A 144,179-nucleotide genomic window follows, 5' to 3' on the forward strand; every position below is an offset into this window, starting at 1 on the left:
AGCCCAAGATTCGTTTAAGGCACAATTAGAAGAAAATTGACTTGAGGAAAGTGTTTATGGAAAATATAACTTATTTTCTAAGTAAATAAACTATTTTTGGAAAAGAAAGGCCAGAAACTCTAGGGCGTGTGTATGTATACACGTGTATGCGTACGCATGCTCAAGCTTTGCGTACACATGCTAGGGTTCTAGAAACTATATTTGAAAAGTTTTCTACATTTAAAAATTGGTTTGGAATGAATCCTACATTGCCTAGAAGCCTCCCCAAAACCCTATTTTAAAACTATATAAAGTTATAAAAGGTACTTTTTCAAGGAGGACGGATTCTAGTGGTAAAACACATAAGATTCACTAGAAAATAGTGAATCAAAGGGGGAGTTTTTCACAAAACATCCTTAAGTAAAATTTTAATTGATTGGGACATTTTATGGTCTTGGTATTCGGGTTCTAAAGTTTACAAACCCATTTTGAATTGGTTGTGAATAGATTGACCGAGGGGAACGGTAAAAAACAAAGATCTAAAGAGTTCTAGTGTTGAGGAACAGTTTCTAATTTTGGCTCTTTGCTTTTCCTTGTTTTTTCTTTGTTTTTGTTGTTTACATATGTGCTTAAGTGTTTAAAATGTTTGTTTATTTTAGTTGTGAATAGTGCCTTTGTTTAAAGCATGTTAAGTTGTTAGATTTTTTGTTTTCTGAGTTTTTATGTTATGAGCAAGGAAGTTAATTTCGTACCGGACCGGCCGGTACTGCCAGAATTGCCACACCGGTGCTTAGGCCGGTACAGAAATGCTCTTGTTTCATTTCAACTTAAATATCAGCTGTACCGGAGCCGTTTCGGACATACCGGGATAAATACCGAGTTTCGGCCGGAAAATAGATACCGGGCGAAACAAAAAAAAACTCAGAAAATCCCTCAAATTTCAAGATCCACCTCCTCACTCTTACCTTGGTTTTTCCTCCTTTTCTTCGTATTTGTCTCTGCTACGCATTTCTTCTCCTTTTCGTTTGTTTCACCGGCCTTTGTTTCTACAGTCCCTTCATCCTCTTCATTTTTTTCTCAACGTGTATTTGTCTCTCTTTTTAGTTTGGTACACTCCCTTGAAAGTAGAAAAGTAGTCAAACAAGAAGCATAAGACAAGACTTCAAAGAAAAACGTGTGGAGGTGAAAAAAATAGATAAATAAACTTATAATGAGAGACTAATGGGCTACAATTGTAAGCAAGATGTGTGGTGGTGAAAAAAGAATGAAAAAAAAAATCCTAATGAGTTAGACTTCCAGTAGTTGACTGAGTGGGTGTAAGACTTGGAAATTATGGGTTAACGTAAATCAATTTTTTTAAAGGTTCAAATTTTCTTTTTTCTTTTTTGTCAGAAAAGTATTTTAATTTATCAAGTCTATCAGTTAGTTTTTAAATATTTATGAGCTTTTAATATATCAATAATTAAAGGAGAGGGAGTAGTGAGTTAAGGAAAATAAAAGAGGGCTAAAAAAAAAGATATTGACAAAGTAGAAGAGAAATGAGTAAAAAAAAATATTGATATTTGTTTTAGTAACTTATTATAATTTTTAAAATAAAATTTTTAAAAATTTTAGCTATGAATCCACTATTGTAACATGCATTTTTTGTGCTTTGGTGAAGCTAAAATAGCTATATAACTATTTAGCTTCACTGCTACTAATGCTCTAACTCCACCAAAAAATATAAAAGTTGTCAAAATGATATATTGAGTTATTAGAAATATAACTTTGTATACTGTATAAAATAGTAAAAAATAGCGGTAAATCTGAAACGGTACACCAGTATTGACCGGTATCCGAAATATATCATACCGCTAGCCAAACCGGTACAACCTCCGGTACGATATTGACTTCCTTGATTATGAGTTTTGGGGTTAGGGTTTTGTGTGTGTATGCATGCGCATGCTCCATGCATGCATACGCATACAGTTGGGATGTGCACCCATGCCCTATGTATGCGCATGCGTAATCTTGCCAAGAAACCCTAATTCACTCATGTTTGCCTTTCCTTTTTTATTTTTTTTTATTTACATGTTTTAGTGTTTGTTTAACCTAGTTTATGTAGCTTTAAGTCTCTACAATTTTGTTTTATCTTGTTTTGTTTTGTTTTATCTTTTTGGCTATTTATTAGGGTTTTAGATTCCTTAAATATCATGAACATGCATTTGAATATGATCATGTATTGATGCATAGGTGTTGTGATGCAGTGAGGTAAGTCATGCATAAGAGTATGAGCATGCATTTGATTTAGTTGATGGATGTGATATGGTTGAACATGGTATGTTTGTTTGAATCCAATAATCTTGAGGTTTAGATGCCACAACATGTTTATCTTGATCTACCTTGTGATGTTTTTGCAATTGGAGATATACTCTTATATGCCATGATAAATGAATGCTAGGTTTGGGGATGATCACTCCATATTGTTTGTTCGTTTAGACCCCTTAAACCAGATTTTTTAACCTAATATATTAACCAAGTGATTAGTTAGATTAATTATTCAAATCTAGATTAAACACAAATAAATCATATCATGCAAAGCAGCAGAAAATAAATAACACCACGATATGATAACTCAGGAAAATCGATGAAACAAACTGTTTTAAGGTAAAAACTTGGGGAGGATTTGACGTAGCTACCCTCAAGGTAAAGTATATCCACTATAAGAGAATTAAGGTTTTACAATTAAATTTAGCCCTAAATCTATTGTTACCTCATGTAGTAACTTACTAACATGACCATGTGCGAGCTTCGAATCCACGGACTCCTTCTCTTCTCGGATTTACACCAACACAAGCAACCTTGCTTGTGACTTTGAGATCCCACTCAAAAGTTTCAGATCACCATTAGTAATGATCTTGATGCAGCAACTATGTTCTACCAACACTTGATTGTAGTTTTTGCTCCGGTAGATTCTTGTTTAGTTAGAAGGTACGAAACCTCTCAAATCTCACAACGAGTAATACACAAGTCTTCCAAAATTCTTCAAAACGTGGCTAGGGTTTCCCTTTTATATGTAGAGAAGTTTAAATGAAACCCTAAATATTTTTGCTGGCTTGGGCCTGTTTAAAAATTCTACAGAAAATCTAAACCTACGATTTCTCGATCGGTCGAGTCTAATTCTCGATCAGTCGAGGAAGGTAGAACCTCACTTCCTTTTTTCTACAATCAGCTAGACTTGAAACTTGAAACCTATACTTTTAAGCATTGCCTTACCCTTAGACTAGACTTGTTTTGTTCTCACTTTGCCAACACAACAAAAATATAATTCTAAACATTTAAACCTAAATCTTTAGAACTTAACACGTATTGATTACTTTAGATGCAAGCTAGAGTGTGTGTGAGTTAGAATAACATGTTAAATATGCCTTCAATGAGATTAAGACTTGGAACACAATGAGTGGAAGCCGACCCATGGGTCGGGTGTGGTTGGGTGCCTAACGCCTTCCCTTCCCCATACCTAAACTTCGAACATGTGCTCTAGTAAAGATCAGTCATTCCATGAAAGGGCGCTATATTTATGATTTCCAGACCTAAACTAGGTGGCAACTCCATTTACATCCTTTGCCATGGTCCACCCTAGGCCAAGGCGTACTTCCCATAAAAGGAGAGGATGACCCATGTTGTGAACACTTGTGCCCATAACCACTATGGAAATATAATTGCACTCTAAACCTTATTAATAAATTATATCCTAAGACAATAATATAATATCATTTGACCCCTCCATGAAACATCCATAGTGAATAAAGTTATAATAAACTGTTACTTTGTAAATCACTACTTTATTCTTTGAATCCTTGGTTTAATCTTTTAGATATTCATATATTTTTATGAAATCTAAATTTATTAAATATAAACTTTAGTAACTCTTTACTAAAGTGTTTGGGCCTAGCACCTTGAATAACTAGTTCCCTTCAAACATATTTCAAGGAGATATTTCGTATCTCTATGAAAGAGATTATGAATTTCATATCGAGAATATATGTTCCCTCAACATTACGAGTGATTACCCAACATACTGAGGTTTTTATCATTAGATTAGATCTCATTCCTAATATATTAAAGGAACCTACATTTCATAATCGTTCACAATTCTCTTAGGATTGAGAGTCTATGAAAATAGAAGTCGTGAGATTTTTATTCAGATGACATTTGTTAATTGAATAATTAATCTCACAATCGTCCAGCTGCTAAAAGAACACATGGCCTGTGCAACTTGTTGAGTTTAGAATGGAAACAATAGTTTCCAAATTTAAATCTTCTAAATATTTTGCATACGATATTCATATTAGATTTTAGAAATTCTGTCTTAAATCCATTTTACTTTATTTAGCAAAATCTAAACCTGTCTTTTTATCCTAACATGAGCCCAATTGAACGGATCATATTACAAATGGTGGAATATAATTCTATTCATTTCTTATTTTTGGATTTTACAAAAAAAAAATGCACTTACTTTTTATTATTATTTCGAATCCCCAATTTTTGTGTAAATCAAAATCTAAAGCAAGAATTACAAACACTAAATTTTGTATAATTTTGTTTTTAATCATTGATAGTTTAGAAATTTTGATTTTAATCGCTAGAGTTTCGGAGTGTTTTTTAATGTTATAGTGTCAATGAAACAGGCCTGCAAAATTACAAGATAGAACCCATTTGCCATGGGCATGAGCATGAGCAGCAACATTAGCCTCTCTTTTGACCTAGAGAAAACTTATAGATAAAGAAATCGACAGAGTATAGACGTCCTGCATGAGCCCTTCAATAGTCCATGTTGGTGCCTCAAGTGGTTGAGATAAATGGAGGATGCATTCCTTTGAGTCAATCTCCAAAACAACTCTACTATGATTCTCACAGCTTGCAACTTGCATTCCCAATCTTATAGCTGAAGCTTCAGCCACCAACAAAGAGCAACTAAGGATGATATTCATTTTTGCCCAATCCAAATCCCCATTTTGGTCACAAGCAATAATGGTTAGAGCTACTTTATATGGGGACATAGCTGCATCATAGTTCAAATTTAGTATAAATTACGTATTTGGTCTCTATTTTTTAAACCATACTTTATTTTGGTCCCTAACTTTTTAATTGTATCCATTTGGTCTCTAACCTTTTAATGTCGTGTTAATTTAGTCTATGCTGTTATCTTTTGAATGGAAATTGCTGATATGGTAAGCAACCAAAATAAAAATTAGTTCATTGCCACATTAACGGAAACTAATTTTTTATTTTGGCCATTTGTCACGTTAGTAATTTTTATCTAAGAGATAATGACAAGTACTAAATAGACACGACATCAAAAAATTAGAGACCAAATTAACACAATTGGAAAGTTAGGGACAAATTGAAATATAGTGTGAAGAATAAGACCATATACATAGTTTACCCTAAATTTTAAAACACCTATAAGGGGTTCACTCCATTTTATTTTCTACTCTATATTGACTCTTCCTTTTCCTAAATGTGTCCAAGCACAAGACACAAGTAATGACAAGAGTATCCTAGTTTATCTGTCAGACTTGGGACATTTTGACACAGTGCAAGAATTGAAATATAGTGCGAAGAATAAGACCATATACATAGTTTACCCTAAATTTCAAAACACCTATAAGGGGTTCGCTCCATTTTATTTTCTACTCTATATTGACTCATCCTTTCCCTAAATGCGTCCAAGCACAAGACACAAGTAATGCCAAGAGTATCCTAGTTTATCTGTCAGACAAGGGACATTTCGACACAGTGCAAGAAGCCATCAATTCAATCTCATCAAATATAATATCACGGGCCATAAAATTTGCAGTAGACAACTTGAATGTAATACCACGAGCCATAAAATTTGCAACAGACAACTTGAAGGTAGAACTTTCTAAGGAGTTCCCATAATCACCCCATTCGATCACAGTTGAACACCTACTCTTTCCTAAATTGTTTTTCTTTAAGGATTTGAACTTTCTCTCTAGACAATAAAAGGAAATATATATATATAGATAGTGATTAATGAATAGCTTTTGAATGAAAATTGGAATTATATTTTAGCATATACTAATGTAGTAGTGCTTACTTGTAAACACAAGGAATGAGATGGATAATTGTCCATTGTTTGTTGTTTCATGGGATTGAATTGATGGTGTTGGGTTAAAATAGCTTGACACTGGTTAATTAATTCAATTACCCAAATTGAATAATTAAGTTCAATTGTATACAATTCATGGAGGCACCAACAAATCACCAAAAATACTATATGCAACAAAAAATAAATTTGACATGGTGATTTATTGACAAATGGGGAAAACCTCGCAAGACAAAAACCCTACCGAGTAATTTTAATGTCACCACTCTCAAGAATCCACTAATCAACAATCAAGCGGTTACAAGTATAAGAAATTTTGCCAACTAATCTAGCCTATCCTAAAATATCAACCTACAGTTAAACCTTAGCTCCAATACCCAATTGAACTTAATCTTGTAGTAGCCTTCTTTCTCTTGATGCACAAACCTCCAATTTGTGACTAACTCTTTGCATGGATCCCAAGTATGTGACAAACTCCTCAGCAACTCTTTGATTGTTACAATTGATTTGCAACAGCCTTGCATAGAAACACCAATAAGATCTTCAATGTTGGTGTTAGAGAATTTGTTTGGTTACAGAACCCAAAGGCGTACAAGAAACGTAGCAAAAACTCTTTGGTTTGGTGAAATAGAGAAAACTTGGTTACAAAACCCTAGTTGCATAAAATGGAGTGCTTCTCTCTATAAAATTAAAAAAAAAAAACCCCTCTAATAGATGGCTTATGATGTCCTTTAAATACCAGTTCAAACGGATCTCTATTTGGGCTTCAAATGAATAAGTTATGGGCTTTTTCGCGTTGCTGATTTTTGTTGATCCATGAAGCTCGATCTATCGAGATGCTATCGTGAACATAATCTTGATCTATTGAGCTGCTATCGAGAAGACAGTAAGTTTCAGCTTCTATTGAGAGGTATCGAGAATGTGTTGAGACTTCTATCGAGGTACATGCTGAAAATGTGTTTTTCTTGAACTTTTCTTGAGCAAACTTTATGTCTTCAATTACAACTTTAAGACACATCAAAACTCAATAAAAGACACATAATTTGGCATGATTGACAATGCCAAAACACATGAACCTAACAGATGGCTTCTTGCACTATGTCGAAATGTCCCTTGCCTGACTGTTTAACTAGGATACTCTCGGCATTACTTTTGTCTTATGCCTCTACTCAATATAAAGTAGAAAATAAATGTAGGAGATAATGCAATGGTGGCAAAACAAATTTAACTAGTTGATTGATGTGTTAGAAGATGAAAAAATTCTCAATTTAAAATTATCAACTTTGCAAGAAAAAATGAATCAATAGGAAATTAAAGAAATAGAATATGTGACAAGATTTTGATAAATACAAAGCATTCACATTGGCTTACTTAAAGTTTATCATCTATTTTGGGATAACGATAAATTTTCTTTTTCCTATTTCAGTTAATCAATTCTCTATTCTAAACTCTAATTTATTTTTAATTTCTTCAATTATTTTTAATTATTTCTCCTTCGTCATCTCATTCGAACAAACACCACTACCACAAACCCACTTGAAGCGCAAACCCTGTGAACATAAGTCCAAACCACATACCAACCTAAATCGTCGTTGGCCTCTAGAGCCACCCCAACCCAACACACCATTGCGATCTTGTTAGGAGGGCTTCAACACACATTAGTCACGTGAGTTTTTCCATCCAACTTAACTCCCAAATAGAAGGTGGGTTACAAAGTGTTACAAGGGCATTAGTTTAGGAGGGTGATTGGGCATTTGTGTAGTTTAGGGAGTTTGTATAATGGAGGTATAATTTAGGGGGGTAAAGTGTAATTTTCCTATCAAACTTATGTGGTTAATAAAATAATATATATATATATATATTTTTAAAAAATAACATGTCAACATTTAAATTGAAAAACATAAATACAAAAAAAAAATATTTCAATTTAAAAAAAAAGAAAAGAAAAAGCCACTTAAAAAGTTTTTTCTAGCATTTTCTTGCACCTTCATGGCAACCAACCGCTAAACTTCTCCTCCTTTCCTACTCTAGCTTTCTCAGCCACCAAGGGTGGCTCAAGGGATTGTGGGGCCTAAGAAAATGTTTAAATAGAGGTCATATATATAATTAAATTTAATTAAAAAAAAATTTCTACTTAAAATCTGTTCTTCTAATTTTCTTAGATGCAAAATTTTTTAGTTTTTCTAATGAATTTCTTGCTCATATATGTATTGTTCATCTAACCTTTTTAGAATCTAATTAATGGGTACCCAGCCTTAGAGAATTTGTTAATCAACAATTTTAGGAAATTTTTTATACTACTTTCGTGAAAAATATAAAAATTAAGCTGTCAAAAAATCAATTACTTTTTTTCTTTCTCCTCATAAAGCAACTAATTGGCCAATGCCCTGACTGGAATTCTACAGTGTTCTCACATAAAGAGATCAAGTATGCAGTGCACAATTCCCACACTTACTATGTTATTGGGAACAAGTTCTTAGATATGCTCTAGTGTAAATCTCTAAGCCTTTTAATGCCATGTTGTCTATGGGTTCGACAAACTTCTGTGTTTGAGTCTATCTCCATAGTGTAACTGAATATATTCGCGGGGCGGGGGAGGGGGGGGGGGTGGGGTCGGTACCCCACTTGAGCTTTCAAAAATGGGAAGAGCTTGTGTCCAATGAAAGTTATCACTTGACACAAGCCGCACCCTTCAAAAATTTGCCACCTAGTAATGATTAAAAGAAAAAGGAAAAAGAAAAGAAAAGAAAAAACCTATTGCAAACGGTAGGAGTCAAAACTTAGCAGCCTAATACTAATAGAACTCTGATAAAAAAAAAAGAAAAAAAAAACTGTTGTAACTCTAATATAAAACTATGGGTCCCACCTAGTAATGATTAAAAAAAAAGAACAACCTACTGCTCTACGCCTATACAGAATAGGAATCACAACAGCCTGATACTAATAGAACTCTGTAAAAAAAAAATTGTGCATATATAATATAAAGCACACCTGATTCCTCCCATAATTTTTTTTTCTCAAGCTGAGTTTTTAAAAGCATTCAATGGAAGATTAATGGATGCATGATTGCTTAGTCACACACACACACACACACACACACACACATATATATATATTGAAAAGAGAGGTGCTACGTCCACAACATTTTTACAACATTTTTACAACAAATCATAAGTGGTTAGTTGTTATTGGTTCAAATTTGAACCTAACACTAAGATTACTTTTTTGCCCTAACAATAACAACCAGTAACATCCTGCCACTTAGGATTTGTTGTAAAAATGTTGTGGACATATCATTTCTCTATTGAAAAAGATATATTCAAGACTATTGAGTGTGAAGAAATCATTAAGAGGTTTCAAAATATGAAAAATCGTCCAGGGAAATTGAGTAAATTAAGCTAGGTGTGAAAAAATAAATTAAAGTTTACATTTTCTGGTAAATTCTGCATGAAAATTACGTTATTTTGTTATTAATATTGATTAATTTTTTTAGATTAGTTTTTAACTTTCAATCTTGTCTTTAATTCTTGCTCCCCCTAACCTAAATTCTTGGCTCCGCCACTGCATATATTACATTTACTTTGGGATTGATCATGTCTATCTTGCATCGAGAGAAGGTCAAGATTCCCTCAGGCTTGCCAGTCATGAAGAGGGAAGGTCCTATTTCAGCTCTAACCATGACAAGGAGCAAAGCTCGTTTTCGTGGACTTGAAGAGGAAGGAGCACAAGGTGAGGACACTGCTCATGAAGGTAGTAACACTGATGATGAGATTGGCAACTTCACTCTTGGACTAGAAGATATGCAAGCTTCACCCACTCAAGCTTAGCCCCAAGAATAGCCAAAGGCTTAACCTCAAGTGCAACCATAGGCACTGACTCATGCTCCCGATCGTCTTGATCTTATTCTTGATTGTCTAGATCACATGTAGAGGTCTTTTGATGAGCATATTTACATTGCTTTATTTGAAGCTTTAAGTACTTTAGTTTAAAATTATGTTTTCTTTAGTGCTTGTGTATCTTGACTTTTATAGTAGTTTCTTAATGCTTTTAGTTATCTTCTGCCTCTTGCTTTAGTTTCTTTAATACTTGTTGGACATGCAATTAATTTTTGCACTGCTCTTAATTGCTTGTGTGTCCGGATGTTCATTTACTCGTTAAATGTTCATTGTAGTCATTTCTTAATGACTATTCATGTTTGATCAAGTTATGCTATATGTTCATATCTCATTTGTTTTTTCTTGATCGCATTTTACTTGCTCTATATACATGCCTTGTATTCTACTTGTCTCGAATTTAATGAATCTATTTGTTGTGTGCAAGTGTTTCAGGATACCGGTGTTTTAGGACAGGTGTATATGGTTTAAGTGCTTCACAGTTTTAGATTTAGGAGTGAGTGAGTTTTGCCTCTGTTCCCAAACTCACGTTTTAAGTCTAAAGACAGTTTAGGGGTTTTGTCATGGAATATCCAAAGGGGGAGATTGTAAAGTTGTGATTTACAACTATGTTTTTATGTTGGCTTTAATTCCATGTCAAATTTGATTGTATTTATGTTCAATCATTTCCCTATATTTTTGTGGGATTTAATGTAAGGGTTGTGTGTAAGAGATTGGTGAAGATTCTGTGAAGATGAAGAATTCGTGACTAGCTCGCGATTGGCTCGCGAGTACCATCTCTCGAAAGGCCACATGAGAAGCAGATGCTAGAATTGCCAGGCTGGATTTCGCAAGTCACTTCACGACTTAAGCCAAGTCGCAAGTGACCCGCGAAACTCTCTACCTAAAGGTTTTTGAGTGTGCTTTTTCTCATACCTTTACCAACACTATATAAGCCCTCATTACCCATAAAATTGTAAAGAGCTTTTCCAACAAACTTTTGAGAGAGAAAACCCTAGCTAAACACTTGAGAGTTAGAGATTGTATTCCCACAATCATCTACACCATTTCTCTAAAGTTTTCCTTTATTCCTATCTCTCCATCTACACATCCTTGGGAGGTTCTTAGCCCTAATACTTACCTCACCCAATCTGAGTATTGAAAGAAGTTTTGATGCATATGGGAAGCTTTACATATCGGTGTTATCTTGTGTTTGCATCTCACTTCCTTACTCTTTAAGCTGTACATTTATTGTTTATTGTACTTGCTTATGCCTTAGAGTAGTGTAGTACAATGGGCATATAGGAGATAGAAAAGAAATACCCTTGTTACATTTTTTTTTAATAACACCTCATTTAATCTTGCTATATAAGCGCTACACCTTACCGAGCACGACTTTTATGATTTGCACACAAGTGTTTATGATTGGTGAGTAACAGTGGTGAGATGGTTATTTATGCCATTTTCCTAGAATTTTCTAGTTTTTACGATCAAAATATGTGACATCAAAATCAAGAGCGTTTGTTTAAAGACTATAAACAAATAGCAAAAACTAGCAAAGTGCAAAAAATGGCTCATCAAATCTAAGCAAGGTACACAGACAAGATATGTAAATTTCATTGGCCAACCTTAATTACACACTTGATGGTGTGCAATACATTTTTTTTTTTTTTAATTTTGGAAATTTCAATTTTTAAAATTTTTTAAAAAACACTTAAAGACTTCCTAAAGAACCGTAGAATGAAATGCAGAAAATAAAATCCTAAACAAAAACATTTTGCCCAAAGGATCGAGAGATTAAGCAAGAGGACCATGTAAAACAGACTCATTTATGCTGAGTCTTTTGCATCCACACTTTCTTAGATGCAGACCTAAGGTTAGAGTTTCTAGACACATGAGATTGTCGATCTACTCTTGAATTGGCATAGAGGCTGAGAGCCTTTACCAATTTATGAATAAGTATCATGGGATCTTGTGTTCTTGGCACACAAAATTTTGGTTTAGTTGCTTGCTTGCTAGCTTGCAACTTGAAGCAGTTTGGGCGAGTATGCCTTGCTCCACCACAAAAGTGACAATACCATTGAGACTTGTGTTATTTCTTATCTACAGGATGAGTAGGTTTCTTGGGTTTGGTGTCACTTAAATCTATCCTAATTTTCCTAGTAACTAGGACCTCTTCCTTAGGAGCCCTAACTTCTGGTTTAGGCATTGATCTAGGAGGAACAAACTTGGTAAGAGTCACGACAAAATACAAACCACTCTCAACATTATCTAACCCAGTCTTTTCAAATGCAGATTTTTGAACACTCACCTAGTTATCAAGTTTAGAACTAGAAGTCCTACCAATTTGTTCTCTAGCAATAAGTAATTCAGATTCTAAACTTTAACTTATTCAATCAAGGACAGGTTCTCAATCTTAATAGTAGTTATGAGTTCATTAACATCAAACAATTTGACCAAAGATTTTTCTTTTCATGTTCAAGAGTGTCTATCTTTTTCAATCCTAGGTCCACATTCATAGCATCTTTTGCTACAATTGCACGTAGCTTGTTGTAAGCCTCTTGCAAGCCATCATCCTCAGAGAGTTCCCCATCAAAAGGGTTCTCCTTAACAATTTCTGATTCACCAACTATAGCGGCAGTAGTGAAAGTTATGAAATTCCCTTCTTGATCACTTTCAGACTTGAACAACCTTATCTTTTGATTTTTTTGAAGAATAATTTTTGTGTTGCTCATTCTTCTTCACATTCTTAGTGTCAACAATGTTTTGATTTCTTGCCCTTCTATTATTATTTTTCAAAAAATTTCAAAAATGTTGGCAAGATAAGCAATTTATGTAGATGTTATTTCATCATCAAACATATCTCCATTAACATCATCTATAGATTTTTAGGTCAAAAATTTGGACTTGTTAGTTTTGGGTAGGTCAAACTCATAAGATTGGAAGTTCATCAACAGGGATAATGTTCACATCCTTGCTCTCAATTATGATAGTCTTTTTGGGTCTAAAGTCTTCAGTTAAAGACCTTAATATTTTACTAACTATCTTAGGTTGGTAGTATACTTCACCTAGATTAAAAGCAGAGTTAACTATGTCATTCAGTTTGGCATAAAACTCATCAAAAGTTTCATCATCTATCATTTCGATGCTTTCAAACCTAGAAGTCAATTGTTATAGTTTATTACTTTTTACTACCTTGGTGCCTTCATGCACAGTTTGCAAGATATTTCAAGTAGTATGGGCTATCTCCATGTTAAAAATCCTTTTGAATTCTTCTATAGAAACAACATTGAATATCGCATTCCTAGCCTTACTATTGAAGCTAGTTGCTTCCTTTTGAGCATCAAACCATTGATCCACAAGAGTGGCAGTTCTTTCCCAACCAATTTCTACCAACATCCAAACACTCTGATCTGAAGATTTCAAAAAAAATTTCATCCTCACCTTCCAATAGGCATAGTTATTCCCATCGAAGTGGGGAGGGATCACTAGAGAGTAACCATGTTCCATGATATCAGGGGTCAAAGATCAACTCAAGGTAAAACTACCTATTCAAGAGCTAACCTGCTCTAATACAACTTGTTAGTTCATTTAGACCCCTGTAAAGATTCTTTAATCTAATTAATTAACCAAGTTGTTACTTAGGTTTATTATTCAGATTAAGGTCAAACACAAACAATCATATCATTAAGTGCGGAAAAGTAAAGAAGACAACAATATGATGACCCAAGGAAACCAATGAAACCAACAATTTTAAGGTAAAAAACTTGGAGAGGATTTAATCTAAACTATCATCAAGGCAACAAATTCACTATGATAGAATGAAAGTTTTACAATAGATTTTTCCTTAAATCTAAAACTACCTCTTGTAGTACTACCTCACGTGACCACACGCAGCTTCGAATCAAAGGCCTCTTTTATCTTAATTTATTGCACACAAACACCCCCACTTGTGACTCTAAGATCCCACTCAAAGCTTTAGATCATTAGCAATAGTTGATCTTGTATGTAGCAACTTATTCTACTTGTTCTTGTATATGGATCTTCTTTCTAGTAAATGCTTGTTGAGTTAAAAGGCAATAGAAACCTCACAAATCTCATAGGAGTAACTCGTAAGACTTCTAAGAACTTCTAAAACGTATTTAGGGCTTTCCTTTTATACTAGGTAGAGTTGGGCACAAACACTAAACGTTTTCACGGGCTTTGGGCCTGAATAAAATTCTGCTGAACATGATCTTTGATCGGTTTTGAGCCTTTTTTTCCAATCTATTGAGCCTTGCTGATTCTGAGTTCTTCTTTCTATAGATTGACTATTCTTGAATCTTGACACCATCATGAGCAATATTGTATAACACTTAAAACTAGAGATTTTTTTGTTCTTAGTTTGCCAACTTACATAAAATTAGAACCTATACATTTATTCTTAAAATATTTAGAACCTAACATATATATATATTAAGAGGATTCTCAACCATAATGAATTTGTACGTGTACATCAATAAATTAATAAAATGAGAGTTTTATTCTTTAAAAAGTGTGCATTACAACTCAAAATTATTACATACTAGCTCATGATTGCAACACTAAAAATACCACAAATATGAGATAGTTGAAGGGAATTATAGCAAACACATGCTTAAGCATGTGGAAAACTGTGCGATTAAACATGCTTAAGTTGTTCTTCTATCCAATTGTCTTGATTTAGGAACAATTTTGAATAGATAAACTTTTTCATTTCTTCCGGTGATAATGTTTTCTCCCATTTCACACGTTTTGACTTGTTTGCCCCCGATCCATAGCAATCCACCTCTGCATATGTGATACTTTCCCTAACAACAAGAACACAGAAGAAAATAAAATTTTTTCTTGCTCGAAAATCTTTCAAAAAATGGCTCAACTATTTGAAAACATGAACGTTGGTAATATGTGAAATATGTTGTTGTGAAAAACTATAATGTGAAAACAAAATTTTCTAGTGATTCTAGAAAAATACCCCATGAGAAAATGCAATTTTCTTCAAAATAAAAGGCCAAATGGCTTCTTTTTTCTTTTCTTTTTTTTCTTTGTTTTCGTTTAAAAATCACTCATTTTCTCTATGAAATCGTAATGCCAAACGAGCTCTAAATTAACTATTCCTATTAACTAAACTTTTTAAACAAATGCTAGCTTATCAAGATCAGTCAAATAATCTATAGGATGAATGTAAAATGAAGAAGAACAAGAACTTACTCTTTCCCAACATTATTCCATGCATCCCAACCTTCTGGGGCAATAATATTGTCGAAATTTGACCTGTAAAACACTACTGTTGAATGGTTTCCATATGCTCTCCCTAAATATGCAGGACCAGTTCCTGTTACTTCACAATACTTAAACACAAAACCATTGGTTTCTTTGTCACTGTCTCTACCTTGAGCTGTGATATAAGCATTAGAGAGGCCTACACTTTTTGCGTTTACATAAATTACAGAATTCTGCACACAAAATATATAAAATAATGTCAGGGGGAGTATATATGCGATAATATATATATATTTTGCTGAATAACTTTCCCTTTATATATCATTGGTAAAAAGAAATATGATATAACCGTGTTGATTGTAACCTGATAAAGTGATTGACCATAACCCCAGATGAAGTCTATTGCACCTTCAAAATAACAATTATCAAAAAAATGACGACCAACTAAGTCAGTGAGTGTGTCTTGTATGCCAACAAAACCACAATTATAAAATGATGCTTTGTCTGCATATAGAAGAGCTGCTGGTGCCCATGTAATCATTGTCATCACATCATCCACCATCTCGAGGTCAAATGTATTCTAGCAATAGCAGGAATATAAGGAAAGTTAATAAATAAATAAATATATCTCGAAATTCTCTAGCTATTCTAAAATATTTTTACCAGCTAATAGAAACTTTTTAGTTTTTCATTATTAAAATTTTGTCTTAGCCCAAGATGAAACTTTTTGAGTTTTGTATAACCTTGAATGTAATATCACGAGCCATAAAATTTGGAGCATACAACTTGAAGGTAGAACTTTCCAAGGAGTTTCCAGAGTCACCCCATTCGATCACAGTCGAACTCTTACCCATTCCCTTAAGAATAATGTATGGCTTTTCTTTAACGATCATAACTTTCTCTCTAGACAATAAAAAGAAAAAAAAAATTATATAGTTACTGAAATTTAATGGATAGCTTTAAATGAAAATTGTAGTTATATAGTATATGTTGGAATTATACTTAAAAAGTAATAATTTAAGAGAAACACATATAATACATCTATCAATTAACAATTATATCATGTGCATATGTAATAAAATTCAACAATAAGATGTGAGAAATATACATACTAGATTATGTTATTCAATGACCTCACAAGCAATCAGGATGCTCTCCCCAGCTGGTCAGGATTAACAAGAGTTTTATTTTCTTTTTTCACACCCTCTTGGAAGTGTGGCCTTGACAATATTTATAATATTCAGAAAGGACATGACCAGCCATAAAATCCTTCCTATCATAATAACACTTCATGTAACAAATATGTTACATTTGTGAGTAAACAACTTTATTAATTAGATTCATTAATGAAAAAGTTCATTAATGTGTTATTACTTTTGTAACTCCATGCTAATACATGGATTCATCTATCGTTCATATCCAGAACTACTATAATGACAACACCTTTAATAGGAGTTCAAGTTACTGGTAATGACACGATAGATTTATTAAAGCCAATACTCAACGTGCATGAATCTCATTATGGAAGGACTTCCGAGATTATTATGCACTAACCATCGAAAGACTAGCCCTTATTGTCTTCCATAGTCTGAGCAATTTTAACTTTCACCTCCTTTCCATCATGGTCCAACAATGTACCTATCAGAATAGGCTACATCATGATGGGTATGGTCAAGTCAAGGACTACAATGAATGCATTCATAATCTTATTCTATTAAACCAAGTAGACCTATTTCAATATATCAATATCTTACATCATATAAGTATTGCATAATTTCACAAGAGACTAAATATTTATTTGTTAATAATAAAGGCATCATATATATTATGTTGAGCCACATTATTCTAACAATATATATACTAATGTTGACTTACTTGTAAACACCAGCATTGAGAAGGATAATTGTCCATTGTTTGTTATTTGATGGGATTGAATTGATGGCTTGTTGCACTGTGGTGAATTGTCCCTTGCCTGACTGATCAACCACGATAGTCTTGGTAGGACTTTCGTTCTGTGCCTTGGACACATTTAGGAAAAGGAAGAGAGTCAGTGTAAAGTAGAAAATAAATGCAGGGGATTGCATTATGGAGAAATGCAATGGTGACAAATTTGTCACTAATTGATACGTTAGAAGATAAATATATTCACCATTTAAAGTTAACAATATTGCAAGATACATATACATAATGAGTAAGTTGGAAAGAAATACTAAAATAGAATGTGTGACAAGATTTTGTCAAATATAGAGCATATCATAAATTACTATTGAGCATCCCCTTACCTATTTCTTCTCTACTTTAGGATAAGATAAATTAAATCTATTTTTTTTCTTCTATTTTTAGTTAATCACTTTTCTATATATCCACAGTTTTCTATTTTTGCAAGATACACTTTAGCATCCCCTCACTTTTCTATTTTTGGTATTTATATTACGATTAGATTAGCTGTTCGTTTGACTATCTGTAGTTTCTAGTAGCTTATCTGTTAAATTATGAGACAAAAAATATAACTTTTGATAAATTTTGTACTAAATTTATAACATAAATCTAAATTAGCTTATCTTCAAAAAAATAAACTATTTTTGTTATTATTATTATTTTTTTGAAACTGGGACAAAAAGTAAAAAGTAAAAAAAAGCATTTTGCCAAAGGGACATATGATCTACGGCAACTTGTTGAGTTTAGGTGGGAAAAAGGGAAAATTTTTTTAAATAACTATAAAATCTAAACAATATTATTAGTTAGGCAACGTTTCAAACTAATTTGGATTCTAACAAATTGAGTTTTGTGGACTCGATTTTGGTCTTATAAATCGAGTACATTGTACTTGATTTCTCCATCGCGGCATCGGCTGAGTTGGACAAAATGTCCACGTAGATTTCAAACTCGAGTGCATTGGAGTTGTTTTAAGAACTCGAGTCTAATAGACTCGATTTGTGTTCAGCCGTCCACGTGTCTCAAACACTCAAACTCCCAGATCACTCACACTAAAACACTCTCAAACACCTCGCAGATCACACTCAAACTCCCAAAATTCGAAATCACTCAAAATCTCACTCTCAAACACCTCGCAGATCTCACTCTCAAAATCACAAAAATTCAAACATCACAAAATCACAGAATCTCAAAATCTCCCTCATCTCTCACTCTCAAACCACAGATGCTCAAACCCACTCAAGCACGAGACTCTCCCTCAGTCTGTCATTCTCCTCTCAACTCATCGGTGGCTCGGCCTCATCGGTGGCTCGGTCTGTCGTCGTTGGCTCCTCTCGTCGTCGGTCTCTGACCCACCATCTCTGCGAGCCCAGCATATCTCTCACTCTGTCATTCACCGTCTCTCTCTCACTCTCAGGTAATTGATTCATCCTTGGTTTTTTTTTTTTCCCGTTTAAAGGGTTCTGTACATATAGCTTATTTGAACTGATTGATTGGTGTAACCAAATCTTAATTTCAAAGTTTTAGGTTTAAAGCAAGCATAAAATTGCATTGTTGGTACTTGGTAATAGTACCAGAGAAGGGGTCTAAAGGAGCCATTGTAGTGTGAACTTTAGGTATAATATTTTTAGGATTTTAGTTTCCTATGAATTTTCTACCCTCATGTAATATATTAACTTGTTCTTTTTATTAAAAGAAGGAGGTATGAGATTGGAGGAATCCAATATCAATGTAATACAATAATTCGTTATATTAATTAATAGAAGAAGAAATAAGGCCAGGTGATATTTTTCGATTTTTTATCTTTTATTTTTATGATACACCAAACCGTTAAATATAGCACTTGGACTTCACTATAAAATGCAACTTCATAACCATTTGAGTTGAAAGACAATTTTTGTGTTCCAATTTATTCTAACTGTTATTTTTAAGTTGTAATATCTATGGACAATATAGTATTTTTCAGATATAGTAAGAAAATATGCAATAACTCATATTTAATAGTTTTCCCGTGCATCGCACGGGTTAGCAACTAGTATAAGTATATATGTGTGTGAATCTTCCTCCTTAAGACTTGAACCCCGACCTAAGAGCCTTTTAACTTAATAGGTTAGAATAGGCACCTCCTAAATTATCCTTGTTTCAAGAAAATATATCCTAACATTTAATAATTAATAAATGTAATATGCAACTTGAGAGAAAGAAAAAAAAAAATCAAACGTACCCAAGTCTCAAGACTCTCAACAGAAAATTGTAACAAGAACTTGAATTATGGGCTAGGCTTGTTAACTGAGCATGGATCTGAAATTAGGCCAACAAATTGGACTGAACTGCGCCTTTCTTCTTCTCGTTCCTCTTCTTACTTTTTTTTAAAAAAAATTATTAAATTGGGTCGGGCCTTGGCCTTAATGAGTCTCTTTGGACCTGCGACACTTAACCGGCAAAATCTCAGTCTTAGGTACTGGGAGTCAACCCATCAGAACTGCAAATGCACGGGAGAGACAGCAGTCTGGCGAAGTTTTGCAAACAACTTCGCGGCAAGCCTCTGCCCAAACGGCGATTTAGTTATTGTATGGTTAGTTACAAAGAAGTGAATGGATTTAGTTCTTGACAGCTTGTTCCTGCATAAGAATTTCCAATGTTCATGAAAATAGTTCCATATTTGCAAGGAATTTGCACATAAATTAAATTCATAATTATGTGAAACCAGATGTACTTGAATTTGGACATGCAGAGTGTGTGAGTGAGGTCGTTCTTTTATGCTCTAGTGAAAGATTAATTAATTTTTCATTTTTTTTAATTTCAAAATTAATTACAATATAGCTATTTTGTTGGAAATTGTTAACTCAATATTTTACTTTGTCTTTCATAATTTCACATTGAGTAGACAATATGTATATAGATTTGTTGTTTCTAAGTGAGAGCTACATGGGTTGGGCTGGGCTTGACAAGTTAGAGGGTGAGGGAGATTCCAGGTGTGGGATGTTGAGAATGCAAATAATGTCCATGACCAAGTTCCATTCATGCAAATGCTCCCAAAACCAATTGCATCAAAGAGATATCAAGACAATTTTGTTCTGATGGGTCCCTTTCTGTAGGCAAAATAGAAACATTGATCATTGAGTCCATGATCTAGTGAGTGACAATTTTTTGCCTACTACTGTTTGGTTTCATTCCTTGTGATCTCAATCTTATGTTCATGTCCTAAAGTTTATGGGTCCCTGATGGCTTGTTTATGGGTACATGATTTTCCAGAGTTTTGTTTTTTCTTCTCATTGAGTCCACATATATATATGACTTCCCCTTTACCTAGGTGAATGAATTATATTGCATAATGGAAGTTGTGTGACAAATCTAGTTATGGTTAACTTATCATATGAATCATTAAGTCCATTTTGAGGCATGGGTTACGTTCTATTGAACATGGTAGCAACTTTTTTATTTTAATTTTCTTCCTCCCTTCAATCAGTGAACATGGTAGCAACATTTTCTTCAGCACAGATGATGAATTGATTTCTTAACTATGTCACTCCATTTTTACTCTTCAACGAACACAGTAGCAACTTAGTCTTTGGTAGATCATGCTGTTGTGGTATTTACTAGAGAAGTTATTTTATGAACTAATACTGGCATGATCCCTTTTGATATCTCACTTATTTTTCCCTAGGTTTCTTATTGTTTTCTCACAGATGCTGTAGAAAAAGTTGTTATTAGCCATTTTAGGACATACAAGAGTCCTATTTCACCATTATGGCACAACATAAACTCGTCTGCATCTGATGCTGGTGCATCTTATGTACATCTTTACAAGCTACAGGGTGGTTTTACAAATGTAGTGTTAGATAATTCTATCATGGTACCTTCCTTAATATGCTGTTGTTATTGTCAAGTGCTTATATGTTTTTTGGATATCAACCTCGGTGACAACAGCAACTGGATTATGATTAACTCATCAAGGGGGATAGACAATTTGTTTGATATAAATCCTTTCAAAGGATCAGTAAACTTCCAATCTGTTGATGCTCTAGTTTTACAACCAAAAATGGCATTTTGGGTGTTATGGTTAAGCCCACGGTTAGTTGGCCACTTAATCAACAGAATAAGGAATGGAACTAACGGATGGAAAGGCACTGTTAGTCGTGCTGTAGCAGATGCAACTGGCAGGATGAGTTCTCTTTTTGGGGCTATTGCTTCATCTTTCCACAATTGCAAAGGCAATGCTTTAGTTGTGGATTGCAGCTCTTCAAAGGAAAATTACTACCTTTAGGTTTTTCCTCCTAGTTGTATGGTATAATATGCATTGCGAACATCAATTTTTCTAGATCCAACACCTATTGTGTCTAGATTAAGCACTGCACATGAGTCAACTCCAGAATGTGATTCAAGATTGGTTGTTGAGGCTATCCAGAAGTGGAATATATGTCAGAAACAAAACTGAAGAGAGACAAAGAAGTTAATATTGACATATGTGGTGGGTTTGGGAATTCAGACAGTAATAAAATTTATCCTAAAGGATTGAAGAAAGGAAATAGCATCTATCCTGAAGCTGGGGTTGCATTCATGAAAGCAAAAATCAGTCCTTCTATTTATAGAAGGAGGAGCTCAAAGACTTGGAGTTCAAACAAAACTCTTCCATTTCAAAGTTATTTAATTCATATTTGTCCATTAAATTTCAAAATGATAAGATAGAAGTGCAAATTGGAAAACTAAACAAAACAGTTAATTTTGGGCATTCAATTGTTTGGAGCTGATCTATAGAGGAACCTTGCACATAGAAACTAAGGATTGATTAGTTGTGGTTTTGTCCTACAAGTAATGGTTCCTGCTTCAAATGCACTGACTTTAAAGCTATGAATTCAATTCTGGAAAGGCCTTCTTGGCACTTTCAGAACAAGCACTTTAGTGTTGAAGAAATGGCATCCAGCTATGACCTTATCCAAGGAAGAGCTGTGCAAAATCCTATTTGGCTTTAGCTTTAATAAGACCTTATAATTACTGAAATGAAACACAAACTTACCTAGTACATAGACAAAGTGTTTGAAAATTTCATTCTCTGTTTACTTCAAAGCTTGCTAAGAATCCTACTGTTTGTGGACAAAAGATACATTCATCCCTCATTTCTTCCCACTATCATTTCTAGATAAATTTTACATTCCATTTGCTTAACTTAGTATTTAGAGAAAATGGAGAGTAGGAAATAAAAAAAGGTGAAAATTGTATAACTTTTGTTATGTGGAAAGTGGAGGGACAACAAAAGGAAGAATGGAAGTTCTACTTACTTTTTGTTCTGTGCCTCTCCTACTTTCAAATTTCAAGTTTCGATAGATAATTTTGGGGATGGGTGGAAATTTAAGTTCTTTCTTTCTTTTCATTTGTCTCTTATATAATGAACCAAACGGTGCAAATGAAGAGAAATTTGAAAATATGGTTATCCTAACAAAGTGTTTGTTCATAGGCTCTTCTTACCTTGTAACATTGCTGGGTGAAATTGTGAAAATCATTAGCTATTCTAGTGCTATATGTATACCATTATTTGAAAAGAGTTATTTTGTATCCCATGATGATACCTTTTAGTTGGTGGGTTGATTCTATAGAAAATAAAAGTGTTGTTGAAGAACCAAAAGATATTTATTTAGGTTTCATATCATAGATTTAGTAATGCTAATATTTGACCCTTAAGCCACACTATTCTTGTGGATAAGTTAACCTTTATATGCAGTGCTGATAAAACAGCTTTGCTTCTTCTTCTTTTGGTTTTAATATTAGATCATTTAAAATAGAGATTTGAAGGTCTATAAGAATCCAATGGTTAAATCATCAAACTACACAAAAATTTTGAACTCTAGTGCATCATTATTGTAAACGAAACAAATACCCAGAAGTATGAGTTTATGTTTTAGATTTTTGATGTTTGAAGTAGAGTGGCAAAATTAGCTTTAGACTCCAATTGTTAATTAAATTTCAAGGAGTGATGAAAAAAACTTAGATGAAGTCCCATGCTTTGTGTTACTGTTTTGGTAGTTGCTACAGTGAAATCGAGTCTAAGAAACACGAAATGTTAGTTTGCTAATTAGTTTGAAAACGATGTTAACTAACGTATATGTTTAAAAATGGGTGTCTTATGCCAATTTTCTCCTTTTGGTTCTGTTTTTGTTTTAGGGAAATCGAGTGTTAAAGAGTCGAGTTCACGTGGAACTCAAGTTTCTGAGTTTCGAATTGCTACAGTGAAATCGAGTTTAAAAACCTTAAGATGTTAGTTTGCTAATTAGTTTGAAAACAATGTTAACTAACATATATGTTTGAAAATTATCTTTATATGCCAATATTCTCCTTGCAATGTCACCCGAACTTACCTAGTAGTTTTAAGTTGATGTCTTCTATTTAGCTAGTTTTTCTATTCACTTGATTCTATCTTATTGACATAAATATTATCTCTTATGGAGCTTGTGTGCATAGTGGTATTTGGAGAATTGTGCAATAAATTAGGCTATACATTGAGATCCTTGCCAATTTATCTTGAACATGGGCTTATATTACTCTTGACTCCCTAAAATTTGTGTAGTATGGCTGCCGTTGCTGAGGTGGATGATGAGTTCGGTCCTGGTCCCAAGGTTCCTTCGGTGTTAAGGTTTCTAACAGAACATCGATCATCTGCTGTTTGGGAAGGCCAGGTAAAATTAAAATTGACAACCTGTTAAATTTCTATATTCTTTTCTTATCCTTTTACATTATGTTGATTTTTTTTTTCATTTCTAAAATCCTAAGTTTGTCAATGGTATCACTAGCTTTGAATGCATAGTAATGCTCTTGCAAAATGGTCTCTAAATAATTATCTACCTCTTATCATTTTCGTTTTAGGCTATACTCCTGATTTTGTTGATGTAATTCTTCTTAAGCATAACCTTAATCTTGATATATAGCTTTTGTATTTTTGGTTTTTGTATAAAAAAAAAATAAGGAGACTACAAACGCTTCGTTAAATAAGTTGTCATAAACTCATGGAAATTCCAATTGAAGAACTTATGGTCTATTTTGTGAACAATAGCTACAATCATTTATACAAAGGTTATGGCATATTGCATCTCATCACCATGGTTCTATCATGTGCGGGATCCGGGGGTATTGAAATGTTGTGGTCGTAATGAGGAGTTTCGAAAATGAAGCCCGATGGAGGATGATCACGTCCTCGACATTGTCAAGAGAATTGGATTAGAGGGGCTGTATAGGACCCCATTTAGAGAGCTTGATCATAACTTGATAACGGCCTTTGTTGAGCGATGGCGGCCTGAAACCCACACCTTCCACCTTCCACATGGTGAGATGACGATCACATTACAAGACGTGAAGGTTCTGTTGGGGATTCCAATCGATGGTGAGGCAATTGTTGGAACTTGTGCCTTGAGGTGGGCTGTTGAATGTCAGTAAATGCTTGGAATTGTTACTAATTCTGTGGTGCTTAAAGGACAGAGGATCCAAATCAAGAAGCTACTTGAAAAAATTGACCAAGGGTTGCCCGATGGTGCAGAAGAGGTTGTTGTGCATCAGTATGCATGGTGTTATATTCTAGCACTCCTAGGGGACACAATTTTCGCTGACAAGTCTGGCGATAGGGTGCATATATACGATGTGGTTGCAGATGTTGAGGGACCTTCACAATCCATCTCGGTGCAGTTGGGGGAGCGCTTGCCTTGCATGGTTGTACAGAGAGTTATACAGGGCAACCGACAAAAACGCTAGTCAGATTGGTGGGGCCTTGATACTCGTTCAATATTGGGCATGGTCTAGATTCCCTTTTTTGTGCCCAAGGATGGACCTCCCACCAGATGGTGCATATGGCCCATCATTACCATCTTCGCCATTGTCTATTAAATAAGTATTTTCCTTGACCGATTCTCTCTATTTTTTTTGGATCTATCATTTTAAACGATATGACACATTGAACTTAGCATTATTCAACTACTTAAGTTTTTGAACTTAGCATTACAAAATAATTGAACTTAGCATTATTCAAGTATTATTCTACAACTAAGGATGCTTATGTAGTGTAGTAGTAGTATTTCAAGGAAAAATAAACAATATGGATTTTTTAAGCTTCCATCAACATACATATCCTTTTTCTTTTTTATTACATTGCATAATTGGTAGATATTGATTTCCTCTTTCTTCATTGTAGGTTGGTTTGGGCCGTGAGCACGAAGAATAGCCCCGCCGAAATCTGTTTGGTTTGGTACCGTCAGCTTCTAGATTCTATGTATCCCAACCAGGTATCCAAATTGTGTTTCTTGTAATGTTATCTTAATGTATACTGTTATAATTGTAAAATATGTCAATTGAAAATAATGGAACATTGCATAATGTGCTGCGCTTTTTTTTTACTACAACAGGTGGTGTGACAACCATATGAAGCCGAATTAGGCCACCTGCCTGCGTTCTGTGTAGCAGGTTGGGACATGTGACGGCGAGGGTGCCGCTTGTATGTTTCTGGCTAGTAGAGAAACATACATCGGATCGTGTTCTTCGTCAGTTTGGGATGGTGCAAGAAATTCTCGAAGATGTTGATATTGACGATGCCCTTCATAAGATAGACCTGAAGGGGAAGATTGAAGTGGATTGGAGGGTCAGACATTTTAGCCACATCCAAGTATGGAATACGAGAGCACAGAAACTATGTCATGGAGCATGACTAGAGGGTGCTATGTCGAGTGTTCATCCATACTTCGGTTGGTATGGTAAAGTCACATGGAGGTTTTGCGTTAGGTGTACTAATTGTATTACAAAAATTGCAGGTCGCCATGCACAAGCAGATGTTGATGCGTTATGTAGTAGACAGTCCTGAGCACAAGCTGATTACAGCTATGCTGAAGGAAGTGGATCGCCTTCACTGTCTAGCTGCCCATCTTCCCTTGAAATATGCCGATACAGCAAATCTAGAATTGCCAGAACATAATGGACGACCAAGCACGAGCTCAACTCCTGCCAGCCATAGCCATGGCCAGTGTGCTGCACCCCATCAACGGCAAAATCAACCCCCTCCACCCCCACATGCTTCTCCTACCCTAGAGTTCCCTCCACCCCCACATGCATCACCTGCCCCAGAGTTCCCTCCACCCCCACATGCATCTCCTTCCCCAGAGATCCCTCCTCGTACTACTCCTGCATTTCCTGACCTATAGATCCCTATACCCATTGCACGTGCATCTTCTCACCCCGAGATCCCTTCACCCACGCTATGTACATTTTTTGACCCCGCTCATCTATCCCTTACTCCACCATCCTTTGATCTCAGCATTGATTTCAATGACGCCCCTCCTGTCATGCACACTCAATCTCCCTCATACAACATTGGTCATATACACCATGTACCACCCCATAGTGACTCTATGTCATTCATGCCCACTCCTGGACTGCATACAGCTCCTACGACTATGAGCCTCACTCACATTTCGTCCGCTACACCATCCTTCCCCACCGTTGTAGTATCTTCAGTTGTTGGGAGTCAAGCAAATCAGCTAGCTGTGTCGAGAATGAGCAAGTAGTTGGGTTACACTCACCCCCACAAGGTCGGCCTAAACGCACAAGAAAAGCACCTCCTTGTGGGACAGGTGGTCACAAAGCAAGACACAAGGCTAGCCCCACGGTATGATTGGTCATTTACTAGCTTTGAATACTTTCGTGACTGCTGTTATGGTTGGTATTAAAATTCATTTGATCCTTTGTTTCTTTGTAACTTCGTCTTTGCAGCAACGCAAGGAGCCTGACCAAGGAGATGCGGTACCCCCTTCCCCACATACCAGACATTATACAAGACAGCATAAGCGTCAAGTGCCATAGGGTTAGTACCCCATCTGCCTACAAATGGTGCTCAACTCAGCATGTATATTTTGCCCAACTCAGCACCCCTTGCAAGATTTGTAAGGCTTATCAATATGCTTGAGGGTTTATGTTATCTCTTTTTATATGTTTATGCTACACTAGTCCTGAATATTTTTGTTTGAGGTTCTTGAGGACTAACATACCAAGGGACTTAATGAAAACAAAAACTAGGAAAAGAAAGAAAAGTAAAAGTTCTGTGCTGTGTATATCTTGTGAGAAATGGTGAACATAGTTGACCAAGTTTTAGACATATGTTAATAGCTGCTGCACATGAGGCAGTAGATGAATTTAATATTTTTTAGACCTTGAAATGGATGATACATTTGTGCATTACATACTAAAAAAACATGATGGACAGTTACTATTTATAGCTGTTTGAGTGATACATTTTATTTTTCATCCAAGATCAATTGCATAAGACATGAACTTTATAAGTTACTATTTATTTTTCAAGTTTTTTCCCACATGAGGAACTCTTTATAGCATTCATGATGCTGTTCGAGTGACTGGGTTGCAGATTTCATTGTGACTTCATGTTGGTGTTACTGTAAAATTGATCATTATTTTTGCTTCTTTTGTATCTTTTGGCTGCTTTTTTTTTTTTGTGCATAAAGTGTTCCTTTTTAAATAATACTTATTATCTATAAAAAAAAAAGAAGTAGAAACTAGTGATGCAAATGAGAATTGGAAATGATACTTATGTGCAGATTGCTTCTAATTTTTATTCTCCAAGTATGAGTGTTGGAAATGAGAATTTTCTCCCGCTGCTCAAACGACTTGACGATTGCATTTTGTAAGTGGATAATATCTAAAGTCGGTGATTTCTTATAATTCTGTGCATCTGGAATTACTCAGTAAAATCCATGAAAGTTTGTTGGCTATTAGCATTTGTAAGTTGCAATGAAGTGAGAACTTATCATAATTGAATCTTAGGTATGTTGAAAGCAATCCGCAGTATGCAGAATCTAGTGACTTGCTCAAGTTCCGACAGCTTCAGGTACACAAGTGACTCTGATGTTAACCTTTCAGTTGGTGAATGAGTGAAAATTAGTAATTTTATCCTCTACTATTTGAGTTAGCTTCTGCGAGTATGGTTTGTTTTGAGTTTTGACTTCAAATAATCTAGAAATTTACTTGTTGACAGTCGCGAGCTCTGGGCATGATCCGTTCTCATGTACTTTCTATGCTCAAAAGTGCTTCTTCTCTGGTGAAGTGAGCATATTCATTTGAAAATGTGTCACACACACACATTTGTAGATAGATAGGCACATGTGAAGACAGCAGAGGGCTCAAACCTCAGTGATGTACTTGTTTGTTCTGTGAGGTCCAAGCAGCAATCCGATCTAGTGGGATCAGCAAAGCAACTGTTTCTGAAGGTGTAGAGGCATCTGTTATACATGTTCGTTTCAAAGCAGCAGTGAATGAGGTATCTGTTTTGTGTTTGGTTTAAAATAAAGATGTTATATGATTACCACTATGGCAGTGACTGGAGTCGGGGCATAAAAAATATATAAATCCTTTAAAACTCTTATTTGGATCTCTCTGATGTGAGAATGGGAAGGTGCTGTAAATTTATTTTTTCTTGTGTAGAGGCAACTAAAGATGGTTAGTTTTTGCAGCTTAAGCCAGTGCTGTAGGAAATTGAAAGCAGATCATCAAGGACCAGTTGGGAGTATATTGGGAGTATCGTCTAAAGCCATGGGATATGGCTGCTGGTGCTTTGGTAGTGTATAATTTTCACTATTGGTTTTGATAGATATGCATGATTTACTTTTACTATAAAATTGGTGAAAATAACAAATATTCCTTTTATTAACCATAACAAATATTCCTTTTATTAACCATAGATTTGAGACCTTAATCATTGCCTGGTTGCCAATAAAACTGAAAAAAAAAAAAAAAAAAAAAAACTTTGATTGAATTTTGACAAGTTCTATATTTTGCATATGTTAAACTAGTTTAAATGAAGTAGTTGTATTACGTTCCAAGAGAGATGGGTTTTTAGCCTCCATTTATTTCCCTCCAATCCACACTAAAAGAATGAAGCATTTGAAACTGATTTTTGCTTCCTTTATTTTTTGGATTGAAGATGAGGCTTTCAAGGGAATGGGATTCTTTGGAAATAACTACAAAGAAGCTTGGCCGTGATTTGGCAAAGGTGAGGTTTTAATATTTTTCTGTGGTTGAATTTTAGTCATCTAGTTGTTCATTTGCTAAGGTTCTTTTTATTTTCTATTCTATTAATCTTGCAACTTTTTCTTCATGGTTGAAGAATACTATAATGAGTTGTATAGTGACATTTTTGGGCTACCTTTTCTCTTTCTATTCTTTCTTTCATAATCGATGACAAAAGTGAGTCAATGGAGTTGGAAAAAAAGTTACTGGAATATAATGGTAGGCTTTGCCTCCATCAAAGGAATATTCGTTTTGGTCTTTCTTTCCCCCCAAATTAAAAAAAAAAAAAAAAAAAAATCTTTAACACACTAACGTTCACCAGATTAACAAAAAAATCATTATTGCCAATCAGATCCTAGGTTTTGGTTCAAGGTTTAGTATGCTGAAACTTCCACAGAATTGATTTCTAAGACAACTGTAATGACCATTTAATAAAAAATTGTATAGAACAGATAGACTTAACTTCATTTAAAATGTCTATCTACTGTGAAATATCATAAACATTTTACATATAGACTAATTTGTTGCCATGAACTTTTAGCTGCTGATTTGTTAAATAAGTTTATAGAAATAACTGCGACACAAAGAACTGCTTATGTTTGTGTTTGATGCTAAGTTTGGCATCTGTTGTAGTTGGCATTTCCTCTATGTTTACCTAGTTTCATTTTATTTTCCAGAAGTTAAATTAAATTTATTGTTTGGGATGTTAATACCAATTTGATATGAATCATATGTGGTTTGATTGTAAGATTATCTGCTTCAAGTGGCCTGGAAAGATATGCCAAATTGAGTCCATCTGATATGGCCTAGTGGCTCCTAGTTGGAGTTTGGACCTGCTTGGTGATGTTCAAAGGCCTTAAAAATGCTTAGTATTGGGCTCTTTGATATCTACTTTTGTTTGACAAAGTAGTTTTTCATTCATTTGGATCCAGGACAATGCACTCACAAAAGAGGACTTGATGTTTGAGGAAAGAAAAGGAACAAAAAAAGAAAAAGAAAAAGAGAAAAGAACCTAGGAATCACCACCAATTAGTGAAAATAGCGAAATAAAATCTAGGAATCACCACCTAGGGTTGTTTGGCATCAACATCAAGCATTGGAGAAGGATAGGAACACTACAATCACCATTGCCACCAAGCATTGAAAGAAAACTTCCAACCCAAACTTCATTAATCCATGATCAACTATCTACAATAGTGAGTCCAGGGGTCTTTTAATAGGCTCATCTAATTATGTCAAATATGGAAAGAAAATAAGCTCATAATGACATTACATCACATATGAGAATAAAAATCTAATAGCAATCAATTCTCTCTAATAACATCCATCATTGTCAATCATGATTTATAAGGCCAAATAAAATCAATCATCATTAATAGGTCCTGTCACAGACAAACTTAAACTCTAAATGGTGTGAATAAGTTAATGTTGAAAAGAAGTAAGAAAATTAATAATTTATTAGGTATTGAAGTTCTAGTGGTCTATATAAGCATGCTAATTGTACTCCAATTGAGACAAGCTTATGATAAATAAATTTTCAGTTGGGAATTTTACAATGACTCGGTGTTAACTCCATCCAACCCTATGAAAGTGTTTGAGTAGAGATTAGGGTGATCATGAGTCCATTGTCAACATGTGCTTGACATACCATCATTGGGTTGAAGATTCTTCAAAATGGACAGGCTGTTCTAGATCAATTCAAACAGGATTTGTCCAACAATTGTTTTATAATTATGTCAAACTTTTAAAGATATCCTTCTAGAGAAGATGCCCCTAGTGGCAACTGAGATCATTTAGATGCTTCATTGGGATTTTCATTTTAAGTCTTCTCCAAAGGTATTATTTCTTTTAAGGAATCAAATTGTTCCAAATTCATCTTTTGCTTAATTACTGAATTTGTTTCATGCCTTTTACTGCAGATAGTTGAAGAAGCTGGTGGCACAGTTACTCGCATGGATGGTGGAAAGTTCTGTGTGTTTGATAGATCTATTTTAGTATCCAATGGTGCACTGCATGAAAAGGTTAGTTATTGCTGCTTCCCCCACCCCACAATCATTTTGCTAATATCAACATCACTTTGTACATTATCTCAGTGCTGACATGGAATATATCTTAGTGATGCAATCCGTACATGGCTTATAAAACGATTTAAAAAGGGAAATCAAAGAGCTAGTTCAAGTTATTAAATCAGTAAGAGCAACCTAACTCAATCCTGAAGTGAAAAGGAGAGAAAAAGCCACAAACATTTGCTAAAAATTTGGCCTAGCAAAGACACAATTACAACCATCAATTAAGATCTAATCTGATGATTTTAAATCTGTCTTACAGTGGTCACATGACTAATTAAAATGTCATATGATTGACTTGTAACCTGGAAACTTAATAATGACAACATAAAACCAAATCCATTGCTGTATCCTTGTTTCAAGAAATTGTATCTTACTTGATTTGATTAACAACTAGGGTTAAATGCAACTTTTGGAGAGAATTGGCCCAGCAACAGAGAAATTGAAGAGCAAAGGAATTGATTTCTCATTGTGGTACAAGCTTGAAAGTTTGCATGCAGATCTTTGAGATGGCCAGATTTCTGTTTACTTGTTGCGGACTCTGCTAAAAAAATTGTTGTAGCTCAAGTGCTTTCTCCTTTCTGTTGTACTCAGAATTTTTATTTTTATATTCTCCCAATTATGTGGTTTCATTTTTTTTTTATTTAGTCAATATCTACTGGCTTACTAGCTCACAGATCATGATACATAAGACTTCTCTTGCTACAGATCAACATATCTACCCCCCCAGACAGACAGACGGACACGGGTTAAGGATTTGTTCTTTCTTAATCAAATATTTCTATTGTAAACAACAATTCAAGTAGTGCCTTATGGTTTTAACAATTAGTTTTTTTGTATGTCACTGTTACCATTTTTCTATCATTAGTTCAAACAGTGTATACTGTACATGATACCTTAATCTCAGACTATTTAATCATTGACAAGTGATTTGAGTTACTAAATAACAAGGAGAAATAACACCACATTAGGGATTCAAATCATTTGTGTCCTTGCAGCATAGCTGGGTTGCTTTCAGTGCTTTTAATGATATTTTCACTCATCAATTTTCCTAGATTTTATCAATAAAACTATTAAAAGAGAAATAAAAAGGAGTTCAATTTCCCTGATCTTGATATAGAGCCATGGATCTGCAAGCATTCCGCAAAAACTTTTTGTTGAATTTTCACACCCTTTTGGACAAGTCATTTTTTAATAAAATCATGAGGAGTGAGGACTGAATGGGGCAATTTATTTTTGTGAGGTTGACATGTGGATTCAGTTAGGGCTTGACAGGAAACCACCCTAAAAAACAAAAAAACAACCCTATAAATCGAGTTCATTAAACTCGATTACTGTGGACTTATAAATCGAGTACTATGGACTCGAGTTCTACATTGAGTACTCGAGTACCGAAAATTCGAGTTTCCAGGCAGAGAGTTGGGACAAACTTGATCCCTATGAAGTTGATTTTTAAGTTTTTCTTTTTTTTTTTTTGCTTCCTTTTTTTTTTTTTTTTCCCTTTTTTTGCTTGCTTTTTTTTTCGTTTTTTTCTTACTTTTTTTTTGTCCTTTCTTTTGCTTACTTTTTTTTCCTTACCCTTTTTTTTTCCTTTTTTTTTCTTACTTTTTTTTTTCCTTTTTTTTGCTTACTTTTTTTTTTTCCTAGTTTTTTTTCTAACTTTTTTTTCCTTTTTTTTTCTTACTTTGTTTCAATATTTTTTCTTCCTTTCTTTTGCTTACTTTTTTTTTCTTACTTTTTTTTCTTACTTTTTTTTTCTTTTCTTTTGCTTACTTTTTTTTCTTACCTTTTTTTTCCTTTTTTTTTTCTTCCTTTATTTTTCATACTTTCTTTTCCTTTTTTTTTTCCCTGTAGTGCAGAAACCCGATATTTTGCTCTCTCTATTCAGTATGTCAACTGAAGTATAAGCAAAACTTTTAGAAAACCACCTTATTGGTTATTTTCCTTCCTCACAAGTAATGCCACCATCAACTTAACAAGACTAAAAACTATAAAAAGTAAGTGAACAATGTCATGCAGAGTAAAAATAAGATAAGACTTGACGAAAATAAGGTGGTAAAAGAATCCAAAGCTATACAGATGAGGAAGAAAATGGGTACATTGGATACAGAATTCTTCGATTACAAGTGCATTCAGTGATAAAAGAAAATAATAATTGTGCTGATACAACCCAGTAGTAAGTTCGAATACATAATAAAGAGAACCACAATTTACATCTACAATGCCATTCCAAAATCGAGTATCTGCATACCTGAGAAAAATTGAAATATTGTCGTTAGATACCAACAACCAAAACAACGGTACTAATCTACGTAACTTGGATAATTGATACAATCATGAAATTTTATATAAAAGCATCACTTACCTAGGTTGGGTTAGTATTGCTTGTCGAAGCCCCACGGGAAAGTGGACATCTTCTACGGTTATGCCCATGTTGATGACACAGTCCACAGCTCTGCTTTTGTTGAATCTCCCTCAAGTTAGAATCTGGCCTTCGGCTTCCTGGTTTTCGCCAAACCCCATTCATCTCATTCCGTATCCTAGACTTCACAGGTCGACCTTTGGCCCGCAACAGGTCTGGGTCAGGCACCCACTTTGGACCTTCCACATCCCTCCACAATGACTCTGACTTTGGCACCACAAATTGGTGTGAGTAGGTGCGAATGGCATTCTCCAAACTATAACATGGGTCAATATATGCACTTGCATCTTGCCCCAAGTACTGAAGAACTGTAATCGCATGTGAACAAGGGATCTTTTGATTTTGCCACTTTCCACAACCACATGTTCTGGCCAATATGTTTATTTCATGACCATGTTGTCCCCCTCCAGAGCTATGGATGTTGTACGCAGTCGTTACTTGATATACACCATGGACATTATTAAACGGCCTTACTTGGTGTGTTTTAGATTTTTTTAGATTTGCATCAAAGATTTCTAAGGCATATTTACTCCACACCTTGCCCTCTAAGAGATCATGAGTAATTTTTTTGTGTCGATCATGGAAATACGCGACAAGTTTGCTCCAAGTGAATTCAACTAGTGCAGCAATGGGCAGGGCACGGGCACCTTTAAGTACTCCATTGAAGCACTCCGAGACATTGGTTGTCATAACCCCATAACGGTATCCACCATCACGTAGCTGGGTCCATTTCTCTATATCCTCTTTCATTAGATATGTGTGTGGCATGATGGATGGGTCAGGTTCACTTACCCGTTGTTCAGTGGCTGATTTCTTCCTAAGGGCCTCGATCTCGGCTTCCTTGATAGGTTGCATGTACAACTCAAATTTAGCTTCCTGAGTAGCATACCCCGCTTTCAAGGCTAATAACTTTAAAGTGGCGTCCTGAAAATGCGTGTTGAAGTTGCTAGCAACATGTCGAAGGCAATATCTGTGGTATACTCATACTCGTCCATGATCATCTCTAGGCCAGTTTGCAATTGCGTTTCGAATACCCTTATGTCGGTCAGAAATTATGCATATGTCCTTATTTACTATCACATCCCCCAGTGCAAACCTGACGCATTCTAAAAACCACCTCCAACTAGGCCCTGACTCTTTGTCCACAACAGCAAATGCGAGAGGCAAAACCTTATTGTTGGCATCGGTGGCCATTGCAATCATCAACACCCCTCGATATTTACCATACAAATGGGTCCCATCAATACTGATTACTAGCTTACAATGTCTAAATCCTTCAATGCAAGGAGCGAAAGCCCAAAATACATATCGCAATATTGTAACACCTTCCTCCCTCGGTTCAGTGAGATACCAGTACCGGGTGCCAGCTTCTTGATCCAAGTATGCCAACAACAACTTTTTCTGCCTTTTGTAAGACTCTTCCCAATCACCGAATATCTTTGCAATAGCCCTTTGTTTCGCATCCCATATCTTATAGTAAGAAAGCTTATGTTCATAATACTTCCCTTTGATGTAATCTCTAAGGTGTTGAATTGTTGCCGTGTGATTTTCTTGCAACGTTGGAACAAATTCTGCAGCAAGAAAATTACAATCCATCATTCTACCATCAAGAGCCATGCCAAGGGTCATACAACTGTGAGGACCCCCATAAGATGTGACCATCCATGTTCCTTGTTTAGGCTTCATGACTGCTCCAACGTACCACTTGCATGACCCATCCATGCATTTCACATACAGTCTACTTTTGGTCGACCTACTAGTCAGAAAGTTTTTGTTATGCTTTGCGGCATAAATTGTTAATGTACGTTTCACCGCTTCTTTATTCGCAAAAATCAACCCCGTACAAAAATTCATGTCTGCATTCCAAGAAGAAGCAAATGCTTGCTCACCAACTTCAGGATCAACCATATTTTCCTAAGTATTTTCATAAAATGATAAGGCGGGAGGTTCATAAACGGGGGTTGCATTTGTAACATGCTGAACTCTAACAGTAGGGTTTGCATCATCTTCATCACATTCATCCATATTATCAACATTAGGATTGAGAGTAATTTCATGGTCATCAACACCCCTATCAAAGTCACCTCGCTCAATCCTCTCTTCGTACTCGTCTCTATCGTCAAGATCTTCCCCAACACAGTGTTTGTCTTCATCTTCAACTACTGGAATTGTAAAGGATTCACCTCGATGTGTACAAAATTGATCTTCATATCTATTGTCAGGTTCGCTCTCAACTGTTCTTGGTGTCTCTTGAAAAGGGGGTGTATAGCCTCCCAACGTGGTGCATTGATCATCTAGGACTGCAAACTGTAGAGATGTAGTTGTTTGTATAATATCCTCTGCGCCGACTTCTGCACGCGGCTCCAAAGTGACGTACAACTCAAAATTTGCTACTTGTTCCCATTGACGCATCTTGTGAAACATGAACTTCACATGTTTGTCTTCTGTTATTGCCATATATCTGTAATTAATGCATTGATTGAGGACTTCATGTGGAGAACGGAAAGTAATATGTATGTCATGCAAAGCAGGGTTCAGTTCCAGCTCTTCCATAATTTTTATCTTCAAATCACTCAAGGTCTTTAACTTATGGCGTATCATCATATAACAGCATTGGATACCCGGACCTTGAAATGGAAATCCGTCATAAGGGTTGGCATTGCTAAGGGATCCACCGTAGTATATATTTATATAGATCATTATCAACCTATAGATCATCAAGTGCAATTGTGTTAGTGACAAATTTATAACTCTCAATCAACATCAATCACAAAACTTTGGGTATGACATGCCAACAATACTAACCTCAACCAAATTTGCATATACTCACATCCAAATCATTCTAGAGGTGTGACTTTCAAAACCCATTCAAATAAGATATGATGAACAAAAATATTATAGCAACTAGTTACCCATTGAAATCTTTGTTACAAATTTGAAACAACTATATCTTGAAATAATTTATACTAAAAAGACTGTAATGGGTGTCTTAGGTATCAAACTCATAATCCATTTCATACCAATGACAAAAACCTAAAAGTACTAAATATTCCTAACAATTTATCACAATATTTAGTACTAAATATTCCCAATATTAATTTTTTTTTAAAAACCTAGCATATTATTAATCACAATATTTACACTAACAAAAAAAATATTCTCAATATGTTGTAATAACATAATTAATCACAATATTTGGTACTAAATATTTCCCCAATACTAAATATTCCCAATAATTAATCACAATATTAATTTTTTAAAAAAACCTAGAAAATAATTTAATCACAATATTTACACTAACAAAAAATAAGCAAATATTCCCAATATGTTGTAATAACATAATTAATCACAATATTTGGTACTAAAAATTCCCAATAATTAATCACAATATTAATTTTCTAAAAAAAACTTAGCAAATAATTTAATCACAATATTTACACTAACAAAAAAAAAATATTTCCAAATATGTTGTAATAACATTAATCACAATATTTAGTACTAAGTATTTCCAATAATTAATCATAATAATAATTAAAAAAAAACTAACAAATAATCACAATATACTAACAAATAAATTAATCACAATATTTACACTAACAAACAAAAAAACAAAAATTTTCCTAATATGTTCTAATTGTTTCTTAAAAAAATAACCTAGCAAATAACCACTATATTTAACTAACAAAAAAAATTATCAATATTGTAAAAACATTACCTGAGAGTTGATGAAAGTTGAGTGTGATTGTTGTGTGAGTGATGAGAGGCAAGTTGTGTAAGTGATGAGGTAAGTTGTGTGAGTGATGCTGCTGTGAGAGCAGAAGAGAAAATGTGAGAGCATAAGAGAGGGTGTGAGCCGGGTAAGGGGGGAAAAAGGTCCCAGTTGGGACCCACATGACACGTAGATGGGCTGGGGACCATTCACAGAAATTGAGTTCAGTAGACTCGATTTTTAAAAGCAAATAAATCGAGTCTCCTTTACTCGAGTTATGTCCACGTGCCCGAAAACCGGTAGGGACCAAAAATCGAGTCCAGTAGACTCGATTTACTTTAAAGTGATCACGTGCGCTCGTGACCTTCACATGGTAAGATGTGGAAATTGGAAATCGAGTACAAAGGACTTGATTTTTATGACCAAAAATCGAGTTCATTGAACTCGATTTTTGTGCCTACGTGGACTCCTTGTCCAGCTCAGCCCGTGCCGCGATGGAGAAATCGAGTACAATGTACTTGATTTATAAGCCGAAAATCGAGTCCAATGAACTCGATTTGTTAGAAACCAAATTTGTTTCAAACCTTTGCTTACTAATGATATAGTTTGGATTTTTTAGTTATTTATGAAAAAACGTCTAGAAAAAGTAGTTTCCAAATTTAAATCTTCTAAATATTCTACATTAAAATTCATATTAAACTTTAGAAAATCTATTTTAAATCCATTTTACTTTATTTTGGAACATCTAAATGTTGGAAAATATAGTTTTGCATTCCATACAAAAAAACAGTGGAAGCAATATAAGGATCTACTTCATTAATGAGAGATAACATACAATTTTGAATTCTAGAACAAAAAGTAAAAAGTGTACCTTGATGTAGTGAAAATTAAGAAGAAAAAGTAGATAGTATATACAGAGAAGACCTTCAATCTTCATCCCAATTCCACATGGTGCCCAAGATGTGTGGTCTCAATTAGTTCTTATGTACATTGATTTTCTTTTTGGAAAAATATGTTCAGGAGATGTTCCAGAGAAAGTATTTTCTCTTCTTTTAATTATATGTACATTTTAACTAGTTGTGCAGTTATTTTATTTATAATACTTATTAAATTAATAGCTGATTATCTAATTAGGTAATCCTTTTGGCCTGCCCAATTGTATTTTAGTGTGTGGCTTGGAATGGGACCAAAAAGACAAATAAGGTTCTACCTCTAATGGGCTTTGGGCTTCCATTAATTCTTGTTAAACCCAAAGTTACTATTAATTATATAACAAGTTCCATTGTAGACACCGCATTTTGTACCCCTTACAACTTAAGCCCCTGTTCTCCAATGATGTTAGAATTTTAAAGCCCAACGTTGGTTTAGGGTCCAATCAAATGAAAATTAAATTGTTGTATGTGGATTTCTAACAAAGGAAAGCCCCCCTTATACTTATGCCATTTGATTCATTAAAGTTTCGCACTGCTCACCATTCCCCAAGGCCAAGGACGGGGTCAAACCATCATTCCAGGATTTGTAGTCCAATACATTTCCATTATGTTACCTAGCCAAAGCCCCCACCTCATGTGCCAAAGTCAAACGGTTGCTCTTCCTTCCCTACTCCCTCTTTTTCTACATATGTGGTGGCGGGTGGAGCACTCTTTATGACTAGTGGCGGGTTATCAGAGAAGAGGGGACAGCTTCTTTCTCCCTTGCCTTGCTCCATTTTACTTTTCATATTGAAAGTAGCAAGCCACTCCACTATTGGTAAAAAGGCAAAATGTTGCTTATTTTTTGAGGAAAATATAACTTTTTCTTTAGGAAATAAATTATTTTTTGAAAAGAAAAGCCATGAAAACTCTAGGGCATGCGTACGTATACACGCATATGTATACACATGCTCAAGCTCTGTGTATGCATGCTCAAACTCTGTGTACACATGCTTCATACATGCGTACGCATACACGTGCATGCGTGTACATGTTAGGGTTCTAGAAACTATGTAAGACAAGTTTTTTACATTTAAAATTTCGTTTGGAACAATCCTACATCGTCTGGGAGCCGCCCCAAACCCTTATTTTTCGACTATATAAAGCCATAAAATGTACTTTTTCAATGAGGATGAATTCTAGTGGTAAAACACATAAGATTCACTGGAAAATAGTGAATCAAAGGAGTTTTTCACAAAATATCCTCAAGTTAAGTTTTATTTGATTGAGACCTTTTCTAGTCTTGATCTTCGAATTCTAAAGTTTACTAACTCATTTTGAATTGGTTGTGAATAGATTGACTGAGGGGAACGGTCAAAATCAAAACTCTAAAGAGTTCTAGTGTTGAGGTAAAGTTTCTAACTTTGGCTCTTTGCTTTTCCCTGTTTCTCTTTGTTTTTGTTGTTTAAATATGTGTTTAAAAGTGTTTATAATGTTTGTTTATTTTAGTTGTAAATAATATCTTTGTTTAAATTAAGTTAGGTTGTCAAATTTTTTGTTTTCTGAGTTTTTCTATTCTAAGTTTCTAAGTTAGGGTTTCATGTGTTTATGCATGCTCATGTGTACACATACTTGTAGTATGCATACACATATAGTTGGGATGTGCACGCATACCTTATGTATGCACATGCATAATCTTGCCCAGAAACCATAATTCACTCCTATTTGCCTTTCCTTTGTTTTATTTGCATGTTTTAGTCTTTATTTAACCTAGTTTATGTATCTTTATGTCTTTGCCACTCTGTTTTATCTTGTTTTGTTTTGTTTTTTTTAATCTTTTTGATTGTTTATTAGGGTTTTAGATTGCTTGAATATCATGAACATGCATTTGAATATGATCATGCATTGATGCATAGGTGTTGTGATGCACTGAGATAAGTCATGCATAAGAGTATGAACATGCATTTGATTTGGGTAATGGATGTGATATGGTTAAACATGATATGTCTGTTTGAATCCCCTGATCTTGAGGTTTAAATGCTCCTGATCTACCTTGTGAAGTTTCTACCATTGGAGATATATGCTTATATGCCATGATAGATGAATGCTAGGTTTGAGGATGATTATGCCATGTTAATTTCTTTAGATGCATACTAGAGTGTGTGTGAGTTAGAATAACATGTTAAATATGTCTTTAATGAGATTAATACTTGAAACACAGTGAGTGGAAGATGACCCACAAGTCGGGTGGGGTTGAGTGCCTAACACCTTTCCATCCTCATACCTAAAATCTGGACACGTGCTCTCACAAAGATCAATCCTTCCACAAAAGGGTGTTATATTTATGGTTTCTAGACCTAAACTTGGTGGCAACTCCATTTAGACCCTCTGCCATAGTCCACCCTAGGCCAAGGTGTACTTTCCACAAAAGGAGAGGATGACCCATGTCACGAGCGATTGTGCCTACAATTGCTATGGAAATATAATTGCACTCTAAGTTTTATTAATAATTTATATCCTAAGACTATAATAAAATATCATTTGACCCCTCCATTTAACATCCATATTGAATAAAGTTATAATAAATTATCACTTTGTAAATCACTATTTTATTCCTTGAATCATTGGTTTAATCTTTTAGTTATTCATATATTTATATGAAACCTAATTTTATTAAATATAAACTTTAGTAACTCTTTACTAAAGTGTCCGGGCCTAACTCTTTATTAGAGTGTCCGGGCCTAATCTATTTATTACATTTTTTTTTATCAATTTGAGGCATTAAGGCTCCATTTGGAGGCCAAAAAAAGAAAAAGAAAAAAGAAATAAATTTTCCTTTATATTATAGGATCTATAGTATCGCTATGGGATCGGGATCCTATAAGATCCTAAGATCCATTAGGGATCTCACACAGATTTGACCTTAGTAGAGATCCTTGTGAGATTTAGGACAGCTTAGGGGTGTCAAATCTTAGGATTGACCCTAAGATCTGGATTGGGATACTGATAACCATGCTAATTTCCAGCCAATTCAACTCTGTCACCAAAATTTTATTTGCCTCTTTTATGTATTCAGTCAACACTTTACTCCTTTTCATTTCTTTTTTTAAATATGATAGAATTTCAACCAATTTTTAAATATAATATAATTTCAACTTATGAAGTCTCCATTAAGATGATTGTTTTTTTTAAACATTAGACCAATACACCAAATGGTTTTGATGTATGGAGTCAATACCTGGTTCACATCATATTCATTTAACTTGATCACTATTTTACTTGAAACTATATAGTGGAAACAAATATTATCTCAACTCAGTTTACCTAGAGATTAATTAACCCAAGAATTAATCACCATGTACGACAACAAGGATTAAGGAAATGGTCCAATATATTGGGCCATGAAGATTCTTTATATAGAGGAAAAAGAAGTGAACATGTAGGAAGATTGGAAAACACACACATATTTAATTATTTGTTTAATAATTTTGTTAACAAATGCCCTAAGGTTAGTGGTTAAGATACAACCTTAGTAGTTAAGATATATTTAATACTTTATTAAATAATGTTTTTATATATTTTTCAAAAAAAAAAAGGTTAAACTATACACACACAAACTTTTATATATACATACATATATATATATATATATATATATATACATATATATATATATATATATATATATATATTGTTAGTTTTTTTAGACTCCTATAAACCAGATTGTTTAACCTAATTAATTAACCAAGTTGTTACTTAGTTTTATTATTCAGATCTAGGTTAGACACAAATAATCATATCACTAAGTGCGGAAAAGTAAAGAAAACGGCGATATGATGACCCAAGAAAATAAATGAAACCAACAGTTTCAAGGTAAAAAACCTAGGGAGGATTTAACCTAAACTATCCTCAAGGCTACAAATTCACTATGATAGAATGAAATTTCACAATAGATTTTTCCCTAAATATAAATCTATCTCTTGTAGTACTTACTCACATGACCACACGCAGCTCCGAATTCACGGACTCTTCTATCTGAATTTGTCGCACACAAACACCCCCATTTGTGACTCTGAGATCTCACTCAAAACTTTAAATCATCAGTAGTAGTTGATCTTGTATGTAGCAACTTTTTCCGCCAGCTTTTGTATATGGATCTTCTTTCCGATAGATGCTTGTTGAATTAGAAGGCTACAGAAACCTCACAAATCACATAGGAGTAACTCAGAAGACTTCCAATAACTTCTGAAACATATTTAGGGTTTTCCTTTTATACTAGGTAGTGTCGGACACAAACCCTAAACATTTTCGGGGGCTTTGGGCCTGAATAAAAGTTTGCAGAGCACGATCTTCGATCGGTCGAGCCTTGCAAGTTTTGAATTCATTTTTATGTAGCTTGATTGTTCTTGAATCTTGACTTGAACCGTTATGAGCAATGTCTAAGACTTAAAGTAGACATGTTTTTGTTCTCGGTTTTCCAACTTACATAAAATTAGAACCTAAACATTTATTTCTAAATATTTAGTACCCAACAATCTCCCCATTTGGCAATCCGTGACAAAACATACATAAACATAATTTCTCAATTCAAGAACTAACTCAATACAAGTTATTGCTCTAGTATGATTCAGTCAAAATCCACTATCTATAAGTTGTAATAATAGGTAGCAGCATGATGAAATAATTAACTTGTAAATTCTTGAAACACTGAAAACAAACCAATAATGCATGTGTGGAAAATATAGTATAAAACGTAATTTGAACTTGATTTCACAAAGAAAATTAAAAACAAGATATACAAGAGAATAGTCATAGTATCAATAAGAATAATCATAGTTTGTAAAACAAGTACATAACCAAAAAATATGCATAACATAATAATCAAAAACAAAAAATAGAAAACAGAGACAACTCCCCCTAAATACAAAATTACCTCTCCCCCTAAGTACAAGAGCTTGCACATCTACTCCTTCTTTTTGTTACGCATTGCCATCAAGAATTCGAGGGAGGAGGCAGAAAAGATCTCTTATACTCAGCAAAATCCGCTCTCAAGGCTGCCACATATGATATAAGGTCATCTAATAACTGTCCATAAGCTGCCTGAGTCATCATGAGTGTCTCCATCATGTCAAGGAGAGAAGGAGAGGATGTAGGACCAACATCATCAGCATCCAAATTAGAGTCATCCTCATCATCATCATCTAGAACAAAAGTTGTGGGGTCAATAGGTACATCCTTGGCAGGAGGATCAGTAGAAACATCCTCAGCTGTAGACTTTACTCTCGGTCTTTTTGTTGTACCGGCACTTGGTTCAATAGTCTTCTTTTGTGCACTACGCTGTTTGAGAAAGGTAGCTCCTATAGGTGCAATGAGATGGACCAACTCTAGGGAAGGAAAACATTGTAACTCTAAGTAGTCTAAGATCTTGTGGATAAAGACTGGAAATAATAGACCTTGTTTCCAAGATTTGTTCCTATGTACCTCAACAATGGTTTGAATAAAGAGAGATGGAAAGCAAATGGAACCATCAGTGATGAGAGCATACAAGAAGATACACCTATCTATAGGAATGGTATACACATGAGAAATAGGAAATATGTGATGGCATGCTATCCTAAACAACAAATAGTTAACCTCAGTTGACTCACAAGAATTGAGTCTAAGCTTAGATCCCCAAGTGACAAGTCTTCCATAGGGAAGAGACATGACATCATCCAAGGAAGGAGACTCAATGTATGGGTAAGTAAGTCTCTGAACAAGAGGCATTGAAGGAGCTTCAAATACTATCTTTTTAGTAATATGAAATTCTTCACCTCAAATCCAAGTAGTCAAGTAGTGACCACTGGATGAAGTAGAATGGGTAGAGAGATTCAAGTAGAATTAGGTTGGAGCACAAGATCAAAACACAAAGATAACTAGCTCCTAGACTCTAGATTGTGTTTTATAGAATAGTCCAACTCATCTAGGTTAATCTACCTATCACCCCAAATAGACCTATACTTAACCATTGTCTCAAACTTTTGAGCATTTTGGAGAGTACTAAACCTAATTTGATCAAAATCCTCATCAAAGGCAGAAGTGGACCCTGCAACTCTTTTGGCTTTTGTTTTGATATTTTTAGATTTCTTAGGGGCCATTTCTAAGATCTAAAGAGAGAGGAAAACAAAACAGAAACACAAAACCAAGGGTACACTACATTAGAGAGAGAAAGAGAGAAACAAGATATGTATGCAATCTTTAAAATCTACATGATGCATGAAGCATAGACTCAAATGATGCATGAGATAATACATTGACGTGTTCAAATTCTCACAATTTTGAAAAATTAACCCAAAAAATCAAGTTTTATATAAAGACCCCAATTTATGAAGAGCATAAACCCTAATTTTTCAAAAACACACAAATTGACAAATTTATTATCACAACAAGTTTAAAAAATCTTATAATCAAACAATTAATCAATATAAATGGTCAATTTTACTCAATTTAACCCAATTGAACAAAATCCCCAAATTTCTCATAAACACATGAACCCTAATTTCAAAAAAATTCACAATCCATGAAATTGTTCAAATTAAAGCAGAGGAATCATGTATCTATCACGCATAGACAAAAACCCAATGATCATTTTAAAACAAAACACTTAAAAACATCTAAAACCCGAAAATTTCCTAAGTGTGAAAAGTTCAGAAATTTGAATGATTTATGCATGAAATGTATGCAATTTGATAATAAAAAAAAAATAAAAAAAGAAAGAAAGAGTAAAAGAGTCATGCCTAATACGTAGAAGAAAACCATTGATGCTTTGACTCGAAAAAGAAAAAGAAAATTCTAAGAAGGTATTGAGTGGAATCAAAGAAAATAAGAGAATAGGACAAAAGCTGATCTATCAAACCCTTAAGAATTCGAAATTTTTGAATTCGATCAGTTTAGAGGAATCGAACAGCGATCGAAGGAGGGTTTTAAAATTTTTGACTAATCAAAGACCAATCGAGAGAGACAAAGACTTTTGGCCTAAAAATTGGACATTTTTTATCTTTCAAGGATCTGCTTTGGTCGATCGAACTAGCGAAAAATTTTGAGATTTCAAAAACCTAGAAATTTTGCTAAAAAACAACTAAAACCAATTTTTTTGGCATGTAATGCACATGAACACTTCCAAAAGTTTTCAAAAGCATTTTTCTCTCAAATTTTCAAAATTTTCCACACAAAAGAGACAAAAATCAATTGATTTAAACATCACTTTATGAGTGATCAGAGATGGCCAGATTACTCAACACAGTCATATGTAGAATTTATCAATGATTTACAAGTAGTGTGAGCAACTAATACGCGTAAAAAGTGTAGAAAATGTGATATGTAGATAGTAATTGAACAAACTTTCTAGATTATTAGTCACATTGGTTTGAAAGTGACTATCACCTAAAAAGTTATATCATATAATTCTCACATCTCCTAGAAAGCATGCTTGCAATCATTTAAAAGCATTTTGATTCTTTTTGCCTTTTTCTTTTTCTTTTGATTCCTTTTTTTTTTTTTTTCTTTTGAGAATAGTCAAAGAAATCATGCATGGGCATATAGGAGATAGAAAAAAATACCCTTGTTACACATTTATTTTTAAATAACACCTCATTTTATCTTGCTGTGCAAGTGTTACACCTTACCAAGCACAACTTTTATAATTTGCACATAGGTGTTAATGATTGGTTAGTAACAGTGGTGTTATTTATGCTTTTCTCCTAAAATTTTTTAGTCCTTACAATCAAAACATGTGACATCAAAATCTAGATTGTTTGTTCAAAGACTAACAAATAGCACAAACTAGCAAAGTGCAAAAAATAGCTCATCAAAGCTAAGTAAGGTACATATACATGAAATGTAAATTTCATTGGCCAACCTTAATTACACATATGATGGTGTGCAATACAATTTTGTTTTTAATTTTTTAATTTTCTATTTTTTTAAATTTTTTTAAAAAACACTTAAAGACATCCTAAACAACCCTCGAATGAAATGCATAAATGAAACGTAGAAAATAAAATCCTAAAAAAAAAAATTTCCAAAGGATCGAGAGATAACCACAAGGACCGTGTCAAACAGACTCATCCACACTGAGGTTGGAGTTTCTAGACACATGAGATTGTTAATCTACTCCAAAATTGGCATAGAGGCTGAAAGCCTTTACCAATTCATGAATATGTGTCATGGGATCTTGTGCTTTTGGCACATGCACTTTTGGTTTAGTCGCTTGCTTGCTAGCTTGCAACTAGAAGTAGTTTGGGTGAGTATGCTTAGCTCCACCATAGAAGTGACAAAACCATTGAGGCTTATGCTATTTCTTACCTACAGGATGAGTTGGTTTCTTGGTTTTGGTGTCACTTAGATCTATCCTAATTTTCCTAGTAACTAGGACCTCTTCCTTAGGAACCCTAACTCCTGGTTTAGGCATAGATCTAGGAGGAAACTTGGTAAGAGTCACGACAGAAGACAACCCACTCTCAACATAACCTAACCTAAACTTTTTAGATGTAGATTTTTGAATACTCAGCATGTTATCAAGTTTAGAACTAGAAGTCCGACCAATTTGTTCTCTAGCAACAATTAATTCAGATTCTAAACTTTAACTTACTTAATCAAGGACATGTTCTCAATCTTAAAGGTAGTTATGAGTTCATTAGCATCAAAAAATTTGACCAAAGATTTTTCTTTTCATGTTCAAGAGTGTCTATCTTTTTCAAACCTAGGTCCACATTCATAGCATCTTTTGCTACAATTGTATATAGCTTGTTGTAAGTCTCTTGCAAGTCAGCATCTTTAGAGAATTCCCCATTAGAAGAGTTCTCCTTAACAATTTATGATTCACCAATTACAACAATAGCAGTGAAAACTATGAAATTCTCTTCTTGATCACTTTTAGACTCATGACTAGATTCTTCATCATCAGTAAAAGTAACAACCATAGCTTTACCCTTTGACCTTAAGTATATGGGACATTTAGACCTTACATGACCATACCCTTGACAACCAAAACATTGTTGGCCTAATGAATTGTTAGTAGATTGAACAACCTTATATTTTGATTCTTCTGAAGAGTTATTTTTAGTTTGTTCAGTTTTCTTCACATTCTTAGTGTCAACAATGTTTCAATTTCTTGCCCTTCTATTATTATTTTAAAAATATTTGTCAAGATAGGAAATCTATATAGATGTTATTTCATCATCAAACATATCTCCATTAACATCATCTACAGATTTCTAGGTCAAGGATTTGGACTTGTTAGTTTCGGGTAGGTCAAACTCATAAGATTGGTGGGATTCGACAAGTTCATCAACAAGGATAGTGTCCACATCTTTGCTCTTAGTTATGACAGTGACTTTGGGTCTAAAGTCTTCAGTTAAAGATCTTAATATTTTCCTAACTATCTTAGGTTGGTCATATACTTCACCCAGATTTAAAGCAGAGTTAACGATGTCATTCAATTTGGCATAAAACTCATCAAAAGTCTCATCATCTGTCATTCTAATGCTCTCAAACCTAGAAGTCAATTGTTACAATTTTTTAATTTTTACTGTCTTGGTGCCTTCATGCACAGTTTGCAGGATATTCCAAGCAGTATGGTCTATCTCCACATTAGAAATCCTTTTGAATTATTCTATAGAAACAACATTGAATATCGCATCATAGACTTAGTATTAAAGCTAGCAGCTTCCTTTTGAGCATCAGACCATTGATCCACAGGAATGGCAGGCCTTTCCCAACCAAATTCCATCGACATCCAAACACTCTCATCTAGAGATTTCAAGAAAGCTTTCATCCTCACCTTCTAATAGGCATAGTTATTCCCAACGAAGTGGGGAGGGATCACTAGAGAGTAACCATGTTCTATGTTAGCAGGGGTCAAGGATCAACTTAAGGTAAAACTACCTAATCAAGAGCTAACCCGCTCAGATACCACTTGTTAGTTCGTTTAGACCCCTGTAAACCAAATTGTTTAATCTAATTAACTAACCAAGTTGTTACTTAGGTTTATTACTTAGATTTAGGTTAAACATAAACAATCATATCACTAAGTGTGGAAAAGTAAAGAAGACAGCGATATGATGCTCAAGAAAACCAATGAAACCAATAGTTTTAAGGCAGAAAACTTGGGGAGGATTTAACTTAAACTATGCTTAAGACAACAAATTCATTATGATGGAATGAAAGTTTTACAATAGATTTTTCCCTAAATCTAATGCTACGTCTAATAGTACTTACTCACATGACCACACACAACTCCGAATCCACGAACTCTTCTATCTAAAGTTGTCGCACACAAACACCCCCATTTGTGACTATGAGATCTCACTCAAAGCTTTAGATAATCAGTATTAGTTGATCTTGTATGCAGCAACTTATTCTACCAGTTCTTGTATATGGATCTTCGTCGTGGTAGATGCTTATTGAGTTAGAAGGCAATAAAAACCACACAAATCTTACAGGAGTAACTCACAAGACTTCCAAGAACTTTTGAAATGTACTTAGGGTTTTCCTTTATACTAGGTAGAGTTAGACACAAAGCCTAAACATTTTCGCGGGCTTTGGGCCTGAATAAAATTCTGCAGAACATGACCTTAGATCGGTCGAGCCTTTTTTTTTATCTATCGAGCCTTGCAAATTCTAAATTTATCTTTTTGTAGTTTGACTGTTCTTGAATTTTGACTTGAGCCATCATGAGCAATATTGTCTAACACTTAAACTAGAAATGTTTTTGTTCTTGGTTTGCCAACTTACATAAAATTAGAACTTAAACAGTATACAACCATAATGAATGAGTTTTTTTATTCTTTAAAAAGTGTGCATTACAACTCATAATTATTGAGCATTAATTACATACTAGCTCATGATTGCAACACTAAAAAATACCACAAAAATGTGATAGTTGAAGGGAATTATAGCAAACACATGCTTAGACATGTTGAAAACTGTGCGATTAAACATGCTTAAGTTGTTCTTCTATCCAATTATCTTGGTTTAGGAACAATTTTGCATAGATAAACTTTTTCATTTCTTCCGATGATAATTTTTTCTCCCATTTCACACGTTTCGACTTGTTTGCCCCCGGTCCATAGCAATCCACCTCTGCATATGTGATACTTTCCCTATACAACAAGAACACAGAAGAAAATAAAATTTTTACTTGCTCGAAATTCTTTTAAAAAATGGCTCAACTATTTGAAAACATGAACGTTGGTAATATGAGAAATAAATATGTTATTGTTGTGAAAAACTATAATGTGAAAACAAAATTTTCTAGTGATTCTAGTAAAATACTCCATGAGAAAATGTAATTTTCTTCAAAATAAAAGGCCAAATGGCTCTATTTTTTTTTTTTTTTCTGTGTTTTCTTTTAAAAATCACTCATTTTCTCCATGAATTCGCAATGCCAAACGAGCTCTAAATTAACTATTCCTATTAACTTAAACTTTTTAAACAAATGCTAGCTTATCAAGATCAGCCAAACAATCTATAAGATGAATGTAAAATGAAGAAGAACAAGAACAAGAACTTACTCTTTTCCAGCATTATACCATGCATCCCAACCTTCTGGGGCAATAATATCGTCAAAAGTTGACCTGTAAAACACTACTGTTGAATGGTTTCTATATGCTCTCCCTAAATATGCAGGACCGGTTCCTGTTACTGTACAATACTTAAACACAAAACCATTGGTTTCTTTGTCACTTTCTCTACCTTGAGCAGTGATATAAGCATTCAAGAGGCCTACACTTTTTGCGTTTACATGAATTACAGAATTCTGCACACAAAATATATAAAATAATGTCAGGGGGAGTATATATGCGATAATATATATGTTTTGCTGAATAACTTTCCTTTTATTAGTACTGGTAAAAAGAAATATGATATAACCGTGTTGATTCAAACCTGATAAAGTGATTGACCACTACCCCAGATGAAGTCTATTGCACCTTCAAAATAGCAATTATCAAAAAAATGACGACCGACTAAGTCAGTGAGTGTGTCTTGTATGCCAACAAAACCACAATTATAAAATGATGCTTTGTCTGCATAAAGAAGAGCTGCTGGTGCCCATGTAATGGTTTTCATCACATTATCCACCATCTCTAGGTCAAATGTATTCTAGCAATAGCAGGAATATAAGGAAAGTTAATAAATAAATAAACATATCTTGGAATTCTTTTGCTATTTTAAAATATTTTTGCCTGCTAATAGAAACTTTTTAGTTTTCCATTATTAAAATTTTGTGTTAGCCCAAGATGAAACTTTTTGAGTGCCTAACCTTGAATGTAATATCACGAGCCATAAAATTTGGAGCATACAACTTGAAAGTAGAACTTTCCATGGAGTTTCCAGAATCACCCCATTCGATCACAGTCGAACTCTTACCTATTCCCTTAAGAATAATGTATGGTTTTTCTTTAACGATCATAACTTTCTCTCTAGACAAAAAAAAAGAAACAAAAAAAAAAAAAAAATTATACAGTGACTGAAATTTAATGGATAGCTTTAAATGAAAATTGTAGTTATATAGTATATATACTAATGTTGACTTACTTGTAAACACCAGCATTGAGAAGAATAATTGTCCATTGTTTGTTATTTGATGGGATTGAATCGATGGCCTGTTGCACTGTGGTGAATTGTCCCTTGCCTGACTGATCAACCACGATAGTCTTGGTAAGACTTTCGTTTTGTGCCTTGGACACATTTACGCAAAGGAAGAGAGTCAGTGTAAAGTAGAAAATAAATGTAGGGGATTGCATTATGGAGAAATGCAATGGTGACAAATTTGTAAGTTTAAATTCCCCATTTAAAGTTTTTAATGTTGCAAGGTATATATATGTATAGTAAGTTGGAAAGAAATACTGAAATAGAATGTGTGACAAGGTTTTGTCCAATATAGAGCATCCCCTTACCTTAAATTTCTTTTCTACTTTAGGATAAGATAAATTAAATCTACTTTTTTTTTTTCCTATTTTTGGTTCATAGACCTAGTGAATATAAGGCACCACCACAAACCAACCTAAATCACAAATATAGACCTAGTGAATACAAAGGGAGAGAGAACTTTTGGAAGCTAGCATTTTGGGTGAGAGAGTGAGAGTTGTATTTAGATTACTATTAGATTAGTTGTTTCGTTTGATAACCCATAGTTTCCGGTAGTTTATTTCTTAAATTAAGAGACAAAAAATATAATCTTTGACAAATTTTGTGCTAAATTTATAACATAAATATAAATTAGCTTATCTTCCAAAAATAAAAACTATTTTTGTTATTATTAATTTTTTTTAAGATGAGACAAAAAGCACAAAGTAAAAAAAGCATTTTGCCAAAGGGACATATGATCTACGGCAGCTTGTTGAGTTTAGGTTGGGAAAAGTAGTTTCCAAATTTAAATCTTTCTAAAAATTCATGTTACATTTTAGAAATTTTATTTTAAATCCATTTTACTTTATTTTGGAACATCTAAATGTTGGAAAATATAGTTTTGCATTCCATACAAAACAAGCAATAGAAGCAACATAAGGATCTACTTTATTAATGAGAGATAACTTACACTTTTGAATTCTGGAACAAAAAATAAAAAGTGTACCTCGATGTAGTGAAAATTAAAAACAAAAAGTAGATAGTATTTCCGGAGAAGACCTTCAATCTTCATCTCAATTCCACATAGTGCCCAAGATGTGTGGTCTCAATTTGTTCTTATGTACATTGATTTTCTTTTTGGAAAAATATGTTCAAGAGATGTTCCAAAGAAAACTATTTTCTCTTCTTTTAATCATATGTGCATTTTAACTGGTTGTGCAGTTATTTTATTTATAATACTTATAAAATAAATAGCTGATTATCTAATTAGGTTAGCTTTTTAGGCCCGCCCAATTGGGTTTTAATGTGTGGCTTAGGATGGGACGAAATGGACAAATAAGGTTCTAGCTCTAATAGGCTTCGGGCTTCTATTAACTCTTGTTAAACCCAAATTTACCTTTAATTATATAACAAGTATCACTATAGACACCGCATTTTGTACCCCTTACAACTCGGGCCCCTATATTAGATGAAAATTGACTTAAGGAAAGTTTTTATGGAAAATATAACTTATTTTTTGAGGAAATAAACTATTTTTGGAAAAGAAATGCCATGAAAACTCTAGAGCGTGCGTATGCATACTCAAGCTCTGCGTACGCATACTTCATACATGCGTGTGTACAAATGCTAGGATTCCAAAACCTATGTAAAACAAGTTTTCTACATTTAAAACTTGGTTTTGAACGAATCCTACATCATTTAGGAACCAACCCAAACCCCTATTTTTTTACTATATAAAGCCATAAAATGTACTTTTTCAAAGAGGACAAATTCTAATGATAAAACACATAAGATTCATTAAAAAATATTGAATCAAAGACGGAGTTTCTCCCAAAACATCCTCAAGTCAAGTTTTAATTGATCGAGACTTTTTTTGGTCTTGATCTTCGAGTTCTGAAGTTTACTAACTCATTTTGAATTTGTTAGGTTGTTAGATTTTTTGTTTTCTGAGTTTTTCTATCTGGGATAAGGGTTTTGTGTGTGTATGCATGTTCATGCTCCTTGAATGCATACACATACTTGTAGTATACGTATGCATACAGTAGGGATGTGCACGCTTGCCCTATGTATACGCATGCATAATCTTGCCCAAAAACCCTAACTCACTCTTGTTTGCCTTTCCTTTATTTATTTATTTTTATTTACATGTTTTAGTCTTTGTTTAACGTAGTTTATATATCTTTAAGTCTATGCCACTCTAATTTATCTTGTTTTATTTTGTTTTATCTTTTTGATAGTTTATTAGGGTTTTAGATTGCTTGAATATCGTGAACTTGCATCTGAATATGATCATGCATTGATGCATAAGTACTGTGATGCAATGAGGTAAGTCATGCATAAGAGTATGAACACGCATTTGATTTGGTTGATGGATGTGATATGGTTGAACATGATATGTTTGTTTGAATCCCATGATCTTGAGGTTTAGATGCTACAACATGTTTATCCTAATCTACCTTGTGATGTTTTTGCCATTGGAGATATATGCTTATATGCCATAATAGATGAATGCTAGGTTTAGGGATGAATATTCCATGTTGATTGCTTTAGATGCATTCGAGAGAGAGAGAGAGAGAGAGAGAGAGAGAGAGAGAGAGAGAGAGAGTGTGTGTGTGTGTGTGTGTGTGTGTGTGTGTGTGTGTGTGTGTGTGTGAGAGAGTTAGAATAATGTGTTAAATATACTTTTAATGAGATTAAGAAGTTGATTCTTGGGTCAAGTGGGGTTGGGTGCCTAACACTTTCCCATCCCCATACCTAAACTCCGGACATGTACTCTGGTAAAGATTAGTCCTTCCATGAAAGGGGGTTATGTTTATGGTTTCTAGACCTAAACTAAGTGGTGACTCTATTTACACCCTTTGCCATGGTCCACCCTAGTCCAAGGCGTACTTCCCATGAAAGTAGAGGATGACCCACATCGTGAGCACTTGCACCCACAACTACTATGGAAATATAATTGCACTCTAATTTTTATTAATAAATTATATCCTATGACTATAATATAATATCATTTGATCCTTCCATGAAACATCCATAGTGAATACAGTTATAAAAAACTATCATTTTGTAAATCACTATTTCAAGAAGATATTTTGTGTATTTATAGAAAGAAATTATGAATTTTATCTCAAGAATATGTGTTCTCTTAACACTACGAGTGATTACTCAACATACTGAGATTTTTACCGTTAGATTAAATCTCACTCCTAATATATTAAAAAAACCTACATTTCATAATCGTTTACAATCCTCTTAAGATTGAGAGTCTATGAAAATAAAAGTCATGAAATTTATTATTCAAATAACATAATTAATCTCACAACGGTCAAACTGCTAAAAGAACACATTAATATTGCCTGTGCAACTTGTTGAGTTTAGGATGGAAACAATAGTTTCCAAATTTAAATCTTCTAAATATTTTGCATATGAGATTCATATTAAATTTTATAAATTCTATCTTAAATCCATTTTACTTTGTTTAGGAAAATCTAAACCCGTCTTTTTATCCTAACATGAGTCCAATTGAACAGATCATATTACAAACGGTGGAATATAAATCTATTCATTTCTTATTTTTGGATTTTACAAAAAAAAAATGCACTTACTTTTTATTATTATTTAGAATCCCCAATTTTTGTGTAAATCAAAATCTAAAGCAAGAATTACACCCACTGAATTTGGAATGATTTTGATTTTATTCGTTGGTAGTTTAGAAATTTTGATTTTAATCGCTAGAGTTTCAGTGTGTTTTTTAATGTTGTAGTTTCAATGAAACAGGCCTGCAAAATTACAAGATAGAACCCATTTGGCAAGGGCATGAGCAGCAACCTTATCCTCTCTTTTGACCTAGCTAGAGAAAACTTATAGATAAAGAAATCGACAGAGTATAGACGTCCTGCACGAGCCCTTCAATAGTCCATGTTGGGGCCTCAAGTGGTTGAGATAAATGGAGGATTCATTCCTTTGAGTCATTCTCCAAAACAACTCTACCATGATTCTCACTGCTTGCAACTTGCGTTCCCAATCTTATAGCTGAAGCTTCAGCCACCAGCAAAGAGCAACTAAGGATGATATACGTTTTTACCCAATCCAAATCTCCATTTTGGTCACAAGCTAGCAATAATGATTAGAGCTGCTCTAGGGTAAACTACGTATTTGGTTTCTATTTTTTACACCATATATTATTTTGGTCCTTAACTTTTCAATTGTGTTAATTTGGTCCTTAACTTTTTAATGTTGTATCAATTTAGTCCATGTTGTTATCTTTTGAATGGAAGTTGCTGATATGGTAAGCGGCCAAAATAAAAAATTAGTTCATTGCCACATTGACGGAAACTAATTTTTCATTTTAGTCATTTGTCACGTCAGCAATTTTTATCCAAACGATAACGACAAGTACTAAATTGACATGACATCAAAAAATTAGAAATCAAATTAACACAATTGAAAAACTAGTGATCAAATTGAAATATGGGTGAAAAATAAAGACCAAATACATAGTTTACCCTAAATTTTAAGACACCTGTAAGGGCTGCGCTCCATTTTATTTTCTACTCTATATTGACTCTTCCCTTTCCTCAATATGTCCAAGGCACAAGACAAAAGTAATGACAAGTACTAATGCAGTAATGCTTACTTGTAAACACCAGGATTGAGATGGATAATTGTCCATTGTTTTTTGTTTGATGGGATTGAATCGATGGCTTCTTGCACTGTATCGAAATGTCCCTTGCCTGACTGTTCAACTAGGATACTCTTGGCATTACTTTTGTCTTATACCTTGGACACTCGAAAAGGAAGAGACTCAATATAAAGTAGAAAATAAATGAAGGAGATTGAGTTATGGAAAAATGCAATGGTGACAAAAAAAATATTTAACTAGTTGAACGATGTGTTAGAAGATGAACAAATTCTCAATTTAAAAGTATCAACGTTGCAAGATAAAATGAGTCAATTGAAAAGAAATAGAATATGTGACAAGATTTTGACAAATATAGAGCATTCACATTAGCTTACCTAAAGTTTATCATCTATTTTGGGGTAACGATAAACCTTTTTCCCCCCTATTTTAGTTAAGTGATTCTCTATTCTAAACTCTAATTTATTTTTAAATATTATTTCTTCAATTAATTTTTATTATTTCTAGCTCCTTCGTCATCTCATTCGAAAAAACACCACTACCACAAACCCACTTGAATCATAGACCCAATGAACATAAGCCCCAACCATGTATAGACCAACTTAAATCGTCGTTGGCATCTAGAGCTACCCCAACCCCACATGCCATTGCGATCTAGTTAGGAAGGCTTCAACACATGTCAGTCATGTGAGTTTTTCCGTCCAACTTAACTATCAAATAGAAGGTAAGGTACAAAGTGTTACAAGGGCATTAGTTCAGGAGGGTGATTGGGCATTCATGTAGTTTAGAGAGTAAGTATAATGGAGGTATAGTATAGATGTTTAATAAAATGATAATAATAATTATATATATATATATATATTAAAAAAATAACACGTCAACATTTAAATTAACAAAATGAATACAAAAAAAATTAAATTTTCAATTTTATAAATAGAAAAATCCAATCAAAGAGCTTTTTCTAGCATTTTATTGCACCTTCATGGCAACCAACCACTAAACTTCTCCTTTCCTACTCTAGCTTTCTCAGCAACCAAGGGCGGCTCAAGGGTTTGTGGGGCCTAAGGTCTTTTATATAATTAAATTTATTTAAATAATTTTTTTACTTAAAATTTATTCTTCTAATTTTCTTAGATGCAAAAATTTTTAGTTTTTCTAATGAATTTCTTGTTCATATATGTGTTGTTCATCTAACTTTTTTTAGAATTATATTAATAGGTACTCTTAGAGCATTTATTAATTGCCAACTTTAAGAAATTTTTTATATTACTTTCATAAAAAATAAATAAAAAATTAAGCTATCAAAAAATTAGTTACTTTTTTTTTTTCCCCTCGTCCACTAATTAGCCAATGCCCTGACTGGAATGCTACAGCGTTCTCACATGAAGAGATCAAGTATGCAATGCACAATTCCCATACTTATTATATGTTATTGGGAACAAGTTCTTAGATATGCTCTAGTCTAAATCTCTAAGCCTTTTAATGCCATGTTGTCTACATATATAACTACATATATCTGTGTTTGAGTCTAGCTCCACAGTATAACTACATATATTACATGTAATTTGGGTAATTCGAACTATTTTGAATAAATTTCTTCATTTGTTTGGTTTAGGTTACAGTGAGAGCCTATGTTTTAGCAATATATTTTCTCAGTAAATGGAACAATATTATCTTAGTTTGATTAGTGCTCAATATGCATCTTAAATAAACTCGTAAACATTTTAGTAGTCAAGCGATATCATTTACGTTTCAAATTGTTTAAACAGCCACAACTTAATCATTGACAGGAATCATCTGTAATACCCTATAAGACAACTTTAATGATTTCATTCAAATCCTAATATTAAAGAATCATAGATAATAATTAAAATGTTGTAAACTAAATTGTTATATGCTCCGTTTGTTTTGGCAATAATGTTTTCTAAAAGATGAGTCATATTCTAAAAAGTATTTTTTCTATAAAACTATATCATTTTTCTATATTTGTTAGCAGCTTTAAGGGTCTATATGGTTGTAAAGATTTTAGGAAGGAAGGAAAACTTTGTATGGAGGAGAGTAAAAAAAATGGGTAGAGCCCAGATGTTTGCAAAAAAAAAAAAAACCCACATACAACCACAATAAATTTATTCCTACACAACATTGAATTATTGACACATGTATATATATATATATATATATATATATATATATATATATATATTTTTAATTTAAATTATGCATTATAGTTCATAATTGAGTATTTATTATTCTTTAACTTGTGTCCTTAGGACACTCATTAACAAGATCAAAAAAATATTATAAACACGGATTGTGTGCGATTATACAAAACGAAGTTGTCCTCCCAACCAATTTCCATGGTCTATGAATAATTTTGGAGTGACAAGCTGTTCCAATTCTTCTAAGGCTAACGTTTTCACCCATTTCACACGTTTCGACATGTTTGCCCCTGGTCCTTGGCAGTCCACCTCTGCAAATGTGCTTTCTCCCCTATACAACAACAATAACACAGAAGAAAAAAAGAAAAGTCTTTCTCAATATTCGTTCAAAAAATAGGTCAACTATTTGAAAAAAAGTGCATTTAGAAGAAAAACAATGAAATTTAAATGTTGCGTTCTGAGAACATGAATTTTGATAAACTGTGAAATGTGTTGTTGTGAAAAATTGTAATGTGAAAACACAATTTTTTTTATGAATGAATCTAGAAAAATACTGTGTGCTGCGATTTGAAAATAGACTTTTTTCTCGATTTTAATTTTTTTTTTTCAAAAGACAAAAGCCAAATGGAATTCTATATGGGGTTTTTGTATTTTTTTTTTTTTTTCAAAATACAATTCTGACTTTTTTTTTCTTGTATATTTGCATTTTCATTTAAAATCACTCTTTTTCTCAATGAAATCATAATGCCAAATGATCTCTAAATTAACCATCTCCTATTAACTTAACCTTTTAAAAGAAACAGTAGCTTATCAAGATCAGTCAAACATTTTATAAGATGAATGTAAAGTGGAGAAAAAGAAGAAGAAGAAGAAGAAGAAGAAGAAGAACTTACTCTTTTCCCTTATTATGCCATGCATCCCAACCTTCTGGGGCAATAATGTTGTCGAAAGTTGACTGGTAAAACACAACTCTCGCATGGCTTCTATATGCTCTCCCTAAATATGCAGGACCAGATCCTGTTACTCTACAATTCTTAAACACAAAACCATTGGTATCTTGTTCTCGTTCTCGGCCTTGAGCTGTGATATAAGCTTTCCCCAAGCCTATACTTTTTGCCTTAACATGTAATTCACAATTCTACACACAAAATATATTAAGTAATGTCAAGGGGAGTATGTGATATAAGATTAACTAGATGATGTTTTGTATAATCACGGACGGAACCAGGATTCTAAATTGGAGGGCCAAAGCATAAATAATAATAATAATAATAAATTCTTAAAAATTTATTGTGCCAAAAATATGATAAATATATATATATATATATATATATATATATATATATATATATATATATATATATATATATATTATTCTATATCTTATGGTTGTATTGTGCTGAAAATTAGTAAAATGAAAAAAAAAAAAAACTGTATTTTGGTATTAACTAAAAAAAATTGTCAACAGCCACTCCAATTTGCACTTTGGTGTTTTTTTGAAAACAAATTAAGCTAAAAACGATAGAATATTTATTGATTGTTCTGAATTACAGCAGTAAAACAATTTTTTTATTTTTTATTTTAAAGTTCTCTATCAATTATCAAACAAAACTAATACACTTTGCAAGATCAATCATATATCTACATGTCAACTAAATAATTTTTTTTTTTTTTGTAGGAAACAGTAATATTTATTAAAATACACGAACACAAAAGTAATATATATAGAGTTTTTTAAAAAGTCTTATAATATATTACATTTCACATATTTTGGAGTTGGAGTTAGTTAATACTGTATTTATTAAAGGCAGTCAAATAATTTCGGAAACAAAAAGGCAAATAATCACAACAACACAATATCATGATTCTCAAAAATATTAAGGCAGCAATGAGAAGAAAAAAAAAAAGTACCACTGCTGTAGCATTGCTGGCTTGACAAAGTAGAGAAAATGGAAGCAAACGTTTAAACTATAGTTAACAACTGAGATGGTAAAGAGAGCAAGACGTAGTGAAATGCAGAAATGGGTAAAAATTAGGACTTGTGTTTGTTTTGTATGTATTTTTGTTTAGACCGATTATATGGTTTATTTTGTTGTTAGTTTTGGTTAGTCTATAGGTTATTATTGTTATTCTTGGGGCTATTGAGTAGACTGGATTTGTGCCCCAGGAGGGGTGACCCAGTTAGTGTGAGATCCCGCAAGCATGCACAAGGTCCCTCGTTTGAGTCGTGACGGATACCATGTGGGGGGTAGGTTCTTAGCATGCTTTGCGCCTCCTCCGCTGGCTCTCTTGGGGTGCTAGAGTGAGATCTATGGCACCCCAGTCACAGTAGCTATGACTCAATCCAACATTCTCCAGCGATAGGGTGCCCTTATCAGGTCATGCCCTGGGGGGTAAGCCACATATATGATCGTCCTCGCCCCCTTTTTTTGTTTATCAAAAAAGAGTAGACTGGATTTGTGATTGATTGTGTCGGTATTTTTTTTTTTTGTCCAAAGGTTTTCTTCTTATTCTTTAGGCAAACAGGCAAAAGGGATGCACGAAAATATTTTTCATTGAATATCATGGGTTAATTTGTAAAGAAATTTGTGAAGGGGGCCAAGAATATATGTGTGTGTGTGTGTGTGTGTGTGTGTGTGGGTATTTTATTTTATTTTGGTCCAAAGGTTTTCTTCTTATTCTTTAGGCAAACGGGCAAAAGGGATGGACGAAAATATTTTTCATTGAATATCATGGGCTAATTTGTAAAAAAAAAATTTGTGAAGGGGGCCAAGAATATATATATATATATATATATATATATATATATATGAAAAACTCATTTTATTGTATATGATGCTCAGCAATAAATTCATATAATATTTTTTTTCATCAAACACAATTCTCTTTTTAAAGAACAAGGCTCATGACAAAAGCTCACTATCTCAACTTAGGTTTTTGTTTCCTTTTTTTTTTTTATATGTATATATAGCTACTACTATGTGTGACATAGTGAAAGCTATAAATGTACTGCTTTTGATTCTTATTGAAATTGCAGTTTATTAAAAAAAATAATGAAAGCTATAATGATTATAATCCAGTTTAAAACATTTTTTGGTAGAACGTTAAAAAAAATTATGTTTATATATTTGATAATATGATTAAGGAATTTTGATTGAATGACCTATTAACTACAATCATAGTGGTAATGATGTTGATTACAAATGTTACTATGGATCCGGTTAATGGGTATCCTCAAAATATTTGTTAATACATTATTTTAGGAAAATTTTATTGCCATTTTTTTGGGAATATAAAATGGTCAAAAAAATCAATTACTTTTTTCATTTATCATAAAAAGTTTCTAAAAATATTTGCTAATCTTATGTTTTTAGGACATCCATTAAAGAGGACGAAAATATTTTAGCTTCATAAAATAGTTTTGAAATATGCGTAGGATAACCTTCTCATTGTTATTGGTAAAAAGAAATATGATATAATTTACGGTTTTGTTTTTATATAGATATAGATAGTACTATGTGTGAGATAGTGAAAGCTATAAATTATACTGCTTTCGATTCTTAGTGAAATTGCAGTTCTTTCTGCCCAAAAAAAAAAAAAAAAAGAGTGAAATTGCAGTTTATTAAAAAATTAATGAAAGCTAGAATGATTATAATAAGGTTAAAACATTTTTTTGGTAGAACATTTTTTTTTAATATAAAAAATTATTTGTGAAACGAACATAGTTCTAGGGTATTTATTGGTTCACAATTAACTATATATATATATATATATATTTGGTAATATGATTAAGGGACTTTGATTGAATGACCCATTAACTACAATCATAGTGTTAATGATGTTGATTACAAATGTTAAAATTCATTTGTTAATGAATTATTTTAAGAAAATTTTAATACCATTTTTTTGAAAAATATAAGAAATTGTAAAAAAAAAAAAAAAAATCAGTAACCTTTTTATTTCCCATAAAAATTTTCTAAGATATTTCCTACACTTAATGGTAAAAGAAATATGATATAATTAGCTTGGTTGATTCTAACCTCATAAAGTGATTGCCCATAACCCCAGATGAAGTCCACTGAACCTTCAATGTAGCAGTTCTTAAAATAGTGTCTACCTGTTAAGTCAGCGAGTGTATCTTGTATGCCAACAAAACCACACCCAAAAAATGATGCTTTGTCTGCTTGAATAAGGGCCGCTGGTGCCCATGTAACTTTTTCCGCCTCATCGTTCCCGAGGTCATATGTATTCTAGCAAAGATTTAAGGAAAATAAGCAAATAAAGAAATTTTGGAATTCTTTTGTATTTTTAAACTACAAAATTAGTTGTAGTTTTAGACTACTATAACCTTATTTAATATTTTTTTTATTATATATGAATTTTGACAAATTCATCATTAGATTATATGTTCTTCTTATATCTTTCGTGCTTACAAAATTTCTAGAAAATTAAAGATGAATAACTATGTCATCAATAAATTGTTTAAATTACAAATTTTTGTTGTTTAAAATTATGTATAAAATATAATTTTATAGATTATATAGAAAATAATATTTGATTGGTACAAAATTGACGTGTATTAAAAACGTAAAAAACTTGCAATCTAATAATTAAATTTTCAAGATATATGATAATGTTGATGATATTGAGTAAGGTTGTAACCTTAGATTACAATCAATTTTATAACTAAACTTTGTCCGTTATTCTATAGAAACTTTTTAGTTCTCTTTTAATCTTTATTAGATATCAGTGATAGCCCAAGATGAAATTAAGTTTTTGAGTTGCCTAACCGTGAATGTGATACCACGAGCCATAAAATTGTCAGCAAACAACTTGAAGGTAGAACTTTCCATGGAGTTCCCATAATCACCATATTCGATTACAGTCGTATCTCTACTCTTTCCCCTAAGGATAATGTATGGTTTTTCTTTGGGGATTTGAACTTTTTCTCTACACAACAGCAGAATATATATATATATATATATATATATATATATATATATATATATATATATATATATATATATATATATAGTGACTGAAATTGAATGGATAGCTTATAAATAAAAATTGGAGTTATATTTTAGTATATACTAATGCTTACTTGTAAGTACCAGCATTGAGATGGATAATTGTCCATTTGTTGTTATTTGATGGGATTGAATCGATGGCTTCTTGCACTGTTTTGAAATGTCCCTTGCCTGACTGATCAACTAGGATACTCGTGGCATTTTTGCCTTTTGCATTGGACACATTTAGGAAAAGGAAGAGAGTCACCGTAAAGTAGAAAATAAATGTGAGAAATTGCATTATGGACAAATACAATGATGACAAAAAAGAAGAAGAAGCCTTAGGTGGATAGCGTGCAAGGGATTTGTTGATGTGTTAGAAGATGTCAAATAATTCTCAATTCTATTAATGTTGCAATACATAATGGGTTAATCGGAAAGAAATAGGATGGGTAACATAACAAGATTTTGATAAATATAGAGCATTAAGTTAGCTTACTTAATCATCAAAAAAAAAAAATTAGCTTACCTAAGATTCCCCCTTTTATTTAGGACAAAAATTTATTTTTTGTTTTTCTATTTTAGCTAATCACTTGTCAGGATATACCCATTTGAATCATTATTCTAAACTCTAATTTATTTTTAGATATTATTTATTCAAATATTTTGTCATCTTGTTCTCTCCCAAATCATCCGATTCTAACAAAAGCCACTATCAAAAACCCACTTGATCATAGATAGAGAGAGAATCTAATTTGAGGTTTTTTTTTTAGGCTTGACTCTCTGTAGTCTGTACTGGACCTACTGGTGTCCTATTCTATTTTAGGGAGCTCAATGTGATTGCTTTTAGATTTACTGTTTATTTTATAATCTGTAGTTTCTTGTAGCTTATATACCAAATATGAGACAAAAGATATATTTTTGGTAACTTTTATACTAAACTAACATGTAACTCATTCCTTTTCAAAAAAAAAAAAACATAAATATGTTACTCATGCAAATGCATAGATGCATTTAAATTTAAACACAATTTTTATTATTAAAAAAAATAGCACGTAGCACATGTATGCATATAGATACATTCAAAATTAAACACAGTTTTTAGCATAAAAATATAAATAATTAGCCAAATTATTTTTTTAAAATAGTAAACATAATTAGTCACATATTAAAATTCTTACCTAAATTTATACTACTTATGATCATTTTTTTTTACTAATTTTTAATAAGATAGAACGTGTGGTGATCTTTATTGTGTGGTGATCTTTATAGAACATATATGATTGGTTTTTTTAAATTATAATTTTATAGTTCATTAATATTAGATTCTTAGTATTTTGCACTCATTAATTTACTTTGCACAAAAATTTAAAAAAAAAAAAAAAAAACTTAAGTGGATATTTATGGTATGATCTTCACTAAAATTTAGACACATGGTACAAAATTAAATTCTAATTTCAAATTCTAATTGAATTTTCTCTTAATTTTACCTATTAATATATATATATATATAGATGTATGACAAAAATATAAATTTCTTTTAAAGTTGATACAAAAAGTAGAAATTAAAAAGCTTTCCATTAAGAGAAATGTTATTTTACAACATTTTCACAACAAATTCTATGTGGCACGTTGTTACTGGTTGTTATTATTGGGTCAAAAAAAAAATTTCAGTGGTAGGTTCAAATTTGAATCAATAACAACTAACTACTTATGATTTGTTGTGAAAATGTTGTGAGCATAGCACTTCTCTTTCATTAAATGAACACATGACTTGTGGCAATTTGTTGAGTTTAGGAAATAGTTCCAAATTTAAATCTTCTAAATATTGTGTACACCAAATTCATATTAAATTTTAGAAATTCTATCATAAATCCGTTCTACTTTATTGAGCAAAATGTAGACCTGTCTATTTATCCTAACGTGAGTCAAGTTGAACATAGCATACTACAAATGGTGGAATAGAAATCTTTTTTTTTAGACTTTACAACCAAAAAACAGATGCACTTACTTAAAATAAAAAAATAAAGGAAGAAATTTAGAATCCCCAATTTTTGTGTTATAAATTAAAATCTAAAATAAGAATTATACCCACTAAATTTTGATTTTAGTAATTGATGTTTAAAATTTTCGATTTTAATTGCTACAGTTTTAGACTTTTTTTATATAATTTCTAAATTCAATTATTGTAACTATCAGTTTAATTTATATAAAAAAAAATCCTAATAAAGGGAATTCCACTATGCGAGTGTAATTCACTAACTTGAGTAGACGGACAGGATTAAACAAAGGAAAGTATATCCCCGGTTACCTTATTGTCCACAAGTAATTATTCCTAAAAAAAAAACCCCTTATTATCGACAAAGGCTGACATCTGTTAACATGACCCATAATAATATACCAATGTTGTATATTGAGCAAAGCTGAGAATCTATCTAGTTCCAGAGTCTTTGTAAACTTAAATATAGCACTTTTCTTTTTTTGGGGATGTCACTTAAGTACCATACCACTATTCTTTTTGTAGGATGAGACTTATTTAGTACTCACTTAGGTAAGACTTTTCTTTTCTCGCTGAGAAAAAAAAAAGGGTAGAGAGGGTGACCTGAGTTGATGTCTTCCATCTAAGCGTGGCTATAGTGACACTCTACTTGCTAGTTCTGGGCCTGTGGGAGTAGAGGATCCAAATAAGTCATAGTTGAACCCAACTCCATCGAAAATGCTAATGAATATGAGCTAAGAGCAAGGAGTACTAAATATATCACACGTATTTTACAATAATAGCATCTCTTCATTAAAATAGTTTATTTATCATAGTTTTATGTGAGTAATTTAGCCTCATCTGAAATTACAAAATGCAAACCATGCACAAATTTTTTTTAGGCTGAGCGTTGCACACTCTAAGTTTCGCTAAATTCATTTTAGTTATCTAACTTTACTTTCATTTAATTAAGTTATTTAAGTATCAAATTTATTCAATTTAAGCATTTTATCAATATTGTTAAGAAATTATCATTAAAAAAATATTTATTTTCACATAAAAAAAAATCTAAAAAATTAATATAAATTTTTTGTGTGAGATTTTTTTTTTCATTAGTTAATTATATACTTAAGGTATGTTTGGATACTGCTTATTGCTGAAAACTGAAAACATTGTAGTAAAATAATTTTTAAATGTGTAAATAGTACCGTGACCCCAGTTTTAAAGTTGATTTTGTCAAATTCTGTACTTGTGGGTTCCATGAATAATACACAGGACCTACTATTTAAGACGCAGACGCAGATGTGGTTGGATTTCAACTGTATCCAAACTCACACTTAGCAACATTTTGTTTAATAAACTTGGACAAAAATTCTTAATTTAATAAATTTAAAACTTAGAAGACTCAATATCTAAGAAAGTAAAGTTATGACTAAGATAAATTTCAGTCAAACTTAGAGCACGGGTGCAATTTGCATTTTAGGCTATTTTTTAAATTTATGTGCTTAGATAGATAAGTCCAATATTAATTGAGATGTATATTGTGTATCTCATTAATTTGTGCCATTCAAATTTTCACTAGGTATCTAATATGAGTCTTTTGGCTAAAAATTGTAAAAAACGAAGTTTATTATTGTTATAGGTACTGTTCAAAGTTATTTGGGAAAATAAGGAGAGAGACTGAATTTCAGCAACGGTATTGCCGAAATTGCAAGAAAAAGTAGAATGTGGCAGGGGAGAGAGAAAATTGAATTTCGGTAATGAGATTACCGAAATTCTTGTCCTGCCCTGCCTGCCCGTGAAGTGTCCAAAATGCTGAAATGGAAAACCAATTATGGCAATGGCATTGCCGAAAATGGGAGGAAAAAAAAAATTGTGGCAACCAAGTTGCCGAAAATGTAGGGGAAAAAAAAAAAAGATGCTACGTCCACAACATTTTTCACAACAAATTATAGTTGGTTAGTTGTTATTAGTTCAAATTTGAACCTAACACTAAGATAACTTTTTTGCCCCAATAATAACAATATATAACAACTTGTCATTTATGATTTGTTGTAAAAATATTGTGAAAATGTTGTGGACGTATCATTTCTAAAAAAAATCGTGGAGCCGAAATAGAAGGAAAAGGAAAAAGAAAAAAGAAAAAAAAAGTGGCAATGGCATTGCCAAAATAGAGGGAAATTTTTTTTTTTTCCCCTCTATTTCGGCAATGCCATTGCCACTTTTTTTTTTTTTTTTTTCTTTTCCTTCTATTTCGGTTCCATGATTTTTTTTAGAAATAATACGTCCACAACATTTTCACAATATTTTATAACAAATCATAAATGACAAGTTGTTACTTATTGTTATTATTAGGGCAAAAAAGTTATCTTAGTGTTAGGTTCAAATTTAAACCAATAACAACTAACCACCTGTAATTTGTTGTGAAAAATGTTGTGGACGTAGCATTTTTTTTTCCCTCCATTTTCGGCAACTTGGTTGCCACAATTCTTTTTCTTTTTTCTTCTCCCATTTTCGGCAATGCCATTGCCATAATTGGTTTTTCATTTCAGCATTTTGGGCACTTCACGGGCAGGCAGGGCAGGACAAGAATTTCGGTAATCTCATTACCGAAATTCAATTTTCTCTCTCCCCTGACACGTTCTACTTTTTCTTGCAATTTCGGCAATACCGTTGCCGAAATTCAGTCTATTTTCTCATTTTCCCAAATAACTTTGAACAGTACCTAAAACAATAATAAACTCCGTTTTTTTACAATTTTTAGCCAAAAGACTCTATCTAATATAGTACTAGTAATTTGCAAGAGAGTTAATTTATTGTCTAATCCTTAAAAAAAAAAAAAATTATGTTCATCTTGATGGACAAAACCAACATGTGTCTAACTATCACATGCATCAAGAAGGTGAAAGCAGCTTTTAGATGTAACACTATCAACGGCCCAGCTCTCATCCACGTGGGACCAGAACCCCATGTCATATTGTACATGAAAACCACACGTACACACACATATTCTCTCTCTGTGTATTTCCCTATATATAATACTATTACTATATATGCACTGAAAGTCTTAAGAATTTCACTTAAGGAATGGTGAAGAAGAAGAAGCTGCATAGCATTGTTGATATTGAAAGGCTGAACAACATGCAAAGTGAAAACAAGAAGAGGGTCTCAGCAAAGGGCAAGATCAACGGGTCACAATGGTCTGATGATAGTGTTAATCATGGCAAAGGAAAACAGAAACAGTACCCCATGCAGCTGCTGCAGCTTGACTCTGCAGAGAGTTTCTACAACAGACTCAGTCAGCTGTATGAGTCTTGGGGGCTGAACCTAGTGTGAGTTTAATTTCTTGCTAGCTTGTATTATAATATTAACAAAGTTCAAGACCCTCTTGGTTCTCTGCTGTGTTGACTTTTTAGTTATCTTTGTTTTGAGCTTGTATCTTAATTTTTAATTTTTTTTTAAATTTTTTTTTTTTTTTGGGCAAATGAGCTTGTCTTCTTGTTTGGTGGATGAGAAAATTTTGTGAATAGAAAGTGGAGAGTGTAGGGTTTTATTTATTTATTTATTTATTTTGTTTGGCCTACGTAATAAAAAAGTTTTTGACACAGTTTTTATGAAAAATAAAAAAAAGCAGTTAAAAATGTATTTTTTTTAGTAGTAACTTTCTAAAATAAACTAAATCAAATGGTTTACTAAGGAATATCTTAGGGATTTCATTTCAGTAACAAAAAAATCTTTTTTTTTTGGTTTGAATAGTGTTTGGTTGTTAAGAAACAGTGGGAAAAATGGAAGAAAGGTGGCTATCTTTTTCTGTTGACTTTTTTCTCTTTGTTTTGAACTTTTGCCACATTTGTTTCCAAAATTAGTTCTTTTTTCGATTTGGTGGCTGAGATAATGTTGCGAAGAGAAAAGTTTATGGCTGTTCTTTCTTTTTCCTTTTTTGGGAATATTTTGTTTGTACTATGTTTGGTTGCTGAGAAAGAGTGGAAGAAGAAAAGTTGAGTGGGCTTTTTTTTTCTTTTTTTACTTTTCATTTGTTTGTGGATGAGAGAGAAAGCACAGAGTTTGTACTTTTAATGCATGCTTAGACTCAGTGACGTGGATATGTTTTGTCAGTTTTGACCTTTTTTATGTTGTTAATTTCAACACTGCCATTGTGGTTCTCATGCATTCTCAAATAATAATAATAATAATAAAGTGGTCTTTTTTCCCCCTTAATTAATAAATAGTTTGGATTAAATATTTGTTATACATATTAATATTTTTAATTCATTTGGGAATCCAAACCGACTCTGGAAAATCTTACTTGGGTAAATATTTGAGGGTTATGTTAATGGGTAAATATTTATTAACAATTGTATAGGACAATTGTTAATAAACAATTTTAGAAAAATTTTTACATCATTCTCATTGAAATATTAAAATTTTTACATCATTCTCATCTACTTCCCTTTTTTTTTGGATGTGTAATATTGGCAGCTTTAATGCAAGAGAAACAATGTTGGACTTGCATCTCTTTTACAAAGAAGTGACTGTTAGGGGAGGATTTCATCTGGTAAGTTTCTTTTATTTGTCAAATTGTACCACATTATCTATTTCTTGAAGCATTATGATTATGCTATCTACATAAACTCTTTTCAGAAGTAGTTTCTTGAAGTACTAATGCAGTGATTATTAGGTTTTCTAATCCATTGAAAATGATGCTTTTATCAGATATTAACTTCTATGTTTGTGTTTTTCATCCTGCAGAAGGTAGAAACTCTTGCTACTTTTTTTTAGGAGTAGAAACATAATTCTAACAAATTGAGTACTTCCTTGAATGCAAGAAAAAGTTACAGTGTAAATTTTTGGTTTTTCTTAATCCAATCTTCACATATTTACAACAGTATGAACTTGTTCAAGACCATCAAAGGCGGAGCCATGATTTCAGTTCAGGGGGACAAATTCCCCCCCGTTGCCACACCTTGGCTCCACCTTTGAAGACCATGTAATTATGTTAAGAATGAATTTACAAGGCACGGTTTGGACAATGACAAATTAGTCAACCAAAGAAAAAAAATGGAAGAAAACCATTATTTTTAAATTGCATATGCTCTTGTACTATGAAAACTACAGTATTCCATTCCTAAATCGAACTCTCTTGTGCCACAAACAAACCATTGTCATGAATTTAGGATTATATGATTGTGTTTGCAGGTTACTAAAGATAGGAGATGGGGCGAAGTTGCGTTTGCTCTTAAATTGGAAGGCAACAATATGAAGTTTCATACTCAACTTCAAATACTTTATGCACTTTTTCTGTACAAGTTTGAGCTAACTTACTTCTATAGGGAACCAGCAAAAGCAGCTAAAGCTTCAGGTACAAAAGCTGATCTAATAGGTTCTGCCAAATTATGCTGAACTGAATTTGCTTCTGACAGACAAACTTCCAAGGAAATGGACAATCTAAAATATTTTTGACATTTTTGGTTATGTTTTCTATTTTACCTCCTTGGGGTTGGGGGTCTCTCTATTTAATTTCGTGTATAGTTGTATATAAATAAAGAGGTATTAAGAATTACATAAATAATTTGGTTATTGCTCAGAGTTGTTTCTTTCTACCACCTGAAAGTAAATTATTGGGACAATGTTGTAGAGGGCCGACCTCTTTAGAATGATAATTTCTTGGTCATGATGCAGATTGCTCAGGAATGAAGCGGAAGAGTGGGGAAAATTTATTTGATTTTACAACTATTGAAGATAATGTAGTGATGAAGAAGATGTGCAAGGACAATGCTTTTCCATTGTTGCCAGGTCCGTCATTGTAGTCGACTTGGTAGAATAATTTTCTTGACCTTAAACACCATTAAATCTTCAATTACCAAGTAATTTCTTAGATGAATCATGCACAGTTTTACTGGGAAATCATTTAAGGCTCAGAAATTGGAGAAAATTCTTCATATAGTGAACAGCTGGAAAAAAACCCTTCACATTCTTCGGTTATGGTTTACCCCTTTAATTGGTGATTGTGGAAATTGTTATTTTTACTTAAGATATAAAGAACTGAAGCATTGTAATAAAGTTCTTGGCTGACCCTGAAATTTTTTCCTCCTTAGTCAATAGGTAAAACCTAAATTCATCCCATGAATACAAAGTTCAACTTGGTAAATGGAACGTGGCCCAATGTTTTCATATTGTTCTTAAATGTTCCTACCTAAAACTCAACTAGTTGAAAGTAATGTAATTGAAACTGTGTTAAAATATGGGCTATTAATGGTTGGACTTGGCTCATAGGAGCTAATTTCTTTTCAAAGAGTGTGCAGAGAAGCAAATTTGTAGCTATCCCAAGGTCACTGGACACTGTAGAATTCTTATATGAAGTGATATGGATAGTTTAATTATGTTTGCACATTTTAGCAGGTCCTAGAACTGCAGAGCCAAAACTGTCCCCACAGACGCCATCCAAAAACAAAGAGACAAAGAAACGTCCAGGTGCTCAACGGGGGCAAAGGACTGCATATCACATCTTCATGAAGGAGGAATGTACTCGACTAAGGACTGTTCATGGGGAGAGTTTGGAGCGCCAAAATGTCCGAGAAATGGCACTTGTTGCATGGAGAAGCCTCTCCGAGAGGGAGCGACAGGTATGACTACACCTCAAGCTAGAATATATACCTGTAGGCCTTCATGAACTTTAGTTTGTTTAGAGGATTACACAGCTGTAGAAGTGCAGCTGAATGTTATATGTTTTGTTAATTTATATGACTTACAAGTGTTAGTATCATGTCTGTGTGCGTCCCCTACTCTCACTATCTTTCCCATATTCTTGCAGCCATATATCAAGGAAAGTATGAAAGAAAGGGAAAGAGTGAAAGAAATGGCTGCCTTCAAAGAAAGGGAAAAAATGAAAGAAATGGCTACCTTTAACGATTGCCAGAACCTGCAAAACACAAAGACTCATGAGACTTGCCTGGATGGTGACTACCATGTAACTTTGGAAACTGAGGTGGAGAACTTCCTTGTGCCTGATGAATCAACTGTCAACTTGGCCATTACAATGATGAATGACCCTATTCTTCAGATTGACTGCTTTGGGTCTCTCAACGTACCAGCTGAAGGATCCAATTTGCTCTAGAGCTTCAGTATGTGGAGTTGCTTTTGTGATGGGGGAAGGTTCCCTATATAAATTGGAAGATGGATACTTTTACTGTTTGTACTGTTGTACCCTGTCTTTTGCATATGGCAGTTTTTTTCTCTTGAAGCTTTTGTACATGTGTACATGTTTGCCATCGGCCATATGAGCTGCTATCATTATCTCTTTTTTGTTTAGGCAGCAGCTAAAAGGGTGGAAGTACATTACAGACCCTCCACTTGTATCAATTTTGTATCAGTCAAAGGTGTTTTAGTTGACCTACCACAATATTTTTTTAATCTTTTGGTTTCCTTGGAGAAATTCTTGAACAGAAATGCTAAACATGTTCACTTTCCTAAGCTGAAATCATGCTGGCAAAGACGCAGTGGTAGTCTTGGAAAAATCATGCACTTAATTTAGCCCTTCTGCCATTATGTTTCAGGCTGGAGCAATATTTTCTCAATTTGTCTTGTTGGCATGATTCAGTTTATGAAATGAATAGCTGAAATGTTTATCACCTTCTTTCTGGATCCTGTTTACAGCTTTTGGGGGCTATGGCCTATATCTATTTCAAAGCTTTTGACACCTTTCTTCTCTACCTATCCAAACTTGATGAATTTCTGTCTAGCAAAATTGTCATAAAGTATCTAAATGCAGTGTTGTTGATTTTTTTTTTCTCCAATTTTAATTGGTGTAAGGTGATTAAAAAAATATCTTTTCTTAAACAGCTTTGTCCACTGAATTGTCTGAACATAAACTGTGTGACAGAAAACTATCACAAACATAATGTGAAAATAGTATGTTTATCCCAAGTTTTGATTGACATTGAAGAGAAGGAAACTTCACTCAACACCATAGTGAGAAGCTTACAATTGCTTTTGGACTACTTAACACAACACCGGAAACAGCCATCCATGTTGTGATTACTTGAGGATGTGTGAGGAATGCCAGTCGTAAAGCTCATTTCTAAAGTTTACAACTGAGAGAGAATTGTGAGGGACTGTGTGCACCATCATAATTTCAAAAATGGAAGACGTTCATGCAAGGATTATTGGTAAGGTCTCCTTAAGAAAGTTGGGGGTGTCAATCTGGAGAGGAAGCAGAAACAGCAGGGGTTAAGGTTAGCAATGGAAAATTTGATCCAAACCTCCAACGAACAGAACAGAAACAATGATTTCAAATGGAGATGGTATACTTCAAGATTGAAAAAAAGAAGATTTTTTTGAAATCTAAATTCCTGCCCAATTTGATCACATGTTGATAGAGAAGACCCCAACTAAAAATTGACTTTATAGTTTTAAGTTCCTGCCATACTTGGTGGCATGTTAATAATGATTGAGAAGACACCAACTTCTAAAACATGAAAACTAGACTCCCGGAATAGATATGTACATCATTGATGGCCTGGACAGGTCAACAAGAGAACCCTTCTTTTAGAAAAAATTTCTAATTCTGACAAACTACTTGAGCCTGCCTGCTATTAATTTATACACACACGAACAAGCTTATCTAGGCAATCTAAGCATGAATATATGGAGAAGAAGGAGGTCACTACACAGTGTGAATTGTGTAGCAAGTTAGTGCCTGGAAGAAAATTGAATAAAGTAGGGTTTTTTTTGGGGGGGCGGGGGGGAGGGGGGCTTGTATATTCAGATTTTGGCTTTGGCTATTAATTATTTACATTGGAATTATGTTTTATTGAGGCAACCTGGACAATTTTACTTGTTTAGGCATGGAATCAACTCTTGGAATCCCATGAGTTCAAGAACAGAAATTGGGAAGTTATATTGAAACAGAAATGATTATAGCCTTCTGGACTATTTTCGTTAGGAATATCTAAACAAGTTTAAAAAAAGAGTCAAGGTTGCATATAAACTTAGCAATAAATTATTCTTTTTACCTGGTCTTATTCCTTTTCATTTCAGAGAGTATTCTACACATTCCATGGTAGTGCCATCAGAAGATCTATCATATTTAAGCATTCCTTTTCTGTAGGCTTCCATCTTAACTAAGACTAAAAGAATTCAAAACTTGATTAGCTGGGGAAATTTTGCTACTTAAAAGTCAGAGATTTTCTATTGATTTCCACCCACTTTAATTTATCATAGAGATTGACTTATCTTTAATCAGAAAAGACAGTTTCAATGCACCTTGAGTCTCTCTGAGCACTTCCAGCTACTGATGACAAAATCTGTATACATGGCCTTTCAAGTTATGTTACCCTCCAAACAGAATGATCGAAATATTACCTATATTCATCATCCCTACATACTATATCACACCAAACCATACAAGTGATGATTTTATTTAATTACAGTGATTTACACGTAGGTACTGGGCCAGGAGGCTATACAACCATGATAAACTATTGATAGAAGTTACAAATCACATATGGGATGCTTTACTTATTTGCTAAACTGCACAGAAGAAAACATCAAAGATGTGATTTAAACCTATTGTGACATATTTTGCCACACTATCTCTATTTTATACCATAGTATACATATTAATTCACACCTTCTTCTCACAATCTGGTTTTGTAGGCAGGCATTCGGTTATATAAAGATGGTGTCTCTCAGTTGATGATCCTGAAGGATTACCATAACTTTTATAACTCTCATTCTTATCATCCTCACTGTCGTTATCTTCGTCGGAAGTGTTGCTTTCCTTATTCTTATTATTGGCATCAACTGTTGGCACTGAACCTAATATTGGATTTCCCTTTGTGCTTGACTTCTCAGGTTGATTATTTGGCTTTACATCAGTTGCACCATTGGTCACCTCTTCTAAGAGAAACCTTTTGGCATCACCTTGGATACAAAGCAAGAGTAATCCACAAGCACCCAGAACCACAAGTACTGTCTTCATGATTAACCTGCACTTAAAAACCAATAAGTGAATTTTATGAGAAGTTTAAGCAACCAAACCAAGATTAACATATAATTTAACAATGCAATTACAAATCAAATGAACCAAACAATGTCGAACATCTTGGAGCACCTTATCTTCTTTCTCAGTTTCTATTAGATGTAGATGATGAATATTGAACTCAAGGACAAGAATTTATAGAAGAAATATCTTTGCTTAATCATGATTAGTAGGAAATTAAAATTTTGAATGCAGGCAGTAATTGTTGAAAATTTAGTGGAGCAAACACAATTTCATGCCCTTATTGGGAAGAACTGTGCACATGTGCTCAAAAGTTGGCAGCCAAAGTACTAACTATGAAAATGGGTAAATAATCAGTGGAGATTTTCAGTGATGGCGTGAGAATTACATGGTGTTATTACTGTTGTAGTCTGATTATGTTGCATTTATAGGGTTCCACAAGTGGTATATGTAGCATACAGTTTATCATCACTATGTATGTGCCTGTGCTATTCATGGTCCAATAGTAATTGAAGGATAGAATTATAATGTCATGAATCTAATTAATCATCCTAGAATTATAATGTCATGAATCTAATTAATCATCCTAGAATTTATCTGGCTTTTGTTAAATTGTAAACAACTTGCTCCTTCACCTAAGAGGAATGGTTATCACCTAAAAATCCAAAATTGAGAAAAGTACAAATTCAAATTCTACAGGCTCTAGGAAATGTCCCAAAACACAAGGGACCTTATTTTGAATTTTAAATTGAAATTTATAATAAAAATAAAAAATAAAAATAGTAGAAGTGACTAATTAAAGGCCAAAATGAAAGAATTTAACCAACAAGCAGCATAGGTTGTGACCATAAGGCAATGAGTTTTGATCCTCATGACGATTTCCTTTAAGTCACCAAATTTCACGTGATTCTGTATTTTGGCTCAAATAATTTCTATTAGTTCTTTTCTACTTTCTAAACTTCTTGCACGTTTGACTTCTGATGGACTCTGACTTCAAGGAAAGTCTTTGATGTCTGTTATACATCATTTCTATCCAGCCAAGTTGTCACAAAGTATTGAGGGATGTTGGATCAGTTCATTTTTTCTTCAATTTTAATGTGCAAGGTGATTAAACAGTATTTTCTTAAACAGTTTTCTCCATTGAGGTGTCTAAACATAAACTGACAGAAAACTATCTCAAACATTATGTGAAAATAGTAAAACCCATTAATGTTTATCTCATGTATGTTTCATGTCCTAAGTTATAAAATTTGGAATTATGTAGAAGGATGGATTCAAAAATCCTTTAACACTTGCCACATGGTCATGGAAGCACCCAATCATATGTGGACTAAATGCTTGCCAACAATACAAATGGATGTCGCCTGACATCTATATCTTGTGTCTTAGCCAATACTCAATAGCAAAGGAAAGATGAACACAACAATGACAACCACAAAAGCACACCATCCTCCAAACTCTCCCAGAAAACAATCCTAGACTTGTTAAACACAAAGTGCTGCACTTCTTTGCACCATCTAAAGCTAGATCATTGCATTATACTAAAGAGTGGCCACATTCAAGACCATCATATAGCTGACACCTTAATAAAATGCCCTGCAAATTCTCATTTCAACAACTTTGGCTTTGCTTTGAAGGTCTTTGATTATGTCCTGAATCCCAATGTTTTGTATGGAATATTTTGATCAAAGGATGTCTAGGGAACAATGAACTAATTGAGGCTATTTCATTTTATCATAGAGCAGTATGGGCAAATTCTAGGCCTAATAAGTTTACATATCCTACTCTGTTCAAGGCTTCCACCATTGCATGTGCCATTCAAGAGTGCTTGAAATTTTATTCAAATTTGTTGAACCATGACCTTAGTGAAGATGGATACATAAAAAGTGCTGGAATTCAAATGTACGCATCTTTTGGATGTGTTAGGGAGGTGAGATGAATGCTTGATCAGGGTGGAGACTCAGATGTTATTTGTTGGAATACTTGAAATGTGGAGATGTGAAAGCTGCTAAAGAATTATTTGAGCATATGCCAGATAAGAATATTGGCTCTTGGAATGCAATGATCAATGGTTTAGCTAAATGTGATATGATTGAAGTGGATAGGAAATTGTTCGTTGAAAAGGAAAAAAGGGATGAAATATCTTGGACTGCTATTATAAATGGTTCTATAAAAGGAGGGTATTTCATGGAGGCCTTAGAAGTCTATAATAAAAAGCAAAGAGAAAAAATTAGGCCAAGAAACTTTGTCTTATCAAGTGTTCCAACTGCCTGTGCCCATGTGGGGGCACTTGATTAAGGAAGGTGAATTCATGCCTATGTTGAAAGGGATTTCATGCACTTGCATGCAGTTCTAGGGACTGCTTTGGTGGATCTGTCCGCCAAATGTGGGCGTCTTAATATGGCATGGAAGGTTTTTGGAAGATGAAACTGAAAGAAGTCTTTACTTGGAATGCCATGATAGGTGGGCTTGCTATGCATGTCCAAGCCAAAGATGCAATTGAGTTATTCTCCAAGATGCAAAGGGAAAATTTGAAGCCTGATGGAATAACTTTTGTGCGTGTTTTAAATGCTTGTTCTATTTCAGGAATGGTTGATGAAGGTCTAGCATTTTTGGATTCTATGAACAAAGGCTGGGAGATGGGATGATGTTGTGAAAATTAAAAAATTGTTGAAGGAGAGAGGGATAAAGACTATTCCTGGGAGTAGCATGATAAAGCTGGATGGCACAGGTGATGGTTCTCATATCACATACACAAAATAAGCAATCTGCTTGATGCTAAAAGGATCTTTGAGAGACAACATACGGAAGGTTGTTCACAAAACAACTCCCAAGTTTTGATTGACATTGAAGACGATAAGGAGCTGCACTTCAATCTCATAGTGAGAAGGTTGCAATTGGTTTCAGACTACTCAGCACAACACCAGGAACAACCATCCGTATTGTGAATAATTTGAGGGTGTGTGAGGACTGCCATACAGTCACGAAGTTCATTTCAAAGTTTACAACTGAGAGATAATTATGAGGGAATTTGTGCACTCTCTTCATTTCAAAAATGGAAGATGTTCATGCAAGGGTGCTGGTGCGGGTACGGGTGCGGGTGCAAGTGCAGGACTCGGCAATTTTTGAAAAAGGTAGGTGCGGGTGCAGCGGGACTCGGCAATTAAAAAATTATTTAAAATATTTTTATTTATATTTTTTTCTATATATTTTTACTATTAAAATATTCTTAAAAAACATATTACTATGCCTTGATTCACAAAACAAAGAAAGAAGAAAGCAAGAAACACAAAACAAAACACAAAACCAAAAAGAAAAGTAGAAAACACAAAAGAAGCAACAAATATTCAAAATAAAATTGAGAAATGACAGATTTAGAGTTTTTGGGTCTCATTCAAAGCCGATTTCGGCTGTTCCGGCATGATTCAAGGCTGATTTCGGCCTGTTTCAGCCGTTTCGAGCCTGTTTCGGCCGTTTCGGTCACCGGCCGATACGACTCGATACAGCCGATACTTCCCCATTTTGGCCAATTATGGCCGATTCGGCCCGAATCGGTGCAAATCGAAGCCGAGTCAGCGCGATTCAAGCCACGTCGGCGCGAGTCAGCTGAAAAGAAAAAGAAAACACGTGGCAGATGCGGCCCGACGCGCGAGCAGCGGCGTCCCTCTCGCGTCGCCGCGTCGGACGCGGGTGCGGCACCTCTGGCGCCGCGTCCGTGCATCATAGATTGTGATTAACAAAAAGTTACTGGGCCAGGAGGCCATACAACCATGACAAACCATTGATAGAAGGTTTCAAATCACATAGGAAATTCTTTACTTATTCACTAAACACATCAAAGATGTGATCAAACCTAGTGTGAAATTTTTTCCACACTATATTCATTTTTTAAAGATAGTTGACATATTAATTCACACCAACTTCTTCATGGAAAGCTTAACAATTTTCTCGATAAGGCTGGCATGCAGTTATATAATTATAGTGTCTCTCAGTTGATGATCCTGAAGGATTACCATGACTTCCATAGCTCTCATTCTTATCATCCTCACTGTTGTTATCTTTGTTGGAAATGTTGCTATCCTTGTTCTTATTATTGGCATCAACTGTTGGCACTGAACCTAATAGTGGATTGCCCTTTGTGCTTGACTTCTCACTCAGGTTGATTGGTTGGCTTTAAGTCAGTTGCACCATTGGTCAACTCTTCTAAGAGAAACCTTTTGGGGTCACCTTGAATACAAATCAAGAGTAATCCACAGGAAAATAGAACTACAAGTATTGTCTTCATAATTAACCTGCACTTAAAATCAATAAGTGAATTTTATGAGCAGTTAAAGTTACCAAACCAAGATTAAAATATATTTTAACAATGCAATTACAACTCAAATGAACAAAACAATGTTGAAGACCTTGGAGCACCTTATCTTCTTTCTTCTATTAGATGCAGATGATGAATGTTGAACTTAAGGAAAAGACTTTATAGAAGAAATTTCCTTGCTTAATCATTATTAGTAGGAAGGTAAGATTTTGAATGCTGGCACTAAGAGTTGAAAATGTTAGTGGAGCAAACACAATTTCTTACCCTTATTGGGAAGATCCGTGCATGCGTGCTCGAAAGTGGGTGACCAAAGCAGTAACTAGGAAAATGTATAAAGCATCCATGGAGATATTTCAGTAATGGTGTGAGGATTACATGGTGTTATTAATATTGAAGTCTGATTAGGTGGCCATTATACGGTTCAACAAGTAAGTGGTATATGTATGCCTGTGCTATTCATGGCCAAATAGTGATTAAAGGAAGACAGAATTTTAATGTCATTAAACAACTTGGTCCTTCACCTAAAAGGTACAAAAATGAAAAACGAACTTAACTTAAGATTTGGGATGTTTGGGCTATTTGGTCCATATATATTTCACCTTTAATCCAAAATTAGTCTTGGCTTATGTTACCCTGACCATTAGGCCCCTTGAGCAGCTCACCTACCCAAAATGCAGAATAAATTAAAATATAAAACTAAAACAGGAAAGAGAGAGAGAGAGAGAGAGAGAGGGAGAGAGAAGAGAGAAAAAAAATAGAGTGGTCACCAAGTGGACAATGCAGTAATGCACATGTGGTGAAACATGGATTAGTGGAGATGGACAAATAAATAGTGCTGGAATTCAAATGTACGCATCTTTTGGACGTATTAGGGAGGCTAGACGAATGCCTGATGAGGGTGGAGAATCGGGTGTTGTTTGTTGGAATGAGATGGTTGATGTTTACTTGAAATTTGGAGAGTTGGAAGCTGCTAAATAATTATTTGAGCATATGCCAGATAAGAATGTTGGCTCTTGTTATGCAATGATCTTTTGCTAAATGTGATATGATTGAAGTGGCTGGAAAATTGTTCCATGAAACAGACAAAAGGGATGGCATATCTTGGACTGCTATTATAGATGGTTATATAAAAGGAAGCCTTGGAAGTTTTTAATAAAATGCTAAGAGAGAAAATTAGGACAAGAAAATTTGACTTGTCAAGTGTGCTAACTGGCTGTGCCCATGTGGGGGAACTTTATCAATGAAGGTGGATTCATGCTTATGTTGCATGGAATTCCATGCTCTTGGATGCAGCTCTAGGACCTGGCTTGGTGGATATGTATGTCTAATGCGGGAATCTTGACATGGCATGGAAGGTTTTTGAGAAGATGGAGGAGAAAGAAGTCTTTACTTAAAATGCCATGATAGGAGCTCTAGATGTGGATGGCCGAGCTAAGGATGCAATTGAGTTATCCTCTAAGATGCAGAGGGAAAAGTTGAAGCCTAATAACTTTTGTGGGTGTTTTAAATGCTTGTGCTACTTCAGGAATGATTGATGAAGGTCTAGAAGTTTTGGTATTGAGACTGAGATGGAGCATTATGGATGTGTAGTAGATCTCCTAGGAAGGGCAGGGCTCTTGGCAGAGGCAGAGGAGCTTACAAATTCAATGCCTATGGAATCCAATGCAGCTGTTTATGAGCACTCTTGCATTCCTGTAAAATGCATGGAAATTTTGAATTGGGTAAAGGAGTGGGAAGCTACTGCTTGAATTGGAACAAGAAAGTGATGGACATTATGCACCATTGTCAAATATCTATTCCAAGGCTGGAAATGGGTGATGGTTCACATCCACAAAATAAGCAAATCTACTTGATGCTGGAAAGGAACTTTGAGAGGCTTCATATGGAAGGTTATAAAAACCTCCCAAGTCTTGATTGACATTGAATAGGAGAAGGAAACTGTACTTCAACACCATGGTGAGAGGCTTGTAATTGCTTTTGGACTACTTAACACAACACTGGGAACAACCATCCATATTGTGAATGATTTGAAGGTTTGTCAGGAATGCTATTCAGTCACAGAGTTCATTTCAAAAGTTTACAAAAGAGAGATAATTGTGAGGGACTGTGTACACTATCATCTTTTAAAAAAATGAAAGATGTTCATGCAAGGATTATTGGTAAGAAAAGTTGAGTGTCAAAGTGGAGAGTAAGTAGAAACAACATATGTTAGGCATTGAAAGCTTGATTCAGATTAGGGCCAACTCAATACATTTTGGGACATAAAGGCAATTAATTGAAGTGGAGTTTTTTAATATTTAAATATTAATACTTAGATTGCCTGGTTTTAATTTATACATACGCTAAAATGTTTATGATTGCAATGTATGCATGGATATATAGCAAGTTTTTGCTAGGAAGAAAATTGAATAAAGTAAATTTTTTTTTTTTTTTTTGGTAGTTAAATTGTGTAATCATATTTTGGATTAGGCTATTAGTTCCCTAGATTGCTTCTGAGTAGGGGAACTGAGGCTGGTACTGCAGCACTTTGGAATTATGTTTTATTAAAACAAAAAATTATACTTGTTAGACCTTACGTACGTATGATTGTTGTAGGCAAGTAATGGCCTCTACATTATGAGTAAAATGACTACCATGAAGCTCTTGGACTCCCATGAGTAAAACAACAGAATTTGAGGCTTTATTGAAACTGAAATGATGAGGTTCTACATGATGAGTGAAATGCCTTCCGTTTTCTTATTCTTCCTTTTCTTTTTTTCATTAGGAACATCCAAACAAGTTAAAAAAGAGTCAAGGTTGCACATAAACTTTGACAGAAGTAAATTATTCTCTGTACCTAGTCTTATTCCTTTTCAAGTCATAGGGTATTCTACACATTCCAAGGTAGTGTTATCTGACGATCTTTCATAATATTAAAGCATTCCTTTTCTGTAGGCTTCCATCTTAAGACTAAAATAATTCAAAACTTGATTAGTAGGGAAAATTTTGCTGCTCAAAAGTCTTGAGATTTTCTATTTCATCCCAATAACTATAATTTTTCTTGGGAGATGGGTGTTACTACAGTCAGAAAACAAAGCTTTAATGCACCTTGAGTGTCGCTGAGCATTTCGAGCTATTGATAACAAAATCTGTATACATGGCCTTTCAAGTTATTTAACCTTCCAGATGATCTAAACATTACTTTTAGTCATCATCCTTACACACTATATCACACCAAACCATATTAGCCATGGTTATGTCACAGGTATTGGGCCAGGAGGCCATACAACCATGACAAACTATTGATAGAAGTTACAAGTCACATATGATATTCTTTACTTGTAAACTATTAAACTAAACACATCAAAGACGTGATACAAACCTAGTGTGAAATTTTTCCACACCGCATTTATTTTTTACCATATCTTACATATTAATTCTCATCATCTTGTTCATAAAAAGCTCATTAACAACTTTTGCGATTAGGCGGGCATTCAGTGTTATAAGTATGGTGGCTCTCAGCTGATGATCCTGATGGATTACCATAACTTCCATAACTTTCATTCTTATCATCCTCACTTTTGTTATCTTTGTCCGAAGAGTTGCTGGCCGTGTTCTCATTATTGGCATCAACTGTTGGCACTGACCCTGATATTGGATTGCCCATTGAGCTTGACTCCTCAGGTTGATTATTTGGCTTTACATCAGTTGCACCATTGGTCACCTCTTCTAAGAGAATCCTTTTGGCGTCAACTTCGAGACAAAGCAGGAGCAATCCACAGGCAACTACAACTAAAAGTACTGTCTTCATGATTAACCTGCACTTAAAACCAATAACAGAATTTTATGAGCAGTTAACACTACCAAACCAAGATCATAATATAATTCAACAATGCTATTACAACTCAAATGAACCAAACAATGTTGAACATCTTGGCGCACCTTATCTTCTTTTTCTGTTTCTATTAGATGCAGATGATGAATGTTGAGCTCAATGACAGGAATTTATAGAAAAATTGTCTTTGCTTAATCATGATTAGTGGAAGGTAAGATTTTGAATGCAGGCACTAAGAGTTGATAAGTTTAGTGGAGCAAACACAATTTATTGTTCTTATTGGGAAGACCTGTGCAAGTGTGCTCAAAAGTGGGCACCCAAAGTAGTAACTATGAAAATGTGTTAATGATCAATGTAGATTTTTCAGTAAGGGTGTGAGAATTACATGGTGATATTAAAATTGTAGTCTGATTATGTTGCCATTATAGGGTTCAACAAGTAAGTGGTATATGTATCATTCAGTTTACCGTTACTATGTGTGCGTGCCTGTGCCATTCATGTTCCAATAATGATTGAAGGATGACAAAATTATCGATAAAGGGGTTTTTCCTGTTTGGACCGGATTTTTTTTTGTTCCAATATACTCTTATTTCTCTAACTTTAAGTAGAGATAAAACTAAATGATAATTTGATAAAAATACATGTCTAATTTGCACTAAAATATTGCCTACAAAATAGGAACACTCTCTCACTAACACATTATTATTATTTTTTTATTAAAATACTTTATTAATTTAAATAATAAAAAAAACACCCCACTGATAGTCATATAAAAACACAAAAAACTACCACAAAAATCTCCTTTTAACTTTCTACTAAACAGGAAAAAAAAAAAAATCCTTCCAACGCCTGTTTCTTTTTTTGACAGGCACGCCTGTATCAAATAACCAAAAAAACAAAAAAAAAATTCCCACCCCACTTACAAAAACAAATCTTCCGTTTTTCTTTCATAATTTAAAAATAAAAAAACCTTCCATTTTTGTCTCTTCCCTCCCACTAATCCACTTTCCACTTTTATTTGCTTTCCTCCTTTTTCACCCTTATCATCACATGTCTCACCATTCTCTATTCAAAAATTAAAAAAATCTAGGGGTGTGATAAGTGTGTGAAATAAATTTTTCATCATGCCCCTAAGTTTTTTGTGATTAGAAAATATATTAATCCCAAGTTATAATTTACACAAATTATTAAATTTTACCCAAAAAATAGAAGAGCCTCTGAGCAGCTAATAGGTTTTTTTGTGCTTTCATATGATTTAGACTAATGGGTTTTTCTTTTTTTGGATTCTGATTTGTTTGCAAGTTCCTGTTGATTTGGTTTTTGTTTGTAATGAAAAACTTCTTTTTGGATTTTCTTTGGTCTCAAAGACCCTTCTATTTTTTGGGTTAAATTTAATAATTTGCATAAATTATAATTTGAGATTACTATATTTTCCAAATACTAAACTACAAAATACCAAGGGGTGTGATAAAAAAAAATATTTCATCCACAAATGCATAACACTCATTACACCCTTAAGTATTTTTGTGATTGAAAAATATAATAATCCTAAATTATAATTTATACTCTAAATTAACCCTTATCTAAAAAATAGAAGACCCTCTCACGAGTAATGTCATTAATCTTCTAAGAATTTATCTGGCTTCTGTCAAATTAAAAGCAACTTGCTGCTTCTCCTCAAAGGTACAAAAATGAAAAACCAACCGAACTTAAGATATGGGATGTTTGGGCTTTTTGGTCCTCATGTAGTTCACCTTCAATCCAGAATTAGTCTTGGCATTATTTTGACTCAGCCCATTAGGCCCTTTAAGCAGCCCACTCCAACCCAGAAGGCAGAATTAACTATTACCAAAACAGAACAAAAGAAAAGAAAGAAATAAAGAGTGGACCACAATTTCTTCCACAATTTGTCACGTGGCGAGGTGTGGGTAGTAAAAGTATAGACCCACATAAATTTACTACTTTTTTTTCGCTACAATAACGGTGTGTAGCGAATTCTGACAATAGTTGTATAATAAATTATGTCCCTGGCATTTCTGAAAGAAGAATAGGCAGTGGCAAGGGGTCACCAAGTGGATAATGCAGTAATGCACTAATTATTCAACACCTCAGCAATATATTATGTACTAAAAAAAAAAGAAAAAAAAGAAAAGAAAAAAGAAATCCACTTCTCCACCACTGAAAAACATTATTTTTCTACCAAAACTACCCCCGAAAATCCTTTCCCTGCAAACAAATTCCACAAGAACAACAAACACATTCCTCAACATCTACAAAGACTTTTGTCAAAACATAAAGGTCAATTTTGTCTCAGCGCAAAAACAATACAACAAAACTCCCTCGCTGCCACTCACAAATACAAAACAGTTTTAGTTCATCAGTTAGCACACACCCACAAGGGCCACAACGCCATGGCTTTCATGAAACTACCCTCTTCTTCTCTCTCACACCAAACCACACTCTTCTACTTCACTGCCAACCTTAAAGGGACAAAACCCATCTCAGTCCCAAGCTATCTCTTCCATTACAGGCCAAAACGCCACCATAAAATTGCAGTGAGAGCTTGTGTGAAGGTTGAGGAAAAGAACAATTATAATGTGCAAGAGTCTTCTGGGAAGGAGTGGGGGAAGGTGTCTGCTGTGTTGTTTGACATGGATGGAGTGTTGTGTAATAGCGAAGAGGCGTCTAGAAAGGCTGCGGTGGACGTGTTTGCAGAGATGGGAGTGGAAGTAACTGTGGAGGACTTTGTGCCATTCATGGGGACTGGTAATGAATACTATGAATTTAAATTTTATTCTTTCATTGGCTATATAGTACTTAGAAATTGCTAATTTGTTATATATGGGTTATATTTCCTTTTTTTGTTTTGTTTTGTTTTGAGAATCATATATGGGTTATATTTCATTTTAAGCAAAACCATGTTTAATGAATTATTCATACTGTTTTGCTGTGTTTTTTTAGGGATGAGGGTTTTTGGTCTGACATGCTAAGTTACTGATAAACCCTTGTGTTTTTTTTTTTTGATAATGTGTTGGAAGAAAGTAGGGAAAACGTGTAAATGGCTTTCTTCTGGTGTCACCTTCTTGCCCTTCTTCATGGCAAATTGGGTAATTGTGTGCTTTTAGGTTTTGCAGTGTGGGGTTGCAATTGAAATAAAGTAAATATTTTCTGTTAAATTTACCATTTTTTTCTAGACTCCTCCTTATTAAGTGAAGCTCAACACATGAAATTTAACTATTTAAATGGGAGGTAGAGTAGAGATGAAGTTCGAACTTATGATCACCTGCTATGATACCATGATAAATTATCGTTAGTTCCAAACTTTTAAGCTGTTAAGAAAGGATGACGTTAATCATTTAACCTTTATTTAGTCATTTTCAAATTTCGGATTGCTTTGTGCCATTCAGTAAAGTGAGGAATTACTCTTCTAGTTTTCTAATTGCTAATGTGCAATCTTTTGAAATAAAAATATGTGTTTTAACACCAAAACCAGGTGAAGCAAACTTTTTGGGAGGTGTTGCTACTGTTAAGGGAGTTGAGGGGTTTGTTCCTGAGGCTGCAAAGAAGAGGTTCTTTGAGATATATTTAGACAAGGTAATTGATCCTCTATCTTTTATCTACAACTTCATTAAAAATACAATGTAAAGTCAATATATGTCATGTTGGTGATACTCTTTAGTTACCAGAATTGTCACTAACACCTAAAGTTCTTTCACATTTTGTAGTATGCAAAACCAAATTCTGGAATAGGATTCCCTGGTGCCCTTGAACTCATTACTCAGGTATGTGGGGGCTGAGTCATGGATGCCATGATGCACTTACCTTCCTAGTCCATCTAGTGATAAAATAACACACTGGTTTTGTATGGCAGTGTAAAAACAAAGGCCTTAAAGTTGCTGTTGCATCTAGTGCTGATCGTATCAAGGTTGATGCAAATCTTGCTGCTGCTGGTTTACCTTTGTCAATGTAAGACACTCTAATCATGTGCTGTGCTTCTCAATTTTATGTAATAGTATTACATATTTTATTCTCCAATTTATGCCTCTTTAATTATTCATATATTGCTGCAATCATCACTGAACGCACATTTTATGTGAGTTGCATCACCATGATGAATGTTTTAAACTTCAAACTAGACTAAAGCTCCAATAAAATTGAAGAGCGTAAGTCTTAAAGATATATATCATGTATAGTTTCACAAAGGTTCAGATACAAAGAGTTAAATTCTAATTAGTTTAAAATGGAACTGAACTCATGAGAGTCTAACAATTGGATAGTAGCCTTAGAAGGCATGAAGAATATAGTTTGTGGTTAATTCCAAACATTTGTGGAAATGTCAAATATTTATCCAAATTTTTTTCCCACTTTTTGAATAATAAATGTTGTGAACCACAGGATCTAGAATATAATCATGACAAAGATGACATGCAAGTAAGCAACTTGGTGATATTTGGATTCTGTACATGATCAGATTAGTCCTAACGCATAGTTTGAACTGGAAATTTCACTAAAACATTTGAGTAGACTGTAAATTTCATCTTTGTGAGACCTTTTGTCCTTATTATTTTGATTGCTTCCTTTCAGGTTTGATGCTATTGTGTCGGCAGATGCTTTTGAGAATTTGAAGCCTGCTCCTGATATTTTCTTGGCTGCATCAAAGATTTTGAATGTGCCAACCAGTGAGGTATACTAACACATTCAGCAGTTTTATTTTCCTCGGAGATGTGATTTCCAAACAATTTTTTAATTGACTTCAAATAGTGGCTGTATATTTGTATTGAACTTGTGGTTTTTGCTGCATAGTTATTCTATTACATATTAACTATGCTTTTCTTGAAAAGAAATTTTTTTCCTTAAGAGAGGGGAGGTGTAAAGGTCAGTGATAAGAACACTTATTAGATGAATACTTGGAAGGTACATTAGTTTTTAGAAATAATGATTTTCTTGAATGTATTGTAAGTTCTTCAGAAAAAGTTGGTTCTGTCAGGTTTTGCATAAACTGTATATTGTTCCTATATGGTTATTCTGTTTCACTTTTTTCATCTAAATAATGTGCCAATTTTCTATATGCCATACCATAAATGAATGTTTGTCAGCAAAATTCTCTTTAGCCTGTTGGAATATTTATATGACAAGTCATAGTTGTATTATTATTAAATAAAGTAATGCCCGTATTTTTCTAGTGTATTGTTATTGAAGATGCACTAGCAGGAGTTCAAGCTGCCAAATCTGCAAAAATGAGGTAAAAGTGTTAATATTATATGTTGTATCTTTTCAGATCAAGTTTGTCTAAATGTTTTGCGTGAATGCCTGTTTGGTAGGGTATATGTTTATTTGGTAAAAAAGCTAATCTTTTCCACTTTTTCTTTTTTGGGCTACGTGCAGATGTATAGCTGTGAAAACTACATTGTCAGAAGAAACTCTAAAGACTGCTGGTCCATCACTTATCCGAAATGAGATAGGAAATGTTTCACTTCATGATATTCTCAGTGGTGGCTCTGATGGCTATAGTATGTAGTCCTGAGAGTTTGCCGCAAATGTCATTTTGTACCTCATTTAATGTAGAATGCTGAAGCTAAACTAGTGCCATGTTTTAATAATAACAAGTGAGATCAGTTTTCTTGTAATGGGTAATCCCATGTATTGGAAATTTACTCTTTTGTTGCTACATGCAACCTTTTACACCAATCAGTTGGTTTTGTAGATTTTGATTTATTGGTTTAATAAGATGATGATGCAAAAGTTTTTGTTTTAGTAGTTACACTGTTGCTCTCCTAGCAATTTTCTCTTGGGTAATACTAGTATATAGTTTCTGTCTTACAAGGTCTCATGAAGGCATGCCGTTGCAGATGAGAAGACGCAGGGAAATGGGTTTCCTTCTACTTCTGCACAAACCTCACCTGCAGTGCTCATGGAAAGGACAGACAATGGGTCAATCCAGAATAGACCTGCTACTGATAGTGGGATATTTTCTATTGGGGGGTATGGCTGCTTCTATATCTGCTTAAGTAACAAGATTTACCTCATTCTGGATATACTTGTGACAAAGATCTGGGTTTAAATAGCATGTACCACCTTTTTATTCATGCATAAGGTCATACTAGATGAGCCCCAGGTATATGTGTATTCCCCCACCTTTCTCTCTTTATCTCTGAGAGAGCTAAAATAGTCAATCATATCAGATGAAGGTGGTATGGTGGCACATGCCTTAAGTGAAATAGAAAACTTACGATTTTATATAAGTAATGATCCTTACCTCGTCCTGGATATACTTGTGACAAATATCTGGTTTTAAATAGCATGTAAGACCATTTTATTCATGCATAAGGTCATACTAGATGAGCCTCAAGTAAATGTGTCTCTCTTTATCTATGAGAGAACTAAAATAATCCACCATACTAGATTAAAAAGGCATGGGGGCACATAAAGAAATATTATGTTTTTGCTACATGATGCTCATGCATTTTTGCTTGAACACCATAGATAACTGAATTGGAGCCTTAAGGAATTCTTTTGGATAATTTGGATGCTTTTGGTGTATACATCAAAGAGATTCTGAATACCGAGTAGTAAAGCCCCAAATTATTTTTCCCATGGCATTGCAGTGCTGTGCGCTTCTTCGCATTGATGAAAAACAGCCTTTTTGATTGTTTTTGGGTTGTTTTTCCTCAAAAGCTGGAATTCAATTAACTCCATGTAATTTCTTTTAGTAGATAGCTTACTTTACATACAATCTTCTTAATGAATGGTGTCCTCTATCAACGTAAGAGTATTGCTTTCCCTTTTTTCTTTCCCAACAAAACCAGAAGAGTATTTTTTGAGCAACTTTGGCTTGAGGCTGCAGAAATAATTTATGGACAGGTTGCATGGTTCTCGGCGAGATATTTTGAGATATGGAAGTTTGGGCATTGCAATTTCTTGTCTCATCTTTACCATCACAAACTGGAAGGTATAAATGACTTGACAGAAAAGAATGCCAGAGAACACACTTAAATATTTTAGATTTATATTGAATCTCAGCATCATAATCTTTCCTGTGACCTGGAATATGCAAAGAGGATGTTGTAGGCTATTGTTCTTTGCTTTTATTTTAGTTTAATCAATGAAAATATACAATTTTCATTCCTTTGCAGGCAATGCAATATTCATCCCCAAAAGCTATTTGGAATCTGTTATTTGGAGTCAAACGACCATCTTTTGAATCAAATGAAGGTACTGTTGCATTTCATGTAACAATTCTGGTATTTTCATGTGCTGCATTTTTTTTTCCCACTTTCTTTGATTGCCATTCTTTTCTCTTATCTGTTGCTCTTTCATGGTTCTGTATAAATTATGAATTCGTTAATAATTAAATCTCTGGTGTTCTTGATTTGTATTATCTTCTCCTATATATTTTTATTATAATCACTGCAGATGTAAGAAGGTTAAATTTACCACAGTTTATTGGTTATAGGTGAATCAAGATTTGACAGAATCAACCAATATGTGACCTATATATCTGATTTGGAAACCAGGTAAGGATTTTTCCACTTCCCCTTTTAAGATATATTATTGCATTATAACTCTCATCGTTTTTGTCTACTCCGCTTCATTGTTATTACCTTTCATTAAATTAAAGTCTGACATTTTTTGCTTGAATTTTCTTTCACTATGTAAGGGGAACTTCTCCAACCGTGCCAGAATTCCCACCTAAACTTGATTGGCTGAATACAGCTCCCCTTCAGTTTCGCAGAGTAAATTTTAGTGAACTTGATTTTCTGTTTTAGGTGAAGATTAATGTGGTGGCTTTAGTTTTGATTTTGATTTTTTTTTACTTTGGCAGGATTTAAAAGGAAAAGTGGTTCTGCTGGATTTTTGGACCTATTGTTGTATAAACTGTATGCATGTCTTGCCAGATCTAGAGTTTTTGGAGAAAAAATACAAGGATATGCCAGTATGTCATTTTCTTTCAATTTAGATATTTCAATCTATTAGCAATCTCAAATTTCACATTAATATAAGCTTCTGCTGCTATCAAAACGCTTGTAACAAATGAATAAAGTCTAATGAGCTTCAACATTTTATTCATTCATTTTTTCTTGTAAGGTGAACGTGATTGTTCTCTTAGGTTACCGGAGAGACTATTCCTTTATCTTTGAGAATTTTAATATTGTATCAATACCATTCATGCTTGCAAATGCCTAAAATAACTCAGTCTATGTTGCAGTGGTGATAGTTTTTCTATGGTTGCTTTCTGTCAAGGTTGAAAAACATGAGTTAAATTGGCCAAAACGGAGGGAGAGAGAGAGAGAGAGAGAGTATTTGGTATGCTCTCTTGTTCTTGTTCTTGCTCTCCTCAATTCACCTTGCTATTTTATTGAATGTCTACAAATTCTAGCATTATGAAAGTATTTGGTATAAGATTGTATCACTTTTCATGAAAAACAATGATGTTGTGTGTGTATATATATATATATATATATATATATAAGTCTTATGTACAATCTATATAAATATTTCTACAAGTATATGGGAAACATGGAGAGGCAGAGAATACCAATTTGAAGTCTGAAAAAGCAAGTATTAGTACATTTAAAGCTGAAGTATGATATTGTGATAGAATTTCTCCAAGGTGAATGTTGGGATTTGATAGAAGCTTCCAATTAAGTGCCTCTCATCTTCTTAAATCTGTTGATCATATGTCATCTTTTAATATGATAGTTGGATATTCAACATCAAATGTTGGCAAGTGTCTCCAATAAAAACAACTCCCCCAAACGCAAAATATATATATATTACACTGCTTTCTTATTCAATATTTCACAGGTTCATTTTTCATGTGTTTCTGACCTTCCTTCACATTAGTAATGATTGCTTAGCTGATTTATGGGTTGGTTTCCAAATGCCTGAATTCCAAAAGTGGTTGTTTTTATATATTCTCATGTTTGTGCAGTTCACAGTGGTTGGAGTACACTCTGCAAAATTTGACAATGAGAAGGATTTAGAAGCCATTCGCAATGCTGTATTACGCTATGGCATCACTCACCCGGTAAAGCTTTATGTTTGGAACTTGTTATGAGCAGAGTTTTGATCTTTCAAAAGTATTTAGGGTGTTTTAAACTGGTACAACTTTTTTCAGGGTAAATTTTGGCCATCTTTCAATGTGATTTGGGTGCATTCCTGTTTTGCTTGTTCTCATGCTCATAAACATGGTGTTTCTTACATTCTACTTGCATAGTGGGACAAGAAATGTCCCTTTTGGTATTTATCTTACATTTTTATTCTAGTGTTCTCTTTAAAATCATTGAATTTTGACCTCCTCATCCATGGAAGAGATTAATAATATTTTTCAAAATGATGCTCTTAATCAAATTGGAATATACTATCTTTAGTAATATGGTGAAGCTCACTGTATTGTTTGATTGTTTCTAATTCTTTTTAACAATTTAGGTAGTCAATGATGGAGATATGTATCTATGGCGAGAGCTAGGTATAAATTCATGGCCAACTTTTGCTATTATTGGCCCCAATGGGAAGCTCCTTGCACAAATAGCAGGCGAAGGACGTCGAAAGGTACTGATGACCACTTCTAACTTTTCTTATGAATATTTTAAAAGCCTGATTTCTATTCTTTAGTAAATGCACTATGGCTAGTTTTAAAAGTGTCAATCCAAATGATATCTGATTGCAGCACATGTTTTTGTCTCCATGCATGTGTTTTAATTAATCAAAGTTGAAAGACACTCATACTAACTGGATTTGTCAGAAACAATTGTTTTAGGCAATATGGTTCTGCTTAAGCTGACTTATATTGAGTCGGGACAAACTAGAATGATGCAACTGGAAATCAAAGAAAAAGAAAACTAAAGATAGAAAACCTAGGAGTTAGCACCATGTGAGGAAAAAATATAGCACTAGGAGTACCTAGTTGGAGTCAGCACTAGACCATTAGGACAATTTTAATAGAAATTTTATTCATCAAAATAATCCCCTGCTCAAAGAAGTACAACTTTGCTTACATAGGCTACTAAACCATAATCCAAACAGACAAAAAACCCTAATTCTAATTAGCTTAGGAATCTCTATTATTGAATTAAAAAAATAACCTTGACTCGAATAAAATAAAATATTAGTAAGCTAAATAACTACTAGGACCTAAAATAAAAAATAAATTTAACCAATAAAATACAATTGACATTAAAAAAATCAAAATAAATCTTTCCTTGTACTTCTTGCATCAAATATCCATTGCTATATTGAACAAAAAAAAAGAAGTTCAAGCATATCTGTAATTTTTGAAAATGTAAACTGGTGGCATGTAGATGTAGTACACTACCTGTGTCATTCTTATGATTTAACATTATAGTTGCCTTTCATGCTAAATATACAAGGACTCTTAAAAAGATGGGAAAGAAGGGAAACCAAAAGGGTGAAAAAGATATTGAAATTTTTGAAAGGTGCAACAACTTGAGATATGAAGGAAAATTGATGTCTAATTTTTGGAAGTTCTTCAAAGTACTGTTATGAGTATTAGGGGCAAAACAGTAATATCATGATATTACTGTTTTGCCCTTAATACTCATAACAGATACAATACTTTTAGAAATACCTTTATCAAATAATGATTTTTCCTTTTTTTTTTTCTTAGTGGAATTCTTCATATCTAAGACAGTTTATGTGAAAATCAATACGGTTGTGAACAACTGTCTAAGTTCATTCCATAACTATGGTATTATTTTAAATCCCCTTCTGCAGTAGAAGTATTTTTTTTTTTTTTTTCATTTATAATCTCCATCCCATTAATTAACTTCATTTTGACATCTTAACATGGGTTAAATTACCTACTGTGCGCTATATTTCAATGTAACTTGTTCATAACAGCAAATAGCATTTTTTTTCCAGAATTGTATTTTTAACTGGCACGCAGATGGTTATTCTAGTTCATGATTCTATTTCCTCAAAATTACTCTTTAAATGGTCATATAATAAGGAAATGTAGTCTTTTCTTTTGCTTTGTTTTGAAGGATCTTGACAACTTAGTGGAGGCAGCTCTTCTATTTTATGGCAGAAGGAAGATGTTGGATAACAAACCAATTCCTTTAAGTTTGGAGAAAGATAATGATCCTCGTTTATTTACATCTCCATTGAAGTTTCCTGGGAAGCTAGCAATTGACGTTCTTAACAACAGGCTCTTCATTTCAGACAGTAACCATAATCGCATAGTGGGTTCTCTCTCATTATCTCTGATGCACACGTACACATATTCAACATATGTACTTTTTTCCTGAATCCTGATCTTAAGATGAAAAAAATGGTACAGTAAGCATATTAAAAACTAAGAACCCCTCTGCCTCAGAGCAAGGCTGTCCAACAATCCTCACCTGAACACATGCTTCATAATGAAAGAACTTACCAGAATCTGGGTCACTAAGACTTGAATCAAAGACCTGAACACATGCTTCATGTCAAGCTTATAATAACAATAGTACCTGTGAATTCGTTTATCTTTATCCTTTGTGACAGGTCACAAGTGGAATGTGAACCTGTTTTGATGTACTCAGATTGTTATTTACCTATCTTTCCACTTTTGGAGTTCAGGTGGTAACTGACCTTGATGGAAACTTTATTGTCCAAATTGGGAGCACAGGAGAGGAAGGTTTACGTGATGGTAATTTTGATGATGCCACCTTTAACCGCCCTCAGGTGAGAATTAAGTTAATATGTTACTCCCACCATCTGAATTGAGAGCCATGATTTCCTTTGTAGGATGTTTCAAAATGAGTGTCCACCTCCAAAATGTCAAAAAAAAAACAATGATACGGTTATCTTCCCATATCATCCTCATCAATTTAAAAAATTAAATCAAGATACTAAAAGTAGAGGCCAGCTTTGGACTTCATAGTAAAAGTAAAATACTTTTTCTTCTTCATTAAACATTGTGTCATTTCAAACCACAATACTCTATTTAAGAGAGTAATATTTGTATCTGTAGTTTTGACTATGCTGCATATTCATTCAGTAGGCCATTAATCTTGGTACTTTATTTCATTCGTGAATGGCTGCATGTGTTTTGAGGTTTGTCATCCTATGTCTCATTTTCAATATTGCCCGTATTCACAGTAACTTTGTAGCTCTTGCTTCTTTAGGGCTTGGCTTACAATGGAAAGAAAAACATCCTTTATGTAGCAGATACTGAAAACCATGCTTTGAGGTATGTGGTGACTTCAGAACTATGCCTTGAGTATTTAACAGGCTGGCTAGTGCTCTTTCCAGTCATTTTATATTCTCAATGTCTTTGTTTTAAGTTGATCGTTGCTTTCTAAAGTCAAGTTCAGTGCAAGATCCATAATAATTATGTGTATTCATGTAACAAACATTTACAAAGTTGAAAAACCACTGATTCATCCAAAACAATTTATGCTTGTGCTTAAAAAATTTCAAAAACTCAAATCCGCACTTTACAACAAAAACCACCAAGCCTTTGTCCCAAAATTTAGGATGTTGACTATGGATCCTCCCTAGATTAGTCAAATCTCTACACTTTAATGCATAAAAAGTTTTGAGTCAGTGAAAATTATTTGGGTTAATCTGATACATAACAGCTCTTTTAGCTGCATTGGTCATAGAAAATAGAATTCATAGGCTTGCTTGTATAAAGGATTGGTTTGGCATATTTGTAATCCAAGTAGCACAATAGTATTTGGACTGTGCAGAAACTGACATATGTGAGGCAAAATAAAGAAACGAATGCTTGGAATTAAAATTTAGACAATAATTTACTCGGCAAGTCTAAATAGTAACTATAAAAATCTTTTTTTTTTCCTATTTTTTTTGCACAGGGTAAAATTTAAAGGAACTTTTTTTTTTTCCTATTTCCCATTCTTCTATCTATTCAACGTACACAATTGTGTACATTCAAGGTACACAATTTTTCAAAGAATGTACAAAATTATATATATTCAACTAACACATTTTTCAATGAATATATACAATTGAGTACACTCAAATGACTCAATGTACATTTTTTTCAAAGAATGTATGCTACTCAATACATTCAATGTATACAATTTTTCAAGGAATGTACCTAATTCAAAATTATTCAAGGAATACAAATTTTCAAAGAAAGTATACAATTCTGTAAATTCAACGTACATATTTTTAAAAAATGTATACACAATTTTTCAAAGAATAAACATAATTTTGTACCTACAACATACATAATTTTTTAAAGAATGTACATAATTCGGTATGTTCAACATATACATTTTTCAATGAATGTACACAATTTTGTTCATTCAACGTATACAATTTTTCAAAGAGTATGCCCAATTTTGTACTTTTAATGTACACATTTTTTCAAATAATGTAAATAATTCTGTACATTCAACATACACAATTTTTCAAAGAATGTATATAATTTTGTGCATTTAACGTAAAACATTTTTTCAAAAAATGTGCACAATTCTATATATTCAACGTATGCATTTTTTGAAGAATTTTCATTTTGTACATTTTGTATAAACATTTTTCAAAGAATATACACAAATACATACATTCAACGTACACATTTTTCAATGAATGTATACAATTTTGTACATTCATGAGAATTATTTGAATCACAAGAATTACAAAGCATGCTAATAACATCAATGTAGAAACCTTTCATTTCTAACAATTTTAATTTTTATTATTGTTACTTGAAAATTATTTGAATCACAAGAAATAGGAAGCACACTAATAGCTTCAGTGTAGTAACCTTTCATGCATGAATTTCTAACAATTTTAACTTCTTTTATTATAGGGAAATTGATTTTGTCAATGAGAATGTGCGCACTCTTGCCGGAAATGGATCCAAAGGTTCTGACTATAGAGGGGGAGATAAAGGAACCAATCAGGCAAGATTGCAAAAGATGAAATTTGAGGATCCACTCTAAATCACATCCACATTAGTTCTAAATAAAAAATAGTAACAAGGCTCCTTGTATATGCTATATCAGTATGCTTCATCAACTTGGGGGCACTAGTGTCAATTGATCTTGTTGACAAATAATAAAAATTTCCTGGTACATAAATTTTAAATTGAAATTTTCTGAACAAATATCTCTGCATAATGTTGAAATTTTTAATATTTTCTTCCAGCTCCTTAACTCTCCATGGGATGTCTGCTTTGAGCCAGTCAGTGAGAAGGTTTACATTGCCATGGCTGGCCAACATCAGATCTGGGAACACAATACAATAGATGGAGTAACTAGAGCATTCAGTGGTGATGGTTATGAAAGAAACTTGAATGGATCAAGGTAATGGAAACAATAAAATTAATTTTATTTTTGTCACTGGTTATTATAATTTGCTTGGGTATGTTCATATCAAATTCTCCCAGAATTTTGGCAATGATAACTTTTCCGTTTAATTGTGATAGCTCTACAAACACGTCATTTGCACAACCTTCTGGAGTTTCACTGTCTCCTGGTAATATGTTGTAATATTTTACCTGAAAGAATTTGAACCATCATTTAAAATTTTTACTCTTAATAATAACATCTTTTACTCTATTGCACATTTGAAGATTTGAAGGTGGCATATATTGCGGATAGTGAGAGTAGCTCCATTCGAGCACTTGATCTAAAAACTGGAGGATCAAGATTGCTAGCTGGAGGTGATCCTATCTTCTCAGACAATTTGTTTAAGGTACTTTTGTTTTTGAGTTAAGTAATCATTTCCTATGTAGCCAGATATTTCTCTTTTTTTTTTTTTAATTCATGTACACCATATACGGACTAAAAAAGTCAAATTTTATTGTTTAGAATTTAACCTTTTCTATTTTATCTGTTTCCTTCCCATAGTTATTATTGTGTTTTAACTCTCGCAGTTTGGAGACCATGATGGAATAGGTTCAGAAGTACTTCTTCAACATCCGTTGGGTGTCCTATGTGCAAAGGATGGTCAAATTTATATAGCAGATAGCTATAATCACAAGGTATTTAGATGGAAGAATACTTTAAACAAAAAAAAAAAGGACTTCTCTAACATGCAGTATAAACTTTTGAGGACATCAATTAACTGTCTAGTTAATTTCAGCTTTAATTGTTTTTTGCGGGGGTGTAAATAAACTTCAAAAATATTCTTCCATCCCTCCTATTAGGCTCAGAGGACAGTTAGGCTGCTATTCACATCGCTCATATTAAAGTTGCAATTAAGTAGCCAATTATATTGCTACCTATTCATGCTAGGATATAATATCCCTGTTGTTCCTCAATATCACACTGTTGCTGGTGAAAATAATTGCAAATTATAGGGAGACCAACCTTTGACTAATTTTGGTTCTGAATTTTGACATTTTATAGATGGAAAAAAATTATAGCAGTCAAAATTGTTTCATAAAATATTTTACAAAGTAATATAGTTTATTCAAAATATCAGGTCTAGTTAAAATTCTATGTTGCAAGTTTGTAAGGCATCAATGGGTGATTCTCATGGCACATACTGGACTTGTTAATCTGTTCCCTTTTACTATGAGGAAATTTCTATGGTCTAGATATAATTCAAATCATTTCTACGAACTTTTACTTTGTTGGATGATTATTAAAATTGGTTCTTATCCCCAAAATTTTCTCCTATGGTTGAATCACATACTGTTCATCAAATATTTACAACATATTACTCAAGGTGCTCCACTGGTTCTGTTTACATAAAATCGATACTACCTGCATCCACTTCTTTTATGTATTAGATTTAGTATGTAGATTTATTATGATAACATGCTGGTACAATTAACAGCTTCAGTAGGGTTGAACTACTCTTCCTTGTCCCCCAAATTTCAGATCAAGAAGCTAGATCCAGCAAGTAAAAGAGTAAGTACCTTAGCAGGGACAGGGAAAGCTGGTTTCAAGGATGGAACAGCCCTTGCAGCTCAGGTTGGAAAATACTTATAATATTCTTATTTGATGAAAAGATTTTTTTCAGTTACATAAGCTGAATTGCTTGCCTAAAATGTCAACTTTCATTGTGTTTATTTGTTTCTGCAGCTCTCAGAGCCATCGGGAATCATTGAAGCAGAAAATGGTGATTCTCAATCCTATTCATAAACGACAAATAATATTTTAGCCTTAGTCTTGTAACACATCTGTGAATTTACAAATCCTTGTCAACTTTCTAAATGGGTTCCCCCAAACCCCAGCCATGTACATTTTCCCCCTATTCATTTTTGTAAGGAAGTTGCATAATGTTTGTTTGTTTGTTTGTTGGATTGAGCTGTACTGCCTCCTAAATCATGTAAATCCATGTATATCTGGGCTATCATTCTGTCATTCAATAACTAGCTGAATTGGTACAGAATATCATAGCCATTTTGATGGTATGAATTATGTTAGTAGCCAAAGAGAGAAGACTTTTGCTTCAATTCTTGCGTCTTTGCTTGCATTGGTAACTATTTTATAATGGAAGTGGTTCTTGTCATTTTGCAGGAAGACTTTTCATAGCTGATACAAACAACAGTGTAATCAGATATCTAGACTTGAACAAGGAAGAATCTGAACTTCTTACTTTGGAGCTGAAAGGTGTTCAGCCTCCTGTGCAAAACTCCAGATCTTTAAGGCGCCTTAGAAGGCGATCATCAGCTGACACACTGACTGTTACTGTTGAGGGTGGTTCATCCAAAGAGGGAAACCTGTCCCTTAAGATATTGTTACCTGAAGAGTATCACTTCTCAAAGGTTCCACCTCTTCTCTCTCTGATATACCATATGGGTTCCAACTCTCTAATACTATCTCATTTTCTCTTGAATGTCTCATTCAGTAGGGTAAAAAAATGCTTTGTGTTTGTTCACTTGCATATCCTATGATCTACTGCCCTGTAATTCATAATGCAGGAAGCACGAAGTAAATTTAGCGTTGAAAGTGAGCCTGAAAGTTCAATGGTTATTGATCCTTTGGATGGATATCTTAGTCCAGAGGGATCAGCAATACTTCATTTTAAGAGATCCTCCCCCTCAGCTTCAGTGGGGAGAGTAAGTTGCAAGGTATGCCTCATTTTTTGGTTGCAAACTTTGCTGGTCTTCTTTGAACTGTTTTAATTTAATTTCCAATATTAGTTAACTTTGATCTCACTAAAATAATACTTCCTAATAATGCTATCATTCTGGCACTGAAGGGGGATTAGGTGACAATCATGTCTTTGTGACAACCAAGACAGCCTCAGGCAGGTGCATGTAGCACCAGAGAGTTTATGATTCTGGTTTTGGGGATCTTTACCATGTGGTGTTCTGCTCATTATCTTGCAGGGTACAATAGCCTTTCGCTTTTGCAAAAAATAAGTATAAGAACCTCAAAAGAGGTTGATACAAAAGAGGATTTGAGGTGAAGTTGAATTGTTTGTGGACCAACTATTCTCAGGAAATAGGTTGAAGCTACCCTTAGCTATCAAAAGTCAAGTAGAATCTTCCAAGAGTGACACCGAAAAGAAAGATGTTTGCTATGTTCTTCTATGCCCCCATTTGTCTCACAATATATTTTGCCTGAACATGAGAAACAACTCAATGATTAGATGATACATTTTTTTAAAAACCTTGTGTCTATTTGCTCTAAATCACCCCCACTGAATTCCAAGCTCAATTTTCTTAAAAATGACAATTAGAGCTCAATTCAAGAACAAGATTTCCTTGTTCAGGCACTAGTGCATTAATGAATTTTCAAGGAAAACAAAAAGTCTAAAAAAAAATAACCTCCAGTTTAAGCTCAGAGTCTGTGATTTTTGGTATAAAATTAATGTGGCTTGTCCTCTCAGGTTTACTATTGCAAGGAAGATGAGGTATGTCTATACCAATCTCTGTTATTTGAGGTACCCTTCCAAGAGGAAATTTTGGACTCTTCCCCAGCAGAAATCACACTTGCATATGTTGTGAAGCCCAAAACTCCAACAAACACCTTACAGCTATCAGTTTCCCACTGACACAAGCACCGTGAAAACAAGTTGTAAGATCCCTTACTATTCTTTTCTCTTTTTTTCATGAAAGTTTGATATTCAGTTGGATGCAGCCGTTAGTTACATATATTGTATTTTTTTGGCCACTGATTAAAATAAGTATAATGAGCAGTGAAATGAATCAAATCGTGGTTCAAGACTGCTTCATGGTGCTTTTCTTTTGTGAAATAACATGTCAAGAAAACATGAAATTCATTGTGTTATAAAATATTAGTTAATGATCAGTTACTTTAAATTTCTCAAATCATGTTGAAATGTAGAATTTATATAACTTAATAACTTTTAAACTTCTATATTCAGTGAGATAAGAAGTAAATTATCTTTCCTGCTTCTACCAGTTAGCATACATACTATTGAGCCATTGAATGCACCAAACGCTATTTTTCGGTGTCAAGTGGCTGATGAGAGCAGCCAATTCGAATCAACCAATCAATTTTCATGATTAAATGAATGAAATTGTGATACTTCATAGGTGAGTGCTGTCCTTTGAAGTGTACAAGGCATCCTCAAGTCTGCCCCAGGCCCATATGGTGCTTTTGTCGTAATGATGTGCCAAACAAACAATTGCCATTTTTTTGTGTAAGGCCCTCCATTGGCTGCCTTTCAGGTGTCATTCCCAATTATATATTTGTATTCGTATAATTATTGTTGTTGCTAGCAGTAATTTAATATTAATAATAATCATCATTGTCTTAGGGATAAGCAAGGGATGGATTGCATACCAAGGCACACACTCGTGCGCACTTCTCTTTTATTGATTAAGTGATGACAATGTGGTCAATCATTTGTAGTTTTACTTTGTTTTGTTAATGAGAGGAGCAGTTTAGCCCCCTACATACTTAGCAAAGAAATTAAGTATTAGATAGAGACAATCTTTGACAAGTTCCAATCAAAGCATGTGAGAGGAATGCCTTTGTTTAATTGATTTATGCATTAGATGCATTATAATATTAAGAAAATGACAGCGTAAAACGCGTTTTTTCCACCAAATCCCATGTTTATCTCTTTCCAACATTTTTGTCTGAATATTTTGTGCAATGCACTATATAAGTGTGTTTATGATCTGGCTTGTTCCTTATCTATTTGTCCATTGGTGGTGCTTTGTCATGCCCGCCTAGGTATGGACCTAGTTTATGACTATAATTAAGTGGTTTGAATTTAGACAGGAGCATGAATCTGTAAGTACTAAACTAATGGGAGGAGATTAATGAATCTGGAATACCTCAGAAACAGTACTAGTTCGTGACGGTAAGGGCGCGACTGATAGGTTTGCTACACGTTTGGAAATTCTGCTGCATAATTAGAGAGTCAACAATAACCTAACCATTTAGAAATCAACATCCGTGAGTGATGAAAAGGGACAGTTTGCTTGTCATATTCAAGCATTGATTTAATTAGTTATTAATTGAAAAATAAACTATACTTTAATCAAGTAAATGGCAAACATGTTATATTTAATTCAAACACCATGTTAGGGAGTAATGCATAGAAACTAATCAAAGTTATTTGTCGTTTATAATCCCAGGTTTTAATTAATACATTCTATCCAGTTATGAGCTTCAATCAAATTTTCTTTAGAAATATTTTAATCGGTGGTCTAAACCAACTAGACCCTTATTGGTTCTTCATAGGAAGTGGTTAAAAGAGAAGGGATAAGTAAGAATTTCATTGGAAGGTTCATTAGAAATCATGTGGTCAATCAGAGAAACCAAATTGCTTTCAAATAGAGGACTTTTTCATTATTATAACAAAAAGTAAATCTTACTTTCTGACTGAGATAACTTCAGAATCTGCATGTAACCGACCTGTTATATACCCTAACATAAAAATCTAAAATTCGGTGCAGAAAATCTATGAGAGAGAATAAAACTACATTAATTAGTAGCAGAGGAAAGCTCATTTCCTTACTAAGATAACTTTAAAAATCTGTGAGGCTACAAAGTGTAATAATTTTAAATCATTCAATATATGCTCAGAGTAAGTCTAATTTTCTCAGTTGGATAACTTTTAAAGTTGCTGCATTTGCTGAAAGAGCACTCCATAATTGAGAGGTAGAGAGAGATATGGAAGTCAAATTATAATTTTTTTTTTCTTTTTTAAACCTAAATGTTAATCTTTCTAAGCCTTGATTGGCTCATTGTGACATTGAAGCTTGTCTCACTGAAGGAGGCAAGCCCTCTGGCATGTCATTGGTGATGGGGCTTATCCTGAATCTTCATAGGTTTATTTTTTCCCTGCTAGCTATGATATCACTGATATATGTTGCTCTTATTTTGCTGATTGGGTGGACATCCAATTATTAGAGGCTCAATTTACTAATGTTTGTGTCAGACCATGTCACATTTTACTCTCTCTTTTAACTAGTATTTTTCATTAATTGAAATGCAAAATAAATTTGTAATGAATGCACTACCGTTGAGGGTAACCTCGAAAGAACAAAGAACAAAGAACAAAGAACAAATTTAGTTATTAGAAGAAAAAAGAAAATGCATTCAGACATACTAGTGACAATTAGAGAACCCAAAAAAATTGATGTACCAATCATATAATAACCTTGTATCTGGTGCATAAAACTTTCACTTTTGCAAAGTTTGAGTGAGATTATTGGTAGATAACCTAAACCAATCATATAACAAGGATAATTGAAAAAAAAAGGGAAGATTGGAAATTGCATTAAGGAGGCAATGTGGATCAAACCTGGCCACATCCATCAAGTGGGGGTGAGTCCAAAGCTTCCAGAAGTAATTAAAAAAAAAATTCAAAATAAAGGCTCAGATTATGGAAAGTGCCATGAAAACAACCACATGCTTTCCTATTCTATGCCTTTAATTTCTATTTGGTGCATCGCCCACTAATCATTGCTCAGCAAAAATACAAATTCCATTGGTCCCACAGTCTCAATGGAAAAGCCAATTGGCAGAAGACAACATATACTTTATTATCCAATCAGAATTTTCCACAACTGCAAAAATTAAGAATCCCAACCTTTTTTTATATTATTATTTATTAATCCAATAACACACCAAAGGTTTAATAGACTGGTTCATTGTTTGTTTCCATGTTTTTATTGCATGGCCTTACAAATACACAATAGGACATGCCATAAAGGCTGTGCAAGACAATGGTAAAGTAATAGTTTCTGGCATGCTGATGCAACACTACATGTTTTTTCTTCCTGCAATTTAAGCATTTTGTTGGGTTTTCACCCATAAAATCAATTTCTGATAAGAAAATAATGTAAGACCATGTTTGATTGGTCCTTTTCAGTCTGCATCCTTGGTTAAAAGCTAAACCAAGGAGAAAAACTTTTCACTCCCTCCAATTGGCACATTTATAATGTTTTTATGTTGTGCAGAGACTAAAAAGATCTGAGACAACATGAAATGTTTCATCTGCCTTGTGACGTACAACTCAAAACATTTATATCACCAAACACTTCCTTAAGTCTCGTCATGTATTATTATGTCACACCAAATGAAGATTTAGCTGTTTTGGTTGACCTAATTGATCTTAATATCATTGTTATAATAATAATTATAATAATATTTTTCTTCTTCTTAACTTTATATGCAAGGTAATATGATTGTTTCACAAGAAAAAAAAAAGTGGTAAGGGGGTGCACTGGTTTTCTTTCAATTTTTCTCTTTGTTCATAAAGGTTTATGCTTCATGTGAAATGGAAATTATTCTTAGCATCCACCTTTGTCATTCTTGTTCATTTCTTTATTTTTCTTTTCATGTGAGCCTTTTTCAAAATGTCCTGCCATGATTTTTAAGAACTCACATGGCAGTGAACTTTCTCATTGATTATGCAATAAAGAACGGAGAAAGAAAAATCCTTCAAGTGAAAGAAAAAAATACATAATTAATTGGCCAGTTGTCCACTAGCAACATTCTCTAATCAATAAAAGATTGAATTTGCTCATGGGTGAGGCAATCAATACTATTTACCAAGATCAATATGAGCTATATTTTGTTCTTTACTTCTACCTAGAATACTAGTCTAGTACTAGTATATGATTAAACTTCAATATCAAGCTAATTCAATCCAAGGTGACAAAATTTCAACTATAGAAAAAATATCTCAACTTGCACTAATTTTTATTTCTTTCAATTTCTTTTATTTTTTTTAATATCAAAACCAAACTATATTGGATTAAAGTCCACATCATTTGCTACAGTCCTATCTGATTATCTGCTATTTGCAACTTAACCACCGGACCTAAGAAACAGTGGCCCTAATTTGACTACTGACTACTGTGGAATGAATCATGTGACTAAAGAAAAAACCAACCCAAATATATAATTTTAATTGAAAAGGTCATTGAATTTTGGTTGGCTAGTCAAACTGATTTAAAAGAAATAATTAAGTTACTAAAACCATTTTTAAGAGCTTTGTAACTCAACATTACACTTATTTTTACATACTTTTTCACCTATATATATGTCCAAAAAATACAAACAACCTTACCAAACAGCATCTAAGTTACTAAAACTATTTTTAAGAGTTTTGCAATTCAATTAGCATATAATGTTTTTGATGGAAGCCTCTAGAGTTCAAAAAAAAAAATTGCTTCACTCTCTTCTTTTCTTCTTATTATTTTTCTTTATTATTATTATTATTATTTTTTTAATGAGATTGGAAATCATATAAGACTACCAAAATTTAAGTATCCATTTCTTAAAAAAAAAATAGTATTAAAAGTACCGTCGGTAAAGGTTGGAGAGAAAAAACACAAAAAGAACAAATATCTCAAGGGAGCAACTCCCATCTTTCAAGGGTATTGATATTTTCCTATTTTAATCAAAGATATTAAAACTTTCACATGACAAAAAGGCGAGCAAAGTGCAAAGCACGGAAGGGTCACAAGGTTGAGTTCCACTTTATAATTACAGCATCTCTCTTAGAACTCACACTCAAGATGAAAACACAACCCTTTCTAAAAAAAAAAAAAAAAAGAAAACGCAACAAACAGTAAACCAAAAATGTTACACTCACACTCACACTCACACTCTCACACACACACACACACACAAACAAACAATTTATTTAACTATAATTTTATATATATATTTATATGTGTGTGTGTCTAAGAGAGAGAGAGAGAGAAAAATGTCACACTCACACACACACACAAACACACAATTTATTTAACTATAATTATATATATATATATATATATATATGTGTGTGTGTGTGTGTGTGTGTGTGTCTAAGAGAGAGAGAGAGGGAGCGAGAAATAATAGTAAAATATAAATCAGTATCATGTGATAAATCAGTACTAGTAGCCAAATCAAATTGTGAAGTGAATCAGTCTTATAAACCAGAATCAATCAATCAAAAAGAAACACAAGTAGAAGAAATTCTTCAGTATTAGTAACCCGAATGAGACAAAATTAAGTGATATGAAACCAGATAATGACATAAATAATTTGGAATTAGCCGCACAATATCAAGATTTTAGAAGTGATAAAAAAAAAAATGTAAGAATAAGAAATATAATAAAATTGTAAAAGAAGAAAAAGAAATTGTTTCAGAAATAATGGCATGTTATGAAGATTTACCTTTAGAATTAAGAGTTATAATTTTTGAGACTAGCTACAGAAGCATGGTATTCTTCGTATAAGTATCTTGAATCACAAAAAAAGAAATTGACCAAAAAATGCAAAAATTTTAATTCTGAAAATTGTCCAAGATTAGTAGAACATAATGGATCCAGTTTTAAAGTTTATTATTGTACTTCAAAAGATATTTTAATCTACGAATATTTTGATCAAAATTATTTTGATGGTATGAGTAATGCATTGGTATTAATTCAAATCAGTTCAATTATCATTGGTATGAGTAATGCATTCCACAATTATTTTGCATCAAGACATGTTTTCTTCGACAAACGTATTAATCATGTGAAGCATGAGTATCAACCTTATCTCTTCGAATCAGAATTATTTGATTCGGTATCAGTCTTCATCAAATAAATCAAGATAATTCAAACGTTTCACTATTTAGTAGAAGAAGAATCAGCTTTGTAGAAGTATCAACTTTGCAAAAGTATCAATCACGTTTTTTAGCAGGGAGAAGTATTATTGGAATTTTTACTTTTTTCAGTCCCAGTATTAGTAATTATTGAAGAAATTATATATATATATATATATATATATATATATATATATATTGGCTAATTGTAATTCTTGTAATTCTGTGTTGTATTAGACTTTGGTTAATGTGCCTATATAAAGGCCTCTTTACACAATTTTATGAGCGATTCAATATAGTACAATGTGTCCAAGCTCAATGTTCATTGTAGCTGGTACGAGTTAATTGTATTTTCCTCAAATTGTGGTGTAGTTTCATTGAACTTTAAAATTGTTAATAAGAACTTTATCTCTATTGTTAGAGCATCCACACCAGCTCATTTATTTTACACATCTATTTTTATACCAAAAGCCTACTTTTTCTATTTTACACATTCATTTTTACCAAACACCCACATCAGTTCATCTATTCTATCACCTCTTTTAATTAAATAATCAATTTTTTCAATAATTTTATTATTTCTCTTAACTAACACTATACAAACGTGCGCGCTCTCATTCTTTCTCTCTACCCATTTTTTCTGAAATTGCTCTCTCTCTCTCTCTCTCTCTCTCTCTCTCTCTCTCTCTCTCTCTCTCTCTCTCTCTCTCTCTCTCTCTCTCTCTCTCCCCATTTTCCAAATCACCCATTTTCCAGATCAACTCTCCCGATAGCTCTAATCCACAGGACCGAAACACACTCTGATTCACAGCTCCGAGCCACGAGCTCTGATCTGAGCTCCAATCCATGATCCACACTTTGATCCACATCTCTGAGCCACAAGCTCCAATCCGAGCTCCAACCCACGATCCACACTCCAATCCACAGCTCTGAACCACAAGCTTCGATCTGAGCTCCGATCCACCATCCATAGCTCGGATCCACAGCTCTAAGCCACGAGCTCCGATCCACCATCCACAGCTCCGAGCCACGAGCTCCGATCCACAAGCTCCATGTGTTGTGTATCTCTGTTTTTTTTTTTTTTTAGCAAGTGTATCTATGTTGATTTCTGTGTGGATGTGTTTGTGTGTGGGTGTGTTTTTGTGCATATGAGAAAAAAGAAGAAGATGAGCTATTAACTAGGATTGTTTAGCATGGAGAAGAGAGAGAAAAAAAAAAGCAAACAGGAAATTATAAAAAAATGAGATAAACGAGCTACATTAACCATATTTATTTACACGGTTACTGTAACTCATGGATGGATTTCCACAATTTTAAACATTTTTACACCCACTGATGTGGATGTTTTTTTGCTCAAAATGTATAAAATTGGTAGTTTTTTCTGTTTTAGAATTTTTTACATGAGCTGGTATGGATACTCTTAGAATTTCCGTCAAACTTGACTCTAAAATAAAATTCCATCAAATTTAATGGAAAAGTAGAAACTTTCCTGGAAAATATTCCTAAAGAAATTTGATGAAAACGGTATAGGAAAAATCGTTTATTACCAATATTTAAAGAGAGATAGTACTTAGTTTTTTAGTTTAATTTTTTCTGTACAAGACCTATGTTGATATTTTTATATGAAAACTGCAATTATATACTCTTATAAGCAATGCAACATATATCATTTTATTCTATTTTAATAATATTACAAAGAAGAACTATGATTTGAATCTTATTCTATATTAGTGTGTAGTTCTGTACATATGCACGGATACAATTAAAAATAATTATAATTATACAATTTTTTTGAAGAAAAGATTTAGATAATACATAATATTAGTTTACACTTTTTAACTATATATTTCTAAAATATATAATAGTTTTCCATTATATATATATATATGATTTAAATTTTAATTGGATTTAAAGTCTTCGATTTTTTCACTTAATAATTTATTTGTCACAAAAATTAAAAAAATAAGTAAATATGTGGCGGAAAAAGTGGACTCTAATTGAAATATGATTTAGAATCTAATTGAATTTAAACCTTTCAATTTTTATATTCAATAATTCATTTAACACAAAATTGAGAATCCAATTATAATCTAATTAGATTTTCTCTAAGTTTTGACTATTAATGTATATATAAATTGTTGTAACCGTCAAATTATAAAAATAACTAGAGCATAATTTTATTTAAATCGTATTAGAAAAAGTTTTTCTTCTTATTAATTACAAAACAGTTTAAGAAATCATACGTTTGAAATACCAAAAAAATTTTTTAAAAAAAATCTAAAAAATCTTTACAGTATTATAGAAGGGGAGAGAGAGAGAGAGAAAAATAAAAATAAAAATAAAAAAAAGAGAGAGAGAAAGATTGACGCACGAAAACGAGAGAGAGGCAAATAAGAGCAGGGCATGTGAAGCTGTGAATATAGTAAGGACGCGTGGTTCCCTCTCCCTTCTTTGTGATTGCTTTTAAGCCCCTTCTTCCCACTCACCTTCCATTTCCAATTCCATTTGGAAAACCTTTTCCAAACCCATCTCTCTCTCTCTCTCTCTCTCTGATTCATTCTTCAATTTTCATCATCAATACTTTCACAATTCTCAACCATCTCAAAAAACCCAAAAAAAACCAAACCTCCTCTCACCCCCATACACAACAACAAAAACAAGGTATACATATTTACATGTCTCATGTCATTTTCTCAATTCATATTTATCCTGTAATATCGCTGAATCACAAAACTGTATTTCACGAGAAATCTCGTGATGACAGTGTAACTGAACCACGAAACTCTCGTGTTTTCATATTATCAATTTCCACAATTTTTCTTTTTTCTTTTTTTACTTGATTTGATTATTATATTTATATTTTTGTTTCAATCCACAGGTATATTGTGAAATTGTGTTTCTTTCAATGGAGTCTGCGATCTCAAACCCGGATTTCAACTTAGAAGACGAAGAGTTGAAGCGAACGAAGCGTAGAAAAACCGAGACGAGAGATCCGGAATCGGATCCAAAACCCGAAACGATCAAATGGAGATCCGAATCGGAGCAACGAAACTACTCCACGAAGCTCGTCGAAGCTCTCCGCCAAGTCCGCCGCAATTCCTCCTCTTCCTCCTCGCCGTCGTCAGCCAAGCTCGTCGGACGACACCGCGAGATCCGAGACGCGGCGAACCGAGTTCTCGCCGTATCGGCCAAAGGAAAAACCCGGTGGAGCCGGGCGATTCTAACGAGTCGACTCAGTTCGAAACTCGCTCACAACAACAACAACTACAACAACACGAAGCACAAGAAAGGAGCGAACAGAGTCGGCGCTAAGGTGACCGGCTGTAGCCGGTTGAGTAGGCCGGAGAAGAAGAGGTTACCGCCTGTGCAAAGGAAAGTGAAGGTTCTGAGCCGGTTAGTCCCCGGTTGCCGAAAAGTCTCGCTGCCGAACCTTCTAGAAGAAACCACTGATTACATAGCGGCTTTAGAGATGCAAGTCCGAGCCATGACCAAAATCACTGAGATTTTAACCGGCGCTCCGGTTAACCGGTTCGCTTCTAGCTAACCCTAATTAAAAAAAAAAAAAAACTTGTAAACAAAGGTGTTTTTACCTTTTTTTTTTTTTTAATTTTTTGTTTTTTTAATATTTTTGTTCCTTTTTTTTTGGTGGATTTATAAATTCATGTATTTTATTGTATACATGACTTTTTCTTTCTTTTCTTTCTTTTGCCGTTACTCTATCTTATCTTTTTTTAATTTTTTAATATTATTTAAAAAATATTTTATTCTTTGATTGAATTGCACATGGTACCTAATTTGATGTTATTTAGTATTAAGACAGGTGGGATAGGATTATGATTGATGGGTCAATAAGGGTTTGTTTGGAAAGTTTTGGGGTTGTGATGAGAGACACTATTGGCACACCAAAAAAAAAAATGTAAATATTTATTTCTTTATTTTCATGTTAGTTTCATACATTTGTTTAAAGTTTTTGTTTTAGGTTCAAAAGAAATTAATAACCGACATAAAATTTAGTTACTTTATTAAAAAAAAAAAGAAAATGAATCTATAGAAGATATACGTTGTTGGTTCAAAGCGACAAATAGACAAACAACACCACATGATAACATAATGTTTATGGAAAAGGGGCTGAATGGTGCATGTTCACACTACAAATTTTATAAATCATAAGACAAAATTATAAATGTTGAAAAAATAAAGTATAAATAGTTCATTGTTTTTGTGCTTGATTTCTGTATTTTGGAATATTCTTATGGAATTTGGGCTACATGGAACATTAATCATTTTGGGTTCAAAGTTGTGCATGGCACCACGTCATAAGCATTGTGTTTTTTTTAAAACATTTTTAACATGTTGTGTGAGTGGGGAAGGGACAGAATAAAACAAGTTGAAATTATAAATTTGAAAAAAGTGTGTGAAAAGTATCAATAGTTCATTGGTTTTGTGGTTGATTTCATATTATAAAGAGACGTTTTTACAGAATTTGGTGCAGTAGGAAAATAAATAATTTTGGGAATGCGAAATAGTTGACATTGTAAATTAAAAATTTTCACCAAACAAGGATTTTAAAAAAAAAAAAGTAAAAGAGAGTGCAAAAACTATTAACAATTCGTTGCCTTGTCCTTGATGCCCATAGAATTAATGGATCTTTATGTAGGATTTGGGACAACTGAAAAAGTGAATTTTTTTTGGGTCCAACTATGTTCATTGCCACATGCAAAGAACACGTTGCCCTTTTTTATTTATTCAAAGATACCTTGGCCTAAGTGGGAAATGGTGGAGTAAGAATTGATTGGCATTGTGAATTTCAAAAAATCACTAAAAAAAACAATCAAAGTTAAAATAAATAACCAAAAAGCAAAGTGTCAAAGGAAGGGGATTCAAGGTTGTCTCCATGTGAAAAGCACCAGATGCATGTTCTTGAGCTCAAAATCTATGTATGTTTTACTTTTTCTCCTTTAGCAATCCTTGTAGTTTTGTGTCAAAAGTGAACCTTATCCTTTCAGTCAAAACAAAGATCATTGTCCTTATCATGCCAACCATATAACAATCTAAAAATTTATCCTCTACTATTTTCACTTGTATTGGTTAGCTAAATTTTACTCTTACATTAAGTTTTTACTGATACTTTTCTACTTCTACTCAGAAAAACAAATAAAGTTGCTTTACCTATTTTTGATGGTAGAATGTTTCCTGATATGGTGTTGACAATTAGATTTTGATGTCTCATTGCTGCTTAACAAGCATTTACAACATAACATGTTTTTGGTGTTTTAAGACTTCCAAAGTTCTTTTTGTTTATTCCCCACTAGGGAAGGAACAAAGATTAAAGGGCAGGTGAATCTTCTGGCAAAAGATAATTCTTCCTGAAATATTTATTGTCCCCTATTGCTTACAACTAATCAAAATAAATGCATTCTGTTCTGAGTTGTTGTAACTTGTAGTCCTAGAATAATTTGCACAAGATTGGAAATAAAAGAAAAAAGGAGGGGATGGTGAAAGTTAAGACTGGGATCCTTTGGTAGATTTGGATAAATTGAAAGATATGAATTGGTAAGAAGTTAACCCCACATTCCCAAAAGTTAGCACATATAGGCCAAATTGGTCTTATGAAAGCCAGCCTCACATCATGTGCCTCAGAGGCCCTACAGTTTCAAGTGCACTGACCCTTAACCCCACCCTCCCACAATGGCATGCATGTGAGTATTGAAACCTTCACATGCTATTTTAAGAATAGGGAAATGCTTGGCTTTTGAAGAAGTTGTTGCTGCTGCTTCCACATTGTTCTAAGAGTAGAACATTATAGGTCCTATCCAAGACCATGCAGTTCTGGGGACCCAAACCCCACCATCATAGAGGTAGAAAATTGAAAAATTAAATAAATAAAAAAATTGGTCACTCTAGGAAAATGCCTTTTTCCCCAATTTTAAGGGCTTACACGTGCACAACTAAGGGTAGCTACCCCATCTGTCAATTTTTATAAATCAAAGACAGATAGGTCTTGAGTGGCATCCCTATCAAAAGGGTTTTTTTTCTTTTCCTTTCAGCCAAAATTGGTCATGATTGTTGAAGCAATTTAAGGACCACATATGTTGTTTTGTTTTTAGGCACTGCCTATCTTGAAATTATTTGTGGTGTGTTCTTCTCTCATTCATTTCTTCCTTTCATACATGTACACCATAATTCCACACATGCATCCATGTGCCTTCATTTAACAAGCCATCTTTTTCCTTTTTCCTGTTCTTTTGTTTTTTTTCTTTTGTTTTCCTTTTCTTGAATAAATCTACAGATGCGCCCAAACAGTTTTTTTAGGCTATGGGCATTACTACAGTGGGAAATTTCCAAAAAAAAAAATGGTCCACTAGCCTAGTTTGTATGGGTTGGCTAGTCTCCGTTGGAAGATATCATACAAGGAATGTGTTTCTTTCAAGAAACTTTTTACCCTTAGTTCATGATGACACCCATTTTAAAGCAAATTTTCTGGACTTTAGGCTAAGTGCTCTTGCATTATTATGGTTTCAAAGGGTAAAAAGTAATAATAATTCAATAGTCATAACTTTTCTCACAAATGTTTTCATAATTGCAAAGGTGACGAGTTATTACTGGTAGATAATGAAATAATATCATTGATGTGCTCATACGAAAATCAATAATAACTTACCAACTCAACAATAATGATAAAATGTCTTTTAGGCACCCCTATGTTCTTTGGCCTCAAAGAAAATTGTCCATTTTTAGTCAAACTTTAAACCATACAAGCAATATTAGGTTGTCCTAGAAACGCCCTTCTTTTTTCATGGTTTTGTTTGTCAAAAAATTGGGATAAACCTTGGGATCAATTAAATGGGGTAACTGATTTCCTTACCCAAGTTTTTCAAGTACAAGTTTCAATCTCATCATAATGTCATGGTACTTAAATCTTTAATTGTGTCTTAAGCTGTTTAATTGTGGTACCCATGATGTTGACCTATCTATATGTTGGGGGTAGTATCAATAATTAGCAGAGGAGCCTTATGCCCTAAAGCACCATAATATCATAATCTATCGCATGACCCATATTTTGAACTTTTGTATGAATCCAAAGTTAAGATAATTAGATGATCAAGCTGTCAAATAAGTTTGATATTTTATGCCTTTTCTTTTATGGTAGATTTTGGTCATTTATCTAATACTTACCTAGCAATTGCTATTAGATAACTAATAAGGACTATTGAAGAGTAAACCACCAAAATTGCCATTAATTTCAAGTCTCAACCCCACCAACTATTAATGGTTTCTTGGAAGAAAATCTTAGGCTTTACTTTTGACTTGTTTGAATCTATGATCTATCATATTCTTGCCACCTTGTATAATAGCATTAGTCCTCATCAGCCACCACATGCTTAGGCCTTAGAGGCAGGTACATTATATGACTTCAATTGAGCCATGTTTGAACATTTGAAACCATTAAAAAATATCTATTGAAGAATGTCTATATCTATTTACTGACAATAGTATTAATGTCTGGTGATTAGGTGCACAATTTAAAGCCCCCATGTTAAATTTTATGTCGGCCTTCTCTAATGTTAGTTTGGTTTTATATTCGTACATTGTTTATTGCTCTTCCAGGACATATAGCTAATACAAGTATACATGACTTTAAGGTGCGACCAGCAGTATCTTCCACATTCAATTCCAGAGTTTAGGATGCCTTTGATTTGTCTCACTATATATTTCCATGGTTAACCTTAAAAAAAAAAAAAATAATAATAATTTAAGGGCATTTTGTGTGTGAGATAATTCTATAGTTACAACGATGAAGGGAGATTTGAATTCTAGATGTTTTCGTTGAAAACACTAAAAGATGTTAACCAGTTGAACTACAAGACCCTTAGTTTAAGGATATTGACTCTTGACATGTATGGTATCTACAACCAAATGAGAGACAATAACTTAGACAATATGAGATACCAATCTTGTATAAATACAATATAATTTCAACCTTGTAGTTATGATCTAATGAGCCAAACTCTTGTTGCCTTACAAAAATAGGTCAATAATTATCCTTCAGGGTGATGAGATAAGGACAAAGACTATTGTTCACACCAAAAAAGAAGAAGAAGAAAGAGTACAAAGTCTTTATTTTGCATGTGATTTGATTGGAGTTTTAACATCTAAAATTTGACCCAAAGGGATAAAATTCTTTGGATCCCAGTGAGGTTGGTTCAAGTTATGATTAAACCCAATTAGGAAAGGGCCTGCACCCATTGTATCCTTTCTTTTTAGGAAAACAATGTCTATTTTGTTTTGATGTCTGTCTACTTGCTTCTAGGCTATGGTATCCACACTTTTTTTTTTTTTTGGAGAAAAATCTTCACACAACTTATTATCCTGTTAACCCTCTTTTTTTTTTTTTTTAAGGAAAAAAAAGTCTTATCATGGAGTATTTGATATAAAGTATATGCCAAAATTGCTTCTCTTTCAAGTTTATAAAACACCAATTTTATGGTCAGCAGCCGAAATTTCTTTTTTGATTTTACACTCAATTTTGTTATTAAATTCCAACATATGCATGTTCTAGGGTCACACGCCACATGTCAATTTCTGAGTGGTACTTGATTATGACAAGTTGGCACCATGTGGCATCTTTATTGCACTTAAAGAAGCCAAGTCACATGTCACAAATTTTGATCATGACTCGCATATTCCTCAGCAATAGCCCAATATTCTCAGTTTTCTCTTAAAAAATATTAAATTTTAAAATCTAAACCAATAATTAACATAACATATATATACTTGGAGGTGTTCTTCACACGTCCAACAATTTAGGCAGAGTATCTCTTTGTTTGATTTAATATTATAAGCTTCTAGATGTGACTCACTAATAAATCAAAAATCATCAAAATCACATTGTTTTGCTTGGAATTGAATGTTTCCATTCCACATCTTTAGACTTTTTTTTTTGATTGTTCAACAACCAAGGAAAGACTATTTAATTCATTATTTTTCATCTTGGTAATGATTAAATCTCACTTACCCAATAATATTAAGGGGTTTAATAATTTCCAGGGATATGGAATTTTAATTTTATCATTAGGAAGACTGAAATTGGGTTTGGATTAGCCTTTGCATCCCTAATTTGATACAATTGAGAGAAGGTTAATTAAAAAAGAGGCACAAAACGACAGCATAGAGATGATTTTTGAGTTGTCAAAGGCCCCCACAAAAGCATTGGTCACATTTGGGTTGGGCCCCAAGCAAACTTAGAGACAAAACTGTGTGTCAAATCAAGGTTTTGATAGTTTTTGCAACATTGTATGTGGTGCTATAAATAAATTAACCCGTGGCAAAACCCAATAGCAAATTGTCCTCAATAATGAATCCCTTGTGACCCCAAAAGTAAAATGTTGACTCTCATACATCAAATTGTGTTGTTTTAGGGTCCCAATTGTCACTTGCCACACGTGGTTCCTTGGTGGCTTGGAAAAGGACCCCTAATGCGGCTTGACCAAGTTTACCATTTTTTTTTTGCGTAGATTCACAGCTTAACATGGCATGAGGACCTTCTATATTTTGCATTGTCCATATTTAGTTTATATTTGACTTTTTTTTTTTTTTTGATAAGAGATAATTTCAACCTATAATGTTTGTTCTTGATGATTACTTTTTTTCATCAAACCAAAACATTAATTAGTTTTTTAATGTAAGCAGAGATCAAATTGAACCCATATTTGAGTTTCTTTTACTTTGTTATTACTACATCAAATCGTTATTTCGGTTAATAGTTCAATTTGACAATTTCCATCTTGTCTAGATATTTTTAACTTAATTTTTAAGTAAAGTCGTCTTAGTAAGAAAAATTATCTATAATGTAGCCGTTATATGCATTCATCTTCTTATCGTGTGTGGATTTTCACAACATGTAAACCTCGTATAATACCGTGGGTGGCTAGTTGGCTATATAAAATCGCCCCATAAGATATCCTTTCCTTCTAGTAAAAGATGTCACTTGTTGACATTGAAGTCATAGAATAGACCCAAGCTCTCAAAAGCACGTGAAAGAGAGTTAAGATGTAAAGAAATTCATAGTTTTGATCCTCTCGTATAGACTAAGACAAGTCGGAGTTGACTTTAAATTTTGAAACCATTTATGAAATTAAACGAGACAACTGGCAAGGATTAAGAACTAATCATCTTAAGTTTCTATATCAAATTTCGAATGGCGTTAAAGGGCACATAGTAAAAACATCACATCTGTACCACAAAACCATTTAATTATTTTAACATGCATTCATATCCATAGTCAAAGCTAAAGATTCTATATGTGTTAGTCGGTAAGAACTTTTCTCTGCAATTATTGTTTTTAAAAAAGTTTCAATATAAGATATCTGCTCCAGATGATAGTTTTTTACCATTAGACCAAGATACCAATCGATTTTTTGTTTAGGTGGGGATTGAATCTCAGATCTCTTATTCAACCATCAAAAACTTTACCAGTTGAGTTAATTGGAACTCACTTTTCGTAGCAATTATTAAGCACAAATTGGAAAAGGCTGAATATTTTGGAAATCAATTCCATGTGTTTCTAAGGACTTTGTGACCCATTGATATTATCTGGTATCTTCATAGGTAGAGTTTGAGTCTGAATCTCCCACATAATGTAAGGAAAAAAATACACTCCTTGTGTTTTGTTTATCTTCTTCATCTCTGTTTGACAAGATTGTTGAGATAAATTCCCTAGCCCATTTTTTAAATGGTTCTGGAAGATGTCTCCATAGACCAAGATTGATGCATAATACACCATCTTGGGCTGGATTTGAGATTAAGAAAATGCCGAACAGCAAGTCTGTCATTAGGCTAACTTGGGCCTAGCCTGGTTTTCTGGTTTTATCTCTAACTTGGGCCGAGCGTGGTTTCAAATCCAGTAGCTGTATTTGTCTCTTTTTTTTCTTTTTCTTTTTTTCATGTAATACCATTATACCAACACACAAGATTTTTATTAAAAAAAACACACACACACACACAAGATCCAATAATCATGATTCAATTTTTCTCATGTCAAGGGCAGTATATAAGAAAAGGAAAAATCTCTAGGGAGCAACTATATATTTTTAAATTAACAGATTTTTTTTTTAAATAGCATAAATCATTCCATAAATGCTAGAACAGATTTTCTTCTTTTCCTTTTTTTTTTCCCCTTACTTTTGTGGGTATTAAGAAACTTACAGTTGATCATGGAGGCAATGACATAATAGATAATAGGATAAACTACAAATTTGGTCTCTATCCTTTATTCTAAATGTTAATTTGGTTTCTAACCTTTCAACTGTGTCAATTTGGTCCTTAACCTTTTTAGTACCGCGTCAATTTAGTCCCTAACGTTATCCCATGGATGGAAAAATCTGATTTGTCAAATGGAATAGTAAAGAATTATTTTCCATACCACATCAACTGCCAATTGTACTGCCATGTCAAATTAAAAAAAAAAAAAATTAAAATCTGCACACAATCGGATTCATCTCATAAATAATTCTAAAATCCCTAAAAAGTCTCTCTCTCTCTCTCTCATATACATTTCCATAGCAACCAAATATCACAAGGAAAGAATATTGCAGTAACATTTTACAGCATTATTGCCTTTAAAGAAATATAACCTTCAGGTCTGTCCTTTCGCCCATTAAAATAAAATAAAATAAAAAGTCTTTCCTTAGGTGCACGAGAGTCCTCCAAGACCATTGGTCTTTCTTAATTGACCCTACACTATCCCATACTTTTTTCTTGGCCAAGAACAAAGGTTTTGGTTGATTCAGTGTCTTTGGTTCCTTTAACTCTAGTAGCACAACAAGTGTATTTTGTGGCCCATGCGGTTCTTCTCCCATGATTGTTGTCTTTCCAATGTTGACCCTAGATTGCCATTATGGATCATAATTGTCTTACTGACTTTGGTCTTGTATCTCTCTTTTTGGGCTAGAGGGTCCTCCCTCATGGCTATTGACCTCTCAAAGTTGATCCCAGAAATCACGAGATAGAGAGAACAAATATGTTGCTGCTAAAAATGTTGTCTACAACTTGATCTTGACCCAAGTAAGAGTGAGAGTGAGGGTGAGGGATATGAATCTGGCGAGAGAGGAAGTTAAGGATTTCGGTTTTTTCCCAAATTTGATCTCAATGTTTTGATTTTTTTTTTTTTCTAATTTGACATGGCTGTACAAATAGCAATTGATGTGGTATGGAAAATAATTTTTTGCTATTCAATTTGACACATCAGATTGGAATAACTAAAGGACTAAATTGACATAGTAGTCTAAAGGTTAAGGACTAAATTGATACAATTAAAAGGTTAGAAATTAAATTTACATTTAGCATAAAGGATAAGGATCAACTTTGTAATTTACCCTATATAATATTTAGTCGGAACATGAAATATGTTATGACAAGAAATCTAGAGTTATGGGTACGTAGTGGGTACTAGTAAAAATAATTGATAAAATATCTTGTTGTCGAATAATAATCTTGGAATAAAATCGCATCAGCCCTACGAGAGAGATTATGTATCTTATTCTGGTAAGAATTTAATTTCTTAGGGAAAAAAAAGAAAAAGAAAAAGAAGCCTTAGAGATCTTATTCTGGCAAGAATTTAATTTCTTAAAATTCATTTTTATTGCAAATTAATAACTCACTCCAGGGGAACAATAAAAGTTTCCAGTGCTTCTTAAAAAAAAAAAAAAAAAGAAAGAAAAAAACAGAAAACAAATTCCCAATGAACGTTTTCTCAAAAAAAGGGGAAAAAAAAAATTAAATGCTTTCCCAATGCAGGCAACTGGCAAGATTAAAATTTAAATGCTTTCAATTTATTTATTTATTTTTGAGAAGTTGCTTTCAATTTATTTTGGAAAGGAATCCAATATAGGATAGATAATCCAGTAATTTGGAAATATACTTGGTAACATGGTTGGGACCATTTCATTTACATTAAATAGTATATTTTATTTGAAAACAACATAAATGCACCTCACATTTATGTTAAGAAATCCAATTTGTGATTATCCATTTTTTATTTGCATGCCAACATTTTCACAAGGCATATTGTTGTGGTATATATATTTATAGATGTTAGGAGTAATTATTCATAAGTACTGTTGATTATAAATAGACCCTCTTCAACCTTTTCATTCATTAGAATTTTTATTTATTTATTGATATAGCCCCGTGAGATTTTGTGTTAGATGATATTGATCTATCGGATCAGTGATTTATCAGATTTGAATATTATGATTAGGTTGAAGACACTTTGAATAATGCATGGATATAGCCCGATTCATCTTCAATCAGGTAATTAGTTTATCTTGATTTCTACTTCTTTATATGACAATAACTATTAAGTCATGTCTTTCTCACTCTTTATGTTTGAATTTTCGATTGCAGATTGAGTTTGACGATTTAAATAATCCATTAAGGAACTCTTTTCTTTTTTAACCTTATTTCCATTCATTTCTAATTTGTATATGTTATTGTAATTGTGGGTCAAACTTAGTTACAACTCCTTATGTTTGCATTTGGATTTGAAGAACAATTGCTTGTTATTATGTGAATTTTTGATATTTTGCTCAATGTAAAAACAATTGTGATGCAATGGATTTGAAATGGAATCTTTGTCATAGTTCTTTCAAGTTCAAATGGTAATAAAAATCAAATCTTTGTTTTTTTTTCCTTCTGCTGTGACATTTCATAGCCCATTTGAGTTATTTAAACTAAAAATTGAAATCCAAATCCAATCAGCTAATAAGCTAGGATGCCCTGACACGTCATTTGGGGTGCTATATCCGTGTCGCACCTGTGTTGTAACAGTGCCCTAGCTGCCTTATCATGTTATTATTATTTAAATTCTGCACATGTTGCCGTATTGTACCCGTCCGTGCAGCGTAGATAATAAGTCAAATGGATGTGCCACATTGGCTAATAAAAAACATAGTTGAAATTAATTAGAGAACTTTGTGTTTAATCCCTAAAAGTAAGTTAGTTTTGGATGTATATATGACATTGCACCTAAAAATTTTAGGTATAATTTTTTTTTTCTTCCAATTTTGGGATGTATATATGAAATGATGATTGGAGTTGTTGTTTGTACTGCAATGCTGAATGATTCATATGTGGTTTATGTTATTGTAAGTACAGGCAGAGAAGGTGGGATTGGAGTATATGGATGTGGAAGGGCTGAAGAAGCTCAACAAGAATAAGAAACTGGTGAAGAAGCTCGCCAAGAAGTACCATGCCTTTTTAGCATCTGAGTCTGTGATTAAGCTAATTCCTCGTCTCTTGGGTCCTGGTCTTACCAAGGCAGGCAAGTAGTTTTTATGTTTTTAGCTATTGGTTCTCTTTTTGTTGTTGAACAATGGGGTCAGATTTTCTTTTGTGTTTCTGAGGTTTTCCAATGTGGTCTTGTCTCTGCAGTAGTTGTTCATTATTTGACATTTTTATATCTCAAAAGGTCATTTGTTGGTGCTTCTGTTTGATCTGTATGAGTTTTGTAAATAAGGGTGGGCTGTTTCATTCATTGTGCATAGTTGCTTGATGATGTATAAGCTCTTTTGTGGTTCTGAGTTTTTCCAATGAGGTCTTGACTGTTCTATAGTTGGTCCTTATTTGACATTGCTATATCTCAAAAGGTCATTTGTTGGTGCTTCTGTGTGATCTTTATGGGTTTTGCAATGTGGGTAGGTTGCTTAGTTCATTGTGCTAAGTTGCCAACATAGAACTTTAATTGGAAATTAGGAAGCTTGGTGGCTTTTTATGTCCTTCAATTGGTTGTTTGTGATTGAAAATATTTTTAATTGTACAGATTGGGGCACGTGATCTGTTTATTTGCAGGCATTAAGACAAGGGGCTGTAAAATTGTTTGTTTAGTTGTCAACCTTACCATTTACACTCTTTTCTGCGGTTATTCCTGAAAACTTTAGAACATAACTCTTTAAGTCTTAGTTTGACACAGATCTGCCTTTCCTTTACTGGTGCACTGGTGCACTGGTTAATAACTTGATCTTCTGATTTTTTTATAATAAATTTGGTCTTCTGAAAATTTGGGATGCTAAAAATACTTAAAGAATTTTGTTCAACTGATTAGCAGGCTTTTCTTTGTGGTCCCCAACTTTTTGTTTTGATTATCATTGTACATAGGTTGGCTACTATTCTGTATCTTTCTTATATCATTCAGGATGTGAATGCAGGTAAGTTTCCAACACTGGTGACTCATCAAGAATCCTTGGAGTCAAAGGTTAATGAAACGAAAGCAATGGTGAAGTTTCAACTCAAGAAGGTTCTTTGTATGGGGGTTGCTGTTGGAAATTGCAGTATGGAGGAAAAGCAGATCTTCCAGAATGTGCAAATGAGTGTCAACTTCCTTGTTTCATTGTTGAAGAAAAATTGGCAAAATGTAAGTTCATTAAAAACATTCTTAGTGTTTATCTTCCCATTGTTCAGTGGTAATCAATTTTGTGCATTTGGTGTGTGCTTGAATAGGTGAGGTGCTTGAATCTGAAGAGTACCATGGGGAGTGCCGTTCGCCTCTATTAATTCCATTTTGCTGTTTGTGAGAGTTATGTAGGAGAAGCAGCATGAGTGAAATGTTTTTTGAGCATTATGTACGCAAGACATTCCTTGGGGAATTTTCCTGAGGTCCTTTTTGTTTTCCTTGTTTTGGATTCTTTAGCTTCAAAGTTTAGTTAATGATGATATTTTTGTTTAAATTTGATGTTATTGGTTGAGTAAAAAATGCTTCTTATTTTTGTTTTTGGAATGGTTCAGCGGGGTGATTTGATTCAAGTCAGTTCTGTTATTATTATGCTCATAAACATGGGCATTTTTTTTATGTTTGAACTTCTCATATGATAAGATAGCTTCATTGCCTTACCAATAGAGAGAAGGAACCTATTGCTTTACTGCCTAATAGATATTGAAAATGCTAAAGCTACTAGAAATTTTACTAGAAAAACATTACAAGTTGATGTGGCAAAAATGTGATTAGTGCCCACTTAAACATCACAATGAATGAATGCTTGAATTACTTTTATGTGATCAGTAATATGTCAGTTGGTAAGGATTATATAAACTATCTAGTATCCCTAGCAGCACTCAGTAGCGAGGGCTGAAGGGTGCTCAGTTCTTTGCTTCAATGATTTTTACTGCACCAAGATGGCCTGGGTGGGAGAAAAATGACTGAAGTCATTAGTCATTAATTATAAGTTGGCAACAGACCCCTGTATTTTAGTGATTTCCCTTCTGCAATTTTTATAACTAGCATGGATTTGTTTTGTTTGAGACAATATCACTGTCACCTTGGATCAGCATTCGTATTGCCTTGTTTTTATGCATCAATCGCAACAAAATCATAAGAAGTGAAAGAACTTTCAAAACATAGACGACTATGATTCAAAACTGGCATAACCCGAAGCAATCAATGGCAGCATGGGCGTTTGAAGAATCATGGCCTCCCAAACGTTTTTAGAGTTCTAGGTAGTGTAGATGCTCTAAACGAGCAGATGGGTTCAAACCTCACATGGCACGATGTCGTGTTCTTATATGAGTCCCATAAACTTTCTAAGGTAGGTTATTATATTAAATCTCGGTCCAGCACCATTAGACTAATCTCCTGTCTGCCCAAATCAAACAAAGGCATGAAGGACGACTACTTGATCGTGTCTGGGAACTGGCACGACGGCTTCCACTGCCCAGTTGAGTGGGGGGATCCAGGTGCGACGCCGTAGGATTAATCTCCCAACAACACAACTTCTCCTAACACACAAAAATGCGTATTCGTACTTACTTAAATTTGTTAAATATCTGTGTGAATCTGACCAGGTTTGTTTGTTTTGACGTCTTTTTTGCAGATAAGCAGCACGTGCGTCCTCGTCTGAGGCACTGTAACATCGCAGATCTGAACCGGGTACTTCGCTCCGAGGTGTTCGTTAGTGAAGACCTACAACTCCGGGCTGCTCACCTTATTCTAGGGTACACCCCCCTTTCCAAAGACTTCCAAGAGATAGAGAACGCCATAATTGCGGGCGATCGAAGACGAAGGAAGATAAACGTAGCTCGGCCCCACTTTCTGGATGACCGCGACCTCCCGGACGCTCCTAACACCATTTTGTACAACCGGCCAATAGCAGCAGTTCCCCTTGCTGTGCACTCACAAGCAACTGATGTTCCAGAAGAGCAGGTGTCCTCTTCACACACACTTGACGACGAGATAGATCAATTCCATCTCGAAGACACCGAGAGACCTCGCGGGAACCAGTTTGTGGTACTTTTCGACGAGGAGGAAGAAGCTACCGAGGCCTCTGGAACTGCAGGGTTTGTGGTTGCCCTTCCCGAGGACGAATTTGAAGAAGACATGGGAAGAATGGAGGGTCTCCTCACCAATAGGGCTGCTAAGGTTGCAGAGAAAAAGAGAGGGACGTCCCAAGTTCCCCCATCCTTACCACCTCCCCCTCCTCTAGTTGAGCCAAAACTTCCGGCCGAGGATCCAAAGAAGAAAAGGAAGGGGGATAACGAGGGGACGATTAATAAAGACCCCAAGAAACCACGGCAACAACTCCCACCGGCCCAGCAGCAGAAGGTGGACAAGGGCAAGGGTAGGGCCCGCTCGGTTGAAGTCGGGGAATTCGGGGACGAGGCTGAAGTGCGCCGAGCACCGACCACCTGGTCCCCCGATCTAAGACTGGACGGCGCACCCATCTCCTGCCAGTCCAGTATAAGGGCGGTCCAACAAGGCCATGCCCACCACCTGGCCGAGGTCTTAGAACGCCCTCTCCTGCTGCCCAAGGACATGGAGACCTTGGAAAAAATGGGCCAGCCACAACTATTCCTCTCCCTAAAAAGAGACTTAGCGCTGGTAAGTGTTTCTCTTTTAACAATATTTATAAGTAAGTTTGTTTATTTTTTTATTTTTATTTTTTTATTGTTTCTAACTCCATCATACTTTGTTACAGGCTATTTAGGAGGTCTTTGTAGCTGAGAAGTTTATTGAAGACACTCGGAAAATAGCCAGAACTGAGCTCGAAATCAGGATGGAGGCTGAGAAGTCTTTGGGCACAGCCTTTGCTGAGAATGAGAAGTTGACCTCAGAGGTGGCTGATCTGAGGAGAGAGAAAAATGGGGTCGAGTCAAACTTGAAGACTATGAAGACCCAGATAGAAGGACAGCGCAAGCTCCTTCATGAAAGAGATGAAGAACTCTCCCAAACTCAAAGGGAGTGCTCGGATCTAAAGAAGGAACTGGAGTTGGTGAAGAAAGAGGCCAGCTCCTTCCAACTCTCTCTCCACGCTGCCAAACAGGCAAGTTTCGATGAAGGGGTAGCAACCACAGAGGAGCAGCTGACAGAGGAGTTCGCGGCTTTATGCCGCAAATACTGTCAAAAAGTATGGGGGGAAGCTTTAAACGTAGCAGGAGTTCCCCAATCTTCGGATCTGAGGAAGTCCGAGAACGTTCCCCTAGAAATACAGGAGATTGAAGAGGCTCCTGCTGCTACTCCTACCCTCGAGACAACTCTTCCTGCTCTACCTCCAGTGGTCCCACAGCAAGTTCCTGATCCTACAGAACCCTCTGGTTCCAACAAAGAGAAGGAAGGAGAAAGGGATGCAGAGAAGGACTTGAGCCAGATAGTGGGACCCAACGTCCCTCCAATGAAGACAGCAGATAAAGGAAAGCAAGTTTTGACTCCTTTTGACCTGGAGTTGAGAAAGACCGAGGGCACCAGTACCTCTCAGCAGGACCCCCCTCTAAAGGCTTAGGACTTATCTTTAGGACTTCTCTTTTTCCATTTTTGAATTATATATGTAATGTACATTTAACAGATTAATGAAGAACAATTTCGTTTGCTTTTCACTTGGGTTATATCTATTTTTACTTTATTCTTTTTGTACTTATTACAAAAGCTTCCCATTAAGTCATAGCAAAAGTTTCTCAGAGTACACAAATCTAACTCCAAGGATTGCACAATCATAACTTCCACATAATCATGCGTATATTATTAAAGATTCAATAAAAGGTGACATGGTTAATATATTTGAACAATGTCTCGATTAAGAAGAAGAGAGGGCCTCATATAACGATTAAACCCTTGTAATGCATAGCTCTGTTTCTAGCAAGATGTAAGATCCGAGTTAATAAACAGTAACGCATTAACATCCAGACATAATAAGGGAATGACTTTGATAAAAGTTGTGGTCAGAAGATAAGACTTAACCAATTCTCCGTTTGATTCTTAAAGGTTATAACTTCAAAAGTAAAATTTTCCAAAGCAGGAGGTCCGAAGACCCAACATAACTGAGGTTCTGTTTAACAGATGACAAGACGTCAAATTCCACAAGGTTTGTGGTCCGAGGACTACACTTAACCAAGTTTCTGTTTGATTCTTAAAAGTGATAACTTCAAATGTTAATTTTCCCAAAGCAGGAGGTCCGAAGACCCGACATAACTAAGGTTCTGTTTAACAGATGACAAGACATCAATTTCCACAAGGTTTGTGGTCCGAGGACTGCACTTAACCAAGTTTCTGTTTGATTCTTAAAAGTGATAATTTCAAATGTTAATTTTCCCAAAGTAGGAGGTCCGAAGACCCGACATAACCTAGGTTCTGTTTAACAGATGACAAGACATCAATTTCCACAAGGTTTGTGGTCCGAGGACTGCACTTAACCAAGTTTCTGTTTGATTCTTAAAATTGTAACTTCAAATGTTAATTTTCCCAAAGTAGGAGGTCCGAAGACCCGACATAACTAAGGTTCTGTTTAACAGATGACAAGACATCAATTTCCACAAGGTTTGTGGTCCGAGGACTGCACTTAACCAAGTTTCTGTTTGATTCTTAAAAGTGATAACTTCAAATGTTAATTTTCCCAAAGTAGGAGGTCCGAAGACCCGACATAACTAAGGTTCTATTTAACAGATGACAAGATATCAATTTCCACAAGGTTTGTGGTCCGAGGACTGCACTTAACCAAGTTTCTGTTTGATTCTTAAAATATGATAACTGCGAGCGTCAGAGCTACTCACAACTTTGAAATACAAACTGACAAAAGCTCATTTCATTAATAATAATACCTTCTAAGATTATTTACATTCCATGGACGTGGTACAATTCGTTCGTCTAGATCAGCTAGCCTATATGACCCTATGCCTGCTACTGAAACAATGCGATAGGGGTCTTCCCAGTTAGGTCCCAGCTTACCCCAAGCTGGGTTCTTAGAAGTGCCTACAACTTTCCTTAATATAAGATCACTAGGTGCAAGTGGTCTTAACTTCACATGGGCATCATATCCTCGTTTTAGCTTCTGTTGATAATAAGCCATCTGGACCATTGCTGCCTCGCGCCGTTCCTCAAGCAAATCTAGGCCCTTTTCCAGGAGTCCATTGTTATTCTCATGACTAAAGGAGCTGGTCTTTAAGGTGGGAAAACCAGATTCCAGAGGTATCACCACCTCGGCTCCATAAGTCATAGAGAATGGAGTTTCTCCAGTGGACCTGCGCGGTGTGGTCCGATACGTCCACAGAACGTGAGGGAGCTCTTCTACCCATCTACCTTTCGCATCATCCAACCTTTTCTTTAGCCCACTGACAATGACTTTGTTAACGGCCTCGGCCTGCCCGTTTCCTCGAGGATAAGCTGGGGTGGAATACCTATTTATAATACCCATGTCACCACAATACTTCCTAAAAGCCTTACTGTCGAACTGAACACCATTGTCCGAGATGAGCGTGTGTGGTATACCGAATCTGGTAACGATGTTTTTCCAGACAAACTTCTTGGAGTCAATATCTCTTATATTTGCTAAGGGTTCGGCCTCAACCCATTAAGTGAAATAGTCTGTTCCCACAAGAAGCCATCTTTTATTGCCAGCAGCTCTCGAAAATGGTCCTACAATGTCCAAGCCCCATTGTGCGAAAGGCCAAGGGCTGGAGAGAGGGTTAAGAACCCCTCTAGGCTAGTGAATATTAGGAGCAATTCTCTGACATTGATCACACTTCCTGGCATAGTCTTGGGCCTCCCTTTGCATATTGGGCCACCAATAACCCTGAGTCAGAGCTCTGTGGGCCAAGGACCTTCCCCCAGTGTGGCTGCCACAAATCCCTTCATGCAATTCTTCTAGAAGCCCCTCCGTTAAATCAGGGTGTACACACAACAAGTACGGTCCTGAAAATGATCGTTTGTACAATTTTTGATCCTCGGACAGCCAGAAACGTGGCGCCTTTCGGCGTATCTTATCTGCTTCAAATTTGTCCTCAGGAAGGACATCGTCCCTAAGAAAAGATAAGACCAAGTCGATCCAACTAGGTCCAGGCCTTATTAGATGGATACGAGGCGCGTTGGTAATGACAAGAGAGGGCTCTAGCAAATCTTCAACGAGGATAACCCTAGGTAAACCTTGAGCCGAGGACGTTGCCAGCGTGGCTAAGGAGTCTGCATGGGTGTTTCCGCTCCGAGAGATATGAGTTAAGGCGAAGGAGCCAAATTGAGTTTGCTGACGCTTAACCTGGGCCAAATATTCCTGCATCCTTGAATCTCTAGCCTCCATGGTCCTCGTGACCTGTCCGACCACCAGTTGAGAATCCGAGAAGATGTGGATTTCCCTTCCACCCATCCTATGCACCATTTTCATGCCTACCAAGATCGCTTCGTACTCGGCCTCATTGTTAGTAGCCGAGAACGCCAATCTCAAAGATTTTTTGAAGACAATTCCCTCTGGGGAGATAAGTACAAGTCCAACACCAGATCCTCTCTGATTAGCCGCCCCATCCCCATACATTTTCCAAATCGGAGGCATGGCAGTTGTAATCACACAAACTGATTTTTCATCCATATGTGCTCCTTTTAGAGTTTCTTCCAGTAATGGCTCGGTAAATTCCGCCACCAAGTCAGCGAGGACCTGGCCCTTCACCGAGGTGCGAGGCTTATACTTTACATCAAAAGCCCCCAGGATGGTCCCCCACTTTGCTATCCTTCCTGAGTAGTCGGCGCTACGCAGAACTGCTTTGAGGGGCAATTGGGTCAGAACGACCACTATGTGGGACTGAAAATAATGGGGAAGCTTTCGCGTGGCATGAACCACGGCTAGGAGCGCTTTCTCTAAGGGTTGATAACATACCTCGGCATCACTCAAAGACTTACTAACATAATATACCGGTCTTTGCACCCCGTTATCATCTCTCATTAGGACAAAGATGACCGCGTGGATGGCCACTGCCAGATAAGCGAACAAAATCTCATGTGCCTCTGGACGAGAAAGAATGGGTGGCCGAGATAGATATTGCTTAAGCTGTTGAAAGGCTAACTCGCAGTCCTCGGTCCATTGAAACCCTTTCCACTTATTCAGCAGTTGGAAGAAAGGACGACACCGGTCAGCTGACCGAGATATGAACCTGTTCAAAGCGGTAATCATTCCCTTCAACTTTTGAATTTCTTTTGGGTTCCGAGGAGGCTGCAAGTCCTGAATAGCCTTGACTTGCACCGGGTTTACCTCTATGCCTCTATGTGTAATCATGTATCCTAAGAACTTTCCAGATCCCACGCCAAAAGAACACTTGGAGGCGTTAAGGCGCAACTTATACCTCCTTAGCACCTGGAAGGTGTCGGCCAAATCTGTCATGTGCGAAGGTACTGTCTTACTCTTCACCACCATATCATCCATGTATACTTCTATGGTTTTCCCCAGTTGCTGTTCAAGCATTCAGGTCATCATTCTTTGGTAAGTAGCCCCAGCATTTTTTAACCCAAATGGCATGACCTTATAATGATAGTTCCCGGTTGGAGTAATGAAAGCAGTCTTCTCCTGATCCTCCAGTGCCAAAGGAATCTGGTGATAACCCTGGAAGGCGTCTAAGAAACTCATCTGAGGTTGTTCGACAGTGGCATCCACCAGTTGATCAATACATGGCATTGGGAATGAATCTTTGGGACAGGCCTTGTTTAGATCAGTAAAGTCCACACATACCCTCCACGTTCCATTTTTCTTTTTAACGACAACTGTATGGGCTAACCATTCAGGGTAGAAAACTTCTTTGATGGCCCCAGCCCTTTTGAGTTTAAGCACCTCTTCCTTTACAGCCTCAGAATGTTCACTGGAAGATCGCCAAGGTGGCTGCCTTCTCGGAATGATAGCTGGGTTGACATTTAGATGATGACAAATGAAGCCCGGATCCAGGCCTAGAGCTTGATAAGGATCCTATGCAAAAACATCAACATTATCCTTCAAGAACTCTAACAACTCCATTTTCTCTTGGTGTGGTAAAAGTACACCGACTTGGAAGAATCTCTCCGGGTCATCGGCCACTGGAAACTTCTTTAATCCCTCGCACTGTGCCTCATCTCCTGTTACCACTCCAGATGAATCAGGAGCCGTTAACTGCTATAAACCCTTGTTGATCAAAGCTGAAGACTCGGCTTCTGTCTGATGCAGTACCGCAGCCGATATGCACTGCCTGGCTACGGATTGGCTGCCGAGGATTTCCTCAACACCTTCCCCCGAGGGGAATTTAACTTTAACATGCAAGGTAGAGGAAACGGCTCTAAGCGCATGCAGCTAAGGCCTGGCAAGGATGGCTGTGTATGGAGAGTACGCATCAACCACGATGAAGTCCACCTCCACCGTTTCTGAGCCGGACTGAACGGGCAAATGGATCTGTCCCTTCGGCACAACGGCTCTCCCTTCGAAGCTTATAAGTGGCGAGTCATAATGAGTAAGGTCTTCCAACTTCAACCTTAACCCCTTAAACAGATCAGGGTACATGATATCTGCACCGCTGCCCTGATCTATCATCACCCTTCTCACATCATAGTTCCCAATTCTGAGGGTAACCACGAGAGCATCGTCATGAGGCTGGATAGTCCCTACCTTATCCTCCTCCGAGAAATCTAAGACGGGCAAAGTGCCCTTCAACCTCTTCGGCCTGTGACCTATGTCATCGGTCTGTTGATAGGAAACTGCCATCACCCTAGTAGGACCTGAGCCGGTCCTGCCAGGGGCAGCGAAGATAACATTAATTGTTCCCAAGGCTGGCCGAGATGTATTGTTCCTCTGGTTGTTTGAACCAACTTGACTGACCTGCCCAGTGGGCTGACACAAGTGCTGCTTCAGCTTCCCCTCACTGACGAGCTGCTCTAGATGGTTCCACAGGGTCCGACAGTTCTCGGTTGTGTGGTCTACATCCTGATGATACTGACAAAAGAGATTTTGGTTTCTTTTCACAAGGTCCCCTGCCATCTTGCCTGGCCATCTGAAGAAAGGCTCTTTACGAACTTTCTCTAGTAACTGATGCACCGGTTCTCGGAACACAGTATTTACAGCCTGAGGTGCTGCCGAGCCGGATTGCCCGAAGTAATCCCTCCTCGGCTTGTTGTTGTGGTATCTATCCGACCTGAAATCCCTTCTCTTCTGCGGGATAACCTTTTCCTTTCCCTTCCCTTGCTGCTGGTCTTCTTCTACCCTCTTGTACTCATCAATACGATCCATAAGACGGCGTACACTGCGGACGGGCTTTTTCGTTAAGGACTTCCTTAGGTCGTGGTCAGTAGGGAGACCTACCTTAAAGGTATTAAGTGCCACCTCATCAAAGTCGCCATCTATCTCGTTAAACATCTCCCAGTATCGGTCGGAGTATGCTTTCAGTGTCTCCCCTTCCTTCATGGCCATGGATAGCAGTGAATCCAATGGCCGAGGGACTCTGCTACATGTAATGAACCGCGAAACGAATGCCCTAGTCAGCTCCCCGAACGAGCCTACGGACCCAGATTTGAGACCGTTAAACCATCTCATAGCCACAGGTCCCAAGCTGGAGGGGAAAACTTTACACATCAGAGTCTCATTGTAAGAGTGCACCGCCATCCTCTGGTTGAAGTGACTCACGTGCTCCACCGGATCAGTCCGGCCATTATAAATGGTGAAGGTGGGCTGGGTGAACCTCCTGGGAAGCCTCCCCCTCTCAATCCTCCGCGAAAACGGAGATTTAGAGAGTTGGTGCAACGCCCTACTCATGGTATCGTTACCTAAGCCCCTAGAACGAGGCTTCTTACGTCTGCAAGTTGGTTGGCTGCCCTCCTCACTGGAGGATGTTGCACTGGTGGGAGTGCACGACCTTGAGCTGTGGCTAGCTCCCCTATCCTCCTCTGAGGAAGAATTAGATGAGGATGATGAAAACCTACGCTTAGCGCGGCGTAGCTTTCTCTTTAGACGGTTGATTTCTTTCTGCATGGATTTAGAACCCTCATCATGGGTGGTGCTACCCCCTTCATGAATATGGCCAGCACCTGGATACTCTATATGGACACTCCCCTCACGATCACTTTGATGTTCCAGACGTTCAAAATGATCTTCTGGCTGTGATCCCTGTGACTCAACATAGTGAGCACCCAAGCCTGCCATAGTAACTCTGTCGCTTTTAGACTAGATTCCCCACAGACGGCGCCAATTGTAAGTGCACAATTGCACCTGGCCCCAAGAACAGTTACGGGCTCAAGCCCAACGAGCTTTAAACAATGTAATTTGTAGACTGTGGGCTTGAAACCCAGGTTAGAAGTGTTTGAGGATTAAATAGCAAGTCAAATATTATAAACACTTAAAAACAACAAAGAATGCTATAAGTCAATCTGCTCGGACGTAAGCCGAGAACTGTTCTTATATAATTTCTCTCTCTCTCTTTTTCTCTTTCCTTTAGGTTACAAAGAGGGAGCCCCTTTTTCTGTCTTAGATTGCTCTTTAAATACTACTCTTTTGAATACTTTGTACACGTGTTGCCCCACCTCCCCCTTAGCCTAGATATTTCCCTTCTCAGTGCCTTTGAATAGTAACCAGAAGTTTCCCTTCTACTGTTCAGGTGTCACTTCCCCATAAATGCGGCCAGGGTGGTAGGTGCAGGGTCTTTAATGTGGAGGTAGCAGCCTTTATCTTTGACATTTCTTCAACATCGGTACTTCTGGGGCGTTCTAGGGTTCCCCCCTTTTAACCATTGGCCTTAACCATGTCATCCCCTAATCTTTACTATGAAATCCCGAATTCTTCGGTGTTCATCCGAGGATAAGGTCACCCTCGGCTGGATCCTCGGATCCTCGGCGTATGGGCCGACCCATAGTACTAACAATTTCTAACCCCAGGATCAGGTCGGCCTTCCTTAACACGGCCCAAAAGGCCCACGTTCCCATCAGGATCTTTTTGCCCCCACAATAATAATAATAATAATATTATTATTATTATTATTATTATTATTAAAATTAAAAAAAATAATAAATAAATAACCACTCATGTCATAACAAAATATTAATAATCTTATTGTCTCATGTCTAGGAGCAAATTATATATTTTTAAATTAAAATAAATGATTTGATGATAAACTCTAGGACACATTTTCTTCTATTCCTCTTTTCTACTTTTGTGAGGATTAAGAAAGTTAAAATTGACCATTAAGGCTTTGATATAATAAATAATATTTAGTAGGAACATGAAACATGTTATGAAAAAAAAATCTAGAGTCAAGAATTCTAATTAGTTTAACTAATAAAATCTCTTATTTGTCAAATAATGAATCAAGATTATTTTTGCCTTGTGGTAATTATCATAAAATCATTGTTATAGATTCAAAGCTTATCTTTTAGCAATGTTACACCGCAAGAGAGAGAGAGAGAGAGAGAGAGAGAGAGAGAGAGAGATATAAATATATATACATTTAGTGTAATTTTAAGCAATATTACACCACTAAACATTTGTTTTATTCTATGTCTTTTTTTTTGAGGGGGATGTTTTATTCTATGTCAATGTCAATTTTAACAAATCTACTATTGGATATACCCTCTATGCTTGCAAAATTTGCAAAATTTTAAGATGATTAGAAAACAATGACAAATAAGTTTTTGTATTAAAAAAATTATTTAAATAACATTTAAAAGTATAAAAGTATTTAACAATCTCATTTATAAAATATATAAATTCAAGTTTTTGTATTATAAAAGTATGCATTGAAGTTGAGTTTATAGATCTAATAGTAAATAACATTCAATTGGCATGAAATTTGTTATACGTGTTAAAAACATAGAGAATCTGTAATTCAATTATGTGATTTTCAAAATATTAATCTCATAAAGTGGAACATCTATTTATTTATTACATATACAAGATAGGATTTGATCTAATTCCGGCAATAATTTTATTTTCCTGTTAAAAAAAAACTATAGATCTTATTTTGGAAGGCATATAATTTCCCATGATTCAAAGAACTAATACCAAGGAAACAACTAATTACCAACGCATATAGTGGCAAGATAAAAAATTAAATGCATACAATTTATTTTGGTAAGGAATCCAATATATGATAATGATTAGGAAATATACTTTGAAACATAGTTGGAACCATTTCATTTGCATTTTTTTTAGAGAGTTTTAACTTATGGTGTCTGCTCTTATTCAACTATCAGAAACTACTTTACCAGTTGAGCTAACTGAAACTCACGTATTTCATTTACATTTATGTTAAATAGTCTATTTTATTTGGAAACATTATAAATACGCCTTACATTTATGTTAAGAAATCAAATTTGTGATTGTCCATTCTTTATTTGCATGCTGAAATTTGCATATGGCCGGCATGTAGCTGTGGTATTTACTTCTATAGATGTCAAGAGAAATGATATTCATAAGCAATTTTGATATAAATAGACCATCTTCCACCTTTCCTTCCAGTTCCACTAGAAATTTTTTATTGATGTAACCTCATGAGAGTGTGTATTAGATGACATGATCTATCGGATCAGTGATTTACCAGACTTCAACATTATATCTAGGTTGAAGACTTTCCGGGTAATGCATGAATATAGCCCGGTTGGTCTTCAATAAGGTTAGTTTATCTTGATTTCTTCTTCTTTGTGATAATCATCAATAGTAAGCTATGTCTTTCTCACTCTTTATTTTTGAATTTTTTGTTGCAGATTGTGGTAGATGAATTAAATCTTCCATTCAAGAACTTTAAAATCTCTACCATGTGCTATCAATCACAATCACGTATGGAGCATACCTACCTTGAAGGACATAAGAATGTCCGTGAAATGTAAATAAATTATTTGACCTTTGTAGTAGAAATGGCTTAATTAATATTATGCAAAAGAATGTACCTTATTGTTTATCTCGCATTTTGTTGACAAGTGAAGCTTGGGAGATATTAATATAGTGGGTTAATATTTGATTTCACAACCAACTTGCCTTTGGTCATCTTCCCAAAAAAAAAAAAAAACTGCCTTTGGTCTCAACTCACAACTCAGTTGATGTATGTTATAATCAACTTGCCTAATAGCAATTCTTTTTCCCCACAGAAAATTGGATAAACGTAGCAATCCAATGCTTTTGAACTTTTGATAGGTAGGACATAATAATATGACAGTAAGGTTGGTTTGTTTCTTTGTTTGGGTGTTTTTTTTTTTTGGTCTCACTACATTCCTTATGATATCATATTATTATTATTATTATTATTATTATTATTATTATTATTATTATTTTGTTTTTGAAATAAAATATCAAATTTTTAAATAATTTAATAGTTACAATGTGAGAGAAATGATTTGGACCCTATATTTAATTTTTATGTTGATCACACATAGAGATGCCAATTGAGCTATAAGAGCATCCACAGCCGGGCATGGGTATGCCAAATGCAAGATGAATTTAGAATAAAGGCACCAAAAACCCCCCACAGTTGGGCTTGTAAAAAGCAAGTATTGCAAAAAATTTTGCAATACTTCTACAATGCAATTCTACCTTTAGAATTGCACTGTAGCAGTATTGTAAAAAAAAAAAAATATTTAATTTTACCCATGACCGAACTTTCTCTCTCCTCTCCCTCATCATTTCTGTTCTCTTCTCTCTTTTCCTTCTCTCTTTCTCATCTGATCTCTCCTCTCTTCGGAGCCAAACACCATCCCCCTCCCAACATCAACATCACACATCACAGTGGTTCATTTTTTCTAGTGGGTTGCGATCTGGCAGGTTCTGTGGTCTTTTTTTTTTTTTGCTGCGACCGGTGCTTAAAGGAAGAGGTGGATATGGCTAAAGTGGGTTGCGGGTCACGGAGATCGGAGTGGGCTGAAGTGGGTTGCAAGTATGGCTGAAGTGGGTCACGGCATGGGTCATAGAGATCGGTGTGGGTCACGGAGATCGGCGTGGGTCACAGCGAGGTCAATGTTTCTGGGTTTCTGTTGTGAGGCTGGGTTTCTGTTAGTGAGTTTGGTGTTGCTGGGTTTCTGTTGTGACGTTGGTTTTTTTTTTTTTTTAATATGGGTTTTTGTTCCGGTGGGATTTTGGTGGGCAGTGGGCAGTGGTGGCATGGTGGAGGCGCGGTGGTGGTGGCTGGGCAGTAGAGGCACGGTGATAGAGGTTGAGGGAAGGTGGAGGAGAAAATTGGAAAAAAATAAAAAATGAAAAATATATTTTATTGCGTAGATATATTATTTTAATGAGTAGAATAGGAAAATAAAAGTTGGGTTGCTGGAGGTATTGTAAAATGGTATGGTATTAATGATAAAGTGGCTTTTTGGGATGGTAAAATAGGATAAGATTGGAATTCTGGCTGTGGATGCTCTAAGACTCATGGTTAATGGTAGATTCACTTGACTATTTAGTCCTTATAACATTTTAAAATAAATAAATGAAACCTTTTAGAATCATGTTTGATTTTTATTAATGTTGGCAATAAAATCATGATCTACATGTATACTTTTTTGTCCAAAGAATTGAGAATTCTTCTCTAACACAGATTAAATGTTGGTGAACTCTATAGGAAATGATAATCTCCATTCAATATATATCCATTGCATAATTTGGATTGACCATTAGGTTTAGAAGTATATTCAAATGTAGTGTCATTCAGAATTTTAAATGATGTGATAATATGCGTATTGTTAAATATATAAAAAAAAATTTAATTGTAAAATGGATTTTTTTTTTTTTTTTTTTTATAAATGTAAAATGGACTCTTTTTCTCGATTCCAAGTGAAATAGAGAGTCCATGACCAAAAATAACACAAATCTTGTATTAAAATTCGGAAGGATACCCTAATTAGTAGTTGACTTCAATATTTAAAATCGTGGCATGTTTCATAATGTGGACAACTTCGGACTACTATAGAATTATTAGATATTATGCATGGACCAAATCGAAGATAAATGTTGTAAAGCAAAAAGAAAGAAACAATATATCGCTAATAAATTATTCTTTCTATTTTCAATTCTCAAAACAGTATTTGAACAAGCTTGGAACTGCATCTCCATTCCCATGCAGGGACTGATAACCTCATAGATTCTCAAATCTCAAAAAAAAAAAAAATTTTAAAAAAAAATTTAAACACCATCTTTACAAGATAACCTAGAGCAAATTCAAGAGATTGTTTGCTATAAGATAAGAAACATAAGCATCATAAATGGCATACTTGACCTATTCATGTGAAAAAAACCTTAGCACCCCAGTAAGAGAAAGTAAGGTTACGTTTCTAGTTTTTGTTTTCTATTTTCAAAAATTTGTTTTTGGGGATATAAAGAAAAAATAATTTTCTTATATTTTTAAAATAAAAAACATGTTTGGTTAGTTGAAATTAAAAAAATTGTTTTTTGAAGAAAAAAATAGAAAATATATTGTTACTAGGATTTGAAATCTAACACTAACTCACTAAATGAGATAGATTTATTAAATTAAATGCGCATTTTCATTGACTTTTGAAAACTAGAAACTGAAAGCAACCTTTTGCATGTTTTCAGTTTCCTTTACAAATTGAGTTTTGAAAACAGTTTTTGTTTTCTGTTTATTTGGGGTTGCCAAACAAGTTTTTTAGTCTCAAAAAAATAGAAAATAGCATAAATCATAAATTTTTATTGCCAAAATTATAGAAAATAGCATAAATCATAAATTTAATCTCTAGGGAGCAACTATATATTTTTAAATTAACATAATTTTTTTAAAAAAAATTGCATAAATCATTCCATAAATGCTAGAATAGATTTTCTTCTTTTCCTTTTTTTTTTCCCTTACTTTTGTGGGTATTAAGAAACTTACAGTTGATCATGGAGGCAATGACATAATAGATAATAGGATAAACTACAAATTTGGTCTCTATCCTTTATACTAAATGTCAATTTGGTTCATAACCTTTCAACTGTGTCAATTTGGTCCTTAACCTTTTTAGTACCACGTCAATTTAGTCCCTACCGTTATCCTATGGATGGAAAAATCTAATTTTTCAAATGGAATAGTAAAGAATTATTTTCCATGCCACATCAACTACCAATTATACTGCCATGTCAAATTAAAAAAAAAAAAAAAAATCTGCACACAATCGGATTCATCTCATAAATAATTCTAAAATCCCTAAAAAGTTTTTCTCTCTCTCTCTCAGATACATTTCCATAGCAACCAAATATCACAAGGAAAGAATATTGCAGTAAAATTTTACATCATTATTGCATTTAAAGAAATATAACCTTCAGGCCTGTCCTTTTGCCCATTAAATTAAAATAAAATAAAAAGTCTTTCCTTAGGTGCATGAGAGTCCTTCTCCAAGACCATTGGTCTTTCTTAATTGACCATACACTATCCCATACTTTTTTCTTGGCCAAGAACAAAGCTTTTGGTTAATTCAGTGACTTTGGTTCCATTAACTCCAGTAGCACAACAAGTGTATTTTGTGGCCCATGTGGTTCTTCTCCCATGATTGTTGTCTTTCCAATGTTGACCCTAGATTGCCATTATGGATCATAATTGTCTTACTGAATTTGGTCTTGTGTCTCTCATTTTGGGCTAGAGGGTCCTCCCTCATTGCTATTGACCTCTCAAAGTTGATCCCAGAAATCACGAGATAGAGAGAACAAACCTGCTGCTGCTAAAAATGTTGTCTTCAACTTGATCTTGACCCAAGTGAGAGTGAGAGTGAGGGTGAGGGATATGAATCTGGCGAGAGAGGAAGTTAAGGATTTCGGTTTTTTCCCAAATTTGATCTCAATGTTTTGATTTTTTTTTTTTTTTCTAATTTGACATGGCTGTACAAATAGCAATTGATATGGTATGGAAAATAATTTTTTGCTATTCAATTTGACACATCAGATTGGAATAACTGAATGACTAAATTGACATTGTAGTAAAAAGGTTAAGGACTAAATTGACACAATTAAAAGGTTAGGGATTAAATTAACATTTAGCATAAAGGATAAGGATCAACTTTGTAATTTAGCCTAGATAATATTTAGTCGGAACATGAAATATGTTATGACAAGAAATCTAGAGTTATGGGTACGTAGTGGGTACTAGTTAAAATAATTGATAAAATATCTTGTTGTCGAATAATAATCTTGGAGTAAAATCGCGTCAGCCCTAAGAGAGAGATTATGTATCTAATTCTGGTAAGAATTTAATTTCTTAGGGAAAAAAAAGAAAAAAAAAAAGAAGCCTTAGAGATCTTATTCTGGCAAGAATTTAATTTCTTAAAATTCTTTTTTATTGCAAATTAATAACTCACTCCAGGGGAACAATAAAAGTTACCAGTGCTTCTTAAAAAAAAAAAAAAACAAAAAACAAATTCCCAATGAACGTTTTCTCAAAAAAAGGGAAAAAAAATAAAATTAAATGCTTTCCCAATGCATACAGTGGCAACTGGCAAGATTAAAATTTAAATGCTTTCAATTTATTTATTTATTTTTGAGAAGTTGCTTTCAATTTATTTTGGAAAGGAATCCAATATAGGATAGATAATCCAGTAATTTGGAAATATACTTGGTAACATGGTTGGGACCATTTCATTTACATTAAATAGTATATTTTATTTGAAAACAACATAAATGCACCTCACATTTATGTTAAGAAATCCAATTTGTGATTATCCATTCTTTATTTGCATGCCAACATTTTCACAAGGCATATTGTTGTGGTATATACATTTATAGATGTTAGGAGTAATTATTCATAAGTACTGTTGATTATAAATAGACCCTCTTCAACCTTTTCATTCATTAGAATTTTTATTTATTTATTGATATAGCCCCGTGAGATTTTGTGTTAGATGATATTGATCTATCGGATCAGTGATTTATCAGATTTGAATATTATGATTAGGTTGAAGACACTTTAGATAATGCATGAATATAGCCCGATTCATCTTCAATCAGGTAATTAGTTTATCTTGATTTCTACTTCTTTATATGACAATAAATATTAAGTCATGTCTTTCTCACTCTTTATGTTTGAATTTTCGATTGCAGATTGAGTTTGACAATTTAAATAATCCATTAAGGAACTCTTTTCTTTTTTAACCTTATTTCCATTCATTTCTAATTTGTATATGTTATTGTAATTGTGGGTCAAACTTAGTTACAACTCCTTATGTTTGCATTTGGATTTGAAGAACAATTGCTTGTTATTATGTGAATTTTTGATATTTTGCTCAATGTAAAAACAATTGTGATGCAATGGATTTGAAATGGAATCTTTGTCATAGTTCTTTCAAGTTCAAATGGTAATAAAAATCAAATCTTTGTTTTTTTTTCCTTCTGCTGTGACATTTCATAGCCCATTTGAGTTATTTAAACTAAAAATTGAAATCCAAATCCAATCAGCTAATAAGCTAGGATGCCCTGACACGTCATTTGGGGTGCTATATCCGTGTCGCACCTGTGTTGTAACAGTGCCCTAGCTGCCTTATCATGTTATTATTATTTAAATTCTGCACATGTTGCCGTATTGTACCCGTCCGTGCAGCGTAGATAATAAGTCAAATGGATGTGCCACATTGGCTAATAAAAAACATAGTTGAAATTAATTGGAGAACTTTGTGTTTAATCCCTAAAAGTAAGTTAGTTTTGGATGTATATATGACATTGCACCTACAAGTTTTAGGTATAATTTTTTTTTTCTTCCAATTTTGGGATGTATATATGAAATGATGATTGGAGTTGTTGTTTGTACTGCAATGCTGAATGATTCATATGTGGTTTATGTTATTGTAAGTACAGGCAGAGAAGGTGGGATTGGAGTATATGGATGTGGAAGGGCTGAAGAAGCTCAACAAGAATAAGAAACTGGTGAAGAAGCTCGCCAAGAAGTACCATGCCTTTTTAGCATCTGAGTCTGTGATTAAGCTAATTCCTCGTCTCTTGGGTCCTGGTCTTAACAAGGCAGGCAAGTAGTTTTTATGTTTTTGGCTATTGGTTCTCTTTTTGTTGTTGAACAATGGGGTCAGATTTTCTTTTGTGTTTCTGAGGTTTTCCAATGTGGTCTTGTCTCTGCAGTAGTTGTTCATTATTTGACATTTTTATATCTCAAAAGGTCATTTGTTGGTGCTTCTGTTTGATCTGTATGAGTTTTGTAAATAGGGGTGGGCTGTTTCGTTCATTGTGCATAGTTGCTTGATGATGTATAAGCTCTTTTGTGGTTCTGAGTTTTTCCAATGAGGTCTTGACTGTTCTATAGTTGGTCCTTATTTGACATTGCTATATCTCAAAAGGTCATTTGTTGGTGCTTCTGTGTGATCTGTATGGGTTCTGCAATGTGGCTAGGTTGCTTAGTTCATTGTGCTAAGTTGCCAACATAGAACTTTAATTGGAAATTAGGAAGCTTGGTGGCTTTTTATGTCCTTCAATTGGTTGTTTGTGATTGAAAATATTTTTAATTGTACAGATTGGGGCACGTGATCTGTTTATTTGCAGGCATTAAGACAAGGGGCTGTAAAATTGTTTGTTTAGTTGTCAACCTTACCATTTACACTCTTTTCTGCGGTTATTCCTGAAAACTTTAGAACATAACTCTTTAAGTCTTAGTTTGACACAGATCTGCCTTTCCTTTACTGGTGCACTGGTGCACTGGTTAATAACTTGATCTTCTGATTTTTTTATAATAAATTTGGTCTTCTGAAAATTTGGGATGCTAAAAATACTTAAAGAATTTTGTTCAACTGATTAGCAGGCTTTTCTTTGTGGTCCCCAACTTTTTGTTTTGATTATCATTGTACATAGGTTGGCTACTATTCTGTATCTTTCTTATATCATTCAGGATGTGAATGCAGGTAAGTTTCCAACACTGGTGACTCATCAAGAATCCTTGGAGTCAAAGGTTAATGAAACGAAAGCAATGGTGAAGTTTCAACTCAAGAAGGTTCTTTGTATGGGGGTTGCTGTTGGAAATTGCAGTATGGAGGAAAAGCAGATCTTCCAGAATGTGCAAATGAGTGTCAACTTCCTTGTTTCATTGTTGAAGAAAAATTGGCAAAATGTAAGTTCATTAAAAACATTCTTAGTGTTTATCTTCCCATTGTTCAGTGGTAATCAATTTTGTGCATTTGGTGTGTGCTTGAATAGGTGAGGTGCTTGAATCTGAAGAGTACCATGGGGAGTGCCGTTCGCCTCTATTAATTCCATTTTGCTGTTTGTGAGAGTTATGTAGGAGAAGCAGCATGAGTGAAATGTTTTTTGAGCATTATGTACGCAAGACATTCCTTGGGGAATTTTCCTGAGGTCCTTTTTGTTTTCCTTGTTTTGGATTCTTTAGCTTCAAAGTTTAGTTAATGATGATATTTTTGTTTAAATTTGATGTTATTGGTTGAGTAAAAAATGCTTCTTATTTTTGTTTTTGGAATGGTTCAGCGGGGTGATTTGATTCAAGTCAGTTCTGTTATTATTATGCTCATAAACATGGGCATTTTTTTTATGTTTGAACTTCTCATATGATAAGATAGCTTCATTGCCTTACCAATAGAGAGAAGGAACCTATTGCTTTACTGCCTAATAGATATTGAAAATGCTAAAGCTACTAGAAATTTTACTAGAAAAACATTACAAGTTGATGTGGCAAAAATGTGATTAGTGCCCACTTAAACATCACAATGAATGAATGCTTGAATTACTTTTATGTGATCAGTAATATGTCAGTTGGTAAGGATTATATAAACTTTCTAGTATCCCTAGCAGCACTCAGTAGCGAAGGCTGAAGGGTGCTCGGTTCTTTGCTTCAATGATTTTTACTGCACCAAGATGGCCTGGGTGGGAGAAAAATGACTGAAGTCATTAGTCATTAATTATAAGTTGGCAACAGACCCCTGTAATTTAGTGATTTCCCTTCTGCAATTTTTATAACTGGCATGGATTTGTTGTGTTTGGGACAATATCACTGTCACCTTGGATCAGCATTCGTATTGCCTTGTTTTTATGCATCAATCGCAACAAAATCATAAGAAGTGAAAGAACTTTCAAAACATAGACGACTATGATTCAAAACTGGCATAACCCGAAGCAATCAATGGCAGCATGGGCGTTTGAAGAATCATGGCTCCCTCATGTGTAGAAAGCACGGGGCCATTTTTGAGATAGAAAACGTGTTGTTTAAATACGCGTGAATGAAAGTGTTGAGAAAATATATGTTGTTTAAACAACACTACCAAAAGAAAATATATGTTGTTTGTTTAAATAATTAAAACCGTCATTTAAACAACACTACCGAACATCCCTTATTGGCTTCATGACCAGCCCACTGTTTGTAAGTTAGCTGGTGATGTTGATTAAATGTAAAGTAAAAGACAAGAATGATATTCTTCATGTGGCTGCTTCACTATCAGTTCAGCTGGGAAGAACTCAGAAATAGAAAGAACCTGTTGAATGCTACGGGATAGTATGGTTTTAATGGACCACTAAGGTAGTATTTTGTTATGTGTCTTGCCACACTAGGAAGACTGAGAACTCAAGAATCAAGACAAGCTATTAAGGTATTGTGGTTATTTTTTTATTCCACCATAAAATGCAAAATTGAATGAATAATATCCATCCTCTGCGGATATGTGACAATTGGGTTATTTTGAATGTTCCGGCTCCAAGGATATGCAATGGCTGAGCGTGTTGGATGGGAATGCTAACGGATTTTGTAATATCCATCCTCTTTACTCCCTTCCACCGCCCCTTCAATCCAAACCACCCCAAGTTCCTATTTGATTTCCTTTTGGCTTTTTTCGGTCTCCATTCTAACAGTGATGCTTCTTTCTAGCATTATCAAAGTCGTTCAACCACTACAGTACTATCTAGATCCATCCCCTCTAGATATTGTTTCCAACCACACATTTAAATCACATGGAAGTCGATCTACACAGCGCCACAGAAATCACTCAAGCACACGCCCTCATATGCGCTTCATCTGATATCTCCAGCCTTCACACGATATCATGTGTTATGAACATGTCCACATCTGCCTTCATCGTCCTTGTTGGTGCAATGCATTTTTTGGCAATCATTGTCAGCCATCACCTAGTCATACCAACTCTCCCTTGGCCCGCATTTGTTTGTTTGCGCCAATATTTATCTCATGCATGTGTTCACACTGTTGGGAATATACACGAATTCCCATATATTTGAGAAAAAATAATAATAATAACAGAGAAAAATAACACATATACAAGGCAA

At 34.2% G+C, this 144,179-nt stretch overlaps 6 protein-coding genes, 3 long non-coding RNA genes and 2 pseudogenes across 14 annotated transcripts; 9 read left to right on the forward strand and 2 right to left on the reverse strand.

Moving 5' to 3' along the window:
* Nucleotides 1-27,719: 27,719 nt before the first annotated feature.
* LOC142627654 (uncharacterized) lies at nucleotides 27,720-28,425 on the forward strand. The gene is made up of 3 exons (XR_012842906.1): nucleotides 27,720-27,805; nucleotides 27,946-28,009; nucleotides 28,157-28,425. It is a non-coding gene; the product is annotated as an uncharacterized LOC142627654 (long non-coding RNA).
* A 222-nt stretch (nucleotides 28,426-28,647) lies between these two features.
* On the forward strand, nucleotides 28,648-31,895 carry LOC142627404 (uncharacterized). Of its 2 annotated transcripts, XR_012842837.1 has the most exons (4): nucleotides 28,648-28,735; nucleotides 29,102-29,170; nucleotides 31,107-31,208; nucleotides 31,651-31,895. It is a non-coding gene; the product is annotated as an uncharacterized LOC142627404 (long non-coding RNA). The 2 variants fall into 2 exon arrangements; XR_012842836.1 differs by lacking the exon at nucleotides 29,102-29,170 and having other exon boundaries at nucleotides 28,682-28,735.
* A 15,654-nt stretch (nucleotides 31,896-47,549) lies between these two features.
* On the reverse strand, nucleotides 47,550-63,012 carry LOC142627943 (uncharacterized). The gene is made up of 10 exons (XM_075801845.1): nucleotides 62,807-63,012; nucleotides 62,493-62,652; nucleotides 61,743-61,952; nucleotides 58,596-58,840; nucleotides 57,871-58,033; nucleotides 50,872-51,014; nucleotides 50,597-50,756; nucleotides 50,221-50,436; nucleotides 49,848-50,092; nucleotides 47,550-47,829 (listed from the first exon to the last, which is right to left on the reverse strand). The coding sequence occupies exons 1-10, from the start codon at nucleotides 63,010-63,012 to the stop codon at nucleotides 47,550-47,552; spliced, it is 2,028 nt and encodes a 675-aa protein (XP_075657960.1).
* Nucleotides 63,013-70,379: 7,367 nt separating this feature from the next.
* LOC142627944 (uncharacterized) lies at nucleotides 70,380-71,903 on the forward strand. The gene is made up of 3 exons (XM_075801846.1): nucleotides 70,380-70,482; nucleotides 71,089-71,312; nucleotides 71,501-71,903. The coding sequence occupies exons 1-3, from the start codon at nucleotides 70,380-70,382 to the stop codon at nucleotides 71,801-71,803; spliced, it is 630 nt and encodes a 209-aa protein (XP_075657961.1). The 3' UTR covers nucleotides 71,804-71,903.
* A 3,014-nt stretch (nucleotides 71,904-74,917) lies between these two features.
* On the forward strand, nucleotides 74,918-77,337 carry LOC142627945 (pentatricopeptide repeat-containing protein At5g66520-like; annotated as a pseudogene).
* Nucleotides 77,338-78,054: 717 nt separating this feature from the next.
* On the forward strand, nucleotides 78,055-81,167 carry LOC142627946 (pentatricopeptide repeat-containing protein At1g08070, chloroplastic-like; annotated as a pseudogene).
* A 1,118-nt stretch (nucleotides 81,168-82,285) lies between these two features.
* Nucleotides 82,286-82,971, reverse strand: LOC142626754 (uncharacterized). Its single transcript, XR_012842640.1, has 2 exons — nucleotides 82,926-82,971; nucleotides 82,286-82,801 (listed from the first exon to the last, which is right to left on the reverse strand). It is a non-coding gene; the product is annotated as an uncharacterized LOC142626754 (long non-coding RNA).
* Nucleotides 82,972-85,122: 2,151 nt separating this feature from the next.
* Nucleotides 85,123-101,790, forward strand: LOC142629470 (protein SUPPRESSOR OF QUENCHING 1, chloroplastic). Of its 5 annotated transcripts, none has more exons than XR_012843063.1 (30): nucleotides 85,124-85,584; nucleotides 86,312-86,412; nucleotides 86,544-86,600; nucleotides 86,690-86,784; nucleotides 87,403-87,502; nucleotides 88,002-88,060; nucleotides 88,204-88,328; nucleotides 88,668-88,800; nucleotides 89,680-89,767; nucleotides 89,952-90,030; nucleotides 90,272-90,332; nucleotides 90,476-90,551; nucleotides 90,641-90,751; nucleotides 91,751-91,846; nucleotides 92,248-92,370; nucleotides 93,822-94,019; nucleotides 94,396-94,500; nucleotides 94,944-95,008; nucleotides 96,599-96,692; nucleotides 96,937-97,094; nucleotides 97,217-97,266; nucleotides 97,364-97,485; nucleotides 97,667-97,774; nucleotides 98,619-98,711; nucleotides 98,823-98,859; nucleotides 99,261-99,508; nucleotides 99,665-99,814; nucleotides 100,579-100,766; nucleotides 101,249-101,383; nucleotides 101,473-101,790. XR_012843063.1 is itself a non-coding variant. In XM_075803464.1 (29 exons), the coding sequence occupies exons 1-28, from the start codon at nucleotides 85,230-85,232 to the stop codon at nucleotides 100,741-100,743; spliced, it is 3,252 nt and encodes a 1,083-aa protein (XP_075659579.1). In that variant the 5' UTR covers nucleotides 85,124-85,229; the 3' UTR covers nucleotides 100,744-100,766; nucleotides 101,115-101,418. The 5 variants fall into 5 exon arrangements, 2 of the variants coding, with proteins under 2 accessions (XP_075659580.1, XP_075659579.1); XR_012843064.1 differs by having other exon boundaries at nucleotides 101,249-101,355; XR_012843065.1 differs by having other exon boundaries at nucleotides 101,115-101,383; nucleotides 101,473-101,608.
* A 7,486-nt stretch (nucleotides 101,791-109,276) lies between these two features.
* Nucleotides 109,277-110,529, forward strand: LOC142629486 (transcription factor bHLH149). The gene is made up of 2 exons (XM_075803486.1): nucleotides 109,277-109,413; nucleotides 109,631-110,529. The coding sequence occupies exon 2, from the start codon at nucleotides 109,658-109,660 to the stop codon at nucleotides 110,294-110,296; it is 639 nt and encodes a 212-aa protein (XP_075659601.1). The 5' UTR covers nucleotides 109,277-109,413; nucleotides 109,631-109,657; the 3' UTR covers nucleotides 110,297-110,529.
* Nucleotides 110,530-120,803: 10,274 nt separating this feature from the next.
* On the forward strand, nucleotides 120,804-122,519 carry LOC142626942 (large ribosomal subunit protein uL1z-like). The gene is made up of 3 exons (XM_075800689.1): nucleotides 120,804-121,072; nucleotides 121,956-122,161; nucleotides 122,248-122,519. The coding sequence occupies exons 1-3, from the start codon at nucleotides 120,931-120,933 to the stop codon at nucleotides 122,299-122,301; spliced, it is 402 nt and encodes a 133-aa protein (XP_075656804.1). The 5' UTR covers nucleotides 120,804-120,930; the 3' UTR covers nucleotides 122,302-122,519.
* An 18,186-nt stretch (nucleotides 122,520-140,705) lies between these two features.
* LOC142626834 (large ribosomal subunit protein uL1z) lies at nucleotides 140,706-142,363 on the forward strand. Its single transcript, XM_075800542.1, has 3 exons — nucleotides 140,706-140,916; nucleotides 141,800-142,005; nucleotides 142,092-142,363. The coding sequence occupies exons 1-3, from the start codon at nucleotides 140,775-140,777 to the stop codon at nucleotides 142,143-142,145; spliced, it is 402 nt and encodes a 133-aa protein (XP_075656657.1). The 5' UTR covers nucleotides 140,706-140,774; the 3' UTR covers nucleotides 142,146-142,363.
* The last annotated feature ends 1,816 nt before the right edge of the window (nucleotides 142,364-144,179 follow it).

The sequence above is a fragment of the Castanea sativa genome, chromosome 3, assembly GCF_040712315.1.
Source record: "Castanea sativa cultivar Marrone di Chiusa Pesio chromosome 3, ASM4071231v1".
Lineage (NCBI taxonomy): Eukaryota > Viridiplantae > Streptophyta > Magnoliopsida > Fagales > Fagaceae > Castanea > Castanea sativa.

Bases quoted from the DNA above. Each gene is read 5' to 3' on its own strand.
- LOC142627943 (XM_075801845.1), bottom strand. From the start codon at position 63,012: ATGCAATTTCTCACATTTATTTTCTACTTTACGGTGACTCTCTTCCTT. The intron at 58,841-61,742 runs GTTAGAATCAAC...TTTTGTGTGTAG, and splicing joins ATGGGCAATCACTTTATGAG to AATTGTGAATTACATGTTAA. The intron at 50,093-50,220 runs GTTTGAATCAAC...TTTTGTGTGCAG, and splicing joins GTGGTCAATCACTTTATCAG to AATTCTGTAATTCATGTAAA.
- LOC142627944 (XM_075801846.1), top strand. From the start codon at position 70,380: ATGAAGCGGAAGAGTGGGGAAAATTTATTTGATTTTACAACTATTGAA. The intron at 70,483-71,088 runs GTCCGTCATTGT...ACATTTTAGCAG, and splicing joins TGCTTTTCCATTGTTGCCAG to GTCCTAGAACTGCAGAGCCA. The intron at 71,313-71,500 runs GTATGACTACAC...ATATTCTTGCAG, and splicing joins TCTCCGAGAGGGAGCGACAG to CCATATATCAAGGAAAGTAT.
- LOC142629470 (XM_075803464.1), top strand. From the start codon at position 85,230: ATGGCTTTCATGAAACTACCCTCTTCTTCTCTCTCACACCAAACCACA. The intron at 90,752-91,750 runs GTATGTCATTTT...ATGTTTGTGCAG, and splicing joins AAAAATACAAGGATATGCCA to TTCACAGTGGTTGGAGTACA. The intron at 95,009-96,598 runs GTATGTGGTGAC...CTTTTATTATAG, and splicing joins ACTGAAAACCATGCTTTGAG to GGAAATTGATTTTGTCAATG.
- LOC142629486 (XM_075803486.1), top strand. From the start codon at position 109,658: ATGGAGTCTGCGATCTCAAACCCGGATTTCAACTTAGAAGACGAAGAG.
- LOC142626942 (XM_075800689.1), top strand. From the start codon at position 120,931: ATGGATGTGGAAGGGCTGAAGAAGCTCAACAAGAATAAGAAACTGGTG. The intron at 121,073-121,955 runs GCAAGTAGTTTT...ATGTGAATGCAG, and splicing joins TCCTGGTCTTACCAAGGCAG to GTAAGTTTCCAACACTGGTG. The intron at 122,162-122,247 runs GTAAGTTCATTA...GTGCTTGAATAG, and splicing joins TGAAGAAAAATTGGCAAAAT to GTGAGGTGCTTGAATCTGAA.
- LOC142626834 (XM_075800542.1), top strand. From the start codon at position 140,775: ATGGATGTGGAAGGGCTGAAGAAGCTCAACAAGAATAAGAAACTGGTG. The intron at 140,917-141,799 runs GCAAGTAGTTTT...ATGTGAATGCAG, and splicing joins TCCTGGTCTTAACAAGGCAG to GTAAGTTTCCAACACTGGTG. The intron at 142,006-142,091 runs GTAAGTTCATTA...GTGCTTGAATAG, and splicing joins TGAAGAAAAATTGGCAAAAT to GTGAGGTGCTTGAATCTGAA.